Consider the following 143349-nt stretch of genomic DNA (forward strand, 5'->3'; position numbering starts at 1 on the left):
AGTGTTTGCTTGCCCTGCAATACACCGTCACATTATGTCAACCACAAAGGACTGCAAACAAATACTCAGCTCAGACATGATTCAAGTTTCCAGAGAAGATTGAGTACAGAGTGCTACAAGGGTAGCAGCTGCCACCACTTCATAGTTCCCTTCCACCCTTTCATAAATAATGGACTAGTGGCGTTGGTGGAGGAGGAGGAAAAGAATGGTGCCCCTGGGAGCAGCAAGGAGGAGCTTGGCAGAAGGGGGGGCAACTTTCCTCTGAAATACAGGAGGAAGCCAGCATCCCTTGGCTCCGGTGATGGGAAGGTGGACAGGTCAACACGGACAAGCACCCCACAATACTCTGTAGAGCTGAGATAGAGAAGAGCTTAGAGCCTGCCTCTTTATATTCAAGGCAGTGAGATACAACAAGGGAACCCTCCTCCTCCTCCCCCAGTGTTTTCATTCATAATTTGGAGGAAGCACGGTAAACTCTCTCTCTTGAAATGAGTCATTTCCTTTGATGCAGCCCTTTAGTTAGCCACCTGCAGGAAACCTCATAACTGGTTCTGAAAAAGTAGCTAAGGGTTGTGCTGTCGCTCATTCATCTCCATGCAGCAGCTGGATCCTAAACTGCCGGTATGGATGAGACTTCGAGAAGGAACATCAAAAAAGACCTGCCCACAGACAGACATATCTGGTGGTGGAACGTTTTGCGAGTGGCTGCCTTTCAGAGAATGTCTGTTTGTCAAACAACACACTCCACACATACTGTGGCAATTGCTCAGGAGATCTTCATTCGGTGACCTCACTAAAATGAAAAGTGGTGGAGGGCCTCTGCAGCATTGGAAAAGAGGCTGTGAGCTGGCAATTTGGCTGGGAGTTGGGGGAGAGTAGAAAGAGAGATGTGCTTGGAAATTGTGAAGGGTGTGTGTGTGTGTGTGTGTGTGTGTGTGTGTGTGTGTGTGTAACTGTAGACCAGGGCTGGCTCTGCCATTGGGCAGTGAGGCAGCTGTCTCAGGCAGCTAATTCTGGGTGTCCTGAAAGGGCAACAAATTGTTACATTTTCATTTTTTAAAAACAATCATTTTATCCCCAGGGGGAAATGCTTGTTGGAACTTCTTCCTCAGAAACCAAAATACTTTGGTCTGCCTTGGGTATTATTGTAGCTGAACCACCGGCCTACTCTGGGACACCAGCAATTATCATGTATTGCCCAGATGAACATACAAAATTGGGCCTGACCTAATAATGTTTGGAACTAGTTCAGAGCAGACGGTTGTTTTATGGAGTCAGAGACACATTAAACTCCGTGGAGAGAGGCCAAAGAAGAAAGCCAGGATGAGGACTAAAATGAGATCAGCGCCCAAAAAGGCAAGACTTAGAATGAGAACCAATAAATAAATTTTATGGAAACTTTTGTTTCTCTATGTTTGCCACAGTGTTTTGCTGCCACCTAGTAGCAGATTTGTAAAAATGCAGTTCATAAAATACCGTAACTTGTTACAGTATTTTGATTGCTGCTGGCTGAGCAAAATTATTTACGGTTGTAGTAATACAGTCCTTAAAACTTTTGACAGCTTGTCTATCAGTAACAGTTGTTGTTTGCTCCCAAACCTTTTCTTTTATCCTTAAGGGATGAGCAGGGCTTCGTGGCAAGCTGGAAATCCAATTTCCCAGGCCAGGCCAGCAAAACAGAACAGGAAGACGGGAGATGCTGGTTTGGTGTAATGCTTAGAGTGGTGGACTAAGAATTCACACTCAGACATGATGCTCAAAGGGGGCCCTTAGGCCAGCCACATCTCGTAGCCTGACCTCCAGTGCAGAGTTGTCACAAGGATAAAATGGAGGGCCAAGAACCATCTACATTGTATTGAGCTACTTTGAATAAAGGTGGGATACAAATTTATTTAATAATCACATAATAAGAAATAGGAGCTTTGGGTAAGTAGAGCTGAGGGAAGTGAGATAGGAGTGACTTGGCATGGTGGGTGCCACATGTACACAGATAAGTTTTCCAGATGATAGTTTTGCTAGTGTAAGGAACAAAACAATGGTACAAATAACTTTACTTTTCCACATTATGTTTATAAAACAATATTTTTATTAGTTAGGGTACAGCATTATTATTTTTTTAAAAAAACACCATAGCATGAATGCAGATAAAAACATTGCAGCAGAATGAATCTCCCAGCCTTATATTGCTGCAATAGAGAGAGTGAGAATGAAGCAAACTGGCAAGCTGTAGCTGTCAGCAGAATTTGTGAAGCTATTTTATGACTAGGCTGTCCACACGTCTTCTCTAGTGCTGTAAACATGCAGCTTCCGACACATGAAGCAAAGTGGGGTTCTAGAAGATCCTGTACATCAGACTAGTATGAAGCTCAAGAGGCCTGTCAAGTAACGTGCGTCTAGGCCAGGCATAAGCAACCTTGGCTCTCCAGATGTTTTGGAACTGCAACTCCCATGATCCCTGATCACTGGCCCGGTTAGCTAGGGATCATGGGAGTTGTAGTTCCAAAACATCTGGAGAGCCAAGGTTGCCTATGCCTGGTCTAGGCATAGGACAGTCACCACCACAGTCACATCACGGATGGCAGATAAAGACATTAGGGTGATGGAAAAGCAGGGTGCAAGTGGTACAAAACAGCAGATAAGGGGGCTTACTCTGATGTGCTTCCACCAAGCAATCTTCTCAGAAGGGGTAGGGAAGGGGGCCTGTACATCTGGGCCCTGGCTTGGGAATCAATGGTAAAGAAATAGTAAACCATTTGGCTGGCACATGAGAAATATTAGCTTAGTCCCAGCCTTTTACTTCAAGTCTTAGAATCTCCCGGAGCATCTTTCTTTCGACCTTGGTCTCTAATGTAATATCAGGGCTGTGAATCACCTTCACTAGTGGGTTGGGGTTTTTTTTGGAAGCCCAGTAGTTAAAGGTAAAGGTACCCCCTGACCGTTAATTAACTTAAAGCAATTTCACTTTATTCTAGATACTGTTAAACTATGTACCCTAGCATGCTCTGCAGGAGGAAAGCCCATAGTCCTTTCTCTTAGGAATCAGGACTTTCAAGTCACAAGGCCAAACATCTTACCAATGACATTCATGCTCATATGACATTCAGACACCATGGTGTGTTTTTTAAGGAAAGCGTTGTCCCCAGAATCTAGCTGCAAATTCTAAAGACATTTTATGCACAAGGCTTAAAGCAGGACCTGCGTCTGTCAGGCTTGTGAATGTAAAGTCTGTGATGCCTATTTGTGTCACATGTGCATCTTTTCTGCATTATCAAACATAGCTATAAATGGCAGGAGAGGCTGGAACACAAGCGAAGTTTCAACTTTGATAACAGCCTAAAACAATGTGACTTATTGCTTAGTAAACATACCTGGCATACGTGCCGTACATCTAATTTACAAGGCCTATATGAGCCACAAAGATAGGATAAGAAGCCTTGACAGTGTATGTTATATCTGAGTTCTCAAATAGAATAATTCAAAACATTTGTGTAAAAATGGTCTCCTCATCAGATAGCAGTAACTGGATGTTCATGGATCCTGGCAGTGGCAGTATTGGTAAGAGGGGTTTTTTCCAGTAAATGAGACATGACTCTGAAATTAATTCTAACACAACTCAGTTCTGTAGCCACAGAGTGGGGTTTAGTCATCAGCATTTAATATTTATAAAAGGGTCTACACTGAACAAGGAGCTGTACGTCAAAACAAATGCATAACAAGTCCCAGCCAGGAGTTCACGATCTAATAATAGCTAGTGATGCTTAGAAGCAGAGACTGGCTTATTTAGGCGAGGACTGACTTCTTTTCAAAGGCAATGGAATGTCACACAAAGTCAGTACTACTGACACTCACAGGCTGCAATATTATACAAACTTACCTAGCTGTAAACCTTGCTTTTGAGTACACATGAATGGAATTGTAGTGCCATTTTCTTTAGTCTCCACCAATCTCTGAAAAAAGAATGTTCTCAGGGCCATTCTATCCATGTCTACTCAGAAGTAAGTCCCTAGATCAATGCCATTTACTTCAAGGAGCGCTGCTACCTCAGTGTATGTTCCTATAGAGAGGAAATAATGCCCCCATTAGAAGCTTCTAAAACTTAATCCTAAAACCTATCTGCAGAGTATATGCCCAATTAAAGACAGCAGAGTGGCTTGCAGTGTTTCAGGCAGCAGCAGCAAAACCTTTCTATCTAACAGAGGCCCAAAATAGCTATAGCACAAGAAAAGTGCACCTGGAGAATCCCTCAAATTCTCCAGCCTTTCATCTGAAATAAGATGCAAGCACATCCACACAAAGGCAAAATGCAGGCAAGGAAAGAAATGGAACACCTGCTGCAAATTACAAAGAAGATATATGTGAACTGCTTGGAACACTCAAGAAAGCACAATGCCTGTACAGAGAATTATCAAATTGCTTAGGCCAGTAGTCAATTTATGTTGAAAACTCGCATCACAAATATAAAAACAAAATGCTGTTTCTGTGCTTCCTATTAGTCACAAACTGTGCACTAGATCAGCGTCTTCAACCTTGTGCTTCTAGGTGTTGTTGGGATACTGCAGCTCCTACCATTTATGGCTGGGGGTTATGGAAGTTGTAGTCCAACAACATCTGGATATCCAAGGTTGAAGGATACTGAGCTGGAACATGTGCTGGGAAGCATTTTTGCATCATTCCATTCAAAGGGGCATATAGCAGTGGGCACAGGGATCCCTACTTTCTGCTAAATGGTAGCTGGATGGAACAAAAAGGTTTTAGAGATGGAAGCTCGGTTCGTGTCAGAACTTGCTCCAGAAGGGGGTGAGGTTGGGCATCTTTTTGGGCCTGTAAACTGACAAAGGGTCCACTGTCCAAACAGTACCACTGACCTCACTTTCCACATTCTCTGTTTTCGTGCCTCACCTCTTCCAGGTAAAGGAATTCTGTAGGTACCCTCCTTAAGGGTCCCTGAAATCCATGAGCCAACATCAGTTCATATAAACACCCAGCGTTTTTAACCACAAGAATCTGCGAAAGCTACTGTGATATGATTCCAAACATCCCAGGACAGAACTCAACACTTTTTCTGAAATTTTTAGGGCATTTCTGGTCCTCATTCCAGTATAAAATATGTACTTTGGGACTCCTGTATGGTATTTTGCCTGTTGTGTGTCTGTGCCTTGACAGAACCAAAAATACTGGGGTTTTGAGAAGCCTGAAATTTGTCGTAGAAACAGGAAAAATTATTCGGATTGTTTGAAGATTAAAGGTCTTGCACATAGATCTGTCATATTTAATTCAAACTCTAATTGCTACATGGAGCAATGATACCACATTGGCCCATGAGGACTATTTTTAGGTGGGTTTGTAGATTTGGCTAACTGTAGACAGGTGTTTTTTTAAAGGAAACTATCATTATAGAGATAACATCATGGAATGAAGAAACACCAATTCCCTAGACTGTAGGAAGGGTTAAAGGGAACACATCTGATCAAGCATCAATGGGATCAGGGAAACAATCATCCACTGTTTCCAGGGCTTCGGTGTCAACCATGACTTCTCGAAACTCTGTTTCAACATTTTCCTCTGTTTTAGTCTCCATTGCCAGTTTAGGTTGAACTGTAGGATTTGGATCCATCTTGTGCTCTGGTTTAAAACTCTCGCAGGTCTCAGGACCTTTAAAGGAAGGATAAGTTAGAATGTGCTATAAAAATTAATTAACATAGCCTCAGATCTCAATCTTTACTATAATCTTCAACAAAGTATTTATCTCAACTTTCCTTTTGCTGTTTTCTTTTTAAACTTTTGATTTATAGATTTATATCCCACCATTTAAAGTTTAAACAGAAACCTCCTCACAAGGCAGTACATGACGTGTATCAGTCAAACAACTAAATCATCATCATCATCAAATAAGAATGTAAGAAGAGCCCGCTGGATCAGACCAAAGGCCCATCTTGTTTAGCATCCTGTTCTCACAGTGGCCAACCAGATGCCTGAGGAAAACCCACAAGCAAGACCCAAGCACAAAAGAAGTACTTGTCCCACATCATTTAAAATGTAAACAATAACACTAAAGCAATACATCCAAGTGAATGGTTGACAAAGATATTAAAACAGCCATCAGTCTCAGTAAAACCTTATAACTACAACACAAACATCTCACAAAACTTCATCAGTCGTTTTGGCCCAGCTCCAGCCTGCTCCCTGTCTCGCTCTTATCAGCCGGCCGGCCAAGGTTGCCAGAGAGGGGAGAATGCTGCTGCTCTAATCGGGGAGAGGTGAGAGCAAAAGCTGGAGAAAAGGCTTGGCAGGAGGACGTTCTGTGGGTTTGTTTAAAGCCTGGATAAGACATTCCCTGTGCCTAACCCCAGCAAGATCCCCCTTCGTTACTACCTCATTTTATGGTGAGCTGGCGTGCCGAACAGAGTTGTTGGAGCTGCAAGACTGCGACCTGCCGGTAAGCAAGTCTATGCGGAGGTGAGGAGGAGAAGCTGCGGTGGTTGCAGCAAAGTTTGCTCCCTTTCTCTGAGCCCCCGTCACCCCCCTGGTTTTTTTTTTTTAATGAACTTATTTTAAATTTGAATTTTAATAAACTCATTTTAAATTTGGGTCGATCATGGGCTGCAGCAAGCGTTTGAGGGAGAAGGAAGAGCCGTTGCCCCTCCCTAAGCCAAAGTTAAAGAGAACAGACCTGCAAAGGGGCAAAGGAGGGAGTGGCCAGGCAAATTCTCAGGCTGAAGTAGAAACCTACAACCGCTTTCTCCCTCTGGAAGACCTTGAAACATCCCATACCCTGAAGGCACAGTGCTCTTTCTCTCAATCAAGAGTCCAAATGAGTACACCAAAAATCAAGCAGACCCTTTTGGCCGAGGAAGCAATGCCAGACCCAGCGGAATGCCTCAGAAGTGAGCAGTTGCATTTGATTATCAGGACTCTTCATTGTATTTTTTAAAAAATGGATGAAATATCCTTACAAGTATCTAACCTCATGCAGAAAGTTGGGAACCCTGAACCCAATCCATTACAAAGTCTACCCTATGAAAGAAAGCCTCCAGTTGACCAACCCCCCAAAGTTGAAAACAGGAGGAAGCATAAATATTGTTCAAATAACCAATTAAATAAACAAGTGTTAGTCCTGCATCCAAAGAAAATCTGCCTTTCAATTTGGAATGGAACAAGAAAATGGCTAAATTTAGAAGGGGCAAAGGATTGTTTAAGCAAAATTTTAAAGATCAAGCACCAACAAATTGACCTACATGCGGTGCTTCCTCTCTTACAGCGAGATGGCCTCCTTAAAGTGATACTAGCCTTTCATTCCTCAGAGATTCCTTTTGAAATAGTGCGTCGGAAAAAGACTTTAGCTACAATTAACATCATCCCTACGAGGGTGTTTGTGGACAACACGATTAAACCTCTATTATGCAGAGTTGCCGGAAATACTCCTCCAAGAGCAGAATGCCCTATCATATCAAGAAATGAGATTGACACCCAATCTTCCCAGTCAAATCTACCCCCTCTCCGAACATCTGAGGGGCCTGATCCTGATAATCTGCAAACATCCCTGGATGAAAATGCACTTATCATCTCCTTTGGTGACCTCCCGCTGAAAGAGCAAGCAGAAACAATACAGAGACTTGATATGCTCAAATCACAATTTCTGCAAGTACATAATAAAATTAAGAACCAAAATAATCTGGTTGCAACGTGTCTGTTGGAATCAGATGACCTCCTTCAATTTAGCCCAATACCTAAATCTATGGTTGCTCGGCAAGCTCCAGTGATGCAGGCGATGCCTGAAATGAACACTGTCCTGCGAGAGGCTTCTCCACCACCCTTACAAATAAATCTTGACCCACTTTCTCTGGAGATCCCAGTGATGGAGGATGTCCCTACCCACCGACATGATCCAAATTATCCTTCGACGCATTCTTCTATGCCAGATCTTGAACCTTCTTCTACATCAGATAAAATAACATCTAACCTACAAATGAACATTCAAAGGAGCTCTCTTTCAATATCTGGCCCACCAAGGGGAACTCGGTCACCCCAACAAACACGGGATGATCCTACTACTATATTACAAGACTTTAGGGAGGATTTGATTGAAGATCCGATGGGCCATATAAATAAAATTATCCAACCTCCAAAGGAAATTCCAGTTAGTGGTACTACCTCTGCTGACCCTTTCTTCACTCCCCTGAGTAATGCCCCTTTACATCTATCAACTTTTTCTGAAAAGCTGATTATTCCAGGCCAAGGAGTTACCTCTAGTGGAACGAGCGTACCAACCTCGCAGCTAAATCATCCCAACAAATCTATTCTGCTAGGATGTTCTGCTCGGTCGCTACCCTCCCAAAGAAAAATTACAGATTATTTGGGGGCTGAAATTCCCCTCAACTCAGAGCCCCTTCCCCACCTGAATTGACTATCAAATAACCAACCTAAATACCCCCCTATGCTATTTTTATGTTGGAACATCGCAGGATGGAGAGGGAAGAAATTCGATCCTGACTTCTTGAAATTTATAAACTCATTTCAGATAATCCTCCTCCAAGAAACCTGGGAAGAGGAGGCGATTGAGATAAATGGTTACGATCTTATTTCACTTCCAGCATGCCCCTCTCCCAAAGGTGGACGTTCTAGAGGGGGCCTGACGATAGCCATCTCCCTCAAACTACAGGCAAAACTCACGCTTGTAAAATCATTTCCTCCCTACGCTATCACAGGCTTGATTTCAGGAGGAAAATTTGAGTTACTGATTACAAATGTTTACTTCCCCCCTGGGGGCCAACTGTCAGATCTCCATCTTAAATGGGAAACCCTCGAGGATCATTTATCTTCCTGTTACACCAAGTACCCGAACGTCCCCTCATTATTGGGTGGTGACTTTAATGCTCGTACAGGTGCAAATTGGGAGGCTCTAACCAAGGACAAGTGGTGGGTTCCCTCTGGCCACCAAAACCTGGACCTATTTCCACTTGCACAGAGACTATCGAAAGATGATAGAGTGAACAAAGCGGGTGTTCTTCTGTATCAACTAATAATCCGTCTAAACCTAATTATTTTAAATGGTAATTGTCCCCCTGATATTCCTGGCGAATTCACCCATTTGAGTACAATCTCAAACAGTGTTCTCGATTACTTAATAGTCTCTAGGGATTTATTCTCAAATTTAAAATAGAAAATGTTCAGCTAAGCGACCACCTCCCCTTGGTTGCCAAACTCTCCTTGGATTGGCAGCCGGTTGAGACTATGCATCCCACACATTTGGGAATAAATGCTGTCGCCCAAGTGAGAGGAATAAAATGGTCCGTAGTCCAGGCCCAAAAATATATGGAATTCTTCCAAAAAGAAATAGTTAAAATTGATATCGTTCCCACGTTAGACTCATCTGAATATAACAATACTTTGAATTTATTTTCCTCATTCATGGAAGATTTTACGTCCTTTTTTACAGTACCAGCACATCGGGTAAATCGGATTCATTTTAAGGCTGGTGCTCCTTGGTTTAATCTACAATGTAAGCAGGCTAGATCTTACCTTTGTGCCATTTATAATGATTACAAGTCATCTGGTGCTTTAGTATTGCCTCCGAATTATCAGCAAGCAAAAACTGCATATAAGCAGGTACAGAAAATTGCCAAATATGAGTGGCAAAAAAATCGATGGCAGGCGCTAATTGCTGCCTCCCGATCTCAAAGTTCACGGGAATTCTGGCATCTGGTTAATAGAAGATCAAAGAAGTACCCTTTGACAGTTATCCCTGCCCCGGTTTGGGAATTATTTCTAAAGAAATATTTTTCGTTGACAGAACCTTCTACTCATTCTTCTGATGATTTAATCAAGCACCTACCCATCTGGCCAAATACTGAACCGGATGAAATTTTAGACTTAATCTCCAAACTAAAAACTGGTAAAGCCCCCGGGCCCGATCTGGTCCCAGCGGAGGCCATAAAACTTCACCCTGCCTGGTGGGCAAAAATTCTTGCTGTTATTTTCGATGCTATAAATGCCACTGGTCTCGTACCAAAAACGTGGAAGGATGCCATCATAGTCCCAATCTATAAAAAAGGTTCCCCAGACGATCCGGGGAACTACAGAAATATCAGTCTTTTGTCAATTATTGGGAAAATATATGCACGTTTTCTTTTAACCAGACTTGTTCAATGGTCCGATGAAAACCAGCTGATTGGCCCTGAACAAGCTGGATTTAGACCAAATCATTCAACTACGGACCATGCAATAGTTCTGTATCATTTAGCTCGGAAATATTCATTCCCAACGCGAGGCCAGCTTTGTGCGGCCTTCATAGATCTAAAGGCCGCGTTTGATAGTATACCTAGAAGGTTATTATGGGAAAAACTGGCACGCTGGGGCATAGATGGAAGGCTACTGTGGCTGATGATTCAACTCCATGAAGGGTCGGCTGCCAGGGTGAGGATCACTCCTGCTGGTGACCTTACAAATCCTGTATCTATCAATAGAGGAGTCAGACAGGGGTGTATTTTAGCCCCTTTCCTGTTTAATTTATTTATCAGTGACATGAGGGCACCCTTAGCCGAATCCCAACTAGTCATCCACGCCCCCCGCCTGGCAAATTATAGATGTCCATTGCTGTTATACGCGGATGATGCCGTGATTCTCTCTTTCTCGAGAGTCGGACTTAGGAGGGCCCTTAAAATTTTTGCTTCATATTGTAAATCAAATTTCCTTACTATAAATCAAGCCAAATCAAAGGTTTTAATTTTTTCAAGAAGTCGGAAAACCTATAAGTGGGAACTGGAGGGGAAACCCATTGAACAGGTTCACAAATTTCAATATCTGGGTGTCTACTTCCAGTACAACATGGGCTGGAAGGCACATATCGCATATACCCTAAATAAGGCCAAAGCTCTTTCGTTCGCACTGTTGCGCTTTTTCTTTTCTGACGGAGCTCTTCATGTCCCATCAGCCTTAAAGGTATATAATGCTAAAGTGATCGCGACAATGGCCTATGCTGCCCCGTTATGGGGGGCCTCTGTAAACCTGATGTCCTTGGAGATAGTCCAAAATCAATTTCTGAGACGCCTATTAAAACTGCCCCAGTGTGTGAGCAATTCAGCCATTCGCTTAGAATTAAAAATCCCTTCTCTAGAAAACGCCCTATGGAGGCGTATTTTTTGTTATTGGTTGTCCTTGCGACACAGACTTTCAAAACTCTATCTTATCCAATGTCTCTGGCGAGACAAATTCGCTAGCCCATGGGCAGAGAAGATACATACAAAAATCGTGTCCTATGGACTGTCTCCATCGGACCTATTGAAACTAGATCTCGCCTCGGCCAAAAGAACACTTACGCAAAAACTAGATGAGTTTGATCTCCAACAAAATGTCATAATGGGAAGTGGTACATGCTCACCGCTGAATCTTGGTATACGGCTTACACCGCAGATTCCATCTTATTTGTCATCTTTATCTGTTGCGGCCCACAGATTTGCTTTTACTAAAGCAAGATTTAACGTTTTTCCATCCAACGTTATGGGCAACAGGTTTACTAAAGGACAAATTTCAGCATTATGTGCATGTGATAACAAAACTATAGAATCTCTCCATCATATATTATTCTGTTGTCCCTTGCACACGGACTCCCGGACCAGATTTCTACTTCCCTTAATAACAGAAAGTTTGACTGAGAACTTGGAGTCTCAGTTAACATATCTGCTACAAGACAGCGACCCTAGCAGAACACTGCTAGTAGCAAGATATTTGGTTACAGTTCTCTCATACAAAAGGAAAAATGGTTTACTTCATGATTACTGAAAATCTGTTCTATTACCCGATTTATAGCGGAAACTTGTCGAAACAAATGTACTGTTCCATCTATTTTATCCAAGGAATTATTGCAAATTATATCTGTTTATATGTATTGAATTTTTAAGTCCTTTTTAAACTTTATTTACTCTTGCTTTATTTTATCCTGTCTTGCCCAGTGTTTTTTGTACATTGTGTTGCATAAGATTATATTGTGGGCCTTTGGCCGTAATAAAGATTTCATTTCATTTCATCAGTCCAATTGAAATCATTATGGAAGAGCTCCAGCATACAAGCGATTATTGTGGAGGAACTCTATATGATTCCATTTGGCCATGTGGGGAGCTGCTCTACATGTTACTCTACTGTTTTGTGGAATGGCCACCACACAAAAACTGTTGCATGTAGCTTTTGGAAGGTCGCCGTTTCTGCATCCCTGAACTACACAAACACATTTAGTCCCACACAGCTTTGCTCTTTAATAACAGACAACAATGACATAACTGTACCTACCAGGATTGGGGGTACTGCCAACAAGGGCATCTGTGGTTTCACAGTGGTCTCCATTAGGAGGACTCTTTGGTTCTTCACTGGAAATGGCAGACAGGGTTATCCCCTCATCCTTTTCATCTTCTGTTGGAAAGCATAATGAGAGACTGAAAGGGGGCAAATCAATTAATCAATTAATATGGGTGAGGTAGAGTTTCGGCTTTGTGGGTATTCCTTCACCAATGCTAATTGCTGTCTACTAAACTGTACCCGACCTCTCCATAAAACACCCAAATCACCCCCCAAAAAATTCCATGTACAATTGCATAGTTATTGTCTTCAAAGGTTGCCATGCTTCATAGAGCAAAATAGCAGGTGCCCTATTTTACATCAGAGGTGGCTAACCTGTGGCCCTCTACTGGGTGACATCTCATCCAAGAGAACATTGGCCAGGCAGGCCGAGGCTTTGGGGAGCTGAAGTTCAGCAACATCTGGAGGGTCACAGGAACCCCGCTTTCACCTGTGGGTTTGTTTAGGATTGAGGAATTGTTCACATGTAGCTAAACTGTTGATTATTTTTATGAGGATGACCCAGTAAAGGGCACTAAGAGAATAAGAATTATAGGCAAAGAGGAGAAGAAAACTACCAAAATGCATACAGTGAATAGTGGGTATAAGCAGTTTATTTCCAACTTGTATTAACTCTAGTTTAAGAAGGGCAAGGTCTCCAGGTGGTCTCCTGATGCCCCGTTGGAATAAGATCTGTAGGTCTGGGTTTTCCCCCATGTGGATTCTCCTAAACTTCAAGAGCAAATTGTGGAACAGGTGCCTCTTGTTCTGGTGATGCCAGAATTGAGTTCTTTCCAGAGGCCTAATCATGCAAGGAAACCTAAAAAAAAGTGACACTTTGATGCCAACATTGCCATCATCGTGATTTGTGGTGCCTGTAGGCAAAACTTATCATGACGAAGCCTCTGTATCCCTTCTGTTCCCATGGCATATTATGAGACCATTTCTAGTTGCAACAACTTATGCTAAGAGGAGTGTAAGAAGTTAGGGTGACGGATTTTGAAGAAATATCAGGTAGGCTTGATAAGAAATTTGGAAGATAGATCCCAGGTGCAGGGTCCCTTTCAACAGGTCTATGATTCTATGTGCCGAAGGAGCTGCATACCTAAAACATAGGTTAGGGATCATATGAATAAAATCATCTAAATGATCCTTGGTCCCTAAAACAAGAATGATGTAACCTTATGAGAAATATACCTTTGCAGAAATGCAGTCAAGTGTAAAACCTGAGAGGCAGGCTGGGATGTGGGCAAAGGAGCCATGGAAAGCAAATATGAGCTTTATTCTGGCTGGTTGCAAAATCTGCCTAACTTCAGAATTGTCACTTTTGTCACAGAGTGTAAACAACTGCAGTTATAGGAGGAGCTTAGATTCATCTATAATAACCTATTTTTTAAAAGAATGTAACTGTGGTTACATTGCTTACATGGGGAGTAAATGCGACTGGACTTAGTAGATTTCACTTCTACGTAAACATGCAATAGGATTGCGCTTCAAAATGCAATGCAAAAAAGAAGAGGGAAAACTGCTACTCACCCTCAGGCACTGGAGTGAAATGATGCTTGCTCTTCATGCAGCAGCATGTGATCAGTGAGGCAATAATGGCCAGAAGGAGAGCACCCCCTCCACACGCTACCATAATATACAGGAAGTGCGGGTGCTGCAGCAGATCTCCTGATTGAAAGAAACAAGGTTGTTCTTAAGCAGTAAAGAAACAGGAGCAACCTAAAGACAGGACTCAGGGTCACCACGATGTTAAAGGTGTCTTTGCCTATAATATGCAAGGTGTGTGGTTTTTTAATGCAAATAATGTTGGTGGGGAGAAGACCACTGTTAGTTATCAGAATCCTACCAGGCATGGAGAAGTTATGTAAGGATGCTTCTAGACTGCTACTATTTGGGGGGGGGGGCAAATTCAGGTTGCAGTCACACCCATATCATACATTTATAGCACATCTAAAGCATATGACTTCCCCACAAAGAATCCTGTGAATAGTAGTTTGTTAAGGGTGCTTTAAATCACTGGTCTTCGGCTGATGGGTTGGGACCCACTAGGTAATGAGCTACCCTTTGATCCTTCACACCTCATTTTACTTGAAATAAAATTTACTTACAAAAGAACATGATTCACTCTGCCTCCCACTTCACTTAGATCAAACTTAGGGGAAAAAAACCCACTTAAGGCTGGAAACATTCCATTGATACATAATACAGCAATCCACTTTATAGCCTAGTATGCTTTGATTCCTTTTTATATTTTAGTTCCTAGGAATTGAAGCGGCTTTCAGTCACTAATATCTACATTTATTACTATTAAAAAATATTCTTCTCCCCGCCACCACTGCTTTTGGAAACCAAAAGGTTCCTGGGCTCATTCTGAATTATGGAGTGCCAACAGGATTTTCCAGACCTGGTCCACTCAGTGTGGATTGCCTGCTGTGCCCCATCTATCTAGTTGCAACAGTACCGGCCCTTCCATTAGGCAACACAATTTGAGTATCAACAAAGGGCAACAACTTATTAGTTATTTAATTTGTTGTCATTGTATTTTTACAAAGGACCGGGGTTCTGGGGTTTTCTGTCTCAGGTGACAGTATAACTTGGATGGCCTTGGGGATTATGTACCTTGCCTTGGTAGGAATTCATGGCACCATTTTCCTGGTCAGCTGCAGACAGCAAAATGTGTTGTGCTGACCCAGATATCCTCTATGCTCCATGGCTGAGGGGGGGGTTGAGCTTTGGGTCTTTTGTTCTGGACCTTCCTTTTTTTGAATTTATGGGTATGTTTTTTTACATTTGTTATGTAAAAAACCATACCCATAAATTCAAAAAAAGGAAGGTCCAGAACAAAAGACCCAAAGCTCAACCCCCCCCCCCCCCAGCCATGGAGCATAGAGGATATCATCATGAGATGCATAGAAACTTATTCAGACAGACATGTAGTGCCCATTTTAAACCTTCACCACATCAGGAGGCCACTGTTTGCTGATTCTTGTGGCTGCTGCTACACCTCTCAAATCTGTAAAGGTTGGAGAGTGCAGAAATAGTTCCCTGTGACTGAGGGGATTGAACTGCAAGGTTACTGCACCATAAATATCAAAGCCACGCACGACTGCTTGCAGTTAGCAGTCTGTGAGCAACCCATTGACTGCAATCCATTCAAAACATTCAGGGGGCAATAGGTATCCGATAAATTGCATTCTTTGTTTGCTTGTTTTTATTTCAACTGCCTGGTCCAGGACACAGACATTAAAAAGCAAAATATATTGCCAAAATGATGAATGATTTACCCTAACTATGAATGTCAGGTAAAGGAGATTTTATTGTGAGCTACTAATAATTCTGGTTATTTTGCAATGAATATCTAGGCAAGAATCACAAGATGGGGCCAAAATGGAAGCTGAGCCTTGGAGCATTCAGCTAATTATTCTGAGGACTGCTGTGTCAGATGTGGTGCTGGTAATAGAAAGATTATTGCATCAGTTTCAGATGTCTCTCAGTGATTTTTTAATGCTGACAGGCCTATCCTATGCTGTCTAAAATGTTCCTTCAGCAGCCAGTCATTTTAATGATTGCTTTGTATTGCTTTTATTTTTATTTTACTTTTATTTTGTCATACACTGCCCTGATGCTTGTGAGATGGCAATGTGTGTGTGTGTGTGTGTGTGTGTGTGTGTGTGTGTGTGTGTGTGTATTTCTGGGGTACATATTCAAATATGTTGTAAGATGTATTCAGACATGTTTTTCCCACTTTAACATTTTCATTAAGTTTTCCAATATACAGAGGAACAAGAAATAAATAAAAAAAGTTGCCCCCCCCCAAAAAACATCATGGCCTGCAAGAAAAAAATGAGAATGCTGTATGGAACAAAGTAAATAACAAACCATCATTTTCCAGAGGGCCTTTCACCAAAAGTCTTTAAAATAAGCATGGGGGGAAAAGGAAGAAATCCCCTCCCTTGTGTGTCTGTTAACTATTATATATTAAGGTCCAGAAATTATATTTAATATCTGAAAGCTTTACAAAATCCCAATATTTGCGTATGCGGATGGGACCAAATGTCCATGTTCTTTCAGATTAGTGTATAATATAAAGTCATTCCACATGGCAAAGTAATGGTCACTAGTGAATTGGCCTCCCATTAGCCCCAGTCAACATGGCCAAAAGTCAGGGGTGATGGAAGGAACTGTCCAACAATGTCTGGAGAGCACCCAGTAGGCAGGGAGCTGCTTCATGAATGAAGGGAAACGATTTTGTGTTGGTGAGTCAGAGAGACAGATCTGCTGATGTATAAATTCAAATAACATGTTGAACACCCATAAGAAGAAGGTAAAATATAACTTACGATCATTACCACCATTACATGACAGCTCAATGGAGGAGCTGCTACGAGAGTCTCTTCTATGGCAAGCGAGCTTTCCCTGTACCCCTTTCCCCAAAATAATGTTCTTGCCACCATCTTTCACACAAGCATCAAAATCATTTATTCTTCTCCCATTCTGAGTCCAGTAAACTCCATCATTGAATTGGCCATCTGCTTCACAGGACAAATTTGCTCTTCCATCAGGTAGACAATTGATATAAACAGCTGGAGGCTTCTCTAGGCAGTGGAACGAGAACAACAAAACAGAGAGAAAAATGTTACCATGACAGGACAGTGGGAACCATCATCTGAACCTTTCATTGTTGTTGTTTTTCATTTAATCCCCTATTACCTCCTTCAACTATATATAACATTCAATGGATCCTAATGGATTTTTCCTGCTGTTTGCTTCCCGAGAAATTGAAAGCTCCTCATGGTCCTTGTAAATAGACCTGCTCCACTACTAAAATTTACCATCTTCTAAATTGGGATTCCAGGAATCTTCGAAAGCAAATCACATGGATTGCAGGTTCCTATTAACTTTGTTTTTAGGGGTACCAGCCCAATGGCAGGCAATTAAGGTGCAATCCTGTATTGAAAATACAGTACAGGGGACAAGCACACTTGTGTTACTTCAATACGTTGCCATGCCCATGTCAATCAAACTGCTTCACCAAACCATCAACTTAATGTTGACCATCAACTTCATCATGTCAGGAGCCACTAATGGTTGTGTGAAGTTGGTTCATATTAGCTCCAGTCCAAAGAACGTGAGCCCTCTTGTGACTTGTTGAAATCAAGCATACGGGGAAAATATGGGGTGGTGATTGTTGTTATTGTTGTTGCTGTTTTCCAGATCAGAAGAAATATATGGAAAATCTGAGTCACAATGTAGAAGCTGGGCAAAGGAATATTTCTGGCCAAAACATTCCCATACAAAATGTGATTCTCGCAATTCAAGCATGCATTTGAAGTAATGAAGGAATTGGTGTTTCCTTCTTCCTCTTTGGCAAGTTGTATCTTTGCTGTTTAAATCCCACTTACGTGTGTACCCAAAGCACCATTGCCTTTGCTACATCAGTTGCAGTTCTGCCTGTTTGCCTTTGGATGGCACTTAAGAGTAATGTACTTAAACACTTGAATCATACATGCATACTTTTCTTATGGCACTTTCTTCTGTTTTAACAAACTGATCCGAGAGCGAACCGTGTGCATTTATTACACTAACCGGAATAAATTAGCTCCCTCCTTTAACCTGTTGTATACCAACCCGCATCTTTGAACGAAAACCAACACTCCCATTGATCAAACCCTGTTTAAAAGGGATATGGTAGTCCCAAGTCTACGATTGCAGCATGAATGTTGGAAAGAGCCTTTGCATCACCGTAGCTCCTTGTCTGTAAAGGGTTTACTTGTCTTCTGCAGCTGTTAAAAGCCAAGGATCCTCTGTCCATACAAGATGGAGAACATACTCTCCAACATTCCTCAGATGAAAATAGGGACATTTCTCATTTACCCTCCTCAACATCCCATTTTTTGACACGCCCACCCTGGCAGAGATTTCCTATCAGAAGAAGGGCAACAGGGAGCCCATGGAGGGGCAATGGGATGCTCCCTCACTGGTGCTCGGGACAAGCACCAGCTCCTCCTCCTCAAGCTTGAAGGTGGCAGCACTGACAGGGGAAATATGGACATTCTGGGATCAAATCAGAAGTCACGGTGGCTTTCTGAACTCCATGACTATCCCTGGAAAATCTAGACACTTGGAGGGTATGTGAGAACCTCAGAGTACTTGGGTTAAAGCAGACTGGGGGCCTTATTATTTGTGGCCTTATTATTATTACTGTATTATTATTATTATTATTATTATTATTATTATTATTATTATTCACACAGTGAAATGAATTATCTGAAGCACTTGCAGCAAGCACAAATTAAAATTTGGCATGCCGCAAACCAGTTCACTTAAGGGAGATTTGCAATGCTGTGTCAAATCAGCAGGCCTGTTTGCTACATGCAGCGTCTGTCAGGTGGTGGTAGTTATGAATGCCAGCTGAGTGTGAGAGGTGATGTCCATTGGCCTCTAGAATAGTCTCCAACTGCCCTGAAAATGCTGGGACTGTCACGGAAACCCTTAAGCCATCACAGCTTCTCACTTTGTCATGTCGAGTCCTGAATTCCCATCTTTAATGAGCTACACTAACTGGAAATGGCTTCGCGATGGGGGAAGCAAGAGGAAGAGAGAGTTGCCAACTGAGTCACTTTCTCCTCCCCCTCCCCCTCCTCCCCCTCCCCCTCCTCTGCTGCCATGCCCTTTGCTGCTGCTCCTGGGAGTCATAGAAAATGGAGTGGAGTAATAGAGAAAAGTCTTGTGCCAGGTCCAGGGGAGGGAGCCAGGTAGGTCGGCTGGCTAGCTGGTGGAGGAGCAGTAGCAGGAAGAGGAGGAAGGAGTGAGGCAATGGAGACAACAACGGCAATGTCAAAAAAAAAAGTCCTCCCCCTCCCCAACAGTGATCTTGAATAGAATGCCTCATTTTATCTGAGGCATGTTGGAGGGTACGCTTTAGTCATTAGGCTGTGACTACAGCTGCCACCATACATGTTGCCTGGGACATGTTTATGGCCCTCCAACATAAGCTGGAGGGCCACAGGGTCCCCGCCTGTGTTTTAGGCTAAATGTCACTGAGTTTAAGCTTAAATTAAAGCCCACTTATTTGTAGATCGCAAACTAAGGCTGCATGCTTCCTTGGAAAAAAAACTCCCATTGAACACTGGCATCTATTTTCTGAGTGAGTATGCTTAGGATCACACAGTGTGTTTGAAGCAGAACCAGCAATTAATCAACCTCTTAGATTTTGCCATTGTCGATTCCAAAATGAGGATGCTGACTGCAAGGAATGGATAGAATTTTGTCAATTTCAGTTTCTCTCAGCTACTCATTTTCCCCATCTTAAATTTAGTTCTCCATATTTCCACATCAGTTTGCCAACACTTTTCGAAAGGACCTAATGAAAATCCATTGGCATGTTGATACAAATTTCTCTTTTGGGTAAGAAATTTCTGCAAGCAATTTCCCCTGATATGCCAAGCAGTTTTGCAAGGCAATTTCCCTGAACACAAAGTAGTTTTGTATGTTGATTTCACTAAGATATGAATATATTCTGGTATGTGGACTTTTGTGCATATATTACCTGGCTGGGGGACTGCTTTGCAAAATGAAAAGAAGTGCAGATTTTGAAGGATGGCTGTGTTTTGGTTCATGCATTGTTTCAGAAAGTGCAGATTCGGTATAAAATGCAAACAGGTATTAGATGTAAATGAAATCAGTTCCCATGAAAATTGATCCCAATTGATCCCCCATCCCTACTTACCACACACTTTGAGCAAGAAAATTTCGCTGTCATTTCCAAAAGCAAATGTATATTTCCCCTCGTCGTTTTCTGATAAATTCGTCATCTCTACAACCCCGTTCCTCAAGCACAGCCTTTTGTCACAATCATTGCAACAGTTCATCGTAAAATTCTCCGGCTCAGAACAGTTCGTTTCTTTCATTACTTGGATGTCACTTAGATTTTTAATTTTCAAAGGGAAAGAAACATTGCCACCAGTGTCACCAAAAAGCCGTTTGAGGTTCATACAAGTCACACCTGCAACAGTAATAAAAGATTTAAGTAGATTTTTTTAAAAGCAGTTTATAAACACTATTAAATAAATAAATACATATTGAAAAGCCACAGTAAGTCTAATCAAAGAGGTAACACTGTGGTCACAATCAGAAAAAGATGAGGAAGAAAACATCTGAGAACTGTATTCTTCGTTTCCCACCCCCACCCCCTTAGCTCATAGCTTCATTTTATCTCAGTGAAAAGTCAGGGTGGGGGGACGGAATCAACTTAATATTAGTTACTAAGATTGAAAGCCTTAATTCATGAAACAGTGCAATTCATACATTTATATGAGAACTTACCCTTTCGAAGGGTACTTGCTGAGCAATTGCTGCAAATAAATGACCTAAATGTAGCTTTTAATTCAGGTAACATTTAATATATTCTTACAAGAAAGTATGTGGTTTGTCAGTTAAATAGTGTTGTTTTTCATGTAGCTTAAACTCTCACCCATAGTGTGTATGTATTTGAATTCATTACTCATTGGCCTCAGAAAACATTCCATGATTTTATTTGGTCCACAGATTTATACTGATTACACTATAGAATGTTTAGAAATGGAAATAATTACCACCTACTTAGTTGTTTTTTAAAAAGAAAAAGAAAGAATCTAAGCAGTGTTTGCAAAACTGGATGAATTCAGACTAGTTACTTTCCCTCGCTACAATTCCCTGTCTCCAAAATTATGCACAGATATTGAAAATGACTTGGAGTATTGTTTTCAAAAGGATTTTAAAGTGGAAACCTATGTACATGGGACTTGGGCCCCTGAATGATTTTGGGGTGTTTTCATCTAGTATTCTAAATTATTTGCTCAAGGTCACACCGAGAGACAAGAAAAAAAACCCTGGAATCATTGTGTTGACCACTACCCCTCACGAAAAGCCTCACAACCTCTTATTTCTCTTGCATTTACAAATGCAGTACATCAGGAGACACGGCTGCAATTAGCTTATGAAAAAATCTGTCTTACTTTGGAGTGACTGGCCATTTTCATGCTTTGGCGGTTATGACACCAGTATTTCCCTGAGTCCCGTAGACTAGCCTTCCTTTAAAGGAGAGGGGTGGCGGGGGTGAAATCTGAACGAAGAGGATAATTTCTGCTCACCTAGGCAAACCAATGCCAATTTGATAAAAGAAAATTCCCACTTACCATCAGTAATGGTCAGAATCACCAGCACGCATGGCAAGGGAAGAGAAAAGCGGAAATCCATTTTAAGCACCTTCTTGCATCGTGTGCTGAGAAGAGGATCTGGCTTTGCTGTTAAACCAACGTACTAGTCAGGAAATGATGTCAGAAGCAGGAATTTAAAAAAAGAAAAGAAGAAGAGCATATACTGGAGGGATACAAGACTAATGTACAGTCAAAACAAAGCAGAAGGGTGTTTGGTTGACTGACCTCATGCTTTAGCCACATCACCTTGATGATCTATTTCTATGGCCCTGTATGCAGGAAGTGGGGTGTGTAAGAATAAGATTCAGAAGGAGAGATGAAATAGTGCTCTAAGCAAGTTCATCAGAGCCAACAGGACAGAGCTAGCAAGAATCACAAGCAAATCCTGATAGTGTGCTACTTTTTCCTATTCATTGAAGCCCTTTGTTGACTGATATAAACACGGGAGTGCAAAATGCAACATAAACACAACCTAATCCCACTAACAGTAGTCTTAACTTAGTCATACTGAGTCGTATTCAACTACTGTATGTCATACGCAGAGGATGCCCACTGAAATCAACTAACTTTTACCCAGAGTAGACCTATTGAAATTAGTGGCCACAACTAAGTTAGGACCATTCATTTCAATGGCTCCACTCTGGGCTGGTGAGGTGAATCCTGCCCAACAGAACAAGCTAGATTCAACCAACTGAAGTGGATTCAGACCAAAAGCTGCAGCACATATTGGGAGTGTGTGTAATATGCTTTGAGCATCAATGATAGCTCAAAGAATTCTGTACCTTTACAGATGGAACCAGCAGGACAAGCCCCAAGTGCATGAGGTCTTCTTTCTGATGACAAATATTCAACCATGAATGAACTGTGCTGTATATGAAATTCATCCAAATCTTTGACCAATTTAGAAAAGATACAAATATGGCGCTCTGTGTTAACTCAATTTGATACCGCAGCAGTATAGTAGTTGTAGCATACATGTCGCTGTGGAAGATTATCCTATTGCAAATACCTCCGATAATACTTTGCAGATACTCACATATGCCTCAGTTGAGAGGGTCACAATAATGGCCCAATGCATGTGTGATCCCCACCACCAAAAAAGTGCGCTCTCACAAGAATGGCCAGGCCCAGCTTCACAGTCAGCATTCTAGAGAATTCTGCCCACCCCCCAAAAGCTACCAAACTCTGTCTCTACAGGACTGGCTGAAGGTCAGGATAACTATTCTGTCTCTACCCCACGCACATACAGCGGGACGGGGGAGGGGAACCTCGCTGTGATCTAAGATGTGACAAAAATAGCCTTCTGTGAGAAAGGCAGTGATCTGAAACTCCAGACATCTGCAGGCCAGTGGAGAGAGAGAGAGAGAGAAGACATCTGCAATTAAGAAGTCACCCATGGGTGCACTTGCCCTTTATATTTTTAGACCAGTACCGTGCAACTGCAACCTATACGTAGACCCCACCATCCTGCCCTAAGTGAATGCACTTGATTGGGGAAAGGCTCTTTATTGCATCCAATAATAATTCTGGAAAGCAACTGAGGAATGAGGAAGAAACCAGCTCTCACCATTTGGGAAATATCAGATTTATGCTACTATTTTTTCCTGGTCATTTCCATGTGTTCAATATACATATAATTCATGTTGCAAGTTAGATGCTAAGTTGGCACTTTCTCTGAACTTTCACTTTCTCTGTCCTGGTTCTAGACTTGCCTGGTCTTCTTCCTTTAATTTCCTCCCATGGCCCAACATATCAATCTACATATGTATTTCCGCCTTCCTGGGATTGTCTCATCTTGGCATTCTTTCCAGCCTGACTTTTGCCTGGCATCCCTTTGCAGAGGAACCAGGGGAATAACCTTGAGAAGGGGGTGCTGAGTGAGATGTAGAGCAAGGGCAAGTCTCCAATCAGGATTTGAGGACTACCCATCACCCTCTGGTGAGCTTCCGTTGCAGTGGTAGCAGCGATGCTCCAAAGATGCTCCAAAACTGTCATAGTAACTAAGTGCTGACACTTTGAGCACTGGACCCAGAAGAAAAATCAAGCGGGTTCCAAGGCAGGCGAAAGCAATGGGTCCTGCCATAGTGTTGGGGCCCACAACACTAGCCCAAGGATTCCAGGGACCAGCACTGACCATGCTTGCACTGCCTTAGGTATCCTGAATCTGGTGTCCTCCACATATTGTTGGACTACAATTCCCACCAGTCCCAGCCACTACGTGCTGGAGGACACCAAGTTGCTGTGGTGCAACACAATCCACTTTCCCCTCTCTTGCAAAGCCTTTCTCCTGTCTCACGTTCACCATCATCAGCTTGATCACCCAATCAAGTCTATCGCTTCATCCACCTCCAAGTCTAACACACACTCCCTTTGGTCTTCCTCAGCCTTGCATGAAATGGTCAAGGTGACACCACTGAGTCAGAGAAACATGAAGGAAGCAGTGTGTGGCCAATTCATCTCACAGTCTTCCTTGGTCCCTGCTGGACTACCATCCTAAGATACGTACCCTGAGCTTACTCTAGTTATTAGTGAAACCCACGTCCCCACCCCTTCACCCCCAAAACACTTCTGGGGCAGTATAATGCACCCATCTGTCAAGTTTTGAGCTCTCTTCTCCACACTTTTTTGAGTTCTTGTTCATTCACTTATTGCATTTCTATCCCACATTTTTCTCCAAGGGACTCAAGGTGGCGACTATGATTCTCCTCTCCATTTTATCCCCATGACAACCCTGTGATGTAGCTTAGGCCAGGAGGCAGCAACTCTCCCAAGGTCATGCAGTGAGTTTCATGGCCGAGTGGGGATGTGAACCCTGGTCTCCTAGGTCCTAGTCCAACCCTCTACCCACTACACCACACTGCTTCTCACAACTGTTAGAGCTCAAAAACTCAGTTGCTGCAAAAGAAATCTCCACTTTATGAAACTCTTTCATAGAGAGATGCTTTATAAAAAGGAGTGGGAACTGGCAGATGCAATTCTGTTTAACACTCTGAATAGGCCTCAGCAACTGCATTTTGCATCTCCTTGTTAACTTTCCTTCTGGGAATCCTGTGTTGTTTCTCACTCTGCTGCTGAAAGGTGAGGAGGTGTTTGGATGGCAGGTTGCTTGAAAATCTGCATGAGTCTGTCTACCTGGCCAGCCAGATAACAGAAGTCGCTTTTGGGTGGATTCCAGCAAGGGAAGTGAAACAACCATGCTATCACTTTCTTTGAGATTGAAAGTGAGAAGCTACGGATGATAAGATTTCCCCAGTTGCATTTCATTATTGTGGGCTGACTCTGTCTCACACTCTGCTCTATGGTCTCATTTTGTATGGGAAATTTCTAATTAATTTTGGGAATTGCATGTGCGTAGTTTGTCCTCGTTCATTCATGTTAGTTTCTCTCTAGCCACATGATCCATGCCCATAAGTTGTTGTACACATTGAAACTTTTTTTTTAGTTTGTGACTGAACGTGAGTACGGATCATTTGAAAAGTTGGGAATGTGCACTGCCAGGTACATCAGAAAGGCATACTCTATATTGACCTTCTTGAACAAAGATTATGATTAAAATGAAAAAGGTGGTGAATAACCCACGGCAGAGAGAGACATTACTTAAACACAAATAAGATTTATTGAGAAAAGAAAAACCGAAATTCGGACTTATAGGAAAATCAAAGAAACATAAATTATCTGTTTCCTAATGACTTATGATACGACCCTAAACATTTCTACTCAGACACAAGCCCTATTGAGTTTAATGGGGCTTATTCCCAAGTAACTGGGGTTAGTTAGCATTAACCATGAATTACAATGAGCTACTTAAAAAGTGTAAAATTTCACACAAAGTACTGAGTGACAAATCAGGGGTTGAAAGCTAAGAAGTACAATCTTTTGGCATCCCCATCCAGATAGGCAAGAAGGTTCAAACTAGATTTCCAAGGACAACATTTATAGTTTCAAGATGGCGGTTATTTTGGTTCACCTACCTTTTGATCTGATGCAAATCTGACGGGCAAGTTAGCAGCTTCTACATTCAATGTGACTATTTATACGGTCTAATGTGGCCTAACAGCACAGTCTGCAACCATAGTTCTATATCTTGGTCATTAATGAATGATTCTGAAACACTTTATACTTATAGGTTTAGTACCTAGCAAGGGGATGTGTGTTTAGGTGTGGTTTAGGCAGGAAGCAGAGTAAAAGCCAGTCGTACACAAATCTATTTTCCATTTGGGCTGAAACTTTTGATGTGAACAAGTCAGCAGGGTTTCCTTTTTTTAAAGAAAATAAACTTTTGCTTTTTAATGCATACACTTTTAGTAACTAAATTACAATAAAACATGTTCATATGCCAATATATATATGGAAGATATATCCAGTCCAGTCCCCTTGCAAAAGCATAGCTTCAGCTTCTATAGTCTTGGATTAAAAGAAACCTGAAGAATGACAAGTCTAGCAACTCATACCAACAGCAGTTTTAATAATGCATCCCCAATAGGCATAGACAAGGATAATTAATGATCAGGGACAATGCAAGAGGGGAAGTTGGATGATACACAATACATATTAAACATTGCTTATTTTAATCAGGACAATACAGTACAGTTGGGTCTTAACAAATTACAACATAATATTGAATCTATACATAAAACTCACCCCATTTGCTATCTATGTAATGACAATTTGCTGAAAGAGCAGTTTCTCATCACCTCACGAAGAGGTAAAATGGCCTTTTATTGTTTCATATTTGCGAGATTAAAATTAGTAATAAGATTTATTTTTTTACACTTTGAAAGCCTCTGCCTAGCTACTAAATGAACTGCATCTTCTGACAAACGAGATAGCATGTTAAATAGAATTGGGTCTCAGATGATTTCAGAATTCCATTGTCTCTTTTCCCATCATGCATGTGTGCTGGGTCACTGGAAGAAATGCATATTTGTTCTCTTAATTCCATTGCATCATCAAACCTCTCACAGAACACAGTCCACAAGATCTGGAAGAACACAGCTGCCATCCCAGCAAACAGAGTTGTCACTCCTCAGTAGACTAGCACTACAACTCCTGACATTCATACACAGTGGTGGTGAGAAAGCGTTTTCTTTCTCTGAACAGAAAAATAATATGTATACATCTATAAGATATTTCTCACCCTGTGGTCTCCAAACTTTCCCGGCTTTCCTGCATTGCAGGGGGTTGGACTAGATGACCCTGAGTCCCTTCCAACTCTACGATTCTATGAGTCCTCCTAAAACACTAAAGTACTGATCTCCCTCTGTCTAAAACTGGGGTGAAGATCCAACAACTGAGATCCAACATCTGGATCTCCAGATGTTGGCGGAGTAGTACAACTCCTATAATTCCTGACTGCTGGCTATGCTGGTGAGATTTGATGCCCAACAACATTAGGAAGCCACACATTCACCAACCCTGGTCTAAAATAAAGAGTTCGTTTTCTCTATACAAGACTTGTCAGAGCCAGACCACAGATGCGGTGGGGTTGTGCTTTTGCCATAGCTGCCAAGTTTTCCCTTTTCTCACGAGGAAGCCTATTCAGCATAAGGGAATTTCCCTTAAAAAAGGGAGAACTTGGCAGCTATGGCTTTTGCCTCGGGTGGCAGAAGTACAAGAGGCGGCACCCCATCTGCCCCACCACTTCCACCACCACCAAATTTTAATAAGAGAGAGACATTCCAGCATGCAGTGCTGCCACTCATTGGGTGAGAGGGGGGCAGGAATTGTGCAGGGGCGTGGCAGGGGCAACAGAGGGGGGACAGGAGACAGCACATTCCCATTTCACCTCACGGGGTGAAATGAGATGCGCCACCTCTGAGACTTCCCTATTTTACCACAGCTCCAATTGACATCTGGGCAGCGACCATGCTACAAATGCTGGACATTTCTGCTGCTTTCACTGTATAGAGAGAAATTCCACCTAGTCCAGCTTTCTGTTCTCGTAGTGTCCAACCAGATGCCTATGGAAGGCCCAGGAAAGTTCTGTTGTGCTCAAGTAATTCTTTCAGGCTCCCCACAGGCATCAGGTTGCACACTATGAGGAAAAAAAACTTCCAAAATTCACTTTTGTAAGTGTCCCCCAAATTTCATGGAGGCTCAATCACTTTTAGCATATTTATATTTCAGACTTAAGCTGCTTTATGTGCTAGTCATTCTCCTTCTCCAGAAACCTGATGTGCTATGAAGATGGCCAGAATAATCAGAGAATCCTCAGCACTTTCGCCTAACTACAGTTCCCAGGAGGCTGTGGGGGTGTTAAACCAATATAAAACTTAATATGTTTGCAAGATAAGTATGTCCTTAGATATTTAGCCAAGCAGTACAACCTCATCTGCCTATTGCCTTATAACTAGAAAAGTCCTCAGGATGCTCAAGAGATGCTCACAGCTAAACTATTTTAGATAAAAATGTGTCTTTCCTGTCTGCAGTGTGGTTCAGTTTTGGTCACTTACCTTGAAAACTAGAGATATTTAAAAGCATGGGGTTTCCTGTGTTGGGAGCTGCTGCTGCTGCTACTGCTGCTACTGCAGTCTCTTTTTCATTCCCAGTTGAAAACCATTGACCTTCTTCTGTGGTTTCTATAGCCTGTGGTTTTTGTAACTCTGGACTTGCAGTTGCTGAGCAAGAAAGCAAAAAGCATGGAAAGTAAATGCTGGTTCAGCACAACATTAACATATAAGCATGTTGTAACACAGGAACAAACAAAAATTACTAAGTACAGTACTCTATAGGGGGAATAGGTTTTAGCATCATTACACAAGGTTTCTGTATACTATGGGGCTCACTCCCAGGTAAGTAGCCTTTTCTGAAGACCATAAATAGAGGGTCCAAAATCTGCCTTGGGTCCTTACTGGAAAGAGAGAAAACAGATTAGAAACAACAAGAAGATGCTTGGGAAATGTAACTTGCATAGGTGCCAAGTTCTGGATTGAAAAATTCGGGATCAGCAGTGCCACGGCACCTGAAGTCGCTTCTACGCACTTCTGGACATGAATAGAAGCGACTTCCGATGCCGCTGTGCCCATTTCCAAAATGTCCGCAGCGCCAGAAGTCGCTTCTACGCACTTCCGGACATGCGTAGAAGTGATTTCTGGCGCTGCGGACATTTTGGAAATGGGCACAGCGGCATCGGAAGTCACTTCTACTCATGTCCAGAAGTGCGTAGAAGCGACTTCCGGTGCCGGCGCGGCACCAGAAGAACATGGCCACCGGCAGGAGCTCTGTAATCCAGGGGAATACGGGGTATTTTGCCATTCGGGACACCTGTGGGAAACGGTAAGAAAATACGGGGGTTTCCCAGAGAAAACGGGGTACTTGGCAGCTATGAACTTGTGGGACCTCCTGATAAATACAAAACCATAGTCGCATTTTTTGTGAGCATGTAGCTCAATGTGACCCAGCACACATCTATGATGGGGGGGAAAGACAATGGAATTCTGAAATAATCTGAGACCCAATTCTATTTAACACACTATCTCATTTGTCAGAAAATGCAGTTCATTTAGTAGCTAGGCCAGGGACACCTTTCCCGTTTGGGCAAGCTGGTTGAAGGCTGACTGGGAGAGATGCCTTGCACTCCAGTGCTGCATTGCTGTGGGGAACAAGTCCCTCTTGAAATGACCATGCTGTAAGAGCTGGACTCCCTCCATGCAGACGGAAGGTGTAAATATGCAAATAAAACAGATTTCTTAAAGCAGTCTCCACTACATCTTCGATTCTCCAGGGGAGCTCAAACCATCAGTGAATGCCTGAAACCCCCTGGAATCTTGCTACTGGTCGGCAGTACCTTGTTGGAGTGGAGTTTAATTTATAAGGAAGGAAAACAGGCAGAACCATCACTTCTTTGAGGTGAGTAGTCTCCAAAAAAAACCAAAAATCCTTGCTTCCAGAAGCTGATCTGCAGTGCTTCAGAATGTCCTACTTACTAAGTGGCACTGTTCACATGAGTATTCTGCTCGCTGAACTGTTAAATGCACTTGGTGGCAGCAGAACACAGTGTATGAATCACCCCATAATGAATAACAAACTAAACTTGGCAATGATGCACCGACACGACCTAAATGCAAGCACAGTAAAGAAGTTCTGAGAGCTTTCTGGTTTTTTATTTGTCTTTTAACTGGCATGTAAAACCATAAGAACTGCGGAAGAGTCTAGCTAGCTCCAATGAAACAGATTTATGTTATTGTCTATGTATTCTCTTCCATTTATATCCCATCTTTCTTCCACCCTGAATCCAAATATACATGTGGTTGCAGGAAGTCTCCAGTCCAGGAACTGAATCTCATATATTAATTTAGGCCTGCTTCACACATCATGCTAACACAAACTATGTGTGAGTGTGGAGGCTCCCAGAGAGGAGATCAGATTCACAGCAGCTTTGCTTCTCATCAGTTGCTTGGCTGCTGCACCAAACTGGGAGAGCTAAACCATGAGCCTAGGTTTGTACAACACATCAAGCCATACCATGGAGTTGGAAAAGATTTTTCCCTCAGGCACAACTGGCCCAAGACATTTCCCTCCCCCAGCCCCAGCAGCTGTGTATTTGTGTATTTGGAAGGTCAAAACTGTTGGATCTCACACATGGCTTTGTTGGTGGCCTTGAACAGAAGCTTAGGTTGCAGGGCAGTGCCAAACTGTGGGTACTGGAGGACCCATGGCCTTCTTCTGTAACATATGGCTTGGCTCATTTCTCTCTGTGGTCTAGAGCTAAGGATTCCCAACAGAATTTGCTGCTTTCAGCTTCTGTGGTCTAAATTATATAGACCAAACTTGGATCTCAACTATTGGTATTTGGGTCCCTTTCTTCTTATAGTTGTTTGAACCACCCCCTGAGGTATCTCCAAAACAATTTGTTCCGGACCCGCACACGTTGATTTGCAATAGAAACATATCACACCAGAACCACCTTTGTTTGTTGTCCTCACACAATTACCAGGGAGAAAGGTCACACTCTTCCGACTTCCTCCTGTCCTGCCCTCAACTGCAACATACAGAGGTCTCTAGCAGTTGGGACTACAATCACAGTTTTAGATCTTATGGAAGCCTAAACACATAGAGATTAGTGTACACTGGTTTCTCAGCTGTAATACTCACGTTGGTCTTGCTTTCTCCTATAAACTACTGCATAGTCAGGCACATTCTTTCTCCAACTTGCATGGCGTTGTCTTCTTGTTTTCCAGAGAACTTAAACCATATAAAATAAAAAGTGTGGAAATAGTTTTCAGTGAGAACTGAAAGCACATATTACTGGTGCCGTAGTCACTCCTAATAGCCCCATCATCTCCTACTATTATTGCATGGGTGTAGACACAATCCCATTTCTTTCTTTGCCTTTTCTTTTTCTAGCGCAAGTGAAAGATGCGTCACGTTCCTCCTGTCCATTACAGCCTTTATGAAAATTGGCACAGATTTTAAGGGAAGCTTAGAATAAAGTCTTTCCCCAGCAGTAACTGGCTTTCCGGCATATGCATACAGAAAAACCCTCAAGCTATTTTCTTTTTAACCAACTAGCTTTGCACCACTTAAAACATGGCCTGAAATATCCGTTGGCAAGTTCCTCTTATCAGGGACCCTATGAAAGCTAAGAGGACAGGAGGCACATGCGAGAAAAGGTGTGGGCGTCAATTAATTGCTCACAACCCATCAAGTGCTCATAGCCTTTCAATGCTGGCAGGAGGAAAGGCAATGGATCCAATTCTTTGTATTTTCCCTCTTCAAATGTTGAGTCTTGGTAGCTAGAGATAGGGGAGTTCAGTTCACATTTAAAGGCAAATCTATTAAATTCACAGAACCTTCCATCCAAAAGAAAAAGGTAATAGGACAGGGCAGATGGGCTTGATGATAGCATGTATCATGCTGTGTTCCTACGAACTGATACAAGAATTCCCAAAGGAATCTTCACCTCTTAAAATATATCTACAATAACTTGGTTTTTTTAAAAAATAAGTGCATGCATATACTTGCTATCAGCTCAGTTCGTAGGCCTACCTAGTACACTGTGATTCATGTTAGTAAGCAAACAATTCAACAATGCCAGCAATCCCAAAGGGGATCTTCAGTTGAAAATGTCTTACTTTAGACTCAAGGATGTGGCTCTCCCTGGCATGCGCCAGAGGGTGGCAAAGTCTGCATTCTGGTTTCAGCTAGTCACAGTGCAGGGAACTGGAAGTGACACACTGCCCTGACACACTCACTGCAGCCTGATAAAAGACGGCAGGTCGTGCGGGAGAGTGTGATAGACGCACACACAAAGGGGGGGGGCAAGGAGAAAGGATTATTGGCAAGTGCACAGCAACGAAGGACAGCTAAGAAGCAAGGAGGGGGAGAACCTCTGTCCCAGCAAAACTGCTAGAAAATAATATTAATTGTGAGTGGGAGATGGGGAAAACGGAGAGGAGAAATCTGCAGCTACAGAGACAAAGCAGAGGCAGATTGAGAGAGTTGTGAGAGAACAGCTGTGAAAGAAAAAGAGACAGCTGAGGTTACAAACTTCAGTAAGAAAAGCTGAGTGAAGTTGTATGGGCTGCAGTGATCGGAAACACCCATATGAACTATTCCAGGTCTTTGAGGCCTCCCGTGTATTGGGGGGGGGGGGGCGCACAGGGGGCTCTTACATGGAACAGAAATCCTGACACACAATGGGTTGTTATGTCCGAACCAAGAACTGCATTCGCTTCAACAAACTACAGTTTAAACTGAGCCAAGATCAGAAACCGCTGTTTCAATAAACCATAGTTTGGCCCTACCCATAGTTTGGTCCACTTCAGATGTAACCAATTATGGTCAGCTTAACTCAGGAAGCAGATGAAGATCTCTTCCTCTGATGCATGTTGGAGGAGGAGAGAGGACAGGAGAATGCTTGAGTCCACGTCTTGAGTAGGCTCACTCCTATTATGCTAAAGTACAGTTTAGCATTATGTCCAAACAGGTGTTATATGCTGACCTCCATCTTGTGGTGTGTGTGTGTGTGTGTGTGTGTGTGTGTGTGTGTGTCAGAGAGAGGGGAGGGGGAGAGAGAGAGTGTGATCCCAATGTGCTTGGTGTGCTTGTAAAAAAAAAGTGATCAGGCTGCACATGGATTTTCATCACCATGAGATGAAAAAGGTTTTATTGAGAAAGTAAAAGAAAGAGTTGCATTAGACAACCATCTGTACCTTTTGAGTGAGTTTCCCCCATTATGGTAAGCAAGGTAAGTCAAGGAAAGATTACCTGGCTTCCTCTTCCATTTTCCAACATGATATATACATGAGCCCAATAGAACAAGAAACGCTGCAACAAGAGCTCCTTCTAAGATGAAGAAGAATATACGGGGCCAACATATTGTCTTCTGTGGATTAGGTTCTAAAATTAGAATGCAATTGTGAAAATAATTACCTGTTTTAACTCACTTCTGACAGGTAGTTTTACAAAGAGCTCTGTTTGTACTTTTAATGACATGCGGCGCTGTGTAAAACATTAATATTACCCTGTCAATTTATTTAATCATTTCAATTAACTACCTTGCTCTTAACATTTTCATCAATTAACCATGTATAATAAATGTTACATGAACTCAGCTTGACGGAGGGGGGCAGCACACAAAACTATGTATTTTCATAAATTGCTTAAAAATCAGCTTCAGTCTTATACAAGCTTTCCTGGGAATAAGCCTCACTGAACTGAATGGGGCTTACCTCTGAGTAAACATGCATAAGATTCTAGACATATCCTACCAACTCTACCAATTCTAAAATCTTTTTACAAGGAGCAATCTTATTTAAAACCAAGTGAATCTGTTATCAGACTGATAAGTATAATTGTTTAATGTACATTGAATTGGGGGGGAAATCTATAATGTGCCTATATTGCACTGTTAAGGACGACTAGAAATTTCCATTGAAACTGAAGAAGAGCCTAACAGGTGGATCATGAAGTGGGGATATGTCTCTGTGCCTCGATCACAAGATGTTTAGCTCACAGTCATATGGAAAGGATTGTATTGCAGATCTAGGCATATGCTAATCTGTAGGCATCCATATTGGGTGGGGTGTTTTCTTTTTTCCAAGCTACTGAAAAGAATGGATATATGAATCTCTGTCTCCAGCAAGCAACCTGAGACTAATGGAGGCTGCAGTGGAGGAGAGACAGAGCTTTGATTTCTAGCTCAGAATACAACATATTTGTAATCTAAGATATTTTGGCTTCTGCTGGGAGAAGTGTAAAAAATATGCATCTAACTGAAAGTAACTTTTATTGTTTTAAGTTGTTTGGAATTAAGTTCTGTAAGTGAAGCTTCTGAGCTATATTTTGGCCTGGAGAATATTTATTTCAATACAAGAGTCGGTTTTTATTCATCCAGCAGATTACATATGTGCAATATTAATAGTCTCAATAGGGTTTCCCGCTGAAACATAACTTGGTTTTCATTCATCAGGTTCTCCCTTATTACATGAAGCAACACCTAGCACCGGTAATTCCAGGTGCTTTTTGAAACATTGTGTAAGGAGGAAAAAATAATCTCTGCAAAACTACCGTATGAATATAGGGTTGCCAGACTCAATAGAGAACAGGACTTCTGTGCCTTTAATTGCCCTGCTCTCTTTTGAGTCTGGAAACCTTAAAGAGAAAGCAGCAGACCCTTTGCTTGGAAATTAAACAAAGGGTCTGCTGGTTTCTCTTTAAGGTTTCCAGACTCAAAAGAGAGCAGGGCAATTAAAGGCACAGAAGTGCCTTTTTTTTTTAAAGGAGACATTTTGATTAAAATGCTTTGGTTGTCTATTGAGTCTATTGTCCAGTTCTCTATTGAGTCTGGCAACCCTATATGAATATCATTTTCAATTTTAGCTGCAAATCAACATTTCTAACAGTTTCTTAACAGTGAATGAACCCAATTTCTGTTGTTCCATTTTAAGGGCAGTCTACCACACTGTGGGCACACAAAGTTAAGTGCCTGTAGGTTCTGTTGATTACAACACAGCAAGTCAGTCCAATTGGCTTAGCATGGCCTAAAGGTACATATTGTTGGCAATGGCATTAATAAAAAACATTAATGTCCTTCTATTCAGTAAAAGTACCAAGTTTCTTTTACTCAGAGGTAAGTGTTATTGTACTTTTCTAAAGTATTTGCAGCAGGCTCTGGTCAAAAGGAATGTATGAAAGATATACAGTTACAACAAAATTATGGTATAACTGTTCCAGTGGTTAGCTATTGCACAGATGAACCTTGTAAATACTTGATACTCATCTTTGAGCATGAAAATGCCCATCTAATACTCACGTATAAGTTCCAGTTGAATTGTGTGACTGTACTGATACACACCATCCTTGGTAAACACTTCTGCTGTGTACTGTCCGATATCCTGCACTTGAGTGGGGCACAAGCTCAAGCTGCCATTGTTAAGTATAAGACATCTCTTGGTGTCTATACAAGTTGTAATATTCTGGCCATCCACCTTTCCTATTGTGATATTGCCCTTCTTCCAAATCACATCATGAAGGTGGATTGATTGTTTCGTGGTCTTCATTTCAAGGAGCATACAATCACCAAGTGTTCCTTTGGTGAGACTAACCTGCAGTTTGGATCCTGAACACAGAGCAAAAATATGTGGACATACAATTCACTTCGAGCCTCAAAAATGTGTGCATTAAGTAGATTTGAAAGAATTTTGAAAACTTTTATTTCACTGAATTAAAATATTTCAATTTCAGGGGTACATTTCAAATTTCAGCCATGAAACTGAAAGCAAAGTAGTAAATGCAACTCTCAGGGAGCTATTCAATTTAAAAAGTATACTAGCACAATGCCTTTTAGCTGCACAATGTAACTTCTCTGCCCTCTCCCCATCCCATGTGCCATAAATCCGCTCCTAAATGTGTTCCTCTAACTCTCCAGCTGTTCTGACTATTATACAGCTGAATGCTGCAAATGCATGGCACTTATTTTATAGGAATAACACACAGTCCCTTAGAAGAGGGCCTATCTGATACTTACGTGTAAGCAGCAGTTCCTTTCTGTTACTGTATTGAAAGCGTCCATCCTCACTATATGCTGCCACTGTATAATGCCCAATATCGTCCAACTGAGTAGGACACAAGCTCAAGGTGCCATTGTTATAGATAAAACATCTTTTGCTATGGATTGTACAGTTCTGACCATTGATCATCATCCCAATCAAGCCATTGCCTTTCTTCCAAATCACGTTGTGAATGTGGATTGCTGGGTTCCTGTTCTCCAGATCAAGGAGAATACAATCACCAAGTGTTCCATTGATGAGGCTATCCACTTTGGATCCTAAGCATGTCAATAAGATGTGATGGGAAGACATTTAATTCATTAACACCCAAATTGAACAAAGCATACCAATTCAGAAAACTGTAATTTCATGAAATCAAAATGTACAGATTTCAAGAGGACATCTAAAAATTTCAGACACAAAACACAGCACAGAAGCAAATTCAAATCTCCATATTAAGACATGGCTGGTAAAATTCATTTCCCAGCTGTAATCAACATAATTTCAGACTTTTTCAGAAGTGAAATATGACAGCTTTAAATATAGAACATCCATTTTTAGCATTGTTATCTGACATAATTAATGTTTATACCCAATATATCTTTTGTTTCCTTTTTTGTTTATAATATTTTATCATATTTTATTCCAGGGTGGGTCACAAACTGGTCTTAAAACAGTAAAGCATCAATAATTAATATCTATCCTTTCATTGTAAGTAGTTGCAGCATCACCGGGCTTTATCCAATTGGATTCAAAGAAACTAGGGGTGGATTGTTCAAAATGGTGAGTGTAGGATGCCCTCTTGAACCCAGTAATTCTGTCACTGGCTGCTTCTTCCAAACAGTCACTGCATGTTGAAATAGTCAACCCAGACTCAAGTTTTCCCAAGCTTACGGGTGTGCCAGTATGGTGGGACCACCCCCATAAAATGCTAAAATCCCATTAGTATGCAGTGCTGCCCCATGTAGGCTGAAGCTGTCATGGTTGGACACAACTACATATCTACATGCTCCAGTTTGTCATGGTTGTCTTGAGCATCTGATCATGCCATAAATAAGTTTGACCATGATTCCCCTCTCTCAAATAAAGCACGTATAGAAACAGGGGCATGAGCTCTGACCAATCTTCTTTGCCACCTGGTTAGTCACATGATTGTGTGCGCGCACTGGGAGATAGCCAACCACTGTTCCTGCAGTACACTAAATTATTATTTTACATCGAAGCAGAGTTCTATGATAAAAGAGGTTTGAGAAATTTCAAAATGCTGGAAATGGACAAGAGCTGTCTCAGCTAAAGAGACAGGTAAAAATACTTGAAGTAAATAAATAAGAGGCCATTAAGTCCAACTCCTTGCCAGTGCTCATGATTCTCCACACACTAGCGTCCTGACCCCTGAGCTGACAACAAGCAGAGATCAGACTCAAAATGGACAAAGAGATAAATATCTAAAATGTTGTTAAACAAGCTATATACGGTGTAACATGTTCCCTTTTCCAGGCGGTCTCACCAGAGTATTGACTTTTGCGTGGAAAATCAGCAGATTCATCCAAAGCCTTATTTGCTGGCATGGCATCACCAAAAACTGGACCAGAAATATAAAAATAATAACATTAAGAAAAGCTGCATATCAACGATTCTTTCCACCATATGAATAGATAACCATAAATAATACCACAATCTTAAGGCAGAAATGTATTAGTTTTAGTACATGAACCCGGAGGGCAAAGTTCCTGTTTCCTAGTTGCTTCCTCATTTTGGAGTTGACACAAGGCTTTGGACATGGGCATCTCATGGACCAGTATGAAAGCAAGAATGCTGGATTGGATGAGAGTTTGGTCTGATCCAGCAAGGCTCTTCTGATAGTTTTATGTAACTATTAGAGACCTTACAACCAGCTCCAGATTTTCTTCCACCCCATCACAATGACGGATGTGTATACTTTAATCATAATTTTCGACAAAAATATGTATCCTCTCTTTCTATAAATATCTGTGCTTTTTTTAAAAAATGTATGTTGTTTTTTAAACATATCTGCAATCTCATTGGCTTCAGTTTCTTTCTGTGATATAAGCACCGTTTTCAAAAATACTTTAGCTTATTGTTTTTTCCCCATTATCTTATTATATTAAAGAGATTTGGGGGAGGGGGTTGACCAATCTTGCAAAATACATTTGATTCCTCTTTTACCAAGGTACTTAATAAGCAATTTCTAACATAAATAGTAATACTGTGTATTAAACTTTTTGGAAATTTAATTATGATTCGCCCCATAAAAATGTATCCCATTCATACACCACTTACAGTTCTGCTTGTTGGATTTACACTGCATTTGATGCAATTACAGCAGACGAAATCTTAGTACTCTGATATACGACAGTCACTGTCTAGTCCTACACATAAGCATGACATACCCAGTCACTGACTTCCATGAAATATTTACTTGGTTGTAGTTCATTCACATCCAAGCCAAAAAGAAACTTACCTTGAAGAACAAGTAGGCCTATATAAACCATTGATGGGACAGGAAAAATAGAAAATGCTTGAGAGTTCATTTTGGTAGGATGCTGTAGCAGATATATTAGAACACAATATCTCTCAGAAACATCCCTACAGTAACAGATCTTCCATAGCATTGCCTAGAAAAGATAAAGGGTTGTTCTATCTTGATTTTAAACTCTTCTTCCTAGGTTCAGTGTAACTTGTCAAAACAGAGAAGCATGGGAGAATTGGTTCTTCAAAACAGAAACAAGGCGGTTTCAACCACTGTAAGAAATACTCATGCAAATTTTTGGTAAATGTGCTACTCACATGCCTGAATGTACAGAAATAAATACATGTGAGAGCAAAAAACAGAGATCAAAGATAAGAGCTACAAAGAGCAGAGAGATGTGGGCGACCAGTCCATGATTCAGAGTGAGGAACCTGAGGCAAGTGTTGAGTTGGGGTGTAATATTTAATGAGACTTTAGTAATTAATCCAGCCACAGCAGAGCATTTTTACAGCAAATCCAATACATGTCTATAAAGAAGTAAGTCCCACTGAGTTCAATGGGGGTTATTTCTAGGAAAGTAGATATAGCATTGATTATATAGATTCAAACTCCAATAATCCAGTGCATTGTACCCAAAACTTGTTGGCCAAATTGGAATGGTGATGTGTGAAACAGAAACCATATTGAGATAGCTAGAAAATAATGCAATGTACCCAAGAGTAGACTCAAATATTGGTTTTCTAATGAAGTCACTGACTCTGAGCAGACCATTTATTTAATATACTTTGAACTCTTCCTTCCTCATAACCATTTTCCAGGCAATGTACAGCTATTAAAACATATTCTATTATAAAGCCCTATATGGCTTAGGTCCAAGGTATCTGAAATACCACATTCCCTCATATGAAGCTGCCTGGGTTTTGAGATCTTCAGGGGAGGTCCTTCTCTTGGCCCATCACCCTCATAGGCACACTTGGTGGGAATGGACAAAAGGGCCTTCTCAGTGGCTGCTCTGAATCTGGAGATTCTTCCTCCCTGGAGAATATAGACTGGCTTCCTCCTTGTTGTCCTTCCACCACCAGGCTTTTGAGAATTGACCGCTTTTTTAAAAGGGGCTGGTGCCATGCTGTTCCTATTGCAATTTTTTGTATATTTCAAACAAGATTTGATTATTTTAATGTTTAATTGTTTTTAATGACTGTCTCCCCCCCCCATGTTTTTAGAGATTTCTTGTTTTTATGTATAAGCTGCCTTGGGTCCTGTCAGGGGGGAAAAGCGGGGTATGCGTAAATAAATATTAAATAAATAAGTAGTAGTAGTAGTAGTAGTAGTAGTAGTAAACAATTCCCGTAAGAGGACCATTCAACAAGAAGAGCAGGTTAGACAACCCTAATTATGAACAAATTACTTGATATTCAATTTTTTTAAAATACAGACTTCCATACTTTCAGCAATAAACTAACCAGTTGCAATCCTGTACCCACGAGAATAAGCCCCACTGAACTCAATGGGACTTATTTTTGAGTAGACATGCAGTGAGTTGCACTAACACCAGGCATCCCCAAACTGCGGCCCTCCAGATGTTTTGGCCTACAACTCCCATGATCCCTAGCTAACAGGACCAGTGGTCAGGGATTATGGGGATTGTAGGCGAAAACATCTGGAGGGCTGAAGTTTGGGAATGCCTGCACTAACACTGTGCAAGCACCAGGGCAAACAGGAAAACCTATGAGAAGAGAATGGGTTAAATTAACCTAGGAACACATACAGTCATACCTTGGGTTAAGTACACTTCAGGTTGAGTACTTTCAGTTTACCGGTAAGTACTCCGCGGACCCATCTGGAACGGATTAATCCACTTTCCATTACTTTCAATGGGAAAGTTCGCTTCAGGTTAAGTTTGCTTCAGGTTAAGTACGGACTTCCAGAACCAATAAGTACTTAACCTGAGGTACCACTGTACAGTGGTACCTCGGTTTATGAACACAATTGGTTCCAGAAGTCTGTTCATAAACTGAAGCATTCATAAACTGAAGCGAACTTTCCCATTGAAAGTAATGGAAAGTGAATTAATCTGTTCCAGACGGTTCGCGGAGTACTTAAACTGAAGCGTTCATAAACTGAAGTGAACTTTCCCATTGAAAGTAATGGAAAGTGGATTAATCCGTTCCAGGCGGGGCCGTGGAGTACTCAACCTGGAGCGCACTTAACCCGAAGCATTGGTGTAATTGGATCCGGAAGTCTGTTCATAAACTGAAGCGTTCATAAACTGAAGCGAACTTTCCCATTGAAAGTAATGGAAAGTGAATTAATCCATTCCAGATGGGTCCGCGGTGTTCGTAAACCGAAAATTCATAAACCGAGGTGCTCATAAACCGAGGTTCCACTGTACAGTACTTTATATGAATGATGGTAAGATATGTTTACATGGTTGCCATCTAGAGGCCAGAAGGCAAAAGTGTTTTGTTTTGTTTTGTTTTGAGGAAAAAGCTGGCACTGAGCATGCTCAAGGCCTGTGTTCTTGGGAGCGGTTCCAAGATGGATGCCACAGTAAAAACTGTATAAAATAAACCAAGAAATAAAAGCAGTTCTAGTTCATCTTATCACTGTAGCTTGCATTCACTGTTCTGCCCTGCTCTCCATTTTGGCATACTGCTGTGGCTGCTTCCAGAGAAGCCTTTAACACTCCCTGGCTTCCTCTTGGAATTGCCCCACTTCTGCCCAAGCTATTGCTGTAGCATTTGCTGACACAATTTATTCCTGCTCTGTGTTCATATTATTACAAATGCAGCACTTGCATCTTACTAGCGGTGTTTGGAACGAAATCTAATTTAGCTAAAGCTTAATTCTGAGCATCCCCTGGGGAACCAGCAGTAACTCTGTGTGTCCGTTACAAACGGACCTTTTCCCGTACTTCGTTACTTATTGTAAAGGAGTACAGGGCAGGCTGCCATATTTTGCTCGGCATGAAGGGCACCGTGAGGTAGATTCAGGTGTAGATCAGTCTCAGTAGTGAAGTAAACATTAAACATCTTGAATACACTGGACTAAAGTTGAACCACTAAACACCAGGGGCTGAGCTCTTGTGCCTCAACACTGGGATGGTGAATCCTCATCCTGATCTCATCTGTCCTACAGCACTATCTCTTAAAAAATATTGGATTCACACTGTGCGCACACACATAGTTATGTGTATTGGGGGGGTAGTTGCTCTTTGCTTTGGGAGGGGAGCAATGGGGGGCTGGTCTTTTTTTTCTGGGCAGCAACAGCTCCCTGTCTTCTTGTGGCTGTATGGTTCAAAATACTCAGGATTAAATATGGCTTGATACTTTATTGGCCAGGAGGTGTTGGTGCAAATAAAATAACTCCTCAGGAGGGAGCCTCTGAATGCTTAAAGGGTTGTGCTACTTATCATGACTGAAAATATTTCACTGGTTCCCAATCTGGACGGTACCTACACAAACCTGAATTCTGTGTTGTGCCTGTGTGACATCACTTCAGAGCCAGGATCCAGCCTGTCCACTTGCTTGGGAAAAGGTCTTGAGAAAACTCAAGCAGGAGCAGTGTCCCAGGAGACATCAAGTTGAGAGTCTGTATGTTCCGAATATGGCAAGAGCTTTAAGTTGGAGCATCTGACTTGGCCGTGCGCCAGAGGATGCACTCTGGAGAAAAGCTCTTTTAAGTGTACTGAGAGCTCACATCTCACTTGGCCCCTGAGAATTCACACTGGACAGAAACCATATATGTGTCCTGAGTGTGGGCATAGCTTCAATCAGAGATCCAATCTTACCAAACATTGGAGAATACATATGGGCCACAAGCCCTGTGTGTTTGCAACGTGTGGAAAAATAATCAGTGCCAGCTCCACCAGTAGCAAACGATGCACACAGGAGAGAAGCCATAAAAGTGTCCAGAATGTGGGAAGAGCTTCAGCCAACCATCTCATGTCACTCATCACCAATGGATCCACAGTGGAAAAAAGCCATAAATGTGTGTGGAGTGTGGGGAAAGCTTTGAGCAGGGCTCAGATCTCATTAACCACAGAAGAACCCACACTGGTGAGAAGCCCTATAGCTGCAACCAGCTATACCTCAGTAGGTATTCCAGCCTCATTAAATGCCAGAGAATTCATACAGGAGCACATTTGTATATGTGTGATGATGCAGGAAATGTTTCTGGTTCCAGCCCAGGCATAGAAACACTATGCTTGACATAATTAAATCTGAATGACAAATGCCCTTGGGTGATGGTCAAGGGGTGCTCAGGAAGTATACAAAAACTAGAACTGAAACATAATCCAGACAAGGTAGAGTTGATCATGCTGGGTAGCCCAAGTACCTATAAAGGGATGGAAATGCCAGTGTTGAATGACTCCTCCACCACCACCAATAGATCGAGCTTGTAGCTTGTGAACATTCCTGGACCTAGACCTCTTGGATGGACAAGTCAAGGCAGTTTCATCAGCTTTGACTGATTTACCATCTGTACCCTTTTCTGGGACAGAGGGTCCTGCATACTGTTGGGGGCATGCCATGCCCTGCTAATTTCCCAACTGGAGTAATGTGATGTCCTCTATATGTAACTGCCTTTGAAAGCTGTGCAATTAGTTCAGAATGCGGCAGCCAGATCGATCTCTGTTGTTAAAACTGCATGTAGCACTCCAGTTCTGCAATATGCTGAGATATGACTGAACATAGCACATCTGTGATCTGAAACATTTCTTGCAGAAGAAAACAGGTGGACTAACACTGGGAAGAAACAGGAGGTCAGGCAGACTCACCATGCTGATCAGCTCCAACAAAAAGCTGGGTTTGTTTCTTCGTGCTAATATGCTAAGTTCTAAAGCTGTGGTGTGGAATAGAAAAATGAAGGTGATGCTCATCACCAGGGCTGCTCTTAATATTGTAAATAACAGTATTGGGGAGAGAGAAAAATTGCTTTATAACTGCTTAGCAAAACTCTTTGAAGTAAAGCCATTATTGTTTCCATTTGATAAGAGAATTATGGCTTCAAGACGGAAGGCCTTTTCACTCGTGTCTCCTCCTGCAATGTGTAGGGATGGACTGGCATCACACCCACTGATTTGCACCTGACCATGAGTTCAGGACCAGTGAGAAAGGCTGCAGACTTCATTCAATATGTGCTCTTAATATAGGTCTCTCAATCGATTTTTAAAGATTCTGTGATAAAGGCTTTCAAGCACCAAGAGAAACAGGGAAGGAGGGCAGGAGGTGGGCCAGACCCCTATCCACATCACAAACACTGGATATCAATGCCCCTCATTTTTTCACCTGGGAATTCTTTCTAATACTACCATAGTAGTAATTTAGCTCAACCCTAGGACAAAATGCTTATGCACTGCATTGTCTGGTACTGGCTTTGAAGCCACTTTAGATGCATGTAGCAATTTCCCCAGCACTTGCACCAATTTTCAGGGCCATGGTTAGCGTTTCTAAGCAACGAATGTCAGGGAAGGGGAAAGGGTAACTTATTTTACAGCTGCCTCTCTAAAAAGCAATGAAAAATGCTGGTGTGATCCAAACTATATATTTACTTATAGGAATGCCGTCTTGATTTCAATGCAATTTACTCTTAAGTAAGTAGACTTAGGATTACAACCTGAATACTCTGTCCGTCATGCTAGAAGCAACGTTAAGATGCCTCATATGTCCACAAGATGGTGCTGTCATCTCAAGAATGTATTCCAACTGTGTGTGATAGCCAAGGCTAGGCAGGAAGCAAAAAGCGTCTTGTGGTCACTGGATAGAAAATAGCCAACATACCTAAGGCATTTGTTGCAGTATTGTATTGGATTAGTGCTCCCTTCCCCCCTCCCCCATGAACTGTCTTTCTTCTAAGCATAGTGTTGCAATTAACGTGAAATGCGATCGCCTGCAACATGGCAGGATCTGCCATACCCAACATATTCTATCAGTTTATGACAAAACTAAATCAATCTGTGGCACAAAAAGAAGACAAGAGCTCAGTCAGGAATAGAAGTGGCAGTGCACAACTGTGTTGTGAGCAGACTCTTCAGAAGCCTGCACAGATAGCTCAGCTATTTTTGTAACATTAGGTTTTGGCAGGATTGAGAAGCTGCTGGAACAGAAACAACAAATGCATTTTATATATTTGTTTTAGATATTCTGCCTTCCTTCCACGAGCACGTTCAAAACAGCATACATAGGTTTTAAATGGTAATATCTTATTAAAGCACTGACCAGACCCAGACCTATTTAGCTTCAGCAAGGTTCCTGTATTACGGTATGTGCTTTCAGCCTATGCCTTGAGGCTAGAATGATAGGACCAGAAACATAAAATGCAACCAAAGGAACCTCCCAAATACTCCCAAACTGTTGACCAACCTGCCTTTCCTGCCTCTTATTGTAGTCACTTAAACTAAGATTGCAGTCCACTAAAAAGGGGTCACAGGTGGGAATATTTGTTTGCAGGAAGCGGACCAAGTGTTCTCAGACAGTGGCGGCCTGCCGACAGTTCCTAATTTTTAAGTACTGTACTCCTTTTCAAGCTGCTGCTGGCCTGAGCAATGCCACTTGGGACTGGCCAGCTTCAAGGCAGTATGCAATACCCTGTTCAGTTTTGGCTTCACTGCTTCCTCAGAAGTGCTAGAGCCCAGGCAGGGGTTACAGCAGTCAGACATCACGCTCAATTTTGTCTACTTAGCCCAAGCATAAAACAAGTTTTTGAGGATCACGTGCCACTTCTGAACTAGACCTGCCTTCCCAGAATTGTGGCAGATTCTTGGGCTATTAACGCTTTAGAAGAACAAAATGTGAACAATGAAGTAACTTTCAAAGCTGGTGTTTCACCCAACCTATTTATTGTTCAAATTTTCTGTTGCCTTATTGAATGGCCGCAGCCAGTTACCAGAAAAGGAGCAATCATAGAATCATAGAGTTGGAAGAGACCACAAGGGCCATCCAGTCCAACCCCCTGCCAAGCAGGAAATATTGGTCCTTGTAGAAGTATAAAAGCCATGGCTATTTTCCCCTCTTTTGCACCCTGAATTTCTCATTCTAGGTCTGTTGTTGTCTACTAGTTGGCTTTATTAAGAAGAAAAAAATCATTGTCGAGAGAGTACTGTCAGCAGAACCCAAGCTTGAGCTCTGCTTACGAAAGGGCCAATCAGCAGAACTAGCTGAAGCCTTTTATGGCTATAGTTCAACTGTAAGGCAATTCTGATACATCATATCAGACAACAGTGAAATAACATGGCACATTCTCATTACAGCAAAAATCTACTACGTTTCACTTTCAAAACAAAACATTAATCTCACTAGTGGCTCCCTTTACTGAATGAGAAGGACATTTAAAAAAAAAACAGGAACTCGAATGTGTTCCTCAATATTACCCTATCCTCCTTAGTGCAGTGCCCCCAGGTCTCAGTTTTGGATCATTTCCAGATAGGTGTAGAATTCATTTTGCAGTATTTCTTGAAAATGCCATTTCAAGAAGTCTCAGGATGAGAAGAAAGAGCAAATGGTGAGAGCCCCTTGAACCTGTGGCAACTTTCCCTGTCAAATCTAGGGTGCAGAGCAGTACAAGTGAGAAGTCAGTCATATCGGGGAGGGAATATACATCATACAAGAAAGCAGCTCCCATAATACTGTGGGTTCCAAGATGACTGAGGATAAAAATATGGAGACACCATCTTTGCTGGGAGATCAGAAGATTAGCTTGGCAAAAGAAATCTTCTCCATGTTTCATTTCCTTGTCAACTGAGCTTCCCCTTTCCAAGGTGTTGACTGGATGAGAGCAATTGGTTGGAACTAGCTTCTCTATTCACATGATGAAACAGACAAGAGTCTGACTATTATCAGGTGAGAACACACATCTTGTGACTCTGCAGTATCATTGTTTCTGTTTTCCAAGTCCATTAACACAACTCTTCTGCAACAGCATCACACCACGAGGGACATCCTTGTTGGGAACTCATTCTGAGGGGGAAAAGAGAGGCAAACACTGTGAAACATTAAATTGCAAGTCTCATAACATGAAGAGAAAAATGTATCCTCAGCAGGAAACAAAATTTGGGTGCTTGGCTTCTGCTTTCAGAAACCTTAAGAGGCCTCTTACAGTGGGGCTTCCCCACATGCTAACTAGCTTCATGGTGGCATTTTTCAGATCTTTCTATCTTTAACCACCTGCCCATCAATCGCACAACCTCAGTATGAAGGGGCCAATTCGTACGACGTTCTGAAAGCCTGCTGGAAGACCCCTTGTTTTCATTCCTGGTTCAAACCATGCCTAGGGTAATTGTTCATTATGTGCTTCATCATGAGCACAGGGTGCAGTTTCACAAGGCTCCACACAACCTGCTTCAGGAAGGCTTTTGATGGCATTGTCTATATTCAAAATTAACTGCTCATCCAGATTTCATTTTGTGCCGCACTTTCCATGCACAGCCCCACACTTTAAAGTTCTGTGTCCAAGTGGTGTGTTTTTTTTGGGGGGGGGGTCCCAGTGCTTTCCCTGGGAAAATCCACATTTACCACTGAATTGGAGCAAACGGCAATCTGCGAAAAACCTGGTTACCATTTGCTTCAATTCAGTTGTAAAACACAAGTTGTTCTGGGGGAAGCACTGGGTAAAAATGAAAAACCACTCGGACCTGGACCTGGAAAGCCAGGACCTGTACCTAGAAATGTGGCACAAAAGGAAGTCTGGATGAGTCTAGATTAAAAACCAAATATCTCACCACAAGTACAAGGGTCACAGCAGCTCCTTGTAAGCTGCCAGATGGCACTTGGGCCTTCCTTTCTCCATCACCCAAGCCAGCATAATTGCATTAACTGATCTTCCTCAGATCAATAATTCTCTAGTTATACATGTGTGCTCTCAGTACTTCTTTATGGCCAGAGCTGCCATGAATGCTCTTCCTTTTACTGAGTGATCAGTGGGCAATTTTCTGACTGATCAGACACAAACTGCACCAGGCAGCCTTCTAAATTAATTTGACACATCAGTGGATTATCAGCTAGTGCAAATACACTTTTAACTACTCAACAAGTTATAAGCAACAAGTTATTAAGGAGGAAATATGCAGGCCATCAACTTTCCCATCCAACAACACCAGTACACAGATAGTTAACAACTGTTCCAACTGCTCAAAAAATAAGATGAACAAATGCCACTTCCAAACGTTGTCTAGACTCTGAACTTTGGAAACTTTTAAAAGAATTGCCTTTCTACTCAGGTCACTAGGATCAAATCAAGCAACTTTTGCTTTCACCCATCATCAGTTACCCAAAATTCATTTACGATTTACTAAAATTAGATTAGTTTGCTTCCTTTCTCATTATCAGCCCCTAGCCTGACACCTTCTGCTCAAGATATTCCTCTTTGTACTCCTCAGTTCTCCGAATCAAGGCAGATTTTTTTTATAATGCATTTTGTACTCAGATTCCAAGGCCTAAGACTGAAACATGAAAGTGGCCACAATTTTCAGGCTCCCCCTGCAACAGGTGTGCAAGCAGGGCTGAGTAACAGAACCAGAGTACAAAAACATTGACTACGAAGTGGCCCTAAGTTGCCCCATCAGCCCAGAACCTAGCCACCCTGCCTGGTGATTCTTGCTCAGCCCATTTGGATCAGGAGTGTCAGACATGGCCTCACTGTTTTCTTGGGTTCTTTCTTCCTTTTCTTATCTGAGTTATTCAGGCTAGGTTGCTCTCTGCTTCTGTATGAAGGGCCTCGGCTCAACTCCCTTTCGCTGTATGGCGGCAGAGTGTCTTCCCCTTCCTCTTGCTGTGGAGGTTGCTGTTGTTGCTGCTGCTGGTGGTGCTGCTGCTGCCCTGGTTTGTACGTGGATGGTGGCGACCAAGCATAGTATGTCCCTCCTCTCTGGCTGGACTGTGAGCTAAACTTTGAAGGTGTCCCGCCATGATCACCACCTTCATCGTAGCTTCGCGATTTCCTCTCAAGGGCGCTGGTAAGGTAGGAGTGGTCATACTTCTGACTCCCTCCCGGTGTCCGACACACTAGCCTAGGCAAGTGTTTCTCTTCGTGGGTACGCCTCCTGGGTGGGCTATAGGTCCAGCCCCGATCCGAATCTGTCAACGGCTCACGATTTCCTGCCCTGTGCTTGCCATAATACTCATCGGATGAGTTTTGTGGGTGTTGCACTGCACCTCCACGTGCTCCTCTGGATCCTGTTCTCTCAAAGCGCCGGGGCTCCTGAGTGCCTTCTGTCCGACAGACGTGCTGACTGTAGGACTCGGCAAAGGCTGCAAGTTCATCCATGGAGACAGCTGGCACTCCCATGGGGAAACTCTTCCTCGAGAGCATTTCTGACTTGCATCTCTTCTGGCTGAAAGAGACGGGAAATGGTTCGTGTTTTTGGTTTCAAATCAGTAACCCAGTCTTGTAACTGGACTTGCCTGCTCACCTAGGGTGAGCAAGCAATAAACCCCAAGTGAAGCACCTGAATGGCACATGCCAGCAGCCTAATATCCTTCTGCCTAGCAAATGATACACACACACACACACACACACACACGTATATATATATAGAATTGCTATCACACCCTTTCTCCCAAAGGAGCTTAGGAGAAGAAACAGCGAAGAAGTAAAAAGAATACAATTAAAATAAAGTAAAACATATTAAAAACATTTAAGAACAATGAAGAATATTTTAAAGCATGTAAAAACAGTCATATAACCTCACAACAACTAATAATTTCAAGGTTGTTGCGATTAGGATCTTTCACCCGTCAGGTGTTTGAGTGAACAGGTTATTTTCAAAAATTCCTCTTCAATGTTTATAATGAGGGAGTGGGGAAAGAGAGAGACGCCTCACCAGGGAGGGCCTTCTCTGGTTTGTTTTAATTCATGCTGGGAGAAAGTTTGGGATAGAAAGAAAATAAATAAAGGAAATTCCACAAATGGGAAACCACTACTAAGAAGGCCCTGCTGTGGGTCAGCACCAACGAGGGAACATCCAACAGCAACAGCATCAAGCAGGGCTCCCCGCTGATTGTAGGACATTTTCAATCACCTTTTATATTAATCTCTTCTCTGGATGTAAACACACCTGAGTCCTTCAACCTTTATTCACAGGAATTTTTCTCAAAGCCCCTCACCATCTTTGTCACTTTTGACTCTTACTCTCTTCATTGTCATTCAAGCACCTCCCTCTACCCCCTCCTAAAAAATTTGGACCGCAATAATAAGAAAGAAAAAGGAGGGAAATCAGGAATGCAAAAGGCATTCTCCCTCCCTTCCTCCCCCCCCCTTCTCCCAGGAGCTGCACTCACCTGAGCCTCAAGCTGCCCCTCTCTGCCCTGTAGTCAGAACATGTCTGTGGCCTAGATGTGCCACCTCCACTGATGACTCCTGCCCAGTATTCTGCATCACCATCCATGTCTCCTGAAGGGGGAAGCGGCTTCCTGCGCACCTGGCGGTAAGATTGGCGGAAGTTGGCATCTTCCTCATGCAAGGAGCTGAGCTCTGAGATGGTGTTATTGTCTGGGATGAAAGAAGGCACAGAAATGCTGGAAACCATGGAGATGATAAAAATAACTCAGAAGAAACATTGGGAAAAATAGCAATCTAACACTCATGGATTATTGGAGACCCTTCACATACCGGAACAGAATTAATTCATATGAAGGAGTTCTTCAAGAAACACTAGATTTTGTATAGAATATCTAAATATTGTATAATCCTTTCTGGATGGATTATTATCTGTAGAATTTGTTTCTTTTATGAAAATAAACATTTTGTATGTGTGTGAGAGAGAGAGAGAGAACTACCGGTATAAAAATGGTGAGGGGGCTATTGGGTTGTTGGTTTTATTTTTATTATGTATTTGTGTGGGTTTATATTTTGATTTTATTCTGTGAACCGTCCTGAGACCCCCAAGTATAGCCTGGTATATAAATTCAATAAATATAATAATAATAATAATAATAATAATAATAATAATAATAATAATATAAAATAATTATCAATGCTACACTGATCAAATCTGCAATTTTAAAAAATGAGGATACATGACTAAATTATATTTTATTTCTGGATAGGTTTGCTGCAATAAAGGCACTAAAAAGCAGTAATCTAAAACAGTATAGGGCATCTGCCTAATAGGCAGGCAGTTCCAAAGCATAAGTGCTGTCACACAACAAGACAGACTACAGAACAAACATTAAATGGCACTTGTAAAAGCACCAATTCAGGAAAACATGAGGAAAAGATAAAAAGGGAAAGGGAAAGGACCCCTGGATGGATAAGTCCAGTCAAAGACAACTATGGGATTGCGGAGCCCGTCTCGCTTTTCAGGCCAAGGGAGCCAGCATTTGTGCACAGACAGCTTTCCGGGTCATGTGGCCAGCATGACTAAACTGCTATTGGAGCATGGAGGACCGTGGCAGGAGCCATAGTGCACGGAAACGCTGTTTACCTTCCTGCCGCAGCAGTACCTATTTATCTACTCGCACTGGCGTGCTTTCGAACTGCTAGATTGGCAGAAGCTGGGACAGAGCAATGGGAGCTCACCCCGTCATACGGATTCGAACCGCTGACCTTCAGCAAGCCGAAGAGGCTCATGGTTTAGACCACAGCGCCACCCGCTCCCTTACAGACCCATAGAACCACATGGCTAGCTCTATGTGTCAGTGAGAGATATAGTACTGTATCTCACCATCAACAGTCTTTCATGTAAGAAAGTAAGAAGGTCTTGGAAATTATTTTATTTTATTTTATTTATTTATTTATTTATTTATACCCCACCCATCTGGCTGGGTTTCCCCCGCCACTCTGGGCAGCTTCCAACAAACACCAAAATACATTAAAATATCACAGATTAAAAACTTCCCTAAACAGGACTGCCTTTAGGTGTTTTCTAAGTGTCAGGTAGTTGTTTATCTCCTTGACCTCCGATGGGAGGGCGTTCCACAGGGTGGGCGCCACTACCAAAAAGGCCCTATGCCTGGTTCCATGTAGCTTGGCTTCTCGCAGTGAGGGAACCGCCAGAAGGCCCTCGGCGCTGGATCTCAGTGTCCGGGCTGTATGATAGGGGTGGAGACGCTCCTTCAGTTCCGAGGCCGTTTAGGGCTTTAAAGGTCAGTACCAACACTTCGAATTGTACTCGGAAACATACTGGGAGCCAATGTAGGTCTCTTAGGACCAGTGTTATATGGTGTCGGCGACCACTCCCAGTCACCAGTCTAGCTGCTGCATTCTGGATTAATTGCAGTTTCCGCGTCACCTTCAAAGGTAGCCCCACATAGAGCGCATTGCAGTAGTCCAAGCGGGAGATAGCTAGAGCATGCACCACTCTGGTGAGACAGTCTGCGGGCAGGTAGGGTCTCAGTCTGCATACTAGATGGAGCTGATAGACAGCTGCCCTGGGCACAGAATTAACCTGCGCCTCCATGGACAGCTGTGAGTCCAAAATGACTCCCAGGCTGCGCATTTCTAACTTGGCTTGAGGGTCTGCTGCTCAAAAGGAAAAAGTTACAGGGAATCAACAGGACATGCTCCAGCCCCTGAGTGCACCCAAGTAGATTTTTTGGGATTCTGAATGCAAAACCAATATGAACACTGTATTGCTCATAAAGATTTCCATGTGCATTTTTTCACAGGTACTCCTCCATAGCAATAAAACATAGGAGAAGCAACCTACTGTGTGTCAGAATTAAATGCATTCTGTCTCACTCTTTCTGGAGTGGGAGAAAGACCAGCTCTGTGTGATTAACCAAACTTAGCTTTTTAAAATGACGTGTTCTTTCCCTCCCATCACCCCCATTGCCTAACCCACTGCACATAGTGACATCTGGATCCTAGGCATCCCAATCTGGAGGAAACCTTTTTATAGTATTTATTGTGGGTGGAAATGGCAGCATGTTCAGTGATGACTGCTTGAGTACACCATGTAATTTTTTAGTTTTTCCCCTCAGAGCTGTGATTAAAGTCATTCCCTGAGTCTGTCAAGTGATTGTGGCAGCTTGTATATCTCTGACAGCCAGGACCAAGTGGCACTAATGGGCTGAATCGATTGAATGTGTATGCTAAAAACAGAGGGCAGCATTTTTATCTGCATTTTTTTTTAAAAAAAATCTGTATTAGACATATCTGAATGGACTTGGTGAGTCAGTGACTTGGACCACCTCAGTATGTAGCAATTTATTTCCTGCCGTCTTTTGCTAGAAATGATGGATGTGTACAGACATACATAATGTGGTGGTGAGCCCTATGTGGAAATGCACTCACTGTGTTTTTCTCTCCCGGACTGAACTCAGAAGAAACCTTTCTGTGTCTTTACAGCAGAAGGCAATTGTTCACAGTGCTGGTTGGTGGAAACTGATGGCATTACTAACTCACTTCCCAGCCCTTTCCTGGAGCACTTTTTTCAATATTTTAGAAACTGTTTCCAGTTTTTTTAAAAAAAAAATGGCAGGGAGGGAGATGAATGTGCATGTGATGCAATTAAGAAAGGTGGATATCTTGTTGAAGAAACATGTTACAGTACTTTGCATCCTGTTAGTAGCCCAGTCTTCACCAAATAGTTTATATCAGTGTGATCACCATTACAGGTTAAGGGGACAGGGGAGTTTGCATTAACATTCCATTCTATTTTGAATGAAACAATGTTGGGTTTTACGAGAAATAGCGGGACAAGTTCCATCTCTTACATCTCTCTCGCATCCTCCTCGCTGGGTCAAATTGAGCCAGTTCTTTCTCGACATAGTACAGCACCTTCATAGAATCTCTCTCTTTGTCGGCCTGGATTCGGTAGCCTTTCCGCACTGTTGGAGAAGTAGTAAATAACTGGTCAGTATGTATTCTTCCCAAAAAATAACTTTCAAGTCCTCCTAAAGCAGGCATCCCCAAACTGCGGCCCTCCAGATGTTTTGGCCTACAACTCCCACGATCCCTAGCTAACAGGACAAGTGGTTGGGGAAGATGGGAATTGTAGTCCAAAACATCTGGAGGCCCGAAGTTTGGGGATGCCTGTCCTAAAGTATCAAAACAGGATGCCTAACTAATTCCTGATCAGGGGAGAACAGAATCTTATGTGTTCGTTAACTCAAAAGCCACAGGCAAATTCATGAACAATTGCACACTTCCAAACCTTGAAGATTTCAGTGGAAAAGTCAACACACTCTTCTCTGGCACTGAAATAAGTGGACCTTTAAAATATGGAACTATAAAGTGTGGGATCATGCCTAATTTGAATAACAGTAGTGAATGTGTTTCCTCAGACATTGTGTTCATTGTGTTCATTTCCCCCTGCCGACAAGAGTGTCTATGACATGGTGTTTCTTCTAATATGAATGTCTCTTTATTATTACGATAGAACTTTATTCATCTTACCCGTTTAGGAAAGTGATTTTTAAACTGCTAGTGACCTCGATGGAAATTAGAGTGGCATTATACAGTCATCATCTCTTGTAGCCCCAGAGGTTATTTTGGCCTTTGGATATCTATTTGGGTAGCTTGCATAATTTCTGTAATTGTCAGGGAAATTAGTCATCCTCCCCCCCCCCCCGGCCCATTGCAACTGTGTAGTAGGAAAAATATATATCCTATTTTGTTGAATGTAGATACTAATATCAGAGTGAGTTTAGATCTGTTGACTGATCCCAAACCATTAAGGAAGACACTCCTAAAATAAAAAAATGAGCTTAATGAGGCTTACTCCCAAGTATGTGCAATATATTTGCAGCCTTAAAGAAATGTCTAGTGTGGTCAGTAAAGTTCAGCCAGCATTTGATTCCATTAGTTATTCCATATAAATCAGAGGTGATTATAGTAACCCATGCGACAGTATTTATAACAATTGCCCATGCCTAGTACCTGAGAAGTGAGAGGGTGCGAAGGATTTAGCCGTGCTTTATAATGTATGCAACCAATTTGAAGTAGTTTCAGAGAAGCAGACCCAACACCATGTCCAATAACAATGAAATGAAAAATGCAGTGGGTTGTTTGTTTGTTTTTCAAAGTATGTGTCAATTGAGCATCCTACTTCAGCATAGCGATCTCTGTGCAGTGACATTTAAAGTGTGTGTGCGCACACACACACACACACACACAACTGTGGTCTAACATGTTGGGTTGTTTATGATACTTTTCAGTTCAATATAATTCTGCTTTTGGTCAAATGTTGATTTATCACTCCTGAATCTGCTCCAGATCTTTTCGTTAATAATGAAATAATATTTTAACAGTCCCCCTTAACTCATCCATTCTTACTTTGAGTGGAGGAGAGCAGAAATGCACAGATTATTTGAACCCTTTTTTCCAATGACTTTTCCAATGATCCCTCAAAAGGTCAGTACCCTAGTACATGGGCACAGGAGCTTTATTGCCAGCACTTGGTCATCAATTGCTTTTTCAGGAATGTCATCCCAGTGCTGTTATTACCAATTAGATTCTTCCTTTCGAAATGCCACGTGCAGTTTCAAGAGCTAGTAGTACAAGCATTTGATCCTAAAGTATTGCACAGGACTGTTGATAAAGAACACGTGCCATTTTCTTTGGCTGCCTATCACTGATAAGCAAAAAGGCATGTTGCGCTATCCTAAGCACGTTCCACTACATTCAATAGAACTTGCTCCTGACTAATGTCCATAGGATTGCACAACACACACACCCTTAATCACAGATCAGTACTGATTCAAGGCATGTGTGACATAATCTACCCTGAACCAAAAGCACATGGAAGTATGCACTAGGCATGCTGCCACCACACTGAACACTTGAAAGGGGGGCATGGTTTTCTTCTAAAAAGTTCCAGGCAAAATATGTGGTGGAAAACATATAAAATACCATGAGTTTTTGCTCATGAGTGGTAGAGATGAAGCAGAGGGGCAAAAAGGATTTGTGTTTTTACTTTGCACGATTATGCAAACTCACACATTTCTTAATATTGAAAGACAACTGTCCATCAAAAACAGACAAAGAAGTTTGTACCTTATTTTTCAGGAAAAGTCAGCCTTTCCTAATCTTGAAACTTTCCCAGTTAGAATGAGGATATCCCTTGGATTTGTTAATTTAATTACATGTGAATACACTTGTATACATTTCCCTCCTATTCTGCTTCATTTGAGGGCCCTGATGATATATTCTGACAAAGACCCAGAAAGCATCCGGATTACCACTTTGTCCTCCTGCGCTGGATTCACTTGCTGCCAAAGCAGGAAGGTGTGACTTCTCCATCAGGACAGTATGAGATGGGACTCCAGCCGCAGAGTGGACAGAGGGAATATAATAAGGCCCAGGGACTGATGTAACAGTTGAGGGGTATCCAGCCTTCGCAGCCTTTCCTGCTTCATACACTGGGGAAAAAAATGTAATAATTAAAAACGAAGCATTCACCCTGTAGTGCTTCCCATTTGTAACTCCTCTTGATTTTAGCAACAGAAATTGCAACAGCCAATTGATTCTTCCAAGGTCTTTTAAATGAGATTATACTGAACCCATTTTAAACAAACAAGCTCAGCAAGTGTCATCAGAAATGTTTTCATGTTTCAGAGATACTATGGTCTAAATATCTTCAGCAGCAAAAATCAGGTTCAGGTCATAACAAGACTTTCTATCAGGTATATTTCTGCAAAGTAATCAGAGGATTTGTTTATTTAAAAGGGGGATTCATTTAAAAAAATTAAACCACCGAGTAAACAAATGCAGAACCTAAATGAAATTTGAGGGAAATTGCCCAGAAGCCTAATTAGCAAAGAGTAAATAGATTCTGTTTAATTTATCTTATAGCATCGTAGCAGTTCACCTTTAATACTATTGGAAGCCTCAAGCATGTATTAAAAGCCTGCAACTAGTTGGCCAAAGATTCCAATTTATATCAGAATGGGATTTGGCTTCTCACAGCAGACACAGATGTGCACTGAGCATTCATGTGACTGATATTTCTTTCCACACAGTCACCCTGATCCAGCAAGATCTGTGTGTGGAAGAAAACTTCTGTGCAAGCAACCAGATGGATTTAAGATGCACACCTGGCTGCTCATTTACTGTACATCTGCATTGCTATGGACATCCAGTCACCATTCAGCTGACTAGTCCATCTTTAGATTTATCTAACATATGTTCATTTGGCTTCTGCTGTTGATTGAAGTCACTCACAAACATCAAGGAGACATCAAAATTCATCAGTAATTATGCAGTCACTTTTTTTATAAAAAACACACAACAACAACGACCTTTTCAAAGTTAACAGTAAAAAACAATGGGTTGATTCCATTGCTGGCTTTTGAAAATCCCCCTATCTACTGTATTTTCTATTTTCCTTCTGTTCAGTGGGTTCACCAACCCTCATGAGGTGTTTCCCAGAAGGAAAAGGCAGTTGCAGTAGAGGATAAGACAAAAATCAAGTGCCCTAATTTGCACAAGTGTATTTGCTTACTACTGATGGAAAGCCACCACTGGATGCAAGAGACCCAAGGAAGCTGCCTTTGGTCCATCTAGTTCAGTATTGTCTACACTAACTGACAGCAGCTCTATAGGATTTAAGAAAGAGTTCTTTCCCATGCCAGAGTTTGAACCTGGGACATTTTGCATGCAAAGCGGATGCTCTACTATAGAGCTACAGCCCGACCCTATACAGATACATACAGTACTCCTCTCATTCAAACCACAGAAAGCCTGAACAAATAGATGGGCCTTAATGGGTTTTTCAAAAGGCTAGCAGGAAGGAATACTGATAATCCTCTTTCCAAAGGGCTGTTCAAAAGGTGTTTTAAAGCCTCATAAGAACTACCGGTAGCTGCTCCACTCCATCCAGAGACCACAAGTTGAACATAGCTGCTGCTGGATTACAGCCAATCTATTTTGCAGTCACCCCATGGATGATTGACATCCATATGAAACTCTGTTCTGTGAAAGGTCAACCAATACACGTTTGGCTTCTCAGTTCCCAAGGCAATTGGTCAGCCTGATTTTAATGAGCAACAATACTTCAGGGCTGACAGCTGGATCCTTCAGTTCCGTGAGAAGCACAGGAGGAGAAATATCATTTTAGCAATGAATACAGCAAGGAAGGTGGTGTATCTACACATAAAAGTGCTTCACAATTTGGCCCACATTGTGAGCAAGTCACTCACGTGCCCGTGGACAGCAGCAGGTATCTGGGCAGCAGGGGCAGCGGACGTAGCAGCAGCAGCTATGAGGGCAACACTGGCACCAGCAGATCCCAACCAGGAGGAAGAAGAGGAAGACCCCCAGGATCACCAAGCCCACAAACACCCACTCTAGAAAGAGAGAGAGACAAATGTGTCAAAATGTTAGGACCGTTAGCCACTGCCAGTTAAGACTATTTAGATTAATTCACTCTGTGTGTGTGGATGTGAGTGTGTGGGTGTGTATTTACAAAAACCTCGGAATAAGTGTCTTTGGGGAAAACTAAAAGAGATGTAAATCAATTGAATTTGATAATTAAAAAAAATCTATTAATGCTTAGAAGGAAAGGCCATCTTAAATATTTTTCACTCCATACAGGCAAACCCCTATTTATGCATGTTCAATAAGTATGCAACCACGCACAAAGGCATCATACCGAACCTGGAAATGACCTGGAAACGTCACGAAAACATCACCAAAAGTGCAGAATGGGGCAGGGGCCCAGCCCCCTCATAAAAAAAAAACTGCCACGGCCCCTAGGAGTCAGTGCCTATGCTATGATCTATAGATTGCTTCCATTACACTTAATGTTTACCTGGGGACCCAAATAGAGCTTTAATTAACCAAATATTGTACTGCCCCAAGAAAAGAAAAGTGCTTTTGCCCATCTCTCATAGCAAAAGCCAAAAAAGCAATAGGTAGGCACAGACAGCAATCTACTAAGTAGTAAATGGCGGTGATTTTAAGAAGATAGAAGCTCTTCCATACAGCGTTGTACAGTTGTCTTGTGTTCAGTTGTATGTGCAAGTTAGGATTTTCCTGGTAGTAGCAGTCTCCAACTACACCAACATAGGGATACACACAACAGCTTTATATAAACAACACTGGAGTATCCATCGCAGCAATGGATTGAATAATACCCTAAATCTATATTGCCCATATGGTTTTTGAAACATCAACCCACAAATGCTACCAAACCGCCTATCCATCTATGTCTGCATTCCACAGGGTAGCTTTAGCTGTGGGACGCTACTGAACAAAAAACTTAATTATTTACCAAAGCTGCTTCTAGACTGTCACTAATTTGCGGGTAGAATGCAACATAGCAATTGTTTGATGCAACATCATACAACCTCCCTGCAAACAAATCAGAGAGAATACTCAATAAACAGCGGGCACCATAAAATCTCCCTGCAAACTTTGTGAAAACAAATCTGGATGAAAGCTCGTTGGACAGGTTGGTATGGAAGTGATCCAAGTGAATGGTCCCACGAGTAACAACAAAGTCACCGTTGTCCTTGCATGCTGCATGTCACTTGCTAAAGCCCCGTTTGTTCTCCCCAATTGCTAGTTGCAAGCAGTTGCAAGCAGTTATGGAAAAGACGGGGAATCAAGGGCACATGCACAAACTAGGAACAGATGAATGCACAAGATGCTGTGGTTGAATGGGAAGATAAAGTAGAGGAAGAATGGATGAAGTGTTAGATGACTGAGTACCTGGCATAATCTCCACAGCAAAACTGGGCAAGAGATCAGCAAGCAGCCCTGTCCTGCCTAGAAAAGACAGAGGAGGGGAAAGAAGGAGAGAAGTTAGTGCAGGAAAATCACTCCCTTGCCTCAGCATGAAGCCTGCTCTTATGTTATGGGATGAGGAAGACATTTGATTCAGTTTCACATTTAGAAGTGACTTCACACTTTCCAAAACAGTACAAGAACAAACCCACAGCCATCCTGCAAAATTCGCATTATTCCGAATTTTGCAAATGAGTTTGCCAGCCAAGTAATGTGTAAAAAAATGTACCTACTGGAGTAAAGTGTGCGTAAAAAAGCATATAATAGTGAAAATAACATACAAAATTTATTCTGTTAGAGAAAACTACTACCAAAAGGGGTATATTAGGCAAGATTACGTACAAAAATATTATTAAGAGAAATTATCACTAAAATGCTGATGAATTTTCATGAGGACTTTCTTTTTTTAAAAAAAAAGTTGTAAACTGATATGTAAATGTGGAGAACTGAATTTAAGATTAGAAAAATGAGAAACTAGTATGATTCATGTGTGCTTTCTCCCCTTTCTTATTTCTCAGTGAACTCTACAGGAATGGATGCAGTTCCCTTTCTGCACATCTTTAAATTGATACTGATTTAAAATAGGTAAATGGTAGATATATGCAATAGCTGCAGGAAGCACTGCTTCATGGGAAAAGTAGTAACTATACATATTACATTGTTTAGCTTCATGCATGCATATGTCTCTTAATGAAGCAAGACAAAAATAATCATTTTGGCCTAGACTTTGAGTATATATGGACTATTCCTTTTGAGACTTTATTATAGGTAGCAGTCATAAATTCTGCATTGATCCTGCATAGATTGCTTCAAGTTGACATGGAAACAACCTGCCTCAGCAGTGCTTTACAGAAAGGAAAGGCTTGACATTGTAAAACAGTGCTGTCTGCGTACTCCACATTTGTGTTAGTAGCAACTTGGGTCATCCCAACCTTGATTGCCTCTGGTACTTTTAGAGACACCTGGGGGGGAAAACCCAGAGATGCAGGGAGTTGGGGATAAAGTCTCTTAAAGAAAACTGATATTCCTAAATTTAGCATTGTAATCTGGATTTTTTGTTGTTGCAGCTAAAATGGAAAATGCAAAGAGCTGAATGATTTTCACCATTGATCCTGGCTCTTGTGAATACCCCAGCAATACAAAACATTGGCCCAATTTCAACAAAAACATAATTTTATCAGCATGGTAAGTGGTAACCTGTACAGAGTTTAACATTTTCACCTTCTACATTTATGCATCTATATTTTGTTACAGCTCTTGATTAAATGGTTGCAATTGAACATTTTCATATCCAATTCAAGAGCCACCTCATTAGCATGATTAGATATCATCCTGAGACCTGCAGGTTTCTTAATTGGTCAAAACGTTAATCTCCACAAGGAGCCATCCCAGTGTCAAAATAATGCACAAAATTAGTGTGGATGACCTACAGTAGGATGTTCAGATAGAAATGTGTATGGATTAAGTTTCTTGGCACTCAGAAGCTCCACAAGCGCACCATGAAATGGCAAGAAAATGACAGTCATCTTGAATACAATGTTATGTTGCAACTTGCTCTTAGTAGATTTACACTGCAATCCTAATGCATCTTCATTTAGCAGTGCTATTGGATTCAATGGGATTTAATCCCAGGTAATTGGATTACAATCCAAATACTGTAGTCATTTTGCTCTACTGTATTTATTTAGAATCCATTCATGAGAAAGGGCAATATTTTATCTTCAGAAAGTTATAGGCCACTGGCTACAGGATTCTGGATACAAACTCTGTCTCCACATCAGTCAGCGAGTTCTGCATTAAGCAAAATTTAGACTAATATCACCAACTGGAATTAAATTATTTCCTACTTCTAGTTTTGCCCATTGAATAAAAAAGAGGGCTATACTTATTAAGACTACAGTGTATGTTTCTGGTCCCCTAACTATTGGCTATTGTCAAAGCAACAATAAAAGCACTGTAAAGTCTAGTAATGCTTTGCTACCTGTTACATTTCATCAAAGCTGCTGTTATATCACCACTGTAACATCATCAATCATGAGTGGCTCTTGGAGCCATAGTGGAACGTGAAACTGATTCTGCAGATAATGCGCTCACATTTCCTTATAACAATAATTGTTTCTATCACCAATAGTTTTCTTACAACTATCTTTGGGCTGAACTATATGTTACACACATAACAAAAGGCCAGTGGCTCATTTTCCTAGGGAAAAGCAGTTTGCACTGGAGAAGCAACAGAACAGGGAAGAGATCTTTAACTCTTACTATTCAGAGTGCTTCTTCCTACCAAATCCTGCTCTCTTTTTTACTGCTATCCCTACAAGGTCCCAAATCCATGATTTAAGACACCTGGTGAGGATACACAGTTATGCTGGGAAAGGGTGCTACACTTCCACAGTGTAGCATTTTCTTGATCTAACTGTACCCCTCCAAAGTTCCTATTTTCCTTGCTGTGGGTAAACATATGAAAGGAAAAATGCATGGACAAATGGCTACGAAACAACATGGCGGCCCTGATTCAATTCTCCCCTTCCCTTTAAAAAGAAACTAAACATTGGGAGATCCCATCACAAATCTCCCACATTTCATCTAGTTCGACCCTGAATGTAACACTGTACCTATTCCTTCATACACATTTAAAACAGCAACTGCACTAAACAAGTCTCAGCTGCATGTATGTTTATGACTTTCAGTCATAAGAAGCAAATATGTAGGGAGAGAAAACTTCTAAACCAATCTTTTCTGACCTGGTGCCCTCCAATTTTATTTTATTTTTACTGCTAACCCCATTGTCCCTGGCCACTGATCATTTTGACCAGGACTGATAGCTGTGGGTCAAAACTATCAGAGAGTACCAGGTAGGAGAAGCATGCAGATACCTGGCGTGTGGGATCATGTTTTCTAGTTGGGAATTGTTTGAGGCCAAGTGTGAATGCCTAAAGATCTGGAGAACTGAACATCCCGAGCACTCTCAAACTGTGATCTGGCCCCCAAAACAAAACAGATGTGGTAGCCAACCTACCAACCCCTGTATTCCACTACATCCTATCAAAACAGTCAGATCGGCCTCGATTGCCAGGGACCATGCTGCACCCTCCACACTCCCACAGAACAGTTTGCAGCCAGATTCCAGACAAAACACACACACCCGCCCAAAGACTGTGTGTGTTTTGTTCTCGTCTCACAGATTTCTTCTCGCCCTTCCCTCCTGCCCACCACCCTGTCTAATGTGAAGAATTCAATCTCTAAAGGAATTCACTAAGCTCTCTCCTTGGGGGCCAGTTCAAAGCACAGGGGTGAGGTGGAGGCAGGGCAGAGGCCATGCCTAGATCTGTTGAATATTCCAACAGAAATTAAACATCATTAAATAACTGTGCCATTGCCCACCTTTCAGCAATTTGATTCCCCCCTCCTTTTACACAAGCTGCATTAATTCAAAGATAACCGCTCTTCCCAATGCTGCGTAATTCCGCGCCCCCCCCTTTCACAGAACCTCCCCCTGATCCTAGTTTTTAATACCGGCTGTTAAGTAGGCTGCTGAAAAACACTACAGCTGACCCAGCCGCTCTTGTTCATACCAGTGGTAACCACAGCAACGGTAGGGGGGAGGTAACACATGGGCTTGTCATGAATGCTTGCTAATTGAAGGCCAACTTTCCTCCCACAGGGATGAGCAACAAGTGAACCAAAAATATATAACGAACGAGGACAAAAGAACACACTGGGTGAGGAAGGAAGAGGTCTGAATACCTCTTGGAGGTTTTCAGGCAGAAAATTGAGACATTTTGCACAGTTAGAAATTTGATAATCCAGGCACAAGGCAGATGTGACATAAACAGTTATTTTTATGGGACTATATTTGGGGGGGGGGGGAATAGAAATTCGAAGGGTACAGTCAACAAATACACAAGGGCTGCCAGGATGCAGCTCTAATATTCTCAAAGGTTTTGGTTTTAGCAATCTGCTTGAGGAAACACACAAGCCTATTCCACGGCCAACATTCAGTTGCTATTTCCTTCCCAACCACAGTGATGCAGGATGAGAGCATAAGCATTCAGGCTTCCAGCCAAGGGGCCACTGACATTTTTCGGTATGCCCATTTGCAAAATGGGGAGTCTGTCATAGGTATCACACGTGCATTGCAGCCAAGCACACACTGCAACCTAATCTGTTGGCTGCAACAGAATGCCTCTTTCAAATCTAATTTCAGCAGGCAAAGGAGACCCTATGGGCACCAGGAAAGGCCTCTGCAGGTGCAGGTGTAGCCACAGGTGCCACAGTGGCAACCACTGCTCTAGCTACCAAAGTTGCTTCTGACCCTTTCCTCTGAAATTGCCATCCTTTGTACACTCACTTTTTCATGGGACACCTGCGTTGCATCATTGCTTGCCCACTGCATTCCAGAAAATGAGAGGAAATTAGTCATTAAGATCTCTGTCTCTCTCTTTTCTTCCCCTGCCCCCAAACTGTGTGAGAGCAGAAACTGACATTGGTGCAATTAAAAGAAGCTTGGGGTGGTTGTACCTTACTCCAAAAGAGGCAGTCAACCCCACCCCCACCCCACCCCATGACCATCTTCTTTAAGAGATAACTTCCTCAGGTTAAACAGTGGCCTGAGCGAACTTTCGTTCCCGTACAAAAGTAAGCAAGGACATTTATTCACCTATTCTCGTAATTGCACACTGGGAATAGATCTGAGTCTGGCACTCAGTGGAGGTGCCAAACTCAATTCAAAATCAAAAGCAGGAGAGTACAGAGGACGAACAAGCTGGCAGGGGGAAATAGCATATTAAGCGATCCAGATAACAGATCATCCATCTTGGCTTCCTGTTTATTATTGCTATTTCTTGCTGGAAAGGGAACTGCAGACATTTGATAAATCAATTGCAACAGTAGCATAGATTTCAGTGTGATTTCCCTCCCTAAAAACATATTTTCATCGGTGCGGGCTCCAAGCCCTCCTGTTTTCATATGTCAGTAACTCATAGCAACTGTCCTCCTGCTAGTCTGACTAGATGGCCCATTTTATTAGGATTGTCCCAGATGGTTATTTCCAAATGGCAAATTTGTCCTTGTTTCAATAATAAAAAGAAAATCTAGGACATGCTGTCATTGTCTCTATTCCCGCTGCACTGCTGATTATACCTTTTGTATAAGTACATCCAGCAGCTGCCTTTCCGCCGTTCCCCTAAATGCACCTGCTGCCTCTTAAACCATCAACGGAAGTTTGAGCCAGACACATAATCAAGTTGCAAGGAGTGGGCAGCAAAGTCCACAGAGAAGTAGCAGGCACTGATTGGGCATAGCATGTACAAAGCAGAGAAAAGAGCAGATACAGGGAAGTGAGTTAACAGTGTCAAAAGCAAAGGAAAGATATACTGATCCAATGGCAGGGGAATGAATCAGAAGGGCAAACTCAAATATGGGGAAGGATGAAGAGAAGCTGTAAAATTTTGACACAGGGAAAATAAACAAACGAGACAAGAGGTAAGTACCGTAGGTTATGGAAAAAGGGAAACATCCTATGAGACAAGACACACAAGAAAGGTTGAAAAAACACCATGGATGATCAATGGGGGGGGGCAGAACATGCACAGTAAAATAGCAAGTGGAGCTAAGCACAGAATAGGAATTTATGATAACATTGTTTTTGGACATATCGGATTACGGCAGTCTGGTTCTGCAACTCTCTAATGGGAAAAAGGAACTATTGTTCTTCTAGCAGTGGCAACATGCGGCTATTTGGCAAAACCGTAGCACTCGTTGGGCCTCGACATTTAGACATGATCCCATAACAGCATAAAAATGTTGTAGAGTGGAAACGTGTCTCTTGTAAATCAGAGGAGCATCCAGGAAGCCAATGAGAGATTTATTGGGAGAGTGTGACCATGTAATGAATTCCTCTTTCCTCCCTCTGCTAGAAATAAACTTCTACTTTTCTGCCCATCCCTCTCTTTCTTGTTTTGTCAATCAAGGGAGGAACAGCAGCAGCTATTTGCAGAGATCAAAGTTTTAACAGGCAACAGAGACCACCAAGCAGGCTGTTACCATAGAAACCTTAGTAACAGAGGCCTTTGAATTGTGCCGGTATCCTTTGTTAGCAGCATGTGGCCGAGGCTGGCAAGTGAGAAGGAATGATGGGGAAATCTTTGGACAACAAGCACCACTTCTAAATAGCATTAAAGAAGGGGGGGAGTAGGACAGGGCAGAGGAGACTCAAAGGCTGCTAACAGTGTCATGTGGGCTTTCACAGATCATGACAAAAAATAAATAAGGAGTTAATTTGTTCTACCCCTTTCATATTACTACTATGTGTGCTATTCTGTTAAGTTTTACTCAGAGCAGGTCCATTGAAATTAATCAACATGGCAAAGTTAGGTCCATTAATTTTAATACCACCCAATGAATACCACCCACTGTTTGCTTACTGATTTGTTTATAGGTGTCAGGAGTCATGCTTGCCGCAGGATGGTAGGACCCTAAAGGTAAAGGTACCCCTGACCATTAGGTCCAGTCGCGAACGACTCTGGGGTTGCAGCGCTCATCTCGCTTTACTAACCGAGGGAGCCGGCATACAGCTTCCAGGTCATGTGGCCAGCATGACTAAGCCGCTTCTGGCAAACCAGAGCAGCGCACGGAAACGCCGTTTACCTTCCCGCTGGAGCGATACCTATTTATCTACTTGCACTTTGTGCTTTCAAACTGCTAGGTTGGCAGGAGCAGGGGCCGAGCAACGGGAGCTCACCCCGGGGTCAGGGATTAGGTATCTGACTGGAGAAGAAGCAGAGGAAGGAGTGCCTAACCTCTTCCCCTCAGGCCATTTTTGTATACTACATTTGCACTTTCCGTCATCATGCTGCTGAACAAATAAACAGTGAAGAAGAGAGCAAGCAGACAGGTGGCCCAGGCAGGCCTTTCCATGCACTTCCTGCCAGATTGGGGCAGGAAGAAGAGGGAGGGCAGACAGACACCACAGGCAGGCAGGGTAAGCAAACAGACCAGTGGAACAGACAGGCTGGTGGCCCAGGAAGTCCTTCCCAGATTCCTCCTGTTGTTGTTGCCATCACCACTGGTGTGCAGAGGGGAGGGGAAGAAAGTTGCTCTCTACTTTGTCCTGCCGCCATCACCACCCTGTCAACTTTCTCCCCTTCATCCCCCCCCCCTCGACAGTGGCAACAGCAACAGAAGGAAAGAAGGGATGGGGTTAGGGAGCTGCGAGAGGTTGAGAGGGTTTTTGGTAGCAAGCTGTGTGGGAGGGGGTTTGAGGCCAACTACAAGGCAGATGTTGGCAGTAGGTATGTTTGCGAGCAACACAAGCAGCGTCAGAAGTCCCTAGTGCAAGTGAAAGAAGGGGCAGGGAGAAGCCATGTCGTGAGGAGAAACCCTCTTTGTATACATCCTTCCAGCTTGGACAGCTCCTTTATCAGTGGGTGTGTGATGGCGCCACTTTTGAATGGCAGACAAACTCAGCTTCCATCCACAGTGGCTGCCCACCACCTTAACTCCCCCCACGTGCAATGCCTGTCCCTGGCCTATTGAGATTGGACAGCTTCCATTCAAGAGTAGTACTGCTACCTGCTCTCTGCTCAAAGGGCCACCAAAGGTCCCAGCAGCAGGTAGCTGGGTTGGGCCAATGAAGGACCCTACTGAGTCCCTGGGGCCCTCAGCCAATGTCTGACCTGGCTGGCTGTTGGTGCTATACCTGGTAAAGGTAAAGGTAAAGGGACCCCTGACCATTACGTCCAGTCGTGACCGACTCTGGGGTTGCGCACTCATCTCGCATTATTGGCCGAGGGAGCCGGCGTATAGCTTCCAGGTCATGTGGCCAGCATGACAAAGCCGCTTCTGGCAAACCAGAGCAGCACATGGAAACGCTGTTTACCTTCCTGCTGTAGCGGTTCCTATTTATCTACTTGCATTTTGAGGTGCTTTTGAACTGCTAGGTTGGCAGGAGCTGGGACCGAGCAATGGGAGCTCACCCCATCACAGGGATTCGAACCGCCAACCTTCTGATCAGCAAGCCCTAGGCTCAGTGGTTTAACCACAGCGCCACCTGGGTCATCACTACACCTGGTATTCATCACTAATCTCCGAGTCAGGATCAACATGAAGCAATAATATGGGCAGGACCTACAAACAAGGCACTTTTAATTATAGGCATCGGAGCCCCCAAAAGCTTCAATAGCACTTTGCCTGTTCACACTAGAACAGCTGGTCCTGCAATTACATGTTGTTGCAAAAACGGAAAGAAGCCCACCACTACAAATCAAGTCTGAAAGAAATATGGGAGGGTAGACAACAAAGAAAATATTTGACTGCATTTATTTAGCAACATCATCTGGAATTCTCTATAAAAAGTAAGTGGGTAGAGGATAGCAGTTCCACAGAAAAGAGTCTGTGAAGAAGCAACCTCAGGCGCTATTCATTGCAGCTGCTTAAAATGCAATTTCTTCACCCAATCTTACTTCCTCTGTCTGATCATACTCAGACCACCACTATTGATTTGGCAAGCACAGGATCAGATAATAGGCCTATAACTCTGAGGGAGCAGGCAACAAGGGTGTCTGCTGTGAAACCTTCTTCCTCAAACTACACTTTCTCCACACTAGTCTTCACTTCTGCTTTGATGACAAGGGATGAGACAAGATATCCACTCTCCAGAGAGTGCCAGTTGCTAATCTGTAGTTTAGCATTTCAGTGGACTATGTTGTGGGATAACAGCATCTCACAACATATCAAAGATACCAACACCTGTTTTAATCACAAGTAGTTGCTGAGATATGATTGGCAGATTGTTTTCAGCAAAACAATATAAAACCAGTGGTTCTTTTAACTATCATATCTTTATCATATTTTAAGTAGAAATTCACTTGGAGGATTCCTCTAACTTTGGCATCCATATCACCTTGTCTAATGCATTTTTGCTGAGGCAGAAGAGATCACTAAAACTGACATAAAGTAGCATGTCATCCAGAAGGGCCCTCACCTCGCGTGGAGTCAGACTTTCCTCTCCCCAGAGGCTTTTCACCCACTCTGCTTGCAGCTATTTTATTCTATCCTATTCTGTCAAATATCTATAGGGTTGTCACGTGGAAGATGGAGCAAGTCTGTTTTTTCCTGCTTTGGAGGCTAGGACCCAAACCAATGGATTCAAAGTTACAAGAAAGGAGATTCTGGATAAATATCAGGAAGAACTTTCCGACAGTATGAGCTCTTCAACAGTGGAGCAGGCTTCCATGAGAGGTAGTGGGCTCTCTTTCCTTGGAGATTTTTACGCAGAAGTTGGATGGCCATCTGTCATGTATGATTTAGTTGAAATTCCTGCATTGCAGGGGGTTGGACTAGATGACCCTCGGTGTCCTTTTCAACTCTGTGATTGCAAACGTATCCCATCAACACATACACAGACAGGAGGCATGAACTGATAAAGTAAGAAGGTGTATTTCCATAGCTGGTGTTGACAAAATGATCCTTTCTGATGGTGGGGAATCTTCCCATTTCTTGTCCTAAGGGGGGTGGGGTAGATATTCTGGCCACCTCCAAACTGTCAGTATTTTGCAGGAGGTATTTAAATAACATGCTAGAAATTTAGATTTCTGCAATTAAAATGGATTAAAGCATCCTGTCACAACATATCCACTTTATAAAAAGAAAAGCAAGACTTCTGGAATAGGAAAGTGACAGGGAAATGTACTTAATTGTGTCAGATATTTAATTAATTAACAAGAAGACGTACAGTACAATCACCACATGCAAGCAGTGTGATGCCAGTGAGCAACGTTTTGATAAAGTCTTGGTTTTCTACAAATGCGCTTATGAAAAATCTTGTGAAACTGCAGGCTCACTTTTATATATTTAAATCAAAATACAGTGGTACCTCGCAAGATGAATGCCCTGCAAGACGAATTTTTCGCAAGACAAATGCGTCTTGCGATCTGATGGTGATTCGCAAGATGAATTCGTTTTGCAAAAAATTCGTCTTGCGAATCACGGTTTCCCATAGGAATGCATTGAAATTTAGTTAATGCATTCCTATGGGCAAAAAAAGAAATTTCAATGCATTCCTATGGGAAACTGCAATTCGCAAGATGAATTTTTCGCTAAATGAATTGACTCGCGGAACGAATTAAATTCATCTTGCGAGGCACCACTGTATATGTGTTTCCTGCCTCAATCGGAAAGATTCAGATGTTGCTTTGTCTGTATGATTAGTTATTGTCTACTTCTACAGTTTTAAGAAATATTGCACAGAAAGAGCAAATAAAACTTTTGAAATAAAATTGTCAACAGGGCTGGTGAAGTAGGAATGAATTAAGTTACCTCAGTTATGTAGGATGACCCATAAACATCTATTTGCTCTTGAATAACCCATATTTCATGATTTTCAAGAGCTTTACTCTTGCCGCATAAAAAGCTACCCTTCTCACATAAATCCAGGGGATAAGACAGCCCCCAAGGTGTTGCATAATTTATAGGCAGCCCCTAATCCCTTTCCTGTTCTAGTTTTGCATCCCCCTCTAAGGGAATAAGCCTCCCATCTGAATATCAGCAAACAGAAAAACAAAAGCCTCTGACTCTCCAAGAACTAAGATATTTTATCTAAGCCTTCGCTACAGTTCATTAATAGTGGGATGGGGTTTAAATGTCTCAAGAAGCTACAGAACCTTGAACAAATGAACGTTTCTAAGTGTTGTTTTCTCCTTTGAACGATGAGAAGAATGCTAAGCATTGGCAATGAAATACTACTGGGTGTGAAAAAACAAAAAACAAAAAAAATGCATATTTATAATGTATTATGCACACACACAAGAATATAAGTACAGTAGTATATGTTTCTGGTCTTGCATCAGACCAAGCTGGAGCCAATCATTTGCTTCTGAGAAGCCCAAAGCAGGGCATAGAGACCCCTGACGCTGCCCTCCCCTATAACAATGGGTGGTTAGACTGCTTCTGAAGTGGAAGTTCTAATTATACACAATCCTACGCATGTTTACTTAGAAATAAGCCCAACTGAATTTAGTTGTACTTGGTCCCGGGACTGCAGTCTCAGCCATTATGACTAACATCCTTTCATAGCCCTACTCACTCCTACTACACTGATATTTATGAAATCCCATCTAAACCCAAGGCCATTCTGCCAACTGACTTCATTGAGCAACCTCGGGTTTTAGGATTGTGAGAGCAGAATGGGGGAGGGGAGCCTCCTATCAACTAGCATGGCCAATTTGGGATTTCTGGAGGGCACCTGAAAGAGAAGTCATGTGCAAATGAGCATACATGCTAAATGAACATGCTTGAGAATGGAGTCAGTATTGGCGCGGCATGTTTTGTCTCATCAGGGGTGCCAGAAACAGGAAACTTTCAATAAATAGGAAAGCCCTCAGAGGCCTAGCCAGCTTCTTATTTTAGAGTATGGGATCCTTCTCTCTCTCTCAATAGAGTTCAAGACTTTGTTCATCACAGGGTATCGCTACGTGACACAAACATAATCTCTCTTCCTCATCATAATCTCCCAGATAACCCCTCAAGTCCCTCAACTACTTCCCCCTCTTTCCTGAACTCCAGTGTGGCTCAGCACCGGGCTGAACCTGGCCATTCTTCCTTTCCTTCCTTCTGAATATAGCAGGGCCTCTTTGACCTTGCCTTTGCCTTTGCCTTCTCTGAGACATGTTTCTACTCTTCCTCTTTTGCTGCTCTCCTTTTCCCCTGCCGGCCACCCAGTGGGACGAACAGAAGAGCATCAGATGTCCAAACACCACAGCACTTCAGGTCCACCCATGTTTACATCCAGTTATTTCTGACCTCCCACATGATGGTTCAAAATAGAGTTGAGCCAAAATTATCTGTAGACGTATTAACAGTAGTCTGTGAAGTGGATCTAATGGAGACTGTGGAATCCAAAAGTTACCCTTCTGCTCATGAAACAGAAGGGCTCCTTGCAGCAGAAGGTGACCTTTGGGTCCTACAAGTGACTTGTGGCTGATAGAACCAACATATGACATCCACAGTGAATCTCCTGAAAACATCTGGGAACTGATCAGGCACCACTGAAGTTGGATTTGCACAGTTCATGCTGTAGAGCTTTGCCCCAAAGTTCCCTTCTGCTGCTTCCAGGGCTGCCATTCTGCATTGTAGTTTGAAGAAAAGGGCAATAGGATACCTGGCAAACCATTTACACCATTTCAGGGGGGTGTTATTGTTTTTTTAATATTTTTTCTGAACAATTGTTATTTCTCTGCCCAATTTTTGTAAGAATTGTAGACAGCTGGCTAAATTTTGAAAACAATAGCTGTCTAAATTTTGAAAACAATGCAAAAGCTGTGTTTTTAACTTGTAGGCTATATTAATGAAATTCATTGTGCATGTAGACACTGCAACGTACCGGGTTTAGTGTAAAAGTATTTTAAATTATACACTTATTATTTTTGTTTCAATGTGAGCCATCTGGAGTTTCAAAGAAAATAGGATACAATCATTTAAGTAAACACTGATCTTGGAATACTGCTTCCATCCTTTGTTATATGTTGCCTTACAACAGTGCGTAGTGATTGCAAAACAATACTGGCTTGTATCTCTTTAGATCAGCTTCACTCTGACACAAAGCAACAATGCAAGGAGCAGAAAGAACAGAGAAGGACACCCAGGAAATGTTGCCAATCTTTTCACGTATAGACTATACCATGCATTTAAAAACAATTCCCAGAGTGGTTTACCAATAACTCTCTCTTCCCAGAGAACTCTGGCAATTGTAGCTCTAACAACTCTCAGCACCCTTAACAAACTACACTTCCCAGGACTCTTTGGTAGGGACCATGATTGTTATAGTGGTATAACAGTGCTTTAAATCTATGGCAGGCATAGGCAAACTCGGCCCTCCAGATGTTTTGGGACTACAACTCCCATAATCCCTGACCACTGGTCCTGTTAGCTAGGGATGATGGGAGTTGTAGTCCCAAACCATCTGGAGGGCCGAGTTTGCCTATGGCGTGGATGTGACCTTAGATAGGTACATAGAAATTAGTAGAGAAGTAGGCTATGTTGAATGGAAAAGTAAGTTGAGAACATAGCTCACCCAGAACAAGCAGCTCCACTGACTCTTCCGTCTTGCCCTCCACATCATCAGGTGTGATAATGAGGCAGTAATACAACCCACTGTCTCCCCACATCAGTTTTCCAATGTGGAGGTCTGCATCTGAAAAACAATATAAGAGAAATAGTAGAGTCAGAAACACAGAGAAAAGGTGAGGGACTGAAAGCAAGGCTTTCACTAACAGTTGTTATTGGCAGGAGTGCATTTTTCTTCCTTAGGGAAATAAGCACACTCCAGTGAGCCACAGTGCACTCCAGAGAGTCAGCAAACTCTGCTGGACAGTGATTTGGATCCAGGAGACCAAATTCCTATTTATTAAGGAGCACACCAGATTGCCTTTTCCAGAATGAAAGTACGGCACATATAAACTTATCTCACAATGTCATTTGTTCCAATGTCCTTCAACACGGAAGCAAGGTACAGCCCCATTCACATCACAGGCTTCTGCCTCAATCCACATATACAACACAAACATCTGTAGGGAGGGGGCCTTCAGATATAGTTGTACATGCAATGGCTTCTTTGGAATCTAGGATCTGGGTGGTCAGGGTTCCAGAACACAGGAAAGCCTTCATGCAGTGCAAAGTGATTGTGAATAATTTTTATTTCTGTAGGAAGGGACATACACCTCACCAACACACATGAACAAAAATATCTTCTATTTTACCAAGGTTTTTACAACTTAATTTTTGCTTATTGTTTTACACAGATTTTTTTTACATCTAAGATGCCTTGTTAATTTTTATGTTTTATTGAAATTCGTACTTTAATCGTTTCACAGGGTTTTAAAATGTGAACTGCTGTGGGAATATGACTGAAGAGTGGAATATACATGCCTATAATAAATAGTATTAAATAAGCACAGTGATCCTCATAAGAGAGATCCAAAACACTGATGTAACTTTCTACCATTCATAATAGCCAAAGAAGCTTTCCCATAATTAATAAACTGCTAGGCAGGCAGTTACCATGGAGAATGGTGACATCTCTTCCCTTGTAGAATTCTCCAACTGTGACCGAAGGGCCCTGCTTGGAAGCCACAATGCGGACCGTTCTTCTGCTGTCCACGCAGTCCAAGTATGGATCCCATTCCAGGTTCCTCTTGCTCACAGCCTGTAAGCCTGCAGAGACCACTCCCAGAGCTTCTCCCATGCGGTCTTGGCAATATGATTTGAACTTCCACTGCACCACAGCTGGTTGCGTGGAGGAAGTTGAAAAGTGGCATCGAAGCACAACAGACTGAAAGAGCATGGCCACCTTTTTCTTTTCCGGCACCATGACCTGAAGCCCTTCAGTCACAGCTACAAGACAAAAAGTATGAACGTTATTGATTTGCCAGGTATCATATCAACCATCTGTTCAGTGGTTCTGATCAAGACAGAATGTTATACGGGAGATTGCCATCTGCTTTTGGTGCTAAGAAGAAAATGTGCTGGAGAAATACTGGCAGCAAGGCAATAGTGCTATATATGCATCAAAACAATACTGAGCTGGTCCAGACGTCAAGGTAAACTGCAGTTTGTCATGACAGGAACAAGCTACAGCAAAACCTGGCCTCACATACTCTCCAATTCACCTCTGGTGCAACCAAAGGAAGATCAAAAGCTTTCTCTAGGGATGGTTGAAAATGTCGCTTTGAGTTTCTGGTTATCATGTTTCCAATCTTACCGTAAGTTCAGTTCTCCATGTGAGTTTGCTTCTTCTTTTTTTAAGCCCACATTTCACCAGCATTTTAGTGCAAATTTATCCTAAGGTAAATTTGCACGGTAATTTTCCCTAATACAGTGCATTTTTGTCTGTTATTTTCACTTATATATGCATTTTTTTACACTCCCTTCCCTAGTGTATGTATTTTGGACACTTTTGTTGGCTGAAGAACACCCTTGCAGTTCAGACTTTGATTTTGCTAAACTTCCGAGGTTGATGTAAATAGCTATGCTGGAAAAACTTACAGATTTCTTATGGGGAAAGGTATTACAAGCTTCAAAGGAATTAAAAGGCCTGGTCCATACACCAGTTCCAAAGTAGTTAACATGTAGGTAGTTTATTCTCACTTAAATAAATGGGATAAAATGTTGAAGCCTTTGAATAATAATGAAAATTGTGTGGAATCAAGTCAGAAATGAAGTTAATCAATAAAAAAAATAGTCTAAACCTAACTCTGCAGACTTGGGGAAATTTCACACCCTGGATTGTGTTCAAACGTAATCCTACTAAGTGGACTCAATTAAACTGATGAACACAACTAGTTTAGCTCCATTAATTGCAAGGAGTCTCCCCTGAGTAGAACTTTTTGGGATACTACCCTTTATATTTAATCCTAGCATAACTAGCTGCTGAATAGATATCATAGCATATTTATTTGCTTATATTTGCTTAAATATCATAGCATATTTATTTGCTTATATTTATATTCTGTCTCTTAATTTCAGAGATGAGGTGATCAGGGAGTGCCTGATCACCTCATCCGTCTCCTGAGAAATCTCTATGTGGGACAAGAAGCTACAGTTAGAACTGGATATGGAATAACTGATTGGTTCAAAATTGGGAAAGGAGTACGACAAGGCTGTATATTGTCTCCCTGCTTATTTAACTTATATGCAGAATCCATCATGCGAAAGGCTGGACTGGATGAATTAATTACATGCATGGAACTCCATCAATAGTTTCTACAATATCCCTCTTTATTATAGGGCAAATTTTCACAATGCAAAAAGTGCTGGTTGAAAGACAATGTGTTGCTCTTACATACATCCAAGGGAACAGCTGGACAATGCAAGCAATATCACTTGAGCTACCCCCACATGAATCTGCACCATTGGCAAAGCTATGGCTTTAAAAGCATCTAAGGCACCACTAATGCATACATGACTTTTCACAAATGAGCCCTCTGTTCCTGAAATATTTACAAGTCTAAATAAGGCAACGCAAAGAACAAGCTCACAGTTCAGAAGAAGAAAGGTGAGATTCCTCCTCATGGTGAGAAGGGATGAGGAATTGCTTGCAGAGATTGTAGCAGATTTGAAATAAAGAAAGAAAAACCAATTATAATATTAGTATGAACAGAGTGTGTTCAGGAACTGACAAAATACAGGAGGGAAGTTAATACAGAAAGTAGAAGAACTGGGGAACTGATGTGAGCAAAGAAAACAAGAAGCTCAAGTGAAGATTCAGCGGGCCTAGAAAGTTTTTAAATGTTATGTTCATGTTAGTCTCTTCATAGGCTAACCTTTCGTTTACTGATGACTACCACCTGCATTCCTGAGGTGAACAAACATATAATGGAAGCTTCAAAACACCAGACTCTAACATGTTATCGGTAATTGTAATAATCAGAAGAGAACCTGACTGCAGGCATCCACTCTAAATTTAGAAAAAAGTAAATTGTTGGCTTTGGCAACAGCAGTTTCTGTGCAATGGAGATAACAGAAATCAGTGCGCAGGACAGGAACAAGAGTAAAATGCACATTAGTCATAGCTTTTTGAGCCCTTATTTTGCCCATTGAACCGTTGCCCTGCTTTTAAGAAGGCTGTACAAGTTTATGTTGAAAACCTCCAACTCCTAGAGATCCCAAAATCAGAAAACTAAAACTAAAAAGCAAGGCCTGCACCTGATAGCAATGACATGAAGCACCATACCATCTTTTTATGTTTTGTTAGGGTGTCTTTCTTCACTGGGGAGCAATTACTTTAGTGCCTTGAATTAGGGGTGCTGCCGCAGGCAACACTGGCCTCCATCCCTCTTTTCTACCCCCCCCCCCATGCCTTCTCGTGTCTTTGCCACCCAAAGGTTTATGTGACTGTTTGTTGCAGCGGCCCCGACTACGGTACAAGCTCCCCAGACCAATGGTGTCTTTGGGGCTGGCCAGGGGGTGCTAGTTGCCAGGAGCTGAAGCAACCTCGGAGTAAGCAAGCAAGTGGGTCTGCATGAGGAGGCACCTCTCTTTGGGGCAGGAGGGTGGCTGTCCGGAGGGCTCCTAAGGAAATAGAAGGGGAGAGGAGGCTGAGGGGACACGCCACAAGGGAGGGTGTTTGAAAAGGGGTGAGGGGCTGCTGGCTCTGCAGGCAAGGAGCATAGCAGGGACCCACTCCCTGAGCCTAGTGAAAAATATTATGTTTTATTCTTACAGCTTTTGAGAATAATTCTATCCCTTTTGGAATGACTGAGAAAATATTTTACATAAAATAAAACTCTCAATTAGACCTTGTTCTTTTGGTGTTTGTACGTTCCTGACATTGTGGGGTATTACAGACCCCGATAGCCTATTTGCAACTATATCATTTTACTGAAAAAGAAAAGCTCTTATGGGTGGTGTAAAAAAAATAAATACGTGCAAATATTGTCATGCTTAACACCATTCCCTCAGGTTTTTTGTTTTTATGGCTGTCCCGGCACACATCTGACCCCAAAGCTGACTTGATGCAGTAAGTGTTTCTTATCACCAAGGGTTTAAAAAGACTCAATCAATTACTAACTGTGTGAACAACATCACATCTAGTTTGGTTCCAATACTGAAATGAAAGAGATCACTAGAGACCACATGCAAGAAAAGTCTCACTCCTAGCAACATAGAAAGCTGCCTTAAACCAAACTGGACCTTCTGGTTCATCTACCTCAATATTGTCTACATTGAATGTCAGCATCTCTCCAGGGTTTCAGGAATAAAGCCTTTCCCAGCCCTACCTGGAGATGCCAGGGATTGAACCTAGGACCTTCTGCGTGCAAGGCAAGCACACTACCACTAAGCTATAGCCCTCTCCCCAAACGACCTCTCTGCAGAAGCAGCAAGGTAGGCAATGTTATATAGCATGCCTGAATCAGAGACTCAGAGAATCAGAGAATTGTAGAGCTGGAAGGGACCACAAGAGTCATCTTAGTCCAACCCCCTGCAATGCAGGAATCTTTTGTCCAATGTAGGGCTTAAACCCACGACCCAGAGATTAAGAGTTCCGTGCTCTACCAGCTGAGCTATCCCAGTCTGGTTTTGTTCATCCACAGAAAAACCATAAACCCACCTCCTTTCCACCTTGCTTAATAGGGTGCAAGAAAGAACCATTCTTACAATGGGTTACTGGCTGTTGTGCATACAAAAGTGAGTAGGAAGTGTCAAATCCCCCAAGCCTGCTTCCTGTGTCTCTTCCCATAACTCCACTTGTGCAAATTCAATACTGCAAAGCAGCAATTCCTAGAATCTGCTGTAGCTTAACACCAAGGCAACATCCTCCTCAATACCTTGTAAAAATGAACTGATGACACTCATAGAAATACTCATATGACACATATTACTGGGATTTCTCTCCCCATTCATTCATTAGCAGAGGATTATCTGAGGGCATCTTCATACAGGGCACCATTTCTGCATGGATGGAGGAAAGCAACTGTGTATGTTTGCATACACCATCATGTGTGAAAACTATGCAAGTATCTATTTTACTGTAGGTAACCATAAATATGGAAGTCTCTGCACACTGCTTTGAATACAATAATTTTCCACAGAAAACAACCTGGAGAAAGAGATATGCGAGAAGCAAAGCTAGCTGCTGCCAAAATAACCTTACAGGAAATAGCAGCAATGAATTCTTTTTTTCTGAGGAAGTTCTCCTGACCAAAGTAAGCAACTACTTTTCCATGAAGAAAAAGGAAATGACACTCTTTTCCCCTGAGCAAGCAGAACTGCTAATCCAACTGATACAATCTGTGTTTTCCAATGGCAAAACTTCATCTTAGCCTTTTCACTTAAGCTAGTCCTCAGCACCCACAGACACAACCTCTGGGGCTGGCCACTTCTCCCAAAATTTCAATAGACATGATGGGCATTAACAGTCAGCAAAACTGGGCATTTCCTTATGACCAAAGAGGGGCTGAAGGACCCACATGAGTGTCACCACCATAACCTGCTGGTCAACACACAGACAGCCCCATTAACGTCTGCCTGATTTTTGCAGGAAGCAAAAATGGCATACTGGCTCCAGTCAGCTTAGTTCATGCATGTGCTGTGCCATGCAATGCCAGGGACAGGATCCATGGTGACTAGTGAGCTACTCAGTGCTTGCTTTAGTGTCCCAATTCTTGGTATCCCTTGGTGCAGGCTATCCTTGTGGTCTGAAAACTCAAGCAAGGCCTCTTTGGCTCCAGCTGGCATGCTGACGTTGCAGCAATCCAGAAATGGGATGGCTGGGTTACTGAGCTGCAGTGGCTCAGGAAAGGCCAGGTGTGGAAGCGAGCCCAGAATGGTTAGTAAACCAGCAAACTGCAGGCCCAAAATGATGGAGATGAAGGATTTGGGGTCTGTACTGTTTTCAGTATAGCAGGCAGATATGCTAGAAAGGAAGAAACAGAAAACTCTTCTACATAGGGCACATTTCGGATTCATACCAGGGTGGGTAGCAAGCTGGTGGGGTGGGTGGTATTAGCAAGGTCAAGGGGGGATAGGAACGTAGCTCCCTAGACTAGAAACCTCAGTTGAACAAATTCTCTGCAAACAACTCTGCTAGGGGGAATGGTGGCCTGGGACCCTCCAGGGCCTAAGGAACTGGGGGAGGGGGAAGCTAGAAAAATGAGCACCATAAGCTGAGGGTTGCTTGGTTGGTGACATTTGGGTGTTTTTTCTACACACACACCCAGCTGCAGAAGTGATCCTGGGGGCATGTTTGGCACATGTAGCCAGAGAAGAGATTTCTATCGCTTGATGGGAAAGCTGCCCGTTTAACCCTGTCAATAGAATTAGAATCTATGGAAAAAGAGAAGAACACCCCCTCCAAAAAATAAAGAAATGCATGTGTATGAGTGAAATTGGGACATTAATCAGAGTTAGTGATTCAGAACCGAAGAGAGTAGTAATGACTCTGCCTTAATTATCAATATGTCTGTGTAGGACATCTGCAGGCAGAGAGCTTTGCCTAGGAGCCCACAAAAACCTGCAGTGTACCTTGCCAATTCCGGTGCTCCAATACATTTCCAAAAGATGTTTTCCCCACATCCAACTAACTCCAAAGAAATCCAGGGGTGGCACCCTTGGGGGGGAAAGACAGCCACGCTAAAAACCCACACCCAGACTGAGCTCGCCTGCTTCTGAATCAGATCAGGACGAAAGAGATTTGGGAGGAAAAGCGGGGGCGGGGGGGGGGTAAAGTAAAAAACATTTTCCCCCTTTAGAAAGAGATACGCTGTGGGGGGGTGGAGCAGTTTAGTGCCTACAACACCAATAACAGGCACCTCAATCAAACATGCTGTTTACTATTTGTTCGACATTTCTACCCCCCCCCCCCCTCTCCATGCCTCCCACTTACTGAACAAGCTTGAAACCTGCTGCAACACGACACACGCGGGGCGGGGGGAGGGAGAGGGAGAGAAGGCAGGCAACTCCTTTGGGAATCCAAAAAGTTACTCATCCCCATGAAATCCCTTACCTGTTACCCACAGGAAAGCAGTCCAGCCTAGTAAGACTCCATCCATCTTCGTGGTCTGTCACTCCAGAAAGGAAAAGGAAAGGAAGGCGAGAGAGGGGGAGAAACTGGAGCCAGGAAAGTAAATGAGGCTCCCCGCTACGAAGCGGCTGGCACATCAAGTGTTCTTTCCCGTTATCTGCGGGTCTTTCGCTACATAACTCAGCGTGTGAAAAGACAGAGTTCTGAATGGGAGCTACCACTCTGCTCGGGGGAGGGGCGCTGCACTGCCCTCCTTCGGGAATTCTGCTCCCTACGTCGTAATTTATGCATCTCAGGCAAGACGGTGGCGGGGGAAACACCGTTAGACAGCTGTAGTCCTCAAACCAAGCTCGGATTGACAATGGGCTGAAAACCTCCAAGGTTTTAAGTCGTCTCCTCCCCCCACCCCGCAACCAGAATTCCGAGGCTGCAGGAGTTTCTAAATCACATGGCTGCCCATTGAAGCTGTCCAGGAACTGGAGAGAGTTCATCACACTGGACAGTCTTCGTGTTTAAGGACTAAGTGGAGTAACTGAATGACTAGTGAGAACAAGCAGCCAGATCTAAGAATGTGTACCAATGAAGCTGAGGGGAAAGAAGGGGCATGTGGTCCCAAGTGCAAGGACAAGATAGCCAAACACCATTCGTTAAAACGCCTCTTCCAATACTGTAAATAGTTTCTTATGTATAGTTTCTTGCGGTTTTCACATTATAGCTAGCAATAGAACAGTGCAGGCTTTTATCCCCCTGTTCTATCTTATCTTATCTCTTACCCCCTCCCCTTATCTCATTTCACTGAAGCTAATGGCAAAATCTCTTTTGTTTTATTGCAAAATTTAGCAGGAGTGGTTTTGGTATGCATTCAGATAACTATTTATATATCAATGATTTTATATTTACACAATTCTATAAAAAGATAGTGCGCAAATATAAAATATATATGATTTGAACTTTCTAGACTATCCAAGCAGTGATCAAGCCACTTGAAATACTTGCACAGAACACCTCTCCCATTCTAAATGGCATTGCACTTATCTACTACAAAATAGGAAAGGCAATAGTTACCTCAGCCTAAAAGTCTGAGTTAAATTGATTGGCACAAACAGATCCTACCACTAACAATTAAATTATCAGGCTTGGATCCAGCCTTAGAATAATAGAATTGTAGAGTTGGAAGGGACCACAAGGGATCATATAGTCCAACCCCCACCCCCACCCCACAGTGCAGGAATCTCTCACCCAATGTGGGGTTTGAGCTCACAACCCTAAGATTAAGACTCTCATGCTCTACCAACTGCTATTTGATCATACAGTACTTAAGTTGCTAACTTAATTCCTTTGATTTCAATGGGTTTACTTGATGCATGATTAAGGCTGGATTCAACCCACAGAAAATTTATGGCTCACTGAATAACAATTAAATGATAGATAGGGGGTTGCTAAATCATGTGTTACTTAAAACTGCTGTTGCCATGCATTTTACTAAAGGGCTTCAACCATAGATTTTTGCCTTCCTTGCTCTTCCCCAAATCACCGCCCTTTTCTGCCTTCATCCCCCCTCTGCTGGCAGAACAGAGATACACCCACAAAGCTTCTGTAACTAAAACGTATTTCTATAACAATGTATTTATAAGAAAAGAGTCAAAGAAGTGGTCCATTGATGGTCTACATCAGGCATCCCCAAACTGCGGTCCTCCAGATGTTTTGGCCTATAACTCCCATGATCCCTAGCTAACAGGACCGGTGGTCGGGGAAGATGGGAACTGTAGTCTAAAACATCTGGAGGGCCGAAGTTTGGGGATGCCTGGTCTACATCCAACTTGTTTTGGATCTAAGGCTTGTGGGATAAAATCCCATCTTAGTAATGGATTGTTTATGTGGCCTGCCTTGAGTTCAGCCTCCAACCCTTCCTTATAAAAGGTGTGCAACTGTGACCTATCTTGTGGATTTGCTCTGAGGATGCACAGGGTATAAACTATGAAAGATTTTCCATGAATTGTTAATCGTAATATCTGCAAATGCTCAACATGAAAGTGCTGTATTAAACTTTCATCTTTTGTAGCATCTGTCAAGTAAGCGGTGGAATGAGACAGCTGTCACCGTAGAAGAAAACGAGTAACAGAATCAGTCAGCTAGTTAAGCAGTTGGTTTCAAACCTAGGGAGGGAATAAGGGCACTGATGCTGCTCAGTAGATAACTGTGTTAAGTGAATCCTTTGTTATATATTTATACAGCACTTAATATAACCGATCTCTAAGCAGTTTTCAGATGAAAAATACAAAAAATAAACACATCAAAGTAGCACACAATTAAAAATAATAATTAAAATTTAATAGTAAAATACCAATAAGAAAAAACTGATCAATATGTGATCAAAAAATCTGTAGAGTCAGGGAAAGCTTCTCTAAACAGAAAGGTTTTCAGTTGCCTCATGAAATCACAGTTAAAATCTCCCCAATTTCCCAAGAGTATGTACAGTATAGAATACCCTCTTTCGTGATGACACAGACACCCCACTGATTTCAGTACAGTCAGCAGGACCTCCTCTGAAGATTGTAGGGATCTGCTGGCACAAAGGCTGCAGCTTACGTTTTCAAATCAGATGGAAGCTGGTTTGAGGAAAAAGTCAATCAATCAACAGGATTTCTCAAGAAGCTACAGGATACATGGATTGTGGCTAACGTTGTGTGTACTTGGCTTCAGACAGTGGGTGTTGCACTGGAGCCAGAGTAAACAGTAATGTGTATGCAGCTTAAAGCTAAATTCTGCTGTTCTCCAAATACTTCAGCCTTGCTCTTTCTTTGCCATTCCTCCCAGATCCATTTTATGCCTTTAACTACAAATTCCACTATGCAGTTTACCTACCACAATATCACATGTATGCAATCACTTCACTTTCATAGCTGCCAAGTTATCCCTTTTTTTAAGGGATTTTCCCTTATGCTGAATAGGCTTCCTCGCGAGAAAAGGGAAAACTTGGCAGCTATGCACTTTCTCAGCAGAGGCATGAATCATGGCACCACAGTAACACATTTCATGATAAGAATGTAGTTAGACTGATTTGTACCAGCTAAGGACTGATTCCTTATTTTATGCATAAAATATAAAATATTATCTGTGAAGTTCTGTATAGAACAGAGTCAAGTCTTCACAACACAAAGATATGGAATTAGATATTCCTTTTTTCTGCTTATTTCAACTGTTTGTTAAACAGCAAAATCTAACTCGTAGCTCCTTGTTGGAACAAGTCTGCAGATGTTTTCCCAAATTATAAACACAAGTATTTGGTTAATGTTTTCTATATTTATTTTTCCCTCCAGTATTGGCAAGCAAACTTGGCAGAGACCACCTTTCTTGAAAATAAAGTTTGACTCATCGCTCAGGAAAGATATTCTCAATTCAAGGAAGTGGTATTGTTCTGTGTGCAATGCTGATTTATTCTCACTTTAAAATACCCTTGTGTTCTGAGTTTATTATTAGTTAGGCTCTGTGTGCTAAGCACAACAAACAAATTAATTCTCCCAGTAGCTCAGACCACAGAACAGAATAGACCTTTGGCCTCCTTCTCCTCCTTTCTGACATTCATGCTGATTGCTCAGCTTAAAAATTAATTTGAAAACCAGAGTTCCATAAGCCTCCCTATGGAGGTATGAACCTGTCATTTTTGTGGGAAACAGAACAAGCACCTTCCTGACACACCATTTCCCCCAGTCCTGTTGTTTTGGTTCTTGACTTAGGTCAGGAAGTGGAGTGCTAACCTTTCTCATAGCTCTATTTCCCAGCCAACAGCTGTCATCACCTGTTTGTTTGTTTGTTTGTTTGTTTGTTTGTTTGTCTATTTATCTGTATACTTGTGTGCCTTCCCTTATTTGAAAAAAGCATTTGAATGGGCCAATGGAACAGCAATACCATATTGCATATTTTTTGCTTCTGTGTGGCCCCATTCTATGGATCTTCAGTGATATTGCAGAACAGAGATTATTTTCTGTTGATCTGATAGGACTCTGTCTCAAGACGAGGGTGAAATCTCCCAGAAAAACATTTGTGTTTGTACTGTCTCAGTTATACTCCAGGCAGCTCAAACAATATTTTTCTTAAATTAGGGAGGGTTTAAGTGTTTTATCCCTCTTACCAGTGATATATTTCTTCTTCTTTTTAAATTTCAGTAGGGAAAAACATGTTGTAAAACCTCAATCTCAGTTACAGGCCAATTATTTAGTAATGCATGTATAATCGACTATTGGGCCAAGAACAACAGTTTTGCATTATTCAGCACAAGCCTGCATTGTATAATGGAGTTTAATTTTGAATCTCTCTGACCCCATCCCAGTCACCAATTGCAGTTCTTAACTGACTTTATAGGGTTTATATTTGGCTGATACAAGAAAGGGCATAATTGTTCTGGTGTGTACTGGTAGCACATTCCAACTAGACACTGATACTTTTTGTGAACAAACTTCTGTTAGTCCAATAAAATACATAAATCACCTGTTGGAGATACCTTGGTCTAGCCTTTGCCAACATGGTTCCTTTCAGATGTTTTGGACTACAACTCCCATCAGGCCCAACTAGTACTGTTGAGGTGGCCAGGGCTAATGGAAGTTGTAGTCCAAAACTTCTGTAGGCTACCAAGCTGGTGGAGGTTGTCTTAGAATGAGTTGAGAAAGAATACCACACTAAATTCAATACCAAAACAAAACTGGGACTTCTGTGAACAAATGGTTTTGAACTGGTGATGCCCTTTTTGTAATAGTGTCCTAGCAATCTGCAAGAGCAAGAGTAATACAATGCTATCAAAGTGATGGTGCAGACCATAAAAGCTGCTCTTCTGCCTATTCTTCCTTTTCCCCTAATTCACCAGCTTTAATCTCTTTCACTAATTTCTTCTCACTATAGTTCCCCCCCCCTTCAACATGCGGCTGACTCCTGACATCTTTACATGGACACCCTCTATCTGCATAATCAGGCTTCCATATAAGCTGTCTCCATATGTTGCACTTTCCTTTTCTAAAGTTCCCACATGGCAGGAAGTTAAAAAGAAGGATGCAAGGCATCTAAGAATGCCATTCAAAACATGGGCGAATGATGGCATAGGGTGGCCCAGCATCAACACTTCACCTGCATGTCTGCAAATATTAGGAGCATAGGGGCACAAGCAACTTGTCCTAGGCTACGCTATGTCAGGTATAGGAAAATGGCAGCTTGAGCTGCAAGAAAATGGTAGGACATACATCCCCTTACTTAAAATCTTCCCCTTGAATCTTTATTTGATTCACTATTTCTTTGTCTTCGTCTGCACATCCCTGCAGTTCACACTGGATTTACCTTGTAGCAATTTCCATAGAAACTGTGATTTCTATAGCTTTCTGAGACGTGAGGCAGCATTCAACAAATAGTTGCTGCTAAATTGCTTCATTATATTTGGTAAAGGCCAGCATGTCACAAAAAGCACCATTTAATACTGCAGTGACTTCATATTGAGTCAGTTTCTTTAAGACTGCCACACACTATAAAAGCTTTCCTCTGCTAGCACTCCACATTGGAATCTCTCTTTCATCACTTGCACATTCACAACAAATTGCTGCTGAAGCACTTACTTACTTTGCCTCATGAGAAATATTTTTGTTCTTGGCTGAATCTAGTCAATTTATAGTCTGCAGCCTTTCCTTTCCATAAGGCTCAGGAAAGTGGGTACAATCTGTCTGCATGCGTTCATGTGTCTTTTTCCTTCAGGGTTCTTAACGTGCTGCTGAGGTAATGTGTAGTAGAGGTGCTTCTGAATAAGGACAGCTTAATACTTACTACCATGTACTGGTGCAATCCAGGGCTCAGTGGTAGTCATTCTGAGAGCATGGATAGCATCCTTCTCCTGGCAGAGTTGCACAGCCTGATAATATTTTCAGAATAGCTGCCGCTGTTACTCAGGGCACAGCAAGCTTTCAAATTTAATTATCTATTTTAACAGCACAATATACAGGATAGGGTTGTAAGTGTTCAATCTCTGCTCCTATCTATCATCATCATATCTGGTTTTGTTTATACTTGTATTGATAAGGCGCCATCAATGTACACTGCACTTTACAGACCTATTAACAGTAGGTCCTGCCTCCAGAATATTGCAATCTAAATATAAGCAATATAGGGTATGTCAGGAAACAGTAGAGAAAGAGAAGAGAGGGAGGGATGTGTTGGAATAACAAGGCATAAACTTGAACAAATGCAGCCCACTATGCATACTTGGACTTAATTTAGGGGCGAGTCCTCCTGTGCCCAATTCAAATGGGAAACTGCAGAGATATGCATTAGGGGCACTATGTATGACAATTACATTGGCAAATGATGAGGAATTAAGAAAACTCATCTGTAACATACCTAGCATAGGTTTTACATGATGGCCAAAAATATCCTTAGTAAGTGACTCATACCCGGTCTTGCCTCTGTTGTACTTTGTTCTACATAACAGCTTTGTATGATGCCATTACATTGCACCTAACAATTATGGCTTCAGCTTCCACTTTTCTGATGCGCTGAGGCAACTAGCAATGCTAATGCACATCAGGAGATTCTGCAGCATTGGTACAGCCATGAGCACCACTTGTTAACATTCACCATAAAAACCTGTTGGAAATTCTGACTACGGTGTTCACTATGCAAAGCCCATCTGTACTGTGTGGGTACTGGGTTACAGATAAAAATAAAAACAAGAAAGAGTCAGACTAATAGCTGCATAAATTTGCTGCATAAATTTGCAATGACTAGACTCACCAGAGACATGAAAGGTTACTTTCAGATATATATACATAGATATAGATATAGCTGCACACATACACACAACACACACACACGGCTAAAGAACCAAGGAGACGAGTGTAACTAATGGGGCCAAAAAGTCCTGAAATTCAAGAGTTTGGAGCATTTATGTGCAGAGCCAAAACAACAAAATGATCAATGCACAGCAGTAGACCCTGGTAATACTACACTATTTTTTTCCCTGTCTGGGGTTTTCTAAGTGAATATCTATAGAGTCCCAATTAAAACCAAACTGAATATACTCAAGTTGGAGCTTCTGTTACTGTCGAAGTGTGGTTCAAACAAAAGATAACACTAAGCTCTATTGGCAATCGCGACAGCTTTTTCTTTCTTAAAGAGTAAGTCATGGGATCCCAAGTTTGGATCAGGGATTCAAATATTCCCTCCCTGAAGCTATTGGCCACAGAATAGGAAAATCTTCCCCACACCATGGCTGATTGCAGCTTCAGGAGGGGGGCAATAAACATTATTTGCACAGGGGCAAAGAACTAAACTCCCGTTCTGGTATCTAAATGTTCTTGAACCACAATCTAACAGACAGCTCTTTAGTTTTATCCAGCATAGAGATGAACCGATAGGAAAAGTTAAAAGTACAAGGAGCCCTCTCACAAAACAGGGTTGCAATCTTGAAATAGTTTGCAGGTTCAAACCCAATGAGCCAATATGACTTTGAAATAAGAAAGGGCGGGAGGTTACCCTCCAATACCAATAATTAATCAGCCCAAATGTGTACCTCTCTCCTTTTTTGTATGTTTAATCTTTATTTGACCTCCCCCCCCCAATTTGCCTGTTTCATACTATGTTTCGATCAAAATAAATATATAGCGGGACGTGCCAGGTCAAACTTAGCAAGCCAAGAACTTGAAGAATTCGATGACTCGTTTGGAGAAATTCACAAGAGACGAACCTTTGAGGAGCAAACAGGCTCCGAGGCACCGTGGTGGGTGTAGGCCTCAGATCAAGACTTGCTTATTAGAAAAGTATTTCACCCCCACAGCCCCGTGAAAACACTCTACAACTGTTTACCTGAAGAATGGAGATGGCATGATTTTCTTACAAACTCTGATGTTGGACAGGGAAAAGGTTTAAACTGGATGCTGGTCGAGTACCGTAACAATAAACTAACTTACTAACCAACTCTACAACTCCCATGCGAATTAACCTCAAAGACGTGAAAAAAGAAGAAAGCGCTTGGCTCTGCCTCGGGTCACTTTAATTTTTTTTTAAAAAAAATCATTCTCATTCCCCTCAGCGAATCCCGGCTTTCCCCCGCCACCAAACGCGCGCACGTGGAGGCTCCGTTGTCCGTGCGGCGGGGCCCAAAGGGCGGCGCGCCGTTCGGCCTCTCCTTTATAAGAGGGGAGAAGGGGAAGGAGGCGGACGCGCTGCTCCTCTCTGCTTCGGCCGTTTGTCACGAGAGCGATGCCTAACCGCAAAGGCGCGCGCAACGCTTATTATTTCTTCGTGCTGGAGAAGCTGCCGGAGCTGAAGCGGCGAGGCCTGGCCGTAACGGGCGTGCGGGATGCCATCCCGTTCTGCTCCGACGACTGGGCGGTGAGCGGGGCGAGGCGAGGCGGGCCTCCTCTCTCTTGCCCTTCTTGGTCGGCGCGGAGAGCCATGTTAGACCCTACATGGAGTTGGATAACCTGTTTTTGATTCTCAAGGAGGGAGGGGAACAAGTTGTCGATAGGGGTTATAAGCTGTTTGGGGAATTTTAATCCCCCCCCCACACACATTCACACCCCAGCTGAAGAATGAATGCTGTAAAATACTTAAAAAAAACAAATGTGAGGTCAACCTTTTCATTAATTGATTAGACCCTGTTTACCTCACTTTTCTTATCAAAAACTCACGGTGGCTTAGAATGAGCAACTTTTTAAAAAAAATAGTTTGATGCTGACTTTAATGGAGCCTTTAACTGCTATTGTAGTGATGAGGAGTGACTGGCTACCCTACCACTTAGGTTTGGTTTCAGCCCTCCTTTTTTAAAAAAATGTCTGCTTGTAAAGAAAAGGTGGACTCTTGTAAGGTGCATTCCCCAAATGTGTCTTTTTTCCACTGCCAGACATATGCACAAAGAGGCATCTGCCAAGGTTTGAAAAAGTAGTCATGCCATGCTATTTGCAATAATCCAAAAGGTGAAAGATTGGAGAAGCTAAAAAAATGTCTAAAGTCGGTGTATAGAAATATACAGACTGCAGGTTGCAGATACTGTATACAGGTTGCAGACTTCCCAAATCCTCCCTTAAAAGTTGAGTTACTTAACTCTGGCTTTGAATTCTTGGTATGTGAACAGGGTTTATACCCTTTAGGTACAACAGTCTTGCTTCAGGTTATGCTGCAAGCACCCGGGTATATATCCAACTAAGTTGTACAAAGATTAGACCGTTTGGAATCAATGGATTGACATTTCTTAATATGTCTGCTCTGAGTATGGCTAATATCGGATACCACTCATTTACTGGTGAGTGAACCACATTGAATTCTGTAGGCTAGGGCTTGCCTCTAGACAAGCATGCAAAGTTCTGAGTGGTGGGTGGGAAAGTTGCTGAGCACAATCCACCCAAAGTTAAACACTTCGTAAAGTTAGGCTGACTTCTATGAGAGTTAAGATTGATCTTAACTTTCCCAGTGAAATTACTGAGGCTTAAAAGCATAAACTGAATGCATTGTGTTCAGTATCTTGGTGGTGTAGTGATGTTTTAATTATGTGGAGAAATAATGGCAAGCCCTTATGTTATACACTGGTTTTACTTCAAGATGCTGACTGAGGAACAAAAAGAAAAGTATGCAGAAATGGCTCGTCAACGGAAAACTAAGAAATCAGAAGTAGCAACAAAAGAGGTGAATGAATGAATCTGGAATAGGGAAAATAAGTTTTATATTTTCAGAGGCAAGTTAGTAATTATATAATTATAGTATAAATTGGAAGAGAATCCCATTTATAGACCAGGGGAACAAAAGAAAAGTGACTTTGATGTGTTTGAGAAAAGGTTCTGAGTGAGCTGGTCAGTCACAGGTGTTGTATAGTTGTGATTATAATGAGCCCTTCCAAACAAGCCAAATAGGTTTTTATGTTGCAGCTGTTCCTGAAATAGGAGGATTGAATCGTTTGACAAAGTTCACATCCACACTATACATTTGAGACACATGAGTTCCACCAAGGAATCCTAAAAATTGTAGCTCTGTGAGGAGTAAAGTACAGTTCCCAGGATTCTTCGGCGGAAATAAATGTGTGGCGTGGATGTGACCTAATAAGCAAACATAACAATAGAATGCAGGGACCAAAGTTTATAATTAAAAAACGTGAGCCTTAAAACTCATGATTGTGTTGTATGTTACTTTTTCTTTCTTGTAAAAATAGATGGGAAGTCTGAATTGTAAGCTTTCTAGTCTTGAAAATTGTGAGTTAATATTTCCAGAGCAGATTTGCACTATGCTAACTCCCACCCACTTATAAATGGAAGGTTTATAAGTGAGGTCAGTGCTTTTTTTCTTTAAAAAATGTTTAGGAGTACTCTCATTTTGACTCAGGAAAATCACCATATTATAGTTCAAATCAGGGAAAATAAATACATTAAATGGACAGAAGTACAAAGATTCACAAAACGTTTAGGGGTCTGCGTCCCCCCAGAAAAAAAGTACTGGGTGAGGTTTCATCCCATCCTACTTGAGAATATATAAAGTTGCTGCTAGGATTGTCTCAAGGTGCCATTTTTGTGAGGGGCGAACTTCATTAGTATTCCATTGTGGTAATTTAGACCCCTGCTGCTATAGGGGTTGGTGTGGCTGCACATAACCTATGTGAAAGTGGGAGTTCATACAGATGTCACCTCAGTGTAAGCCCAGTAATGAGGTGACTGCATTGGGGGGGGGGGGGATGTTATGTGATCTGGCTCATAGTTTGCAGGTTCTACTGGGCCAGGACGGGGAAAGATTAGTTTTAGCAGTTTTAATTGGATACTACTGTAGTTGCTTTCCTTTCATTCATATATGATTAACTGATGGATTGTCTACACTTTTTGTAGCTGCCCAGCCAATTCCCACCACCTCTTCCCACATTTCCTTCCACACAAACTGAGAAGAGAGTTTCTGCTGCAAACCTCATCGGTCCACCTGGGAAGAGTGATAAAGGTAAATGATGGTTATATTAGTTCACCTGATCTACCCAACCTCAATGTGTTCATTCTGACTGGAGATTCTGCTAGCAGGTCTGCTTTTTGTTGCTACCAAGAAATTGTGGGGGCAAGATATAAGTTGACTACTTATCTCAACCTACTTGGATCCTGAGATCATCTTCTAAGGTCCTTCTTTGTCCTCTCCACAAGTCCGGAGGGTGGCAACACAAGAGCGAGCCTTTTCTGCAGTGGCTCCCTGTTTATGGAATGCTCTCACCAGGATTAATCAGCTGGCACCTTCATTATACACCTTTAGGCACCAGGCAAAAACGATCCCCTTCCACCAGGCCTTTGGCTAATCAACATCCGATACCCTTTTAAACGTGGGGGTGGGGGGATTATTGGTTTGTTGTTCTTATTTTTATTATGTATTTTGTGTTTGTATTTTTATATTGTAATTTTATGTTGTGAACTGCTCAGATCTATGAAGGGTGGTATGCAGATTCAATTTTTACTTTTATTATTATTATTATAATCAGGAGTGTGGAAGTGGGGGAATTGGTCACAAACTCAGGGGAGGCGAGAATGAATTTTAATTATAATCTATTATTTATATGCCACCCATCTGACTGGGTTACCCCAGCCACTCTGGGTGGCTTCCAACAAATTATGAAACCACAGTAAAACACATTAAGAACTTCCCTGCCTTCAGATGTCTTCTAAAAGTCAGGTAGTTGTTTATTTCCTTGACATCTGATGGGAGGGTGTTCCACAGAGTGGTGCGATTAGAGAGATGGCCCTCTGCCTGGTTCCCTGTAACCTTACTTCTCGCAGTGAGGGAACTGCCAGAAGGCCCTCGGAGCTGTATGTCACTGTCCAGGATGAACAATGGGGGTGAAGACATGCCTTCAGGTATACAGTGGTACCTTGGGTTAAGAACTTAATTCGTTCTGGAGGTCCGCTCTTAACCTGAAACTGTTCTTAACCCGAGGTACTATTTCTGGGTTAACGGAGTCTCTAACCTGAAGCATCTGTAACCCGATGTACCACTGTACAAGGGCCCAAAGCCTGAGTGCAGGACAGAGTTCAAATAAGGAGGAGCTGAAAGTACTGAACCTGTTGAAGCCCAATGTAATCCTTAAGAGTTGTTGTCTACATGCCTTGATCAAAAAGTTCATTGGAACATTCAGGAGCAGCATTTTGTGTCCATGACATTTTGGTCCTTATGCTTATGGTACAAGCAGTGTGCTTTGGTCTGATGGTTATAGTGACCCATGAAGTATCTAGTGGAGCTCTTAACATGGGCAGGTAGTTCTAGTTCTCCCAGATGAGTTTTCTAGTATTATAGGATTCACTGACTCATTTAAAGCATTAGAACTAAGACGACACTTTCCAATTCTCTTGGTATCAGCAGTGGCTTTGTGAGTTCTGAGGTTGCGACTCAACATCCCAGACAAGTTTCTGGAATGGTTTTGGGCTCAACTCGGGGGAAATGTAGTCTCTGGTCTACCAGAAAACTATCCTTTGAGATGGCCTCAATTGTTACTCAACTGCCAAAAAACATGCGTAATTAAACAGATAATGTCTACTACATTGTGGGAAGCGGACCACTATTGACCACCTTTTCAATGTAGACACTGTCTCCTCTTAGGTTTCTTAACCACTTTTTGTATTGTAAAGAATGATATTAGCCTTGGTTTTATGATCTGATATTGCTGCATCCTTATAAGCAGACTGTTGTGGCTGTAGCAGGTTGGGGGTGGGACACCACATGACAATTCAAAACTTGGCTACATTACCTCTTTAAATCCCGTTTCCCCCCTCAAAGACACTAGTTTGCTAAAGGTTGCTGGGAATTATAACTGTGAGAGAGAAACTACAGTGCCCAGAATTCTTTGAGAGGGGAAATGTGCTTCAAAGTTATAATGTGCAAGCAGTCCTAGTCCGGTTGAGGGCTGTCTGGAAATTGGAGTTGCAGGTAAGTCACTTAGTTTCATGATTTTTTTTTCAGTGCAATAGGTGTACATTTTCCTCCAAGTATTTTACTTTTTTGTTATAGTAGTACTAATAAACAAATACTCTCCACTAATATTCTTGATACAAAATCTTGTTTCAGTTGTACTTGAAACCACATTCTTCTACCTGAATATCTTCAGCCATGGAGTTCTACCCTCTCATTGCAAACAACGTTTCCTTCCTTGCGAAATTGGATGTGTGAAGTATTCACTAAAAGATGGCATAATTGCAGAGTTTCATCACTTTGTAGATCCTGGTGAGTTTTTGGAATCAGAAGAGATGAAATTTGTCTTTCATCGGGGGGGGGGGGGAGAGAAGATATGCAGGATTCTGTTTGTCCAGGTCAGTTTATTTGTATGCATTCTTGCACTATGAAAAAATAAAAATAGCTTCATATAGTGGACAAAATCCACATTGACAGCATTACATAATGAAGAAATGAAACTTAACTGGAAACATTCCCTTGGGTCAGCAGAAAACATGAACTGACCAAATCAATATGTTCGTATGTTCTGCATTTCCCCCCTCTGTGTTACGAAAGGAACATTATAAAGAAATTAAGTTGTCCTTCTAGATGAGTATTTGGACCCTGATTTCCTATTTTGTAGGAAAGCAGAAAATGGTGTATTATAACCATGAAATCCTACAAATAGCTTGGTATTGCATAATAAAGCCTGGGTTATTTTTGGTCTTTTGCAGGAGAGGTGCCAAGGGGATTTCGCTTTCATTGCCAGGCTGCAAGTAGGTATTGGGCAAGAGATGTGGAACCTACGGATTGGCAGCATTTTTTATTACCCACATATAGTCTTCCAGTTATTTTTGAATCATTTTAAAGAACTGGGTTCTTATGCCAGATTGTTGTTGTCGTTTAGTCGTGTCCGACTCTTCGTGACCCCATGGACCAGAGCACGGCAGGCACTCCTGTTTTGCACTGCCTCCCGCAGTTTGGTCAAACTCATGCCAGATATCCTATGGCATTTCATTTGTATCCTGTTTATTTTTATTGATACAAAATATTTTTATATTACCCTCATAAAATATCAGAGCAATATACAACAGTATAAAAACCCAAACTATTAAAAGAAGGACGAAGCAATCATTAAAAGGACTGGCTACTCAATAAAAAATTTAAAGGACAGTTTTAAACAACTTTATGGGCCTGTTTCCGTAACAAAACTTAGTATGCCTTCCCAAGTAACATGTTGAAGTTATGCTCTTAACTCATACATTCATTTAGGTTTCAGTCTTTCACTTGTTTCCAGATAATAGTGGTTAGACATTGCATACACCACCTTGCCCAAAATTAAAGTATCCGGACTGCAGTGCTAGTGGTGTTTGCTATCTGGTTTGCCCTAATCTCTGGTTCAGTGATATTTTACACAGAGTGGTTCAATTCTTGAATATTAGGCAGTATATTACCTGCCTTGGGACTGCTGGTGATTGGCAGGCTATAAATGCATGTAAATAAATAGGATCATTGGGTAATCATTTACCGTTCTAAAACCTAAAACCATATGTTTGGTTTTTCTATGCATTGTTTATTAATGTCTTTCTTACCACTGGCTAAAATATTGAAGAGAACATTGTTGAATAGAACATTCTATTGTTAAATAGAACATCTTTCAAATCCAGCAATGTCAGCTTTTTAAGCTAGTGAAGTTCAACCATTGACAGGCCTTGACTGACCTGCACATGGTTCAACTAGACATATTGGGTCTAACAATCTTCCTTTACTTTGGTGATAAACCCCATCTCACAGCATTGTTGCAATGATAAAATACTTTAATAAAACACAGACAAGTTCTTGAATGATATATTTAGGTGTTTTTAGTGAAACTGATATATTAATCCTGCGAACTGTAACTAAAAGTACAAATGCATGTAAAATGAGATGTTTCTTCTGAAAAGCCCTGATAAGGCACTTTGATTTTCTCTTAGGTGATGCTACACATAGGATTCCCCTATCTGGCTTTGAGCTTGCAACTGCAAATCATTCCGATGTGTTACGTGAGCTATACTCATTTATTCAGCCACGATGGGGTGCCTGGCCACCTGTGTATTGTAAGGTATAATGTAACATTTTAGACTTAAATTGCTCTCTGCTTTTCAGAAGAAGTCAGAACAAAAATCTCTACCCACATGCTTCAGTTAGCCTTTTCCCTGGTTAGAGGTGTGTGCGTGTGTAAAAAAATACAGGTGACCGCACCTCAAGTAAGGTTGGAGTACACAGATGTTTTAACTTTCACTTTTAATTTGTCCAGGAACAATCTCCATAGCGTAAGGACTTCACATAAATATCCAGTTTTGCGGCCTTTCCTTAAGGATATTTCGTGGGTACAAAGTGGTGTCTACATTCAACCTAAAAGAGCGTGTAGTTGTATTCCTGAATTGTTGCTTCTCCAAGGCAGAATTCTTTTGGACAATTCTTTTGGCTTTTGGCTTTGGTCAGATTATGTATCAAACAGCTGTAGACAGGAAAATTTCCTGCTTCGGTGTTGGAGCAAATACCCTTATCAAGAATAACATAGTTTTCTCGCATATCAAGAAACCTTGGCCATAGTGGTCTTATAATAAGAATATATAGTATAGATTTATTTATTCTGTTTATTTGATTGTATAATGTATACTTAAAACTTCCTTTGCAGTCTTCTGACCAGTTTAGGGTCAACTGGTGCCTGCAGCATATGGCTAGAGAAGTGGGTAAGAAAATTTTCCTTTACAACAGGAAATAAGTTAATATTTGGATATAGTCTCTGCTGCTCCTAAAACTTACTTTTTTCAAATAGGCACAGTTAATAATCTGGAGATTCTCTGTGTAGAAGACCTTGTTGTGGAGCTGTATTATCAGAAGCTTCAAAAGGAGCCTTCTAAGGCATGGGTGTGTAACTCCCTGGATGCCTCCATGTGGGATTACTCCAGCAATACTAGGTATAATATATAGCTCTAAAAATCATAATAACTGCTGTACCTACCTGAACCACAGTGACTTAACTACTATGAGATGAGAATCTGTTATGACCAGGAAAAAATGTGATTGACAGATTCTCCGTTGTTGTACATTACACAAAACTATGGCTTAGTGTCTGGGGCAACCCAGTCAGATGTATGGGGTACAAATAAATTATTATTGTTATGGTGCTATAAGCGTGCATGTTGAATGCTAATCTAAAGCCTTGCACTCATTTCAGAGAAGTGTTTGAGATATTAAACTAAGGTTTAGACTCATTGAAATTGATGAACATACAGTACTAGTGTTAGGTTCATTAATTTCAGTAGGTCTGTTCTTGAGTAAAATTTGGTTGAAAACCACCCATAGAGCTAGCTATTTTGAAGTATTTAGTAAAGTCTAAACATCCAGATTTTTCTACAATGAAGGTGGGTGTCATTGAATGAGTTATTCCTCCCATTTGCTTCTATAGGCCAAGCAGGATTATGTGAGTTTCAACTGGCACCCTGTGTAGGATAGTGCCTCTACAGGTTCTAGTCCTGCCTAGCTTTGAGCAGCAGGGCTCAGAGTGCTACCAAATTTTTCACTTTGCCTATTTCTATTCTCTCCCGCCATGTAAGAAAAAGCTATTGAACATTCTTCACTACTCTCTTCCACAAAACCCCTGGATTGTCCTCATAAAGCACTTTATCTTGTGATAGTGGGTTGGGAAAATTAATGTTTCTGTCTTGAAGAAGTTTCTAATGCCAAACACTGGAGTAGATGGGGAAAATGTTGTTTGTCTAGAACTTGAAAATGTCTTACTTTTGAAGCATATATTTGAAACTCGACATTCATGATGAAAGTATTTATACTTAGGTGCAAGTGGCATGAAGAAAATGATGTGGTGTTCTGTGCTCTTGCTACTTGCAAGAAAATTGCGTGAGTATGAAAATACAGTGAATATGTTAGAATGTTTTTGCATCTTGGAAAACTGTTTTGGACATAAGTTTCATATACAATGTCTGGTCATCTTGTTTCTTTTTCAAATATAACCTGTTGGTTCTTTTGGATATTCTTTAGTAGGCATTTTGTCGGCTGTACTTGAATGAAGGAGCAACTGATGTGATTTTGTGGCACTTCTGCTATTATAGGAAGAAAGGAATCTTAAAGATCTAAATAAAATAAAATCTATTTCTTTCTGATTAAGTTTTCAAAGTGTCACTTATTAGACAGGTCAGTTGGGGAAAACTTCAGGTTTGCATTGTTACCAAAAAGGTCTCTGAATTTTGAGTATATTTCATGAGGAAGAATTTTTTACCTTGCATTTGCAAATTTAGTTGTGGTTTAGTTATTTTGGAGGATGGTGTGCTACACATATGCAGAGACCAGTTTTAACAAACACACACCTGGTTCATCCCAGCTGGTTGCCCAAGGCCTTAAATAGAAGGGGCTCGGCAAGCAACTTTTTGTCTCTGACAGCTCAAAAGATCTTCCCCTTTCTCCTGTCTCTGATAGGCTGACACCTGCAGTTTAATAACCTGGGCCTCACTTGCAAGTAGTTCTTTAGGAGGTTATATGCGCTGCTCATGGCAGAGGGGTACTTCAGGTCCCAGTTTCTGTAGGCTCCTGCTGCTATTCTCTTGGAAGCAGTTGCTAAAAGGAACAGCTTTTTATTGCCTCCTGGCTGATTTTCCTTTAGCTCACCCAAGTTGGTTGCCTCCCCCCCCCCCCCCGCCAATAGTTCAAACACTGCCTCCTATCACAAATCATGTTCCTGTATCCATGGTCTTGGTCCAGTATATTGTCAGTAGTTTGTAGTTTTTATATTTCTGCTCAGCTTGTGGATATGATAACACATCTTCATGTTGGTGTTTTCCTATCCAATATAGATACTGTATCAGCAATTCCTTAGCTACTATGTATTGTGTCCAGCTGACTGCATCTCACTTACCCTTGTGTGAGAAGGACTCCCAAAACACAGCAAATCCTAAAATGGTGGTTCTGGATGCTGGACGTTTCCAGGTCAGCCTTGTTCATTTAACAGATTTGTTCTTCTATATCATATCACTAACATTTCTGGAGTGTACTTGGAAATATAGGATGAAATCATGATATATGCTCAAAAATAATGATATAATTATATTTTTAAAACACTTTGATTTGACCAATGTCTGTTTAATATGTCTAATTATGTACAGAATATTAATAGATCAATAGGCACATTAGGCAGATATTCCTTATCCACTATATCCATCTTTTCTTTGTATACAAGGAAGTCCTGAAACCCTGGTGAATGAGTCAGTGAAAGAATATCTCTGAATGTGTGGGTGATCTTGTCTTTTTTGCATTACAGAAAAGGAGGGCTGCTGAGAGCACTGGAAATGAAAGGTACTACCGATCTCTTAATGAGGAACTAGGTGCTGCCTCTTGTACTGGTGAGTGATTATCTAGGTTGGAAAATTAAACGTAATGAAAATGAGTTCCTGTTAGAATCATTACTAGTGTTTCACACCAGCATTTCTCTGTCAAAGAAAATGTGCCTGTGTACTCTTATGTCCAACACATTCTTTCCTGATCCTTTTCTGGAGTTTGAATGTTCCTGCTCTCACTGTATTCTACCACTAAAATATCTGCATGAAGGAAATGTAATGAAGCTTGTGGTAGGCTTAAACAATCACAGAATTTCTCTACAGTGATTCTGGCTATAATTTTAAGAAGGCATTCTCCTTGAGCGAGTTGCTGCTCCACTCACATGTTAACTTACTTTTATCATTTACTAGCTGACCCGGCCATGCGTTGCTGTGGTTTTTTTGAGAGAGAGTTTTGAAATCATTTGTATTTACAAAGGTAATGGTTTTGGGTTGTTGTTTTTTTTAAAAAAAAAAAATTAGATGTATTCTTTTTGTCCGGATGTATTAACTTTGTTCTTGGATTTTTGGGTTTATTTTTGTTTAGTTCTTATGATTGTTGTTTGTTTTGGGGTTTTTTTAAGTGACCGTCCCCTGTTCAGAAAAAAATCAATCCGTAGTCCGAAAACACAGCAACACACACAGACACCAGCCGAGTAAAACCCGTCCCCCCTCCCAAAAAAGATCGAAGTAGACCCCGTTAAATCCACAACACTCACACACACAACACCCGAAACTCTACATCCCCAACCTTCCCCTCCCCGATTGTCCCCCGCTGAAAAAAAACCCGATCCGGAGTCCAAAAACCCAACAGGAAGCCCACAACACTCACATACACACCGACAGAAACACTACACCCCCCACCATCCCCCGCTGGGGGGGAAAAACCCGATCTGGTTCCCGCAAACTACACAACACACAAACACACACCGTACCATCTACATCCCCTCCCCGCCCGTCCCCCACTCAAAAAGAAACTGAAGATGGCGGTGTAACGTTAGAGAGGGCAATTTGAGTCGGGCGGCAGTTAAAATGGGGGGCAGGCTTTGAGGAGGCGATGGCAGTGTGTCTTTGGTAGTTGCAGTGTGGGATCTGCCTTTGTGGTGTTTGCGGCACAGCTTTGGAGGTGGGAGTGCGCGATCAGGCTTTCTATTGGATGCTGCTTGAGTCTTCAGAGCTTCTGGTGGTGACATCTAATTTGGGTGCCACTTTTTTGTGTTGAATCATTATTTTAGGTGTGAAAGGTGTGGTTTTTTTGGGGGGGGAATTTATGCCAGATCCCTCCCTGATGGGCATGGAACGTTGTGGCGTAAATTTGTTAAATTACGGTTCAGCGGTTATGGAAAAAGGCTGTGACCTCTGCACGCGCAATGCCTACATTTTTTATATATATAGATATACTGCCCTTTGTCTGTAGACCTCATGGCAGGTTCTGCATTGATTTTATTTAATTGAATATTAAAATCAGTTAAACCATCAAGTTACTTACCTTCCTTGATAACAAGCATATTATGCATAAAGGGCCTGACAAACGTTGACATCTAAAACTTTGTAGGTTTGGCACCAAATGAATTTCCAAGGGAAGTGAATTTCAAAACTGGGATGTTAAAACTGAGAAGGGTCGCTGTCAAGTTACTAGATCTCAAGTTACAGACTTGAGGAAGAAGTTAGTCTTTCCGGTAACTGGATCCTAGGCCTTAAAATGCTTAGTCTGTGAAGACTAAGACCTTGAATTTGATTCAGTAGCTAATTGGCAGCCAATGCTTAAAAAAACTGGTGTTTTATGGTCCCAATACCTTGTTGATCATCACAGCAGTTACAACTTCAGAACCCTCCTCCTTCGAACTCATCAGTAGAGATGCAAGGCTCTTTCTACCCCCATATTCATCCCCCCCCCATTTTACCTGTTTAATTCTATAGTCTGTGCCATCTGAATACTTGCTGAATGCCATAGTGCACATTAAGTGCTCAACTTGTGGCAGCAAACTTCCTCCATTTCGACCAACCACCATGACATCCTGTGGTCACTACTGCTGTTTTTTCTGCCTAAAGCAAGTAGCACAAAGTAGACAACTGCTCCCATTGCCAGAGGCCTATGAGATGAGCATTCCAGAACAGGTCCACAAGTGCCAGCTAAGCAGTTGCACTCGATATTGGCACCCATTTCTGTTACAGACCTCTCTGTGGTGCTGCAGCTTCAATACGTGGTTGCTTGTACTATGGCAATATCCTTTAGCCATGTGAAAACACCACCCACCTTGGCTTAAACCACCTTGGTATCAATCTTGGCTTTAGCACTGAAGATGGAGATTACTAGGTGTGCACCATTGTGCCAAGGCAATTTTGAAAAAAAAAATTGCGGCTCTTGAGAGTTTATCAGTTCATGGTTATAAAGGTCTCAGTTGAAAGCAAGAAAGGGTAGGCTTTACACGGAAGGGAGAGCAAAACCTTGTGATTCCACCTCCCCTACCAGTTTTATAGAATGCCACTTAAACTGTTGTGACTCTCCTGTGAGCTTATCTTTTGAAATTTATGATAGAAAATATCTAGTTGTTGAGTGTAAATTAGGATCGTGACTGTGTTATATATTGACACATGCATTGTTTGCTTAGGTCAGCATCCTTCAGGAGTGAAAACAACAGGTGAAACAACTGCTAGACGTGGAAGAGGAATTGCCTGGTTTCTGGAGAGCGTCTCAAAGCAGTCCAGCAGTTAGACATTTGCAGTACAGTGCCTCCCATTCACAACAGCTCTGCATGTAATGATTCCCACCATCTTTGGGAATATAAATACTTTATATTTCCTTTGTCATGTGTTAAATATTATCTTTGTTTAATGAAAAAAGCCATTCTAATCCCATTGCAAGGGGAAAATTTTAAGTTTTTAAAATAACAAATGTTATTGTGAGTTGTGAATATTATTTTTGTATGTAGGAATATTTAGTAGAAACTTGAAATAATGAAGTCAGTAGGATAAGAGATTAGATAATGAAACCAGAAGGGCAACTTTTTGAAATGATGTCTGGATTTTTAAGTTCTGTTGTGCCTTTTCTTGAGAGCAAAGCCTTACTGAAGTAAACCTTTGCTAAGGGAACAGTTACAATTATGTTTTTTTAATAAGCTACTCTAGGATTTGGTATGGTACCAATTATATATTGTTTGTGTCAGAGGGGCAAGGTTTTGGTATAAAGTCCTTAAATTAGCCAGCAATAGAACAACATACATTTTTGGTAAAAACCTGCAATCAGGTAATATCTCCCCCACAAAAGAAAAAAAAAACTCCTATGAAGTTCTATAAAGGTACAACAATAATGTACTTTAAAGTTTGTTTTAAAACCTTGGGTCTATCTTTTTCCTTTCTTTGGTGTTATACATACATTCAGTTATTTAGTACAGAAAGCTTCTAAATCTTAACCACGATAGACTAGCTTTTGTGTTTAATTAAACACTTCTTTCCAATTTGATTTGGCATGTCCTGTCTGTATTTGTGGTTCCAAATGTAGTATGGTATTGTCATGTGCAGAAAAGGAAAACTCAAATGCTAAAGTTATTTAAACTGAGATGAAAACAAATTTTAAATTGAGATTGTATTGTTTGAAGGACAGTCATGCACTGAAGAAACATTCAACTAGAATATGGATCTGTAAAGGTAACTTAGGGAAAATTAGATGTATGAAATGAATCCTTGCTTCCTTGCTGTGAGAAGGAACATGCTATTGGTCCAGTGGGAGTGGACATAAAATCTTCTCCCTCTGACCCCCATCCCAATTGCAGATACTGCAATTTCTTTTTTTTAATATATTTTTATTAGTTTTCCAATTAAAACCAATTATATCACATTCGTTATTTCAAATTATACACATATATATCAATCAAACCGAATATTATGCCAAATCATCTAAAAAAATTTTTTGGGTTCCCATGCTTCAAGAAATTGGGGATTCCTCGCAACCGTCCACTGCCGTCTTTTTTCTAAAGTTCAAATCGTCTCTCCAAGTTCATAATAATCCGAATCTTTCCCTTATAGTCACATAGATGTTTTCCACTTTCAACCGATTGTTTCCCAGCTGCTGAGATAAATATCAAACAAGGTTTCACAAATGTTCTTTCTCCTGTGTGGGTTAATCAGTCCAGCCTCCCCATAAATCTTCTTGGTCTGGAGCTCCCTGTTGCGTCAACACGAAGCAGTGCCATCTTAAAAAAACTCAAAACACTTTCGTTTTCTCTCATAACCGGGTAGATTAACGATTTATAAAATTTACAGCTTTTCCAGGCAGAAGACCCAAACATCAAACCATAGACTCTTGGTAAATTAATGGATCTCCTTGCCCTATAGCTGAACTTAGCTTCAGGTCGCTGCTCCAATTCAAAGTGCGTCACAGCTCATAAATCCTCCGAACGCGTCCAGGACTCCTTCCGTCCAACTAGAGGGGGGCTTTTCTCGTCGGCAACTCCACATCTTTAAAAAATATGCTCAGTAACAACAGTTTATAAAGTTCAACTCACACAGTCTTTTGTTTCTCTTTCACTCCAAACAAACCAGGACATCGCGTCTGGGAAGGTACGAAGTAACTCATATGAAGGAAAATAAAAAAGGACTCACTTCCCTTATCGCTCCGTCCCCATCAATCCTTCTTTCAGATGAAATACAGCCTTTGACTCCTCTCCCTCAGCAGCATAAATTTCTCAGCAGTAAACAGCGCTTCTTCCCCTCCTTCTGAAGTATGTCCATAGATTTAAGCCTAATTATCTTCTTTAACCATGGAAATCCCCGCCATGCAGATTAGCGTCCGGGAGTCCTGGCCCTCGTAAGTGCTCAGCCCAAGCTCCCCCCACTCCAAAAACAGTCGGAGTGGGTCTGGGGGCATCGCGGGCCAGCGGCCCCTCTCCGTAACCCCCGGAGAGGGTAGGGGGTTGCCATTTACTCCCCTAGCAACCGCCAAATTCCTTACGAAGGTCAGAGAGATGGAAAACAGGTCCGCCATTCCTGCCGGCGGAAACCGGAACCCCGCAGATACTGCAATTTCTGATGTCAGATTTGTGCCTTTTCATTTGCATAGAAACCAGCCTTTTGTGTGTAAAAGGCAATAGGACATTGTTGCTATAAAAATCACATTGGAAAATGAGCAGGTGAATGAACCCGTTAACTGTAGAATAAATTATTAAGTCATGTTGCAGAGTTGGCATCTGGATCTGCCACAGGGTCAGGTTTCTGGATCTGCACCTTTTCTGGCTTCTTGCTGGAGATGAGGAGCAGTTTTAGGTTAGGGGGCCATCTGTAAGCCAGTACAGGCCTGCTTCCAAGGCCGATGAGAGAGTGGGATGTAGATCATTGGTGATACATTTCAGTGGTTTCAGCTGTGAACTACAAGCCACAACAAGCGGTGGTCTGCATCTGTCCTGTAGACCAGGCATGGAGAGCCTTTGGCCTTCTAGAAGTTGTTGAACTACCTTGTTGCCAAGAATGCTTTTTCTTTTCCAAATGCTTCCGGTAATTAAAGGCACAAGCTGTTTCGATCAATGGAGGAAAAAAAATTCAAGGTTTATCTGGCAGGGAAAACCGCCAAGAATAAAACATAAATTACTAATAGATAAGAAAGAGCGAGGCGGTTTTGCACTGCCAGAGTTAAGAACTTATTACGAGGCGGCATGCCTGATTTGGGCAAAGGAGTGGATAGCCTTAAAGGATACTGACTTGCTGGACCTGGAAGGGTTCAATAACAGATACGGTTGGCATGCGTACCTGTGGCATAACAAAGTTAAAGCCCATAAGGGATTTTTAAATCATATTCTGATTAAGCCAATCTTTGAGGTATGGGAAAGGTACAAAAACCTTCTTGAGAGAAAAACGCCCTTATGGCTATCGCCAACAGAAGTATTAGCTGGAAAGAAAAAAATATGGAGGCTAATTGGCTACCATATGCAGAGATGATAATAAAGACAGATAAAGGCTGGAAAATTAAGCCTTATGACCAATTAAAAAATAGGATGACAACTTGGTTACAATACCACCAGACCCAGGATTTGTTTAATGAGGGAAAAAAAGTGAACGGCTTTGAGAGTAGCAAATCAAGATTCCAAACTGAAATAATTGAAGGAAATAACAAATTGTTTTCAAAAATGTACGACTATATACTTGAATGGAATAACAAGGACGAAGAGACGAAAGACGTCATGATTAAGTGCGCCAGGGACTTTGGTTATAATATTGACATTGATTTATGGTTGAAGTTATGGAACCAAGGTTTAAAATTTACAGCGTTTACGGTACTCAAAGAAAATTTTATGAAGATGATGTACCGCTGATATCTGACCCCGGTAAAATTGGCTAGGATCTGCAAGAAAAGAGAAAAGAAATGCTGGAAATGTAATTTGGAAGTTGGGGATATGTACCACATGTGGTGGTTATGTAAAGAAGTGAAACCATTCTGGGAACTAATTTACAATGAGCTAAAAAAGATTTTAAAATATACGTTCCCTAAGAAACCAGAAATGTTTTTGCTGGGATTATTCGGAAGGGAAATTAAAAAGGAAGACCAGAAAATATTTATGTACGCCACCATTGCGGCCAGAATGGTTCTGGCACGAAGATGGAAAACCGCAGATATCCCAACAGTAGAGGATTGGAGGGTAAAAATGGTTGAATATGTAGAGCTGGCCAAACTGACTGGGAAGTTAAGGGAACAAAGAGATCAAAAAAAACAGAGTGGAGTAAATTTGTGGAATATCTGGAAACGTATTGTAAAACTTTAAAGACACTAACAGGTTTGAAATAATACCTACAACAGTAAATAGAGAGTTATACATAGAATATGGATAAAGAATGAGATTGATGGAAATAAGATAAAAGAAAAGCACAAAATTTAAGAGATAAGTTGTAAAACCAAACGTGAAGTGAAAGGGAAGCTGGGTTCGGCAGAACTAAAATTGGGTATGAAGGTAGGGGGAATGGGATTATACAGACAATTGTTTGGTGATGGCTTATATATTTTATCTGGTATAATTTGTATTTTACAAATTTATTATGTTTACGTCTGAGAAAACAATAAAAAAAATTATTTTAAAAAAAAGTTGTTGTTGAACTACCACTCCTGGTCATGCCTGCTGACGCTGATGGGATTTGTAGTTCAACAACATCTGAAGGGCCAAACGTTCCCCACCCTTGCTGTAGACAACCATTGCTGGATACTAACTTGGCCTTGTTCAGCTGCTGCTGACTTTTTCCACTTCTCATGGATATTGTAGTTAGAGGACTGCCTATTATAAATTATTTAGTTCTCGCTGTCAGAGTCCGAACAGATGCAGTTGCTTCTGTAACTTCTTAAGGTCACAGTTCTTGCAACCTGGTCCATTCCTTGCTGCAGTGATGTTTCCAGTGCATTGAACTGTTTTGGACTAAAGTGGATGCTGCAGTGCACTCATGGATACAGAAATTGGCCTTATAGATCATGGTATTCTACTACTTATCTCTGCAGCACTTGAAACAGAGTCTCAGGTATTTATCATGCGATAACTAGTCATCAGATAGATAGATTCTTCCCTATGTTATCCTTTAGCCACCGTGCTTGCTTTGTACTTTTGTTACAAAGTGGAATATACAAAGAACAAGTTTGTTGAGGCCCTCTTCTGTGCCCTCCTGCAGCTTCCTAATTCTTACAGAAGAGAATAGGAAACTATATATGTTGAGTCAAACCAGAAGCATTGGTAGGAAGTAAAGGGACCCGGCTGCAGTTGGGCATATGCTTGCAGCAGGGGAAGGTTCGTCTTGAGGTATCATGCCACCTCCATTCTGTCATTAGTTGGCCTACACTCATAGCTGTGTAAATAGGGAATGAGATAGATAATCAGAAACTTTTCCCTGGCAATCTCCTGAGCAGAAGGCATCATTGTCAGATGAATCTCTGAGGCACCTCTAAGGGATGCTCCACACAAGAGCTTACACTCCTGCATGTATAGATGCCTCAAACATATAGCAGCTCTTTGCTCCAAGGGTTTGCTGTACCAAATGGTTGTCGGCATGTCCAGGAGGGTGCCTAATCGAGAGTAAGGCCATGGCAGACACACATACCCGATTGGCATGTTCCCTCCCTCCTGGGAGATCGTTCGGGAGCTTCTGGAGCGTTCTTCAGCCCGAACATCACAGTGACTGGTGTGATGAAGCACCAGCACACCTTCCACATCTGCAGAGGCTTGTGCAGTTGCGTAACAGACTCAGCAGCACAGCACTCTGGCTAAGCTAGTTTATTTACATATAAACAGACTTGGAGCTCTTCATCATGGCTCCCTCTCTCTAGCATCACAGGCAGTAAAGAGAAAGAACAAAGGAACAACAGTCCCACTTAGTGATATATGAAGCAGGCCTCTGTATAGTCTCAATATTTAGCCCCATCACAACTTGTATGAAGTGCTGAGTTTGGGTATCTTCTCAAGCATCTGATAAGGAGCTTGGGGGAAATGCTTAGTGTGCCAGCTGTGCCCATTCTTGGAGATGTCTGATTTGGCCACAGTGGCACATGCCTTAGATACACCCCATTTAGATCACAGTAATGTTGCCTAAAAGGGGCTGCCTTTGAAAAGTGCTCAGAAGCTTCAACTAACTCAAAGAGCTTCAGCCAGGCTGTTGACTGGCGCTCATAGAGAGCACACTACTCCCTTGTTACAACAGCTGTACTGGCTACCAGTCTGTTTTTGGGCACAATTCAAAGTACTGGTTTTTACCTATAAAGCCCTGTATGGCTTAGGTCCAGGCTATCTAAAAGAAACTGGGAGAGTGTTTTTGCAGTGGCAGCTCCCTAGAGAGGCTAGACTGGCTCCCTCCAGGCAAAGACTATTATTCCAGGAGGTCTTTGAGAATTGATTGATTTTAAAGTGGTCTTGATAGTGTGCTGTACTGGGAGGTGTGTATGTGTATGTAACCTGCAATTTAATAGGTTTTTTTTACATTTTTTTTTAAAAAATCCATATATAGCTTAATTACTTTTTTAAAATAACCTTTAAATGTTTTAAGCTATGTGTATTTTATATCTGTATTTGGTTTACTTTTTTGTAACCTGCTTTGAGTCCCAGTTCTAGGGGAAAGGTGCAGAATGAATGAATGAATGATTGCACACTTCTTGATTTCAGGATGCAAACTTGATGGAGCTGTAGTTTGTATCTTTAATAGTACACACTCCCTAATGCCCTGTGTGTGGTGAAGTAAATGAGTCCTTTATGTGGTTTTTATATATTCCAGGATTGAGCTGTGGCACAAATTAAGTCCTTGGGCATAAGGCCTAAGGCCTAAAACGACTCAACTGGCCTGTGAACTAGTCTACGTTGCGTAATTATCAGCAGCCAAATGTATAAATAAGCTGGGTCCATGTGCACCTGAAAGCAATTACAGGCAGCATCTTTGCAAACGAGGGGATTTTATTCCTAGCTGATAGCTGAGTGTGACAAACATAGAACTAACTAGCTTGTCATCTGAAGGAAGAGTCTTCTGTGCAGCATGACAGCTGGAAACTTATTGAGAGGAGATCTGAGGAGGAAACTTTGGAAAGTGCTCATTTAGACTTTTGATTCAGTGGCTATTGCTTGCCTGCCTGCCTGCCTGCAAGGTATTGTCTGCGATATCCATGAAGCCCTGATATCCTGATAATACCCAAGCAGCTAATGAGAGTCGCTTTATAAACTTCTTTAAAGGAGAACAAAGAATGCTATTATTAACTTAACCTTGTATTATCTCTGTTCCCTCACTTTTCCCAAGCTCTGACTTAAACCCTCACAAGCTATTGTAATTGCCACTTTCAGGCAATTCCACACCCCCAGGACAGCAGGTGAAGCCAGGATGTGAGTTTCTTCCAGATCTCCTTTTAGTGGAGCAGCATGTAGTACCAATTCTCCTGGTTTGTTGTTTGTGTGCATTTGTATGACCATCAAAATTGTCTGCCCCAGAAAGTTCAAATGAAACAAGCACAATGTATTTGGGCTACAATAGAAACCTATTCCAGGCCAGAAATGCACATACATCCTATCTACCCTGTTTCTCATATTTTAAGACATACCCATAAAATAAGCCATAGCAGGATTTTAAGCATTCAAGGAATATAAGCCATACCCCGAAAATAAGACATAGTGATAGGCGCAGCAGCAATGCCAGCCGTGGCAGGAGGAGGAGGAAAAAAATAAGACATCCCTTGAAAATAAGCCATAGTGGGTTTTTTTGAGGAAAAAATAAATATAAGACATGTCTTATAATATGAGAAACACGGTACACACACACATTTGTGAGGTGAACGCTTCAACAATTCTGCAGATAATTGGTTGGATTCTTGTTTAATTTGTTTAGGATTTTTGCTTAGTTTATATCCTAACAGGAAACACTTCTGTTCTCTTCTGAGAACTTGGGAGGGTCTCCAGAAGCAGGAAGTGTGTGTGTCCTGTTTAGAGAGAGCTTCCCTAATGTAAAAAGTAACCTCCCATATCTCATGAGACACTGCCAGTATGACTAGCTTCCTGGATTTTGTTGGCTAAGGTTGTGCATGATATTGTGGGTGTGCAGGTACTAGATAGCAACACTATGCAATGGTGAAAAGGAGCGGGTGTTGATTTTAAAAAAGATGACTGTGATGTAATATATGACACTACTGCCTTAAATTTGGATCCTGTAAGTCTACCTCTGAACTGGCAGCTTTCCAACTTGAATTCTTCATTGGTGTGTCTGCAGCACTGGAAATTACTGTAGGGATATTGACCATGGCCATGTGATGAAGTGTAAACCATAACTGTCCCAGGGCTCAATGTTACAAGTGAAGGTGCATTCCAGTTCCAAACCCATATAGTGGCAGCTCCTAAATAAATACCGGTAAAGTAGCAGGAATGGTCACTTGTCAGATTGGAAATAGACACAGTGGAGGAAAGGTCCCTCTCCTAGTGGGTACAACAAAGAAACCTCCAGCAGGATTGTGACCCTAAAAGTTAAGTTCATAAAGGGCAGGGCTTTTTTAACCTGGGAGGGGAAGTTCATTGCCAGGAATTTAGAGGCCTTTCCTTCTCTCCATCTGATTGATGCTTCTGTGTCATCAAATTCTCTTTTCAGTAAGACCCACCTGCACATGTGTTACTGCTTCCGGAACATAAAGCATTGACATTTTTATGTGTTACATGTTGATTCGGCAGATTTCCTATTCAGCTTTGTTCAGGCTTTCATTCCTTTTACTACCTCATGTCATCATAAAGGATTTCAAAGTTAGTAAGGGCAGCATCCCCCCCCCCCCTGGTATGATTCTATAAGTCTGTTTTCTGAAAAGCGCTTGGAAAAGAGTGGAGCTAAAATGGAGCAGACAACAAAGCTTGTAATCTTCCTTAGTGATGATAGGTCCTAAGCATCCTTTGTTGAAATGAAATTAATGTTTCAGTGCCCCATTGTGAGGTCTGCTCTTAATTTGTATTTGGCAATTAGGAAAAAGAGCATAAATTTACTAACTTGTTTGAATAACAAAGATAACAGTTTTTGCAGAACTGAGATATTTAGTCAAGGGCAAGAATAGTGAAGGACTACAGGGACTGCATTGCAAAGCCAGCTGTATGTTGAGGACAGAGTTCTGTGGCAGATGCCAAAATCTATCCACCCATCCACCCTTTCCGATCCTGACTCACTGCGTCTATTTCAAACTAGGTTAGTTGTTGATCAGATACTGCAGTGATACACATCTAACCTCTATAGCAGGCATCCCCAAACTTCGGCCCTCCAAATGTTTTGGACTACAATTCCCATCTTCCCCAACCACTGGTCCTGTTAGCTAGGGATCATGGGAGTTGTAGGCCAAAACATCTGGAGGGCCGCAGTTTGGGGATGCCTGCTCTACTGTTCCTTGCCTAGGCCCCACCTCTGTGTGGCCTATAGTTATAGTCATAGTGCACTCTGTTGTCTGCAGTATGTTGGTGGGACTGGGAGCTTTCCCTGTGCTGTACCTGGTGTGTACTAAAAGAAGACATCTTGCTTTGGGAAGTAAGTACTCAAAACATCAGAAGTACTGGCATGTTCTTAAAGCTTTGCTGAATTTCCCCTCCTTGGCACTTGTCACCGAAAAATAGGGTGACTATATTTCAAATATGTGATTTTCAGGATGCTCAAGGATGCACTAGTGAGCTAGATTCTACATTATCCAGTATGGCTGCAGTTATATAGGCATGTTAATATAATGTAGACTGAGCGTCAAGTACTGGACTAGAATGGGGTGGAAAGAAAGCAGCTTCATTCAATGTAATGTTTCAGTTTGAGTTCAGCTATGATAGCCAATGCTTAGAGTAGTGGTGAAGTGTCACTTTATTTATTTTTTTTAAAAAAATGCAATTTCAAAAACAGCAAATTTCTAAGAAAATGGATCATTAGTAACCCATGTATTAAAGATTTTCCAAGTAGCTGAAAATTAATTCCCCCCCACGTGATTTTTTTAAATAAAATTGTTAGCAGTATACAGTAGAACCTTGGCTTACGTTACCCTTGGGTAATGTAAACTTTGGGTTGCGAAAGCAGCAAACCCGGAAGTATTTTTCCGGGTTTCGCTGCATGCACAGAAGCACTCTACGTGCTGCGTGCATGTGCAGAACAGTCACCTCTGGTTGCAGAAACCTCGGGATCTGACCAGAGCTCCGGAACAGATCCCGTCCGCAACCGGAGGTACCACTAATTGCACTAGCAATGACAATGCTTGTAGCAAGCAATTGATATATTTTTAAAAATACATTCCAAAAGCAGGAAAAGTCTGATCCTTTCCTAACATGTGGGATGGCCATTAAGAGGGCAGAGCCATTTTAAAATAATAGAGATGGGGCATGTCTGCATTGTCCAAGAGATGTGCATGACAGTTGTATCTAACTCCATAAAGCAGAAACAATAATGCACTGACAGAGGAATCAGCAGCTTCTGGTTTGAATATTGAGGAAACTAATGCTCTGATAATAGCAACACAGTTATAGGGGGTGTTATGTAGATCCTGCACAACAAATAAGTAACAACTAGTGTCTTAAACTGCTCATCTAAAGGCTCTAGGTTTCTTTTCTTTTTTCTTGGATTGCAGTGCCCTACTTAGTGAAAAGTGAAATAAAAGAGATCCCTGTTTTCCTATATACTGGATAGTGTCAGTCCACAATAATTCAAATCGCAGCACATGAAAACTTGAATGGAACATATATGTCAATTTGACAATATAACAGTTGTCCTGGAGTCCCCCTTTTCCATTGTGAGGCGACTGATGGGCAAATTGGAAAGGAGCTTATGAGTAGATATGCACTAAATGCATATGAGGAAACAAGTCAGATTTTGCCTCCACCAGGGGTCAGCAAACTTATTCAGCAGGGGGCCAGTCCACTGTCCCTCAGACCTTGTGGGGGGCCGGACTATATTTTGAAAAAATATATGAACAAATTATTATGCCCCACAAATAACCCAGAGATACCTTTTAAATAAAAGGACACATTCTACTCATGTAAAAACATGCTGATTCCCGAACCGTCCGCGGGCCAGATTGAAAAGGCGATTGGGTCGCATCCGGCCCCCGGGCCTTAGTTTGGGGACCCCTGGCCTCCACAAACTTGCTGCCTATACTGTCTTGGAAAGCCACATGAGTTAAGGTGAAAGAGAAATATTTAACATCAACAGTCTTCCCCCCCCCCCCCTCAAATGGAAATGCTCATCTCTAGGCCACAGCTTCTTAAACCTCTGGAGACACTCTGGAAATGGGTGGCTGTACTGGGTGGTGCCTGTCTTCCTCTTCTTGCTCCTCTTCTTGCTCCTCGTCCTGAATCTCCTCTTCAGCAGGTCCCCGTATTTTTACAACAGGTGGTTGATAGCCATTTTCTGTCTCCCTAATAATTTGGTGCAGAAGAAGATGGATTTTCAGTTATCTGTATCTATTCAATTTTAACTGATGACTCAATATTATAGGAAAGAGATGGGGAGTGCAGGCCTGTTGGTTCTCCTTGACCTCTCAGTGGCTTTGGAGTTGTTCTGTTCCTACCTCCGGAATTGCTACCAGAAAGTATTACTAGTAAGTTACTACTCGGTCCCATGGCTTTTGAGGTTTCATGAGTCTCCCTGTGGATATCTGTGTGGTACCACCATCATGTTATGCTTTGCCCATGTATGTAAAAATAGTAATTCAGGCACAAACCTGAAAGTGAGGAGTGAATTGGTTCTTGTTAACAACTTAACTTCAGAGACAATTGTTTAATAGTTCAGTTTGGCAAAGAGGTGTCTCTGACCTACTGGGTAGATTTCCAATTGCTTAAGCTTTCCAGAGCCCTCTCACATATGTTGTTTGTTATGCGTACTAAAAAGAGGACTAGCACAATGTAAATGTTGAAGATTCATTCCCTGTGTCTGCAGTGATGGGATCGTTGTCTATCACATGATTGTGTATGTTTTGACTCCACAGTGTGGGAAGTGACGGAGACAGGATGTTTGTGTTACTGTGTTCCATGAAGTGGGACTTTAAAAGAGAAAATCACACCCCCAAAAATCTGCATACTTTCAGCAGATTGAAATTGCTTTGGAAGTATTTACCAAGGGGTCCAAGGCCTTTCCTCATGCTTTTGTTTAAACCAGAGCTTTCCAAGCTGTGCGTCACAACACATTAATGTCTCTGCTGCAGTGTGTAGATGTGTCACACAAACGCTCCCCACACTCCTCCTGGGGCTGAAAGGGGTTCAACCTCCGGTTTGCTAGTAAAACTGAATTACTGTGTCGTGAAATGATGCATGCCCAGAAAGTGCGTCACCAACTTGAAAAGTTTGGAAAGCTTTGGTTTAAACCATTTCTACCTGCTGCTAGCAGCTAGAAAGCTCGGCACTTGCTGTGCTTGTTGGGGAAATGTTGAGTACAAAGCTATTGGAAGTGGCAGTAACAGGGACATTGTAGAGGGGTAGAGAGAGACGGCTGCCCCATAGGTGCATATGTATTTTCTCCGTGCTACTTTTATTCCACCCCATCTTCTAATGAAAGGCACTCACGTCATCTCATAGTCTTTGTCCTTCCCATTCCTGCAGCAACAACAGTAAGCCACAACAGCAATAATAATGATAACAGCAACAAGCCCACCAATGACTCCACCAAGTAGGGCAAAATTCATGGATGCTGTAAAAGAAAATACTAGCATTACTCGACTCATAGTTGAAAAACAAAATCTCTTACTACTGAGAGCTCTTACTACTGTTCTCCCTCTATCCTGAGGGTGGCTCTGGCTAAATATAATACAACAAATAGCAACTTGTGAATGACAAGCCAGGAAAGGGACTCATCTAGGTTGGATTAGATGGTTTCTGTAGAACAGGATTAGGGAAACTGTGGCCCTCTAACTGCTGTTGGGGTCAAATGAATAAAACTGAGTTATGTGAAAATGATCACTCAAAACACACACCCCAAGGAAAATTATCTAACAGTTTCTCAGTGGTTCACTAAGGGAGTAGGGTAGTTTACTACTTAATTGGGGGGGGGGGGTTCCCAGCACCTTGGAAATGGCAGCTGCCACCAAGAACAACAATAATGGGGGAGAATAGTCAAAAAATTGCAAGGGGGGGCTTTTCTAGGTGGTGAGAGAAAATGTTAAAGAAAATTTAAATAAATTTAAATAAATTTTCTCATAAAAATGACCGCTCTACTTAAAAGCAGAATAAAAAGGAAGTAACTTGCCTCTTGTCTAACAAACATGCTGATAAAATGGCACTGATAGAGAAAGCCGGTCTTTTAAAACATCATTTTTTAATTCACTGAAATTATTTTTTTCTTAAATTCTATTGTATTAGTATTAGAATAATTTAAAATACGTGGGAAGGCAAGTTAAAAGGTCACTTTAAAAGAAACACAGCTAAAATGTCACTTGGCCAGAAAAGTGATAAATAGTAAAGGAGGTGTGTGAGGTATAGATGAATGACAATAGACTTGCTTGATCAATATGCTATTACACACATCAAAACCAGGCCACTTAGGGAAAATAGATAACTGAGTTTGGTGATGTACCAATGTGGTGCTGTTTTGGTTTGTTTTCAAAAAAGAGGAAGGGCCTAGAGGAAATAGGGGAATGATTTGATGGTGCCATGTAGATACTCCCTAAAAAGTGAGCAAACGAAACATGGCTATTAGGCAGCAAATACCTAGGGTGGAAACACACTCGGAGCCATACATCATCACAAAATCTTGGGCTTATTCTCGACTGCAGCCACATCTAAGCTTTGCAACTATGCAAAGTGAGACTAGTTCTTAAAATGGGACGTGGGGTGGTTTAGGGACTTAAATGCTTTGCCCATCAGATTACAATAACCAGGCTTTCTTCCCCCCCACCCCACCATTGCATGTTGCAATCTTACGTGGTGTGATATTAACAGTGATGTTGCATAAACTGTCTCCAACAGAGTTTTTGGAAAGGCAGATGTAGTAGCCAGTGGTGTCTATAGAGATGTTCTTCAGCATAAGCACTCCTGATGCAAAAGAGAAGATGCAAAGGGTCATCATTATTTAGCAGGTGCGAATAGAATCAGTGTCTTCAGCCGTATCGTGGTTTTACTGTATATTCCTGCATATAAGACTACTTTTTAACCCAGGAAAATCTTCTCAAAAGTCGGGGGTCGTCTTATACACCAGGTCATATTTCTTATATGACAAGTATATCCCAAACTCTATATTTTAACTGGAAAAGTTGGGGGCCGTCTTATACACCCAGTCGTCTTATACGCCGGAATATACGGTAAATCCACCTTATGTCAGGAATCTTACGGACCCTGGATGATGACTTCATAGCAACTGGAGCATTGCCCAGTAGCCTCAGCTCTGGCAAGGATCAATTGCAGAAAAGATGCAGGCAAGCCATGCGTGTGGTTTTGCTTACTGCATCTGTCACCATGTGTTCCCAAATGCAGTCCCTTATTCTGTTTTAACGAACCAGTCAGTACAGGCGGCCATTGCGCCAATTTTATTCTCACAACAATCCATGTGATGGGTTAAAATGAAAGAGATTGACTGGCTCACTATTGAAGAGGGATTAGAATCCAGTTTAGTGCATAATGCTGGCTTTCTGATAATGCTTGTGACTGAGTTAGCAGTTCCGCATTTCACACCACATAGAAACTAGGTGGGTCGTCGGAACAACATGAAACCCCATTTGTTCCGTGCTTTCATGTGACTGTACCACAGTTTTCAATGCTTTATGAACTTTTTTCCATGCAATTTACATTAATCCTAACATGGATACAGATACATGCAAGAATATGCCAGGCCTATCCTCCATCCTCTATTATGGGCTCCAATTGCAGCGATAACTGGACCCTGCTCTTTAAGTTGCACTTTTCTGATCTTTGTAGATTTCTTGATTGACAATTTAATATATAAAAATATGGACCAGAGCTAAATCTTTATTCTGAAGCAAAATGAGAAAAATACAATAAACTAGCCAATACCCCTAGAGATGGGGATTATGTCAGTATTTACAGTGCCTGACTGGGATCCTATTTTCTGGTGTGATGATGCCACCTATGGGCAAAACTGGTGAACGAGCACGCTTTGCACACATTTTCTTTGCAAATGAGCTACCATATTTTAAGGGCTGGCTTAGACAATCAAAAGGTAGCATGTTTTGGGGGTGTGCAATCTGCATTCACAAAGGCTAGCTGAAGAACTAGTGATAAAAATATGTAGGCCACCTAAAGCAGAGTACAAAATGATATCAACAAAGCTTTTTAAAAATATCAAAGGCAGCTAAATTATATATATATCTCCAGCAGATGCCTAAAATGTCAATAGACTGTGAATTCCAAAGCAGTGGTTTCACCACACTACCATCACCTCCCCATAAATGCACAGCAAACATTACATAGTACACATAAAAGTGTAAGCAGTTGAATAGGCCCACATGGGCAAGGTGACCCCTCAACCAAACTAGTTGCTAGCTGTTATGGGCTTTATGTACTAATTGGGAAATTTTGAACTTGACCAAGTTACAAACCAGTAGACTGTGCAGAACTTTGAGGACAATATGTGGACAAGATCTCACTTCTGGTCCCCAATCATAGAGCTGCACCCTGCACCAGCAGCAGTTTCCCAATCAGGAGCAAGGGAAGCCTTACGTAGTGTGTTGTTGTAATCCAGTCTTGAAGTTACCAATACCTGGACTACTGTGGCCAGGCCATCCCAGTCATGGAACAGGCATTAAAATGGTTCAATTGTTTTGTAGGTTTTAGCTTTATTTGCAATTTTATCTGCACACCACTTAGCTCTTTGATTAAGTGGTTCAAAAATCATCTAAATACAGTAAATAAAATAAATACCAGCTAAGATGGTAAAATGTACCCCTTGCTACCAAGACCACTAAACCTCCAGGGACAAACCTGGATCCAGGAACATGCCTAGGCTTGCTCCTTCAGAAGAAATGCAGCCCTCTTCAGAGCAGGCAATTGGCCAGTTTCTCATGCACCAGAACCATAGAGCCACAGGGCCTCTGTCCTGTCAGAAATTAAGCTCAATTTATTCCCCCTCATCTAGCTCATCCAGGCACCAGTTCAGCTCCTGTATGGCCTCTCCTGATTCAGGTGTTATGGAGAAATGTCATCAGCTTACTGACAGCATCCTGTCCTAAATTCCTTCATGACCAGTCCTAATGGCTTCATATAGATCGAAAATAGCATTGGGAATAAAACAGCACCCTCCAGTGTCCTCTGGCATAACTGAAAAACAATCTGCCAATGCTATTCTTCGCTCTATAAATAGGGCTAGAATACAGTGGTACCTCGCAAGACGAATGCGTCTTGCGATCTGATAGTGACTCGCAAGACGAATTGGTTTGCAAAAAATTCGTTTTGCAAATTGCGGTTTCCCATAGGAATGCATTGAAATTTAATGTGTTCCTATGGGCAAAAAAGAAATTTCAATGCATTCCTATGGGAAACCGTGATTCGCAAGACGAATTTTTCGCAAGACGAATTGACTGACTCGCAGAACGAATTAAATTTGTCTTGCAAGGCACCACTGTACTGTAATACTGTGCCCCTGATATCCAGGGTCAATGGTATCAAAAGCCACACATAAATTGCAAATGAAGCAAGGTCATACTCCCCTTGTCTCATTCTTGATTCAAGGCTGATTCAGTCCCGTGGCCAGGTCTGAACTCAGTCTGGAACTCGATAATCTACTACAGTAAACCATTCAAGAATGACTGTAGGTGCCCCATCATAACCCTCTCAGACACATTTCTAAAAAGTGGGCATTGGCAACTGGTCAGTAGTTAGTCCAAAGCAATAGATGGGGATGAGGCTTCATTATGAGTGGCTGCAGGAACCATCCCCTCAAGCAATGAAGCATTAACCATGTTCCCGACCCAACAAGTCTGCTACATTTAATAAACCATGAGGGACAGAGATCAAGGGGGAACAGAGGGTAGCAAGTATCTTGCTGACATCATTAGGCTGCATAAACTTCAAGTGATCTCACAGCATCTCAAAGGGTAGTGGCATTGGTCACTTCAGCCAGCACTACATCAGCGCTGGAATCAGCATCCCAACAGGAGATGGTTAGGAAGAACTAAACATTAGGAAGAACTTCCTGACAGTAAGAGCTGTTCGGCAGTGGAATTTGCTACCAAGGAGTGTGGTGGAGTCTCCTCCTTTGGAGGTCTTTAAGCAGAGGCTTGACAGGCATATGTCAAGAATGCTTTGATGGTGTTTCCTGCTTGGCAGGGGGTTGGACTGGATGGCCCTTGTGGTCTCTTCCAACTCTATGATTCTAGGTTTGTGCAATGCTGTTCAACATCAAATGCAAACAAATGTTTGTGGTTTCACATTAAGGAAACAGATATGCAGAGTCTAGTGTCGTCCTCTCTTTCATCAGTGATATAATCTGTTCCAAGACAGATGGGTGTGCTGCAACCTCCCACGTACCCAGCCTGACACATGTAGGCTTAAAAAGTCTGGATCTCTTAATTGCTGTAGAGGAAATCTGGTTGTGTCAGTGCCACAAGGGAGAGCTTGGAACAGGCGCATCAGAGAACTGGAGAGGCGAGAGCATGATAGAGTCCTCCTTACCGCCACTTGGCAGGAGGAGGAGAGAGAAGCAACTAGATTACCCAGTAATTACAAGCCCCACTGTGGCTAATGGCCTCATGGTGAACAATTGTCTATCTTCACCCTACATTAACTAATGTATGTTTTCGAAGTACTGTAATGATTTTAATCATTGTGAGAGAATAATCAGGCAGTGGGAATGATTCTGGGTTCATTGCAATTGAGCTAGCACTAATTTTCAAGGTATCTGAAGCACCATTGAAAAAGCCTGCAATTACCCCATTTCGCCCCCACCCTGTTCCGCTCCTTTTTGTGATGTTTTTGAGTCAATTCTGGGTTCAGTGCATGTGTGTGGTTGCACACATATCAGATGTGCCTAAAACGGCTGCTGCCTGTAATCTGAATGAAATCAGGAATGAAGAAAATGGCAGAGATGACCAGTGAGGGAAGGAAAACATAAGAATGGACAAGGGAAGATCACATCTACACAGTGCTTGCTTGCTACACGACTAGATAACACTTTAAGGACTAAATTCAAATTATGGTTTTTCATTCCTATTTTTACATTAATAGTCTTCAAAATATTTGCATGCATTTAAAAACAATACAGAAAATTGATTTTCACAAAGTACCAACATCTCACTGCATACCTGGCGTTACTGTTCCTACGAGTGCTCGTGGTTTGTTTTCTGGATTGTAGCTTTGCCAGGAATATTCGGGTTTGGGGGATCCTTCGATAGAATTGCAGGTCAAGTTAATGTTTTGTCCGTATTCTGTGGTCCCTATAATTTTGCAGTCTGGCTTGGATGGAGGCACTAGATAGGGGGAAAGAATAAATTGAGCAAATTCAGCAACATAAGAATGGAAGCTGTTGTGTTGGGGAGAACCTAAAAAATATTCTGTCTTCAGATCCCATCACCAGCAGTAATGTATCTGACCTTCACAAACAACAGTGACGCGTTACAGTTTTATCCCAAAATCTGCACATCTTCACAATTTTCTTTAGGCACATAAGCTGACTGGGTGGGGGCAATAGCTTAGCAGAAGTGCACATGCTTTGCAGAAGTTATCAAGTTCATACCTCAACTACTCAAATTAAGGATCAGTAGCAAGTCATGGAAAATATTAAAATGATTACTTATTGAATTTATACGGTGCCCTTCATCCAATGATCACGGGTCAGTTTGCAACAAGATGAAATTTGACATTTGAATTCCTGGAGAACTGCTATCAGAACACGGGGTAGTGTTATCTGCTATAAAAACAACTTCCTACCTTCCTCACTTCTTCATATTCCCATTGACTGAAAACTTGGTTAAAATATATGGCTGTCATCACCATTCTCTCCATTAGTGCAGTGGAACCTCGGTTTTCGAACATAATCTGTTCCGGAAGACTGTTTGACTTCCAAAACATTTGAAAAATGAAAACGCAATACGGAAGCCTCAATATAATGACCGTTCCCCACATAAAAGGGGAGGCGCATTTTGTGCGGTCGCGCACAGCCCCCTGGGATCCCTGAGGCAGCCCTGGAAGTTTGGAGGCCGGCGTTGCCTTCCCAGGCTGGATACTGGTAGACTCCGCCCGCGTAGTTACCTGTCCAATCCAGCTCAGGGAGGCGTTGCTGGGGAGATTGGCCAGGTAGGAGGAGGTAACCTTACCGTTCACACGACTGAAGCAGTCATTCCTGGGAAGCAGTCAACCAGAGATTTCCCACCCTCCACGCCCAAAAAAATTAATGATTGCATTACAGGTTATTTTCTTCCACAGGCATACACGCATGCAGGCGATGCTGTTGAAGGGCCGGAAAGGAATTTCCCTGCATTGGCAGGTTTCGCCTTTCCCGTAGCAATTCGTCACAACTTTGGCAGATGCAGGCCTTGGGCAGAATCCTTTAGTCATCTACATAAATGGGGGGCGTGGGGCGGTGACCCCCTGCCCCCATTGCTGCGGCGATAACAGGGTTCCTGTAAATGGGGCTAAGGGGGAGGCATTGACCTTACGCAATAAGCTGTCATTGCCCTCCCCCTCCAGCGGCTGCGATCAAGGGGGGCGGGCTATCTGTTTGAACATATGTTCTCCAGAGCTAGCCCAACCCCCACACATGCTGGATAACCCTGAAATTACCCAGATCCCCTGCTGGGGGCTGGGAAGGATATAAACCCAATGTCTGAGCCAAGGTCTCCCTACATCTGAATTCTTAATAAAGTTGTGGCCAATTTTAATCTCATAGAAGGTGGTCTCGTGTCATCATTCCGCTCGGGGGCTGCCTGGCTTTGGGGGACTCTCAAAACGGAAGCCATGTGGCATGTTTGGCTTCCAAAAATTGTTCAAAAACCGAAGCAGTTACTTTCGGGTTTTTGACGTTCGAAAGCCGAAATGTTCAACTTCCGAGAAGATCAAAACCCGAAGTTCCACCGTCATGAATACCAACAGTGTTATTTTTATAGAAAAAGAGGTGCCGGAACTCACCATGAATGCCTCCCTTGTTCCCTTACAATGACAATGGTGCCCACCTGAGAGGTGCTGGAACTGAGTTCCGGATGGGAAAAAAAGACGTGTGTACCATGTCTCTAAGATAATCTATAGCAGGTATCTTCAACCTTTTCAGACCCAGGATCCATTTTTAACCCAAATATGCATCTGGGGACCCATTTCTTAATCTTTTACCATATATTTGCATGGTGGCAGTGCTCCTATCATGACTCACCTCGGATTAGGCTACAGTTCACTAGTGGGTCCTGATCCACCAGCTGAAGTCCAGTGATCCAAGGCACAAATACTACATGATAGCATCATCTAGAACAAATGTGCAAGGCTGCCTTATGTTGCAATGGAGCACAGTTTTAGCGATCCAAGTAGTCCCTGATCATTGCAAGCAGCACTTCTTGCTTGCTGTGAGCTGCTACTGAACTAAGGTGTGAGACTGGTACCGGTATGTATACAAAGGGCAGAATGCCTTACCAAGGACCAAAAGTTCCATTCTTGAATGTGTCAAGGGAGGATCATCGCGGATTCGGACTGAGCATTCATAGGTACCATTGTCATTCAAGGTCACCTGACTGAGGATGATGCCAATGTCACGATTATTTATATTGCCAGAGAAGTTCACCCGACCTTTATAAGCATTGCTAATATATGTTCCACCATCATCAAGGTACCGGTTAATAAATTCTACCTAACAATGAGAGAAGAGTATCAATTTAAAAGACTTAATTATTGTGGCACAAATCTTTTGTTTGTCACTATAGTATTTCTAATTATGAACAATTATAAACAAACAAAACACAAGAAGACCCAACCTATCCCTGTCTCCTGAATTGTCTCATTGCTGAGGCAATTCAGTAGTTTTTTTTTCTAAAAAAAAATGCATAATAGGGAAAGAAATCACTTTTTAAAGTGTGTACATTAGTCAAGAGTGTACATTAGTCAATACAAATACATGTTCATCACAAGAATTTCACATTAAATGATGAATTTTCATGAACAAAGCAAACACAAGCTGCTGGAAAAATTTGGAGAACTGAATTTAAGATTGGAAAAAATAAGAAACCAAGGAAACTGAAATTGACAGGTCCTTCCATCCCTACCTCTCAATCCTCAAGAAATACATTTTATGTACATGGTTGGCAGCAGCAGGGAAAATATGATCAGAAACTTATCTTTCATGAGCTTAAAGTTGTTTTAGGGGCCAAGTCAATCTGCTGCATTGCCTCCAAACAATCAATCAAACCAAATCCTTTCCTTTGGAGCCTTAAACATTACAGAGGTACCTTGGTTTGCAACTGTTTTGGATTACAACCATGTAAAACCTGGAAGTGTGTGTCCCCTTTTTTTGGATTACAACCCATTTTTTAAAATTACAACCCTTTTTTTTTTAAGGTCCCATTGGTGAAAGCACGCCTAGGGTTACAACCTGTTTTGGTTTACAACCGGACCTTTGGAACGGATTATGGTTGTAAACCAAGGTACCACTGTAGTAGGCAATGCTCCAAGTGTACAATATTCTTATTCAATGAGACTTGCCTCCATGTAGTCGTGCACAGACCTGGGGTACTGGACATTTAGTTGGGAGTTAACCCCGCTGAACATAGGCAGACTTGCTTTTAAACCATCTGAACCAGTACTGCTCATCCAGCTCACATTGAATTGAACTGGATAGGCCCTAGGGGATATCTGGAGCCACCAGTTGCTATGCATGACTGGCTGCCCCTGTCAAGTGCTGGATCAAAGACAAAGTGACAGACTGATGTTATGTGTCACAAGAGTAAAGATCTGGAATTAAAACAAAATTCAGGCTACCATCTGGCCCCATCCTCTTGCAGCCAAGACCAAAGGAACCCTCACTGACAGAGGTCAAAGAGGCTCCTCTGGTGTCTTGGCACACCTGTTTCTTCACAGGGTGCCATTTTCTCCCAGACACTCATGCATATCATATGCCTTGCACCATGGCCGCCCACCTCATCTGGCATTTTCATCCAAGCAACAATGTCCCCCTTAGCTGGATTAACGACAGAGCTTTCGTAGGTACATGGTAGGGTGATATTATCTCCTCTCTTCACTTGCATTTGCTTCTGAGGTGTGCTTACGGAGAGGGCGTGAACAGCTGCCACAACTAAAAAGAGAAAGAGAGGTCAGAAGGTCCACTGTTATCTTTGTCACTTTGACTGGAAAGCCAGCATGCATAAGTTAGGACGCCCTACTAAGATATCACACATCTGCATTGTGTCTGCGTTGTATCTGCCTTCTGTAAGAAACTCACTTTCTCGCTTGCTCTAGGACAGGGTTGGAGAAACTTTTTCCAACCCAAAGGCTGCATCCCCTTAAGACATAGGTAGGCAGGGCAATCAATGTGACCTTTGTACAGTAGGTTACCTTCTAGCTGCACGAAAACCAGAGCTTTCTTCATCCACACCCACATTCCTCCATCCAGGCAAGCAAGAAGCATTAGTTCTTTCCAGTATTAATAGACCACAGATGGTCACAAAGTGGTTTGCAGAACAATCAGTAAAACTATTAATAAAATAATAGTAATCTGTGCATATCACATCAGTTTATACAGTAAAACACCCCATGTTCTCAAATATCTTATTTGTTCCCGTTCTCCTCCCCGCCCCCACCCCCACCCCGGCTTCCAAGAGGCTGAGTTCAATGACTCATTCAGGGATGTAGAAAGAAGTATCTACAGGGGGACAAGGTCCTTTGAACATTAAGTTTTTATTGTTACCACACCCAGTTAACACATAATGCAGTTCCACTTTTTTTGTCTGCAACTAGTACGATAAGGGATGGCAGGTGGGGGGTTCCATCCGCTGTCCCCCATAATTCAGTTTGCACACATAAAACTTATTGATGGTAAGAGCAGCTTGACAACAGAACCAGTTGCCAAGGGCAGGGTGGACTACCTCCCTGGAGGTCTTGAAATAGATGCTTCACAACCACCTACCTCTGAATTTTCTGCAACGAGCAAGTGATTAAGCTGGATGGCCCGTAAGGCTCCCTACAATTCTATGATTTTATCTACTTGCATATTATCCTATATCTTACTTCCTGGACAGACCTTCTGTCTACGGAAAAAGCTAGCTTGCTGTTGATGGCCAGGGCTCTCAGATCCTCTCTCAGCTCTAGAGCAGCAGGGAGCAAACAAGTGTGCCCACAAGGCTTTTGTTTCTTGCAGTGTACATTATTATGTTCTGAGGTAACTCAATTGTGCTGGAGAAACCGGTTCCTCCAGGATGGGTTTATAATCAGGTCATAAGACCAGCTTTCAGAGAGAGAAAAGAGAAAGGTAGGGGGGGGGAAGTGAGAGAGCCCAACCCTTTTAGAGAAACTGCAGAGAAATGCCTCACTCAGAAAACTCCGCCCCACGCACACTGAAATTTAAGTTGAGGGGAGTGTTTCTATAAAAAAATCATATATGCTAAGAACCTATCAGAAAGCTGTATTTGTTCTGTAACCAAGGTAACCTGGGAACCCCTTGAACTTCTCCCACCTGATGAGGGATTTAGCTGAGTTTAAAGAGAAGGGGTCAGGGACTAAGGAATTCCCAGTGTTTTTATTTAAAGCACATTTAAAAGACGCCCCCCCCCAAAAAAAAGAATCCTGGGGAAATGTAGTTTACCCCTCACAGAACTACAATTCCCAATACCCTTAAATTACAGTTCCCAGAATTCTTTGGCTTAAATGTCTATGGCACTGGAATTTTCTCAAGTCTAGAGACCACTTTATTTGTTCGCCATTCTTTTAGGCCACCCTTGATTAATTACATAGGAATCGCAGGGCAGTTTCCAGCATACATATAAAACAACATAGTATATCAGATAACCACATGATTTTGGTTATCCTATAGAGATGGAAAAATGGGAAAAACTATGGAAAACAGATTTAAAATTCACCGCATGCTATCGGATAAAAGAAAACTTTATGAAAATGATCCACAGATGGTACCTGACCCCAAGCAAATTAGTCAAAATAAATAAAAATAACAGTAATAAGTGTTAGAGATGTAAACAAAATGAAGGAACCTTATTCCACATGTGGTGGACAGGTCCCCAAATGTAAAAAAATGTGGGAAATGATTTAGGAAGAACTAAAGAAAATGCTAAAACATACATTTTTAAAGAAAGCTGAAGCTTTCCTATTAGGCATTTTAACGATAAGCATCCCAAATGAATATTAAAGAGTGTTTCTTTACGTGACAGCAGCAGCTAGCTAGAATATCAATAGCAAAATACTGGAAAAGTGAGTTAATACCAACAAAAGACGAGTGGCAATTGAAGTTGAATGAGTACCTCGAACTAGCCAAAATGACAGAACTAATCAGAAACCACTCAGGCGACAAGGTAAAAAAGGAATGGGTTTGCTTCAAAAACTACTTGACTAAATATGGTTCCAAGAATAATACTTGGTTGTGCTTAGATTAATTTCACAGATATAATGGAAAATAATTGATTTAAATAAAGGAATACAGATTATTGGTAACAAATGAGAAGTGTTGAAGCTGCAAAGGGATAGAGGGAAGTCAATTAGCATATCAGGGATTCAAACAAGTTTAGTGGAACAGAAAGAAAGTGTTTGTAAGGAAAGAAAGGAAAGAAGAAATATTAATGTGATTTCTTTCTGGGAGCCTTTTGTATAGAATATTCTAATTACAGTTTGTATCCTTTGAACAATTGTGTGTATCTTTTTAATTCTTTTTTTCCTTTTTTCTCTTTTCTTTTTGTGTATTCGGGTGCAACTTTTGTTTTATCCTTTTCTCTGTAACTTTCAAAAATGCAATAAAAAAGTATAAAACAACAACATAGTATATCAGATAAAACAACACAATGCAATATTTAAACCATCACCTGCAAAAAGAGGGGCAATTCAGAATATACCAGGAGCTGGAGGCACCCAGATTTATCCAGTGCTATTTTTCTAGAAAAAGAGGTGCTGGAACTCACCATAAATGCCTCCCTTGTTCTCCTGGGAGGTGCCAGAACTCAGTTCCGTCGAATTCTGGCTGGAAAAAAAAGCCCTGGATATATCCAAAAGCCTAAGAGAACAAGTGTGTTTTAACCATCCATTGGAACTACACTAAAGTTGTGTCCATTGAGCCTCTAAGGGGAGGTTATCCTAGTCAGGGTGCCACTACAGAGAAGGCCACACTGGAAGGAACAACAAGGAAGCAAAAGCCAACAAAAGCAGAGTCTTGCAGCAATAAGTCCAAGCAGTCATCACAAGGGCACTCAACAGTTTGGAGTGGCAACAGTGAAGTTGGCAGCCTTTAATGAAGTCATGCATTTAATAATAATAATAATAATAATAATAATAATTTATTATTTATACCTCGCCCATCTGGCTGGGTTTCCCAATTCCCATTGACATAGTCAATGAGGTAATTGCCAGAAGCAACTTTTGTTGAGGTGCTTTGGAATGCCTGGGCTGCTCTGTGTTTTGTGAAACGCTTTTCTAATCAGATTTCTATACCTAGTTTGCTTGGCAACAGGCAAGCAATGGGTTAATTTCCTAGGTGTCTATTCTTTTATCTGTTCTGTTGCGCTGAAATTCCCTGACTGGCTTGTAATCCAGTTTCAACATGGGAAGATCCTCGAGAACAAAGCAATAATCGCTGCATTTTTCTCTGGGCTTTGACAACTCCCTGTTTTGTTCCATCCTGGCATGCTTCCTTCTGCATCCATTGTATTTCTTTCTCTTTTCTTCCTGCGATGTTCATCACATCGCTAACCGTCAATGCTTTTTTTTAAAAAAACAACTGTCCATTGAACAAGCAAGTTAAAATAGGCTAAAAATATGAAATAAATTGGTTTTGGAAACTGATCAAATCGTTTTAAGACCAGCAAATGCAGAGATAGGACTTTAACAAAATCCCACAAATATGGGGGGTCGGGAGCAGGGGTGGGGGTGCCCTATACAATTAAAATCTTAAAATATTAAGCTTATTTTATAAATTCCCATGGGTGGGTCTAGGGCAGGCATAGGCAAACTCCGGCCCTCCAGATGTTTTGAGACTACCATTCCCATCACCCCTGACCACTGGTCCTGTTAGCTAGGGATGATGGGAATTGTAGTTCCAAAACATCTGGAGGGCCGGAGTTTGCCTATGCCTGCCCTAGACCCACCCATGGGAATTTATAAAATAAGCTTAATATTTTAAGATTTTAATTGTATATGGGGCTACCTTTGAAGGTGACCCGGAAACTACAACTAACCCAGAATGCGGCAGCTAGACTGGTGACTTGGAGCAGCTGCCGAGACCACATAACACCGGTCCTGAAAGACCTACATTGGCTCCCAGTATGTTTCCGAGCACAATTCAAAGTGTTGGTGCTGACCTTTAAAGCCCTAAACAGCCTTGGTCCAGTATACCTGAAGGAGCGTCTCCACCCCCATCATTCTGCCCAGACACTGAGGTCCAGCGCCGAGGGCCTTCTGGCGGTCCCCTCATTGCGAGAAGCCAAGTTACAGGGAACCAGAGGGCCTTCTCGGTAGTGGCACCCACCCTGTGGAATGCCGCCCCATCAGAGGTCAAAGAGAACAACAATTACCAGACCTTTAGAAGGCATCTCAAGGCAGCCCCGTTTAGGGAAGCTTTTAATGTTTGATGGATTTCTGTATTTTAATATTTTGTTGGAAGCCGCCCAGAGTGGCTGGGGGAACCCGGCCAGATGGGCGGGGTATAAATAAATAAATTATTTTTATTTTTATTTTTATTGTTGTTGTTGTTGTTGTTGTTGTTGTTGTTGTTAGGATACCCAGGAAGCAAAGGACTGAAAAAGGCATTATGAACAAATAAAAGTAACGGAGCTCCAATATAATTCTTTTTAAAAGAAAAACAGGTTTTGGGAGGGGAGAGCAGGAAAGAGAGCAGAAGGCTCAACCCTTCCCCTACCTGCTTTATCTCTACTATAAATCCTCCCCACATAGACTTCCTTATCCTGTCAGATGGGTGGGATACAGTAAATAAAATTATTATAACTATTATGTCTAGAACAGGGCTTCAAGTCATTTTTTTCTATTGAGGATCACATTCCCTTGGGGATATTCTTTTGGTCGCTACATGCTGGTGGCAGGTAGGAAGAGCCAAAAGGCGGGTGGTGAGAGCAAAAAATGAGTGGAGTTTATTGCAGGATTGTATGGATCGTTTGCTCCCAGTGAGAAGAGGTCCAGAAAGCAAGAGTAGCTTCACCTGCAGCATCCAGAGAGCCCTGTGAAATGTGTGTGTCTGCTATATTGTAGTTTCCCCTATATGTCACCCACTCTCCTTGCCCTTCCAATTTCTCTGTTCAATATCCTCTCCTCTCAGAACTGTTCTTCTTTCGGAAGAAGGTCTTCACAACTCTGTTACATACCTTTGCACAAAATGCAAGTTTGGGGCTATGATCGGGCAAGTGGAAGCATGCTCATATCCGTTTGAGGATCAGCAGGATGATACGAGAGAGTGTGTCCCAGTCACAAACAGATGTCTTTCGTGAGAACTTTAAACAGAAACTTTGTACTAACTTTGTACTATTTTTTTCTGTAATGCTAGAAGGAAATCCATCATCAAGAGAGAGTCAATAAATAGAGTGCCAGGCATGTCCAAAGTCCGTTTCGGGGACCTAATCCAGCCCGCCCCTGTGGCAGTTTATTTCCTGGGGTAAAATCCTAAAAAAAAAACTCAACAACTTCAATTTAAAAAAAGGTCAACAACTTTGGTCAGCCCCCACGGCCCTTCACTTCATCAAATCTTGCCCTCTTCGGAAAAAAGTTTGGACACCACTGCTCAGATAGACAGTCAGAAACTGTGTGCCAGGAATGCAGGGAGACATGTCTGTTCAGGGCTGTTCTTTCTGCTCCCATCAGCTTTCTATCTGGCCCTTGGGATTCTCCCCAGACCATACCCCCCCCTCCCAGCCACATCCCCTTTCATCAGACCACAACCCTTCTTTGTACCCTCCTTGAGTTCTTTCGTCTGGCTGAAACTGGGACAATTGATTCTTGTTTGCCTGGATAAGCAAGAGCAGGTGTGTGGGAATGTGCATAGAAACTAGCCTGCTGTACAAAGGTAACTTTCACATTTGCTGCCGTTCCCACCTTGGCCTCTGCCCGCCGCTGGCCTGTGGCTCTGGAAAGATTGCCCAGAAGGGACTGTGATATTTGGGCTGAAAATAGTTTCCCACCCCTGGCATGGAAGCTACAATGGAGGACCCTACAAAAGGCAGGGCCCTTGATCACACAGAGAATAGCCTGTATCATACACAGAAAGCTATTTCACAGGTTTCTGGAGAGGCAGAGGCAGCAGCTGCGGTCCAACTTCTCCTCATTGTACACTGTTTTTTGTACAGTTTCTGGGTGGATGGGGCCACGTTGCTGCTGTGTAAGCATATAAACTTTGCTCTGTTTGCTTACGACATTTTTATGCTGCCCTTCCTGCAAGGAGATCAGAGCAGCATACATCCTGACCTCCATTTTGTTGCCTCAACAACACTATAAGGCGGGTTATGATGAGAAGGGTTGGCTCGCCAAAGGTCACTTGGCAAGCTTCAGGAAGTTTGTCCCAGCTCACCCCTATGTCAAACATCCAAACTGCTGCAGTAAGCTGCCTATTTGACTCTTTCAAATCATCAGTTCGACAGTTTTAGCATCAGAGTTCAATGAGTAGTTTTCAAAAGTTGCAACAGAACGCAGGAGAAATACTTCAGCCAGTTGTTAAAATTCGAACAGAAAGAAAATGTTTAAAAAGTGAAAATATTATTCAGTTTGGGTGAATGATGGTGTTTTATCACTTGATAGCTGATTATCACAAGTTTCTCACATTCAGGTTATGGTGTTTGCTCCAATTATCACATAACTAAAGGGTTCCTGATCTACTTCTGTCTTATATTCTAGGTAAATCCACTCTTCGTGTCTTAAGAAGGTGTACAACAGGCACAAATCCCACAGTTAACATGGAGTTCATTTATTATGAAAGGTGTACCTGTTGAATTCTAAATGATCACAGTTTCTCTGTAACTTATTTTGTATGTCTTCATCCACAGATGGTGAGGCAAGCATTTCAAGCAAGAGTGCTCAAATACGCAATCGCTCTGTTTGAATCAATGTGTGCAAAATCAGCGCAAGCATATAACCTACCTTAGTTCTACCCCCTCTCCTCCCCACCCATTTGAACCAATCCACAAAGCAAAAAAACAAAACAAAAATCCTACTTGGGGAAGAGATGGTGGCAGGACCTCACTCCCACCCCAGTGACATGAGAAATATATTTTTCTACCAGGGGCCATATAACCATATCCCAGGATCTTTAGGAGGAAAAGATGCCCCAAGTGTTGCTGCTATCTAGTCCATTGCCTCTACCACAATCATCTCCCCTTTCCCCAAGATAAGGGTTTTTCTGCTTTAGGGAAGAGGAATGGGGTATGTCCTCAGCAGTGGCAGGCATTCCCATCAACTTGATGGAGAACCTGGGACCTGGCTAGACTTCCAGGATCTCTGGAAGGAAATGATGCATTGCTTGATGTATGGAGCATCTCTTCACACTGGGAACCTGGAACTTGACTCCAAGAAGACAAGAGATAGTGCATCAACAATTGATACATGGAACATCTTTTCCTACTTGGAATCCTGGGACTTGTAGTCAAGTCCTAGGTCCCAAATGAGAAAAGGTGCTCTGCAAATCATTGGTGCTCAATGCCTCCAACAGTATCTCCACTTTCTTCATCTTTCCTAACACAGGTTGTCTTGCCTTGGGGAAGCAATAGGTGGTGAGAAGGGTGGGTCCTTGATGGAAAAGGTGACAAATGAACCCACAGATGTGCTGGGATTCCTTGCCTCCTCCCACTGTGGACCTTCAGCTGCACTGATGGGAGTGCCACTTAATCAAGGTAAAGGCTTGCACCTTGGGTAATGAAGATTAGCAGAGGGGAGGTTCTTGTAGTGTTCCAGTCAAGCACTGGAAAAAGCTGAGCACTTCTAGGGTGAGCCAGTTGGTTGCTCATCCCTATTGAGGCTTGCCAGAATTCATCCCACAGTTAAATGCACTTTAGGTGCTCCTTGCCACCCTTCCTATCATCTGAGTTTCATCACCCACTATGGCAGAACAAGTCTTTATGGGCTTCCCATATGTTTGTGCCCAGGAATGGGGTACATGTTTTTACATGGGGGGGATAAAAGAAGTGACAATCTAGCTCAGAAAATACTGTAGTGTGTGCTGTGTCCCCTTCACTGCACAAACATCAGTAGCAAATTGCACAGAAAAGTGCTGTTCAGGTCATAGCCCAAGTCCCGCCAAGGTTACAAGGTATCTAATCCTGAATGAAATGAGAATATACAACACTGTCCCATCCATCACTTATTCTTTTCTCTCTCTTTTTAATGCTGATCACTTTTGTGACAAATAGCCACACAAAGAGGTGTGAGCTTGGATCCTTTATTACTGTGGATTCTTTTTAATCTATTCTACTGGGAAGCAGGGAAGGGAGAAATAATGCATAGTGTAGTGGTTAATAGAGTAGACTATGAGTCAGGAACCCAAGCCCCCCCTCAAATCCCATCTCCATCATAATATCCACCTGTGGCAAGCTAGGAAAGGACCATAGCTCAGTAGTGCAGCAAATGTACAACAAGGTTCAACCTTGGCATCTCTGGATAAAGGATCTCATGTACGGATTTTGAAGCCTTAGGGATCCACTATGAATTAGAGCAATACAGTACTGGGCTAGGTGGACCAATGTCCTCACTCTGCATAAGTCAGCTTCATATGCTTAGGATTTCTCCACTTAGCCTAAGTGGAGAGACTTCATTCATTTAAGAAAACCACTTCAGAATGCTCCTTTCCTCATGTCAATGCACTGCAAACAACTTAGGATAATTAAAATCTTGGCAGAGCAGTGTGCCAGGGTAGCCTTCCTGCTTCTGTGTTTCTGTTTTAATCTAATGCTAGATGAACAGTCTGGCACTGCTGTTGCATTCTGGTAGCCCACAACATTAAGGGAATAATTTAAATTAAACATTTAAAAGTCAGCATTTATAAACTGGTATGGTCCTGGGTCCTGTGCTGCTTAACCCTGGAAATATCACAAATGTACCAATAACACTGCTTCTTCATCCACATTCTACGCAGCTGTTACAGAATACATAAGAGGCGCCAATGGAAAAAAATAGCATTTTCTCAACAGCAACAAAGAATTGTATGAGTACAGGGTCAGTGCAGTATCCCAGTAACAGAAAGACTTTATGGGAGACACCTAAGATCCTGCACAACAGATTGGTATCTACTATACATTTGTTGGACTGCAAGGTCTGAGATTTGTACGAAGAAATATCTATGGGCACCAAATATCTACTGACAGAGTCACTTTTCTCTCTGACCATCACACTAGCATACCACTGGTAGGCAAAAAGTACTACTCACCTGCACTGAATATAAAACATGTTACTTCCTTGTTCGCCATTATGGCGTGCTTTCCCTCTCACTCAAGCAAATATCCAGGTAATGAAAGATTAATCTGAAGTTTGAGGGAAGGACAACCTGCCTTCCTGTAGTAGCTTGGACTGTCTCTCCTTTTCTGTGTTGTATGTGCTGTTTCTGCTTCCTTCCCCTTTCACCCTTGCTCACCTTCCCACCCCTTCAAACTAGGAGGGCAGGCTGTGTGCCTGTGTCACACCACTAGGGCTGTGTTCTTATCTTTTCCCTTTCAAGCTGAAGGAAACTACCCTGCCTGTTTAAGTCACCCTATCCACACCTAAGCAAACAAACTATCATTCCTGATCCCTTCTGACAGGCGGGTACACAAAGGAAGCAATAATGTATCACAAACACCCAGGTGAAAGTGCTCATGCAAGTACCATGAGAAAAATATTGCAGTAAGAAGACCACACTGGTGTTGCTGCAGGAACTACAATTTTTATGGTGATTATTCAAGAGTGCTGCTTGCTTTAGCCATTAAAGACACCAAGACTAGGTGTTATCTGTGGCAGCCTAGCCTAATTTCTATTCATTCTGCTAACCTGACAGATGTGCTACAATATTTTGTTTGTTCAGCACTGTTTTCATGTTGTGTGCTGTTAAAACACTTTCCACTTTCTCCACCCACTGTGCTGCAGTTTACTGTCTAGGGTACATTTATAGCTAAAGCTCAGAAAATCACTATTCTGTTTCTGATGTCTTGGCTTTTCTTAACTTTCCTCAGACACCACCTGTAGTTGCCTGAAACAGGGGCCAAAGGGTTGTGTTACCTCTCACAAACCCTTGAGAGATCACTCTGTTGTTGCTATCATATATTTCTGCTTCACTCACATACAAGAGTACCAGAAATGTGGCCCTTCCACAATACATAGAAAAATGAACTTTGGCACAAGTTTGGAACACATTCTGTGTCCATCTGGTACACACAAGACATCAAAACTGTTAGAAAATTCCGGGTATGGAGTATATTCGTGTCCATTGTCTGAAACTGAGGGTACTTCCAAACTGTCTTTATTTTTAGGTAGGCTTCTGTCCATACAGAAAATTCAGGTTACAAAATTAAAGCAGGTTTGGAGTTCCTGTGCCCATTTTACCATTACATCTTTGACTTCTTCTTCATCTTTTAGGAGCCAATTTAATAATAAATTATACATTTTAGACAGTTTATTATTATTATTTGAGAGGAGTTCTTTATCTAGTTCAGAAATTATCTTGTCAACCCCATTTTCCATTTTACCTTGTTTAAAAATTCTGTTGAGTTGATGATACTGCAGCCAACTTAACACCGATATGTTTTAATGTGTCATAGTCCTTTAGTCTTAGTTCTTCTAAGACTGTACTTTTGAGATAAGGAAAGTGACATGTTCCAGTACCAACCCAGTAGGGTAGCCTAGTAAATCTGGGGTTCCCATCTTATTTCTAGCTCTCTCTGTTGCCACCACCCACTAATGTGTCATCTAGGGCAAGGGGTGTGAGATTCTTACACCCTGACTCAGTATAAGGCATATTCCTATGTTCTGAGTTACCTCATGGGAATGAAAGAATATTAATCTCATGAGGTCCCCTAAGAGGACCTTTTATTCAACCATTTGTCTTGTTCTGTGGCAATCCAAGATGGCTTGGAAGAAATGGGATGTGGGGTGTGTGGGATAAGTGGGTAGGAGAAGCTTAGCATAAATGACCATGCCTTGGTGTTGTAACTGGTTACATTGCAAAGAAAGAGGAAACTCATGGTAATAAGTCAAGTTAAGAAATCACTGAGAGGAGCTGTGAGGGACAGGGGATATCGCGAAGTCCCTCCCCTCCTGAGTTCAAGCCCGTCCCCGAGCAAAGGGGAAAGCAGGGAGAGTTCCGATTCCAGTGGGGAAGCAGGAAGTCGTGTCCGAGGCTCAGGCAAGGTAGAGGAGCCAGGGTCCCAGGTGGGACAGGAAGGGGCAAGTAAGGGGGGAAGACCCATCCCCCCAACTCCAGAATTACGCAGGAAGAGGAGGGGCAAGAGGATGGGTCTGCCAAAGCTTTTGTGTTGGAGAAAGACGCGCCAAAAGCCATTAGGAGGTTCTGAAACCGACTGACAACCTCGCTCCGTGTAAATAGCAATGACTTGAGCACTGTAAATACGCAGCACCAATAAAAGAATAAAATGCAGAGCTGCGTAGCGTCGTTACTCTGAAGTAGTCCACTCCGGCCACTGTGACAGCAACCTCCTAATCATTTTTGGGCTACTTTGGAGTTGCCGGGATGAGCGTGTCAGAGGCGGAGAAGTGGCGGCAGATCGCTGAGCAAGCCCAGCTAGAACTGCAACAGCTGTCGCTGCAGGCGCAGGGAGAATTGAAGGCAGCTAAAGAGGAGACTAAGAAGGTCCAGGACGACCGGCTACAACTTGCGGAACAGGTGAGAGAGCTCCAGGAAAAAGAGCAGCATTTAAGGGCGGTGGCGGTAGACCTCCAAAACAAGCTGGATGCAGAGAAAAACAAGGCGGGAGGGGCACCCCAAGTCCAAGTGCTGCCAGGAAGGAGAGCCGGGACCCTAGTAAGCAAGTTCAATGGAGACCCGAAGGAGTTTCAGGGCTTTGAGACTGAGATTGTGTATGCTCTTGAGCTGCACCACGATGAGTTCCCTGATGATGAGCACAGAGTAGCGTTTATTGTGGAGCACCTTACAGGGGCGGCCAGGGAGTGGCTAAGACCGTTAATTGCAACAAGGAATCCTTGCATGAAGAATGTCAAACTATTTCTAGAAGGTTTGAAAACGATGTATTCGTCCGATAGTCATATGGACCAGACTAAGGAGGAACTTCATAATTTACGCCAAGGAAATATGACAGTTCGCGCGTATTGGGCGAAATTCACCATGCTGGTGCACAGATTGGGGTGGGATCTGGAGTCTGCCCCAATGCAAGCGGCGTTTTACTTGGGGTTGCATGAGGAGGTGAAGGATGAGCTCTCGAGAGGTCCAAAGCCCAGTAATATGGATCAACTGAGCAAAGCGGCTCTGGCGGTGGGGGTGAGGCAGGAATCCAGATGGAGCGACAAGCAAGCAACGCGCGCAAAGCGGGCTTGGTTCCCACGGTCGCAGGAGAAGCCACTCCCTCAACAACCCTTTCAAGCCACGCCTGGGGCCAGTCAGGACCAGGAACCCATGCAGATTGATAGCGCGCGCGCGCGGGCTTTTCAAACCCCAGCGGCGCCAAGACGCAAGGAGGGAAGGGGTGGGAATTGCTTTCTCTGCAACTCCCCCCAGCATCTCGTCAGAGACTGCCCACATCGCAGGGAGTGGCAAGGAAAGGCGGGAACGGTTGTGCCCTCCCCCACTGACGCAGCACCACAGCAGGGAAACGGGAAAGCCTGGCTGCAGGAGACAAGGGGCGGCAGCCAGGCACAGTCAGCAGACAACAGCCCCAGCCCACCCACCCGCACAGAGAGGAGCAGAGCCAGCCCACCCCTCCCAGAGCAGGAGTGGTTCTAGAAGTGACGCTCACGCTCCCAAATGGCTATCCATTGACGGTCCTCGCCCTAATTGACAGTGGTGCCTCAGCCAACTTCTTCTCGAGAAACTTTGCAGAAGAGCACCAGATCCAGCTTCTGCAGCTGGATTTTCCTCTGCACGTGGCAACCATTGACGGCAGAGAGCTGCTGGGAGGGGCCATCACTCATCAAACCCCCCCCCATGAGAATGACGGTTGGAAGGCACTCAGAGACACTGGCATTCAACGTCACCACCATCTCAGACCCCCCAATCGTTTTGGGCATGAGCTGGCTGGCGCGCCACGACCCCTCCATAAGTTGGCATCAGAGATGCATCACTTTTGGATCGGACTTTTGCCTGGAACATTGCATGCAGCACCAACCAGGGGAGGGGCCTCCGATAGCCACGGTGGCCACCATGCACGTCAAAGGGGGTGAGGCGATACCCAAACCATACTGGGACCTGCAGGAGGTCTTCAGTGAAGCGGAGTCCGACCACCTGCCCCCACACAGGCCTTTTGACTGCCAGATCAACCTGGTGCCTGGGGCAACTATACCCCCAGCCAAGCTGTACGCCATGTCAGACCAGGAACTGGAGGATCTGCGCGCTTTTATCGACAAGAACCTCAAGCGGGGGTTCATCAGAGAAAGCAAGGCAGCAGGGGGCAGCCCGGTCTTCTGGGTGGACAAGAAAGACACGCAACAGCGCCGTCTTGTGGTGGATTTTAGACGGCTGAATTCGGTGACAGAGCCAGTGGCTTTCCCCATGCCCAGAGTGGATGATCTCCTGACAGCGGCACGCAGAGGCAAGATTTTCACCAAGCTAGACCTGAGGGGGGCGTACAACTTGATCAGGATCCGGGAAGGCGATGAGTGGAAAACCACGATGTTCACGCCTCTGGGCTCTTTTGAATATCTGGTGATGCCCTTCGGGTTGCAAGGGGGCTCAGCATGCTTCCAGGCCTTCATGCACCACGTCCTGGGGTCCCTACTCTTCAGGAAATGCTTGGTCTTTCTGGATGACATCCTTATTTACTCCAACGACCCAGTGCAGCACGTGAAGGACGTCAGGGAGGTGTTACAGCGCCTGAAGGAGAACCACCTGTATGTGAAGCTGGAGAAGTGCAAGTTTCACACCAAGGAGGTGGACTTCCTGGGCTACAAGCTGTCAGACAAGGGGCTGGCAATGGACAAGGACAAGGTGCAGACCATCCTGGACTGGCACAGCCCCAGGACGCGCAAAGATGCCCAACGCCTACTAGGCTTTGCCAACTTCTACAGGAAGTTCATCAAGAACTTCTCTCGAGTTACGGCTCCCATCACTGACTGCCTGAGAGGCAAGCAGAAGTTCAGGTGGACACCAGAGGCGCAAGCAGCGTTCGAAAGCCTCAAGAGGGTGTTCGCCTCAGACCAGAACCTGTTCCACGTGGTTCAGGACGCGCCCCTACGCATTGAAACAGATGCTTCTGATAAGGCTGTGGGCGCCATTTTGTTGCAACTGGACGCCAACAGAGAGTGGAGACCCTGTGCCTTCTTCTCCAGGAAGTTGACCCAGCCCGAGCGAAACTACACAGTTTTTGATCGGGAACTTCTTGCGATCCACGCGGCGTTCCAGCACTGGAGACACTTCCTGGTGGGCGCCAAGCACCCCATCCAGGTGTGCACAGACCACAAGAACCTGGAGTTCTGGAGAACTGCCAGGGTGCTCAACCAGCGGCAGATACGGTGGGCGGAGTTCTTCTCGAACTTCAACTTCTCCATACACTACATCCCAGGAGAGCAGAATGTCAGGGCGGATGCCCTCTCCCGCAAGCCAGAGTACATGGAGGAGGAGGCGCCACCAGCCCCAAGGCACATTTTCCCCCCGTCGGCATGGTCCTGCGGAGCAGCAGTGGTGAGCGAGGCAGAACTCACAGCACTGACGGCAGCGGATGAATTTGCCAACCGCATCTTCAGAGAACTGAGAGGGGGGAGGGAGCAGGCAAAAGACTTTGCAGAACGCAGAGGGCTGCTTTTCTACAAGGGTGCGCTGTACCTACCCACCACCCAGCTTCGACGTACGGTCCTCAAGCAGATGCACGACAACCCTACAGCGGGGCATTTTGGAAGGGACAAGACCACTCACCTAGTCATGAGACACTTCTGGTGGCCAGGGGTGAGGGAAGATGTTCGAGACTATGTAAGGGGCTGTACCACCTGCCAGCGGGCGAAGGTGGTCAGAGCAGCGCCACCAGGGTTGCTGGAGCCCTTAGCCACACCACACAGGCCGTGGGAAGTGGTGTCCATGGACTTCATCACAGATCTGCCTTCGTCCAGGGGTAAGACTGCAGTGTTGGTGGTGGTGGACCTCATGTCCAAAATGTGTCACTTTATACCGTGTGCCAGGGCAGTCTCGGCAGAAGAGACAGCCAAACTGTTTGTTGATCACATTTTCAGACTGCATGGATTACCTTTAAGGGTTATTTCGGATCGTGGCCGCCAATTTGTTTCCAGGTTCTGGCGGCGGCTCATGAACCTCCTGCAGGTGGAGGTCAGCTTGTCGACGGCTAGACACCCGCAGACCAACGGACAAGCGGAGAGGGTCAACGCCATTCTGCAGCAGTACCTGAGATGCTACGTCAGCCAGCGGCAAACGGACTGGGTGGATCGCTTGCCACTAGCAGAATTTGCCTACAACAATGCAGTGCACGTCTCCACAGGGGTGTCGCCCTTTAAGGCCAATTACGGGCGCGACCTCAGATCTTTCCCAGAGAGGGAGAGGGAGGAGGAGGAGGAGGGCCCACAGGCTGAGGATTGGGCAGAGGAACTGGAGACGGTGCACCAGCAGCTCAGAGAACACTTGGAGAGGGCCAAGGAAGCGTACAAAAAGGGGGCAGATCGCCACAGGCGACAAGGGGAGGTCATCAGGGTGGGGGACAAGGTGTGGTTGTCCTCGGAGGGCCTTCCCACCAGAGGGAGGTGCAAAAAGCTGGCACCCAAATGGCTGGGCCCCTTCACGGTCACGCAACAGGTCAACCCGGTGGCATACAGGCTGGCACTGCCAGAGGACATGAGGGTGCATCCAGTGTTTCATAGATCGCTGCTGTCGCCGTACAGGGAAAGCAGCAGGCTCAGAGACAGCGAACAAACCCCCGAGGGAGGGGGGGAGAGGGAAAGCAGGGAGCAACTCAATGAGGCCACGGCCATCCTGGATTCAAGGTGGGGGGTGGGGGGCCTGGAGTACCTCATGGCATGGGAGGATGCTCCACCGTCCCAGAATGAATGGGTTCCCGCCACTCAGATACAGGAGGAATTCTTGGTGGAAGAATTTCACGCCCTCTTTCCCCACAGACCCAAGCCCTGGCACATGGAAAGGGAGGGGGAGGAGGAGGAGGCACGGGAGAACAGCTCACCATGGCGCTGGGAAGCGGAGTTTGAGGAACCAGAGGATGAGGTATGGGTGTCGCCAAGATCCACCCAGTCAGAGGAAGGAGCAGATTGGCAAAACATTTTTACCCCCACCAGCTCTGACGCCACGGACTTTTTGGGATTCCCGTCCTCCCAGGCGGAAGGGGGGGGCTCGCAGGACTGGGGGGAGGTGTTCACACCAACGGGCTCGGAGAGCACCGAGTTTTTAGGCTTCCAGTCGTCACCGACACATGGGGGGGGGCCTGGGGAGGGGTGAAGGAGAGCTTGGGAGGGGGGTGGATGTGAGGGACAGGGGATATCGCGAAGTCCCTCCCCTCCTGAGTTCAAGCCCGTCCCCGAGCAAAGGGGAAAGCAGGGAGAGTTCCGATTCCAGTGGGGAAGCAGGAAGTCGTGTCCGAGGCTCAGGCAAGGTAGAGGAGCCAGGGTCCCAGGTGGGACAGGAAGGGGCAAGTAAGGGGGGAAGACCCATCCCCCCAACTCCAGAATTACGCAGGAAGAGGAGGGGCAAGAGGATGGGTCTGCCAAAGCTTTTGTGTTGGAGAAAGACGCGCCAAAAGCCATTAGGAGGTTCTGAAACCGACTGACAACCTCGCTCCGTGTAAATAGCAATGACTTGAGCACTGTAAATACGCAGCACCAATAAAAGAATAAAATGCAGAGCTGCGTAGCGTCGTTACTCTGAAGTAGTCCACTCCGGCCACTGTGACAGGAGCCAAAAGAAAATGCCTTATAAGGTACTAGGAAGGTTTCTGGGTGACCTGGAATCACGAGGAAAATGGAGGAGAACAATTAGAAAACTATTGTGCATGCTGAAAAAGGTTATGAATATTGATCAAACCACCCCTGGTGGAGCTAGAGCTAATCAGCATGATCATGGGATGTATGTAATGGAGGAGGTACATATCAAGGGGGAAATATGAAATTGGTGGACTGGGAAGTCTGTAAACTGCAGTCTCCTAACCAATAGGAGAATGTAAGAGGGAAATTCGAACGGACTGCTGTATAGGGTATAAAGTACCTTTAATGTAAACAGGATGGGGCCCTCCCTCTTTACAGCATGAACTGGGGAGTTGCACATGTAGTGCTGTCTCGGGAATAAACAACGTTTGGTTTTGCCTGATCAGTCTGTCAGACTCCTTCTTCTCACATAGCAATATTGATTCCCTCTGGGGAAGATCCCTGGGGCAAATTTGTCCAACAGGGAGTGGGGGGTTGGGGAAACGGGATGACAAGGACTAAAATTCTGAGGCAGGGAGGAAGCTTCCTTTCTGACCTCTGAACGGACACGGCTCAGGCACCCAATAAAAACAAACAGCATGATTGCCCTTCATATACAGTATTTGGCCTATTCCACAGCCAAGTGAGGTCCCTCGATGGGTGGGGATAGAGTTAAAAAGCCCAAGCAGGGACTGCAATTCTCTCTCGGCAACCTGACAGCCAGTGCCTGGAAGTGCTATTATTAGAAGGCTGATAACATTTGAGGCTGACAGTTGTCCTGCCCCTTTGGGAAGAAATCACAGCGAGGGAAGGAGGGCAGCGGCCCTTGTCCTGACTGTGATCCCAGCGGCCTAATTCCCTGCTCTCTCTTTTTGACTGGGTGCTTCACTTTACTGCTAACAAGGAACATTAAACTGTCAGGAGACGTACCCTCCCAGCAGAACCGGTAAGTTGCTGTGGGGCTTTCCTAGCTTCTTGCTACGTTTGGTCTTGCTGGGTCATTGTGTGGTGTCAACAACCGCCACCGCCACCCTGCCTGCGGAGGCCTAGCTGCATTCCTGACATTTGAGACAAGCTGCAGGGGGGGGGCGAGAAAGGGGACTGTGTAAGGGAAGAGGCATCTTCCCTCGCGGCCTGAAATGGAGCAGGTATTTTTGTTTCAGATCACACATCTCCCCTGTATGGAGAAGTCTCAGAAAACAAGTGCTGCCTCTCTAGACTCTGCCCTAACAACCCAAGAACAGGATCCCAGGGGTGCCATTTCAGATTGCTGTGGGGTGGGGGACAAAGTGCGGTGGTAAGGTTTATAGGTCCACTCGGAAAATTAAATTGCAAAATTTAAAAAAAACACTCTAGCCCTACTTTATTCTGAGCTGCAATCTTAGTTGGGGGGGGGGGAGAGTCCCACTAAACACAACTGGAGTTACTTCTGAGTAGACATAGGGCTGCCACGTTAAGAGCATTTGTTGTGATTACTTTTTATACTTCATAATAGCTATTACTTATGTGAACATTCACGCTTAAAAGGCTTTGTCATGCTGGAAGCTATACGCTGGCTCCCTCAGCTAATAATGCGAGATTAGCGTGCAACCCCAGAGTCGGTCACGACTGGACCTAATGGTCAGGGTTCCCTTTACCCTTTACCTTTATGTGAACATTCACGCTTAAAAAAAAAAGCAAAAGGATTTTGCTTTTAGAAGGCAAATTAAATGCATATGCGCATTCCACTAATCAGGGACCATTGGCTTAGGGCTGGATGTGATGGCCCTCACTTCCCCTTCTGTGTGTGTACCTGTGTGTATCTTTGGATCCACATGGCCCTGGATCGCTCTCCCCAAGAGGCAGCCAGCTCAGTTTTGCCAAGTGGGGTGGAGGCAGGCAGACTGCTGGGGCCTGTGAACCCGGGGTATTAACACAAACTCTCCAGGCGCCCCTATTTTCCAGGGACGTCCCTGATTTAGAGAACCCAGGCCAGATTCTGATTTGGTCCTGGAATGTCTCACTTTTCCTTAGGATGTCCCTGTTTTCATTGGAGAAATGTTGGAGGGTATGGAGTTATCCGACCCCCCAAGCTGTCCGAAGGCAATCCTGTATAGGGAAGTTTTTTTTTTAATGTTTGCTGTTTTGTTTTTATATACATATTTTCGGAAGAGAGGCCTGGGGTTTAAAGTCATGTGGAATCAAATGTTTGATCTCAATTGCTTGGGGTGGTGCGTCGTGGAAAGGAAACCTCTCATACTTCATGTTCTCAGTCACCCCACCCTTTCTGAACCCCCCTTTTTGTAGCTTGGCAGATGGGTTGCTCAATGTGCCTCTGTCTTTTAGTACGTTCTGATCCTCCTAATCCCACCCTCCCCATTCCAGCGTGTTCCCACAGCAACTATGGCAAGTGGTATGGATTCAGATGGTGAGCAGGTGGTGCCTGATGGAGAAGGCCCGGATGTGAAAGCCGTGCAGGCCCACTATCTTCGCAGTCCCTCTCCTAGCCGGTGAGTCTTTTGCCAAGTACTGTAGGCCTCTATATCCCTCTGATCACACGGAACAAACTCCAGCCATTTTCTAGCCTTCCCCCTTCCTTTTTTAAAATTACCTTACGCTAACCCTGTGCATTATCCAAACCCTGAGCAAGGCAGAATTTAAAGGGTTCTTTCTTATTTCTTTTAGAAGCCAGGGTGGAGAGCTCATGCATTATTCAGCTAATCTAATTCGGTCAGCTGAGGTTTTCCAAAAATTCAAGTGTTATTGGGGGAAAGCATTATCAAAGTTAAGTGAGGCAGCACAGAGGAAACAGAGCCCACCCAAGCTGCCATCATTTGCATCAGTCTTTTCACCGTTCTTTGATTTGGTTGGATTCAAGCGTTTGATTCAGTTGATTGTACAAATTTGGAATCTTATGTGAAGCAGGATTTCTGGGTCTTGCATAGAGACATGCCCAGTAATCCCAGTTAGAAAGCAATAGTCAGCCCCTATCTATTTTTGAGGTTTTCTTTATCCAGCATGTTTTAGTCTGCAAGAGAGAGCCTTCTTCAATGCCCCAAACCAGTGTGATCTTGCCTTTTTCTCATTCAAAGGCATCGCTCAGTAGATTTTGACCCAGTGTGTGGCAACTGTTGGGGGGGGGAGTGAATTCCATGCTAGGGATCATTAAGAAAGGAATTAAAAATACAGTTGTTGATACCATAATGCTGTTTTGCAAAGCTATGGCGTGTCCGCACTTGAAATACTGTGTGCTGTTCTGGTCGCCTCACCTCAAAAAGGATATTGTAGAGCCATCAAAGGTTCAGAAAAGAGCAACCAAAGTGGTTAAGGGAGTTTGAGCAAGTCCTCTAGTTGAAAAGGTGCAACATTTCTCTGAGAAAGGAAGCAAGGAGGCAGTGAGCAAAAGCATGGTCCAGTCTATATGAGCGTCTCAGTAGAGCCTATTAATGAACATTTGTACACTTAAAGATGTAGTCGCAAGTAACCCTCACCCCATGCATTCACTGAACATGTAAAAGGGGCTCCTGTTTTCTGGCGTGTTCTTGGTTCCATTCCTTAGGGATATTAAAGGATAAATCAGGCTCTGTAGGCTGTTTCATTCTTTGTTTTATCTGTTTCTGTTCCCATGGCTGATGATGAGACTGAGTGCTGCTAGCCAAACCATCTGCCTTTCCTGCACCTTAGATACACTTGGCCAAGTTCAGTTTTTTCTTTGCATATGGCTCATTTGCATGTACATTGTTAATATGCCCTAAACCTACTTGCAATTGCTTTAAAAACATGTTCCACAATGTTTTGAATATGTCCGTGAGCGCATTCACTTGGGCTCTAGATGTTATTGGGGTGATCTGTGCTTTCTCTTTACCATGCTGCTAGATTATTCTTTGGGGAGGAGCAAAAGGGGGAAAGACCACCCTCTCTCTTAGAGACACACAAATCTATTTTGTGATTAAACAACTTAATAGTTAAATTCTATTCATATCTACTCAGATTGTTGTTTTCAATGGAATTTACTCTCAGCCAGTTAAATATGCCTAAATCAGGGATGGGGAAAGTTTGGTCTTCCAGCTGTTGCTGGATTACAACTTCCATCATTCCCGACCATTGATTATGATGACTGACGCTGATGGGTGGAGAGTCCAATAACATCTGAAGGGCTATATATTCCCTAAATTATTGTGCCTGATTTTCAACATTTTCAACAGGTGTTTTATTTTTCCTCCTGTAAAATATTGGAGGAATTCATGGTTTAAGCAACTCAAAATGCTTTTAACTTTTTTTTGTCAGCAGAAAGAGGCTTTTTATACCAGCCTGATGCTCTTCACTATGGACCCAGC

At 42.6% G+C, this 143349-nt stretch overlaps 6 protein-coding genes across 16 annotated transcripts in view; 2 read left to right on the forward strand and 4 right to left on the reverse strand.

Annotated features, from left to right (window-relative positions):
- Window positions 1-2071: 2071 nt before the first annotated feature.
- LOC118085164 (uncharacterized) lies at window positions 2072-21650 on the reverse strand. Its single transcript, XM_088668014.1, has 6 exons — window positions 21510-21650; window positions 20063-20338; window positions 16674-16928; window positions 13864-14001; window positions 12283-12402; window positions 2072-5652 (listed from the first exon to the last, which is right to left on the reverse strand). Exons 1-6 carry the CDS (start codon window positions 21568-21570, stop codon window positions 5468-5470), a joined length of 1035 nt encoding a protein of 344 aa, XP_088524140.1. The 5' UTR covers window positions 21571-21650; the 3' UTR covers window positions 2072-5467.
- Window positions 21651-25973: 4323 nt separating this feature from the next.
- Window positions 25974-38276, reverse strand: LOC118085352 (uncharacterized). 3 transcript variants are annotated; one of them, XM_035115907.3, is made up of 8 exons: window positions 38004-38276; window positions 37029-37103; window positions 35500-35799; window positions 34786-35091; window positions 32739-32870; window positions 30624-30713; window positions 27983-28147; window positions 25974-26437 (listed from the first exon to the last, which is right to left on the reverse strand). In XM_035115907.3, the coding sequence occupies exons 1-8, from the start codon at window positions 38152-38154 to the stop codon at window positions 26391-26393; spliced, it is 1266 nt and encodes a 421-aa protein (XP_034971798.3). In that variant the 5' UTR covers window positions 38155-38276; the 3' UTR covers window positions 25974-26390. The 3 variants fall into 3 exon arrangements, with proteins under 3 accessions (XP_034971798.3, XP_088524146.1, XP_088524147.1); XM_088668020.1 differs by having other exon boundaries at window positions 26369-26622; XM_088668021.1 differs by lacking the exon at window positions 37029-37103 and having other exon boundaries at window positions 26369-26622.
- A 5849-nt stretch (window positions 38277-44125) lies between these two features.
- ILDR2 (immunoglobulin like domain containing receptor 2) lies at window positions 44126-79383 on the reverse strand. Of its 6 annotated transcripts, none has more exons than XM_035115995.3 (10): window positions 79177-79383; window positions 72735-73067; window positions 71749-71868; window positions 58605-58661; window positions 57092-57238; window positions 55133-55312; window positions 52667-52780; window positions 49289-49499; window positions 47649-48342; window positions 44126-45970 (listed from the first exon to the last, which is right to left on the reverse strand). In XM_035115995.3, the coding sequence occupies exons 1-10, from the start codon at window positions 79220-79222 to the stop codon at window positions 45935-45937; spliced, it is 1938 nt and encodes a 645-aa protein (XP_034971886.3). In that variant the 5' UTR covers window positions 79223-79383; the 3' UTR covers window positions 44126-45934. The 6 variants fall into 6 exon arrangements, with proteins under 6 accessions (XP_034971886.3, XP_088524143.1, XP_034971888.3 ...); XM_088668017.1 differs by lacking the exon at window positions 79177-79383 and adding an exon at window positions 74711-76210; XM_088668015.1 differs by having other exon boundaries at window positions 45057-45970; window positions 47596-48342.
- Window positions 79384-86898: 7515 nt separating this feature from the next.
- On the forward strand, window positions 86899-100938 carry MAEL (maelstrom spermatogenic transposon silencer). The gene is made up of 12 exons (XM_035115838.3): window positions 86899-87558; window positions 88765-88848; window positions 90033-90138; window positions 92239-92394; window positions 92838-92879; window positions 94077-94204; window positions 94784-94838; window positions 94925-95066; window positions 95944-96006; window positions 96957-97089; window positions 97421-97502; window positions 100088-100938. The coding sequence occupies exons 1-12, from the start codon at window positions 87427-87429 to the stop codon at window positions 100189-100191; spliced, it is 1227 nt and encodes a 408-aa protein (XP_034971729.2). The 5' UTR covers window positions 86899-87426; the 3' UTR covers window positions 100192-100938.
- An 8825-nt stretch (window positions 100939-109763) lies between these two features.
- GPA33 (glycoprotein A33) lies at window positions 109764-131641 on the reverse strand. Of its 4 annotated transcripts, XM_088668022.1 has the most exons (8): window positions 131391-131592; window positions 124942-125000; window positions 121960-122114; window positions 120464-120677; window positions 118150-118314; window positions 113819-113929; window positions 112466-112589; window positions 109764-111322 (listed from the first exon to the last, which is right to left on the reverse strand). In XM_088668022.1, the coding sequence occupies exons 1-8, from the start codon at window positions 131408-131410 to the stop codon at window positions 111169-111171; spliced, it is 1002 nt and encodes a 333-aa protein (XP_088524148.1). In that variant the 5' UTR covers window positions 131411-131592; the 3' UTR covers window positions 109764-111168. The 4 variants fall into 4 exon arrangements, with proteins under 4 accessions (XP_088524148.1, XP_034970837.2, XP_060129636.2 ...); XM_035114946.3 differs by lacking the exon at window positions 124942-125000 and having other exon boundaries at window positions 131391-131641; XM_060273653.2 differs by lacking the exons at window positions 124942-125000; window positions 131391-131592 and adding an exon at window positions 122946-123177.
- Window positions 131642-139815: 8174 nt separating this feature from the next.
- The window catches only part of STYXL2 (serine/threonine/tyrosine interacting like 2), a 17604-nt gene continuing 14070 nt past the window's right edge, over window positions 139816-143349 (forward strand). The window contains exons 1-2 of the mRNA XM_035114945.3: window positions 139816-139979; window positions 141398-141522. Coding sequence (XP_034970836.3) covers window positions 141416-141522 — 107 coding nt within the window. The 5' untranslated portion in view covers window positions 139816-139979; window positions 141398-141415. The remainder of the gene's footprint in view (window positions 139980-141397; window positions 141523-143349) is intronic.

Source organism: Zootoca vivipara, chromosome 4 (assembly GCF_965207765.1).
Source record: "Zootoca vivipara chromosome 4, rZooViv2.hap1.1, whole genome shotgun sequence".
Classification (NCBI taxonomy): Eukaryota; Metazoa; Chordata; class Lepidosauria; order Squamata; family Lacertidae; genus Zootoca; species Zootoca vivipara.

What these genes read in the sequence shown, in the direction of transcription:
- LOC118085164 (XM_088668014.1), bottom strand. Translation starts at nt 21,570, where the DNA reads ATGGATTTCCGCTTTTCTCTTCCCTTGCCATGCGTGCTGGTGATTCTG. An exon ending in TTTCTTGCTCAAAGTGTGTG is followed by an intron (nt 16,929 to 20,062) that starts GTAAGTAGGGAT and finishes TCCACTGCCTAG; the next exon opens with AGAAGCCTCCAGCTGTTTAT. An exon ending in ATGTAATGGTGGTAATGATC is followed by an intron (nt 14,002 to 16,673) that starts GTAAGTTATATT and finishes TCTTTCAATCAG; the next exon opens with GAGATCTGCTGCAGCACCCG.
- MAEL (XM_035115838.3), top strand. Translation starts at nt 87,427, where the DNA reads ATGCCTAACCGCAAAGGCGCGCGCAACGCTTATTATTTCTTCGTGCTG. An exon ending in TCTGCTCCGACGACTGGGCG is followed by an intron (nt 87,559 to 88,764) that starts GTGAGCGGGGCG and finishes TTTTACTTCAAG; the next exon opens with ATGCTGACTGAGGAACAAAA. An exon ending in CAGAAGTAGCAACAAAAGAG is followed by an intron (nt 88,849 to 90,032) that starts GTGAATGAATGA and finishes CACTTTTTGTAG; the next exon opens with CTGCCCAGCCAATTCCCACC.
- ILDR2 (XM_088668015.1), bottom strand. Translation starts at nt 79,222, where the DNA reads ATGGATGGAGTCTTACTAGGCTGGACTGCTTTCCTGTGGGTAACAG. An exon ending in CTGCTGCTGTCCACGGGCAC is followed by an intron (nt 55,313 to 57,091) that starts GTGAGTGACTTG and finishes TTTTTTCCCCAG; the next exon opens with TGTATGAAGCAGGAAAGGCT. An exon ending in CAGCGCAGGAGGACAAAGTG is followed by an intron (nt 52,781 to 55,132) that starts GTAATCCGGATG and finishes CTTCTCCAACAG; the next exon opens with TGCGGAAAGGCTACCGAATC.
- LOC118085352 (XM_088668020.1), bottom strand. Translation starts at nt 38,154, where the DNA reads ATGCTATGGAAGATCTGTTACTGTAGGGATGTTTCTGAGAGATATTGT. An exon ending in AGGCCTACTTGTTCTTCAAG is followed by an intron (nt 37,104 to 38,003) that starts GTAAGTTTCTTT and finishes TTTCTGGTCCAG; the next exon opens with TTTTTGGTGATGCCATGCCA. An exon ending in AAATATCTCTAGTTTTCAAG is followed by an intron (nt 26,623 to 27,982) that starts GTAAGTGACCAA and finishes TTTTCTGTTCAG; the next exon opens with AGAAAGAAAACGCTTTCTCA.
- GPA33 (XM_088668022.1), bottom strand. Translation starts at nt 131,410, where the DNA reads ATGTTTTATATTCAGTGCAG. An exon ending in ATGTTTTATATTCAGTGCAG is followed by an intron (nt 125,001 to 131,390) that starts GTGAGTAGTACT and finishes TTTTTTTTCCAG; the next exon opens with CCAGAATTCGACGGAACTGA. An exon ending in GGATGAAAATGCCAGATGAG is followed by an intron (nt 120,678 to 121,959) that starts GTGGGCGGCCAT and finishes TCTCATTGTTAG; the next exon opens with GTAGAATTTATTAACCGGTA.